The sequence below is a fragment of the Apodemus sylvaticus genome, chromosome 8, assembly GCF_947179515.1.
Source record: "Apodemus sylvaticus chromosome 8, mApoSyl1.1, whole genome shotgun sequence".
Taxonomy (NCBI): Eukaryota; Metazoa; Chordata; class Mammalia; order Rodentia; family Muridae; genus Apodemus; species Apodemus sylvaticus.
Window position 1 is genome coordinate 60658172 of NC_067479.1, and position 144179 is coordinate 60802350.

The following is a 144179-nucleotide window of genomic DNA, read 5'->3' on the forward strand; positions in this document are numbered from 1 at the left end:
AAAGGGCTGAATTTGAACTTCCTATCCTGGTAAAGGATTATGGATTTTTAATTTTTTTTTGGCATGAACACAAAAGAGAGAGCGTATGGGATCTCGTGAGTTGAACTGGATGCCTCCTAAATTCCCACTTCGATGTGAACTCATGTCTCCTCACAATGTGACTGTATTTGGAGAGAGTCTTTAAAGAGTTAATTAAAGTGCAGTGAGGTCATGGGGGGCAGATTTTAATGCAATGTGACCAGTGTCTTTGTAAGAAGTAGACATTCCCACAGAGACTTGTGTGCACATAGAGAAAAGACCACATGACAATTCAGGGGAAGGTCAAGATGCAGTTAAGAAGAAACAACCACCCAACGCCTTGATTTTAGTCTTCTAAAATCCAGGACTGTAAGGAAACCAGAGAATGCTGTTAGAGTGGGACAAGCCTGCAGAACTGTGTAAAAATGCATCTGCTAAATGAACATGGGGATAAAAAGGCTGAACTCCCAGCAAAAACTGGAACACGCATGTTCGGGGAAATTCTTCAGAGCAGAAGTTTTCCTTCAAGCTTAAGGAGAGGGCCCATGAAAAGGGCAACCCCAAGTTCCAGGGGCTCAGAGGATGGTGTGTGTTGGGAGGAACCAGGAAGGGGGCCTTGGAGGAAACAGCATCCCTGTGGATCATCAGCTGGGATATGGCTCCTGACAGATTAGTCATTTCTCAAGGTAAAGGCAGAACTGAGTTCAATTTGCGGGTTCATCAAGGCCTTGAAAGATTTAAAGGAACTTTTAGGAGGGACAGTTTATAAGAAAAAAAAAGGACAAAAGCAAGAGGCACAGGACGATCATGGAGAAGCAAAGCTGACTTAGAGAGCAAGGGAAGGGGGTTCAGAGAGTGAGGGGCTGAGCAGAGGTTCTTCAGAAACCACTTCAAGCATCAGCTCAGGGTTAGTGTTAGTGTTAGTGTTAGTGTTAGTGTTAGTGTTAGTGTTAGTGTTAGTGTTAGTGTTTGGGTTAGTGTTAGTGTTTGGGTTAGAGTTAGTAGGGTTAGGGTTAGCGTAGGATTAGGGTTGGGGTTGGGGTTGGGGTTGGGCTTGGATTCATGGTCCAGGACAGATTCATGGTCATGGTCAGGGTCATGGTCAGGGTCATGGTCAGGGTCAGGGTCAGGGTCAGGGTCAGGTTTAGGTTTAGGGTTAGGATTAGGGTTAGGGTTAGGGTTAGGTTTAGGATTAGGTTTAGGGTTAGGGTTGGATAGATGTCATGTTGTAAATTACCTACTAAGCCTGGAAGACTCCTGGCCTCACTGTGTATTCTGTTGACCTGCCTATGCCACAGGGCTCAATGGAGAAGTGGGAAGTGCTTCCCTATGCTACTGCCTCCTGGGCAATCATAATGCTTGTTGCTTTCTGTAACAGTTCATGCAGGTTGGAAACATGATTTAGTCCAGTGGCTATGCTAGTGACCTACTGCTAAATGCATACTTATCACCTACAGCCATCTTTCTGGAGTATTGGTTCTATAACATAAATTGGTGGTTTGGATCAGGGATGAAAAATTGTGGCCCATGAAATAAACCTGGAACCCAGCTTGCTGTCTTTTGAGCTAATGACAGGTCTATACTTTTAAAGGAGTGTCCATGGCCTCCTGCCAAAGAGCCAAAACAGAGACCATACAGTTCATCATGCCTAAAATGTCTACCATCTAGCCATTTATGGAAACAGTTGGCAAACTCCTGATAAACATAAAACAGGTGTTTATTTATTTACTTTTGGTTTCTCTAGGGACAATCCCCAACCCCATTTGTAGCAATGCCTCTTGGAAAAACACATTCTTGACTTCTGAACAGATGAATTCAGAACCCTTCCAGCTCATATACTGGGGATGGTTGTCACCTCTCTTTGGTTTCATACCAGGGTGGTGCCGTGAAGAGAGGCCATCTGGGACTGTTGGTCAGAGTGTACTCAATGGCCCACAGGTTTCCTTTGGGGCCTTTGTATTCTTAAGGACCTTAGGGTGGCAGTCACAGCCAGCTTTGTCCTTACATGTCATCCTATTGAGCAAAGCAATGATTGCCCTCATTATTCCCTGGCTTTGTAGCAGTTTATCTATGGAGAAAGAACAAGATGCCACGTGCTTGTCTGTTAGCCAAGAAAACAAGAACGGGTGGCCATGGACTACAAGTTCTTTCTAATTGTTGGCAGGTCCAGACAGCTCTGGAGTTATGAGCTGGAACTGAAGAAGTTCATTATGAAAGTCAGTGAGTCAAAATAAACAGCGGACACTGGGGGACATGAAAGTGTCACTGATACAGATTGAACATGAGGGTGTTCAAAGAAGTCCTTGACCTTCATGACTAGTATTTCTTTACATACCAAAAGTAGATAAACACCTCCTTCCTTTCCCTTCTCCCACACAGGAATGAGTTGAGAAAGATTTGATAAGTGTGCAGTGATACACATTATACTGAATTCATATTAGAATTCCTTTCTTAGCTGCTTCCCCGTGACTTCACATAAACTTATTTTCTTCAGCCTGTTTCATACACAAGGGGTGACCATCATACTCTTTTCTCTAAACAGCAGTGCTAAGTTGGGCTAAGAATTTGTTTTCAGCTAAGTCTGTATTTTCATGGCTTAACAAATCATCACCTCCAGCTTACAGTGAGATGACTGAGCGTGTCACAGGGACAGTATGGCAAGAACTCCCAAGCCACAGGAAAGAAAAAGCCATCATATTGCCTTTTGAAATGAACAAGCCTCCAGTTTCAGGGCCGTTCCTTGCTTATCAGTCACAGGAAAGTCTGACTAAACCTTCCTGCTTTGAGCCACAGCTCTGGTCAATCTTCCCCTCAATGTTGCCTGCCACTCCTATGGCCTTTGTAGGTTGGGCAGCGGTGGCTTGAACCATGACATTCTCCTGCAGAGAGCAGGTAAGCCTCTTTCTCAGCTCACTCGGTATGTCATAGGGTCTGGGTAACGTGAAAGGGATCCTGCCAATGGCGCCTTTCCCTGGTGGATAGGCATTGTATGCTGAAATCCTAGCTTGCTTCCCAGCAGGGCCCCCCAACAGTCATGTCCTCTCCTTCATCCTGCAGGGACCTTGGAGGGCCAGAGGCCACTGTTGCCATGGCTTTTGGAAGATGTAGCCTCAGCCCAGCTCCTCAGCATTAGTGTGGAGGCTCAGAGCTGGTGAAGTGTTCCAACTGGACTCTGTCGCACAGGTGGTTTCATGGATAAAAACCCTGGTAGTGTAAAAAAGAGACCAGAGTGATAGTGAGTATATCTGATGCCTGCGTATCTGCTCCCTCTGTCTTCCCTTGTCTCCCTGGCCTTCTCTTGCCTTTCATCTGCTTGCTTGAACATCCACCTGTTCACTTTTCCCTTTGCTGACGAGCCAGTCTCTTCCCTCATTAAGTCAGCAGGCATTCACCGAAGAGGCAGCATCACATTTTGGCAAGAGGATGGAGCCAGAGCTCTCCCCAGAAGCAATTAGGAACTGTTTGTGAGCAGTGATTACGGAAGGAAGAGTGATTAACACATGAACAATTACCTGCTCAAGAAAATAGTTCCTAAAATAGTTCCACTCCCAGGCTTTTACCCCCAAACCTGCTGGTCTAGGAGGTCTTCCTGATGGTTCATAAAGAAATAAGCCAATAAGCCATAAGCCAAATAGTCATAAGTCAATAAGCTAAGATGCACAGCTGCCTACCAATGGCCTGTCTCTGGCTACCCAGAGACCAGCTTTCAGAGAGCCTTCCTCTCTGAGTGGTATCCATGAAAATTAAGGTGCCCAGTAAATGCCCTGCAATCCCTGGTGGGACTGCCGCCTGCCTCTTCTGTTCTTGCTAAATTGTACAATGCAAGTTGGAATGTAGGTGAGTGAGAACGAATGTTGCATTTGCTTGAATGTGATTTTGAAGAGGCATTCTTCCTGAGTGGTCATATGGAGCATGACCGGCAATCCAGGAGGAGAGTCAGAAGCCTTGGTGCTCTGCAAAGTGTGTCGAATACAGAGTGATTCTGTGCAGAAGCAGTCATAGATGAGGCTATGAAAAGGAAAATGCTTTTCTCACAATGGGGAGCCTGGATTTATTTATTTATTTATTTATTTATTTATTTATTTATTTATTTATTTATTTATTTATTTATTTTTATGAGACAGAGTCTCGAGCGGTCTAGGCTGGCTCAAACTTACTAAGTACCCAAGGATGACCTTGAACTCTTGATTCCCCTGTTTGCACTTCCTGAAAGCTGAGTTTACAGTCCTGAGCCGCCACTCAGTGCTGCTAGGCAAGTAGATTACAGGGAGGCACTCCACCAACTGAGGGACATCTCTGAAGCTCTGGAGAAACTTTTCAAGCAAAGAGACTTAAGGTCCCTGGCTTCATAACACGGTCTGAATCTAAGATGAGACTCAAAACTTGCTACCATAATGTCAGATCGATTTTGTGACATAGGGACAATCTGAAAGCAACCGTTTTATAGAACACACAGAAGAGGGCATTTTAGCTGGGGTTACTCTGGGTAAATTCCTCAAACTCCAAATAGAAGCAGTAAACACGTGAATATAAATATGACAATCATTTGTTTGGCTGCAACCACTCCGGTTTCTGGCACACTCAATCGCACAGACATTTCTGGTGGATGATTAAAACGCAAGTCCACTTTCAAGTTGTTTACCCCATGCCTGATGCTGTGTTTTGGTGACATTGTCAGTTTCTTATAAAGTTGGTGTGTTTCTAACCAGTGTCCTGCTGTGGGAGTGGACAAAGCTGTGAGATGCTTTTCTCCTTAGAGGGAGGGAGGGACGCCAGGGAGTATGCAGGCAGCTGTTCGTGGAGAACTTTACAAGAAAGTGATTGTCAAGGTTTTATCTGATGACTCATTTTCTAGTTGTTTATTTTTTTTTCTGAGTAGCAATGGCACCAACGGTGACTTTTAGTGTGCCTAAGCTTTCTCACTTTTAACATTTCCATTTTATCATCAAGGGATTTAAAGATGATCAGTAACATGGAATGGTACTCCACTGAAGAAAAGCTAGGACCCCTCTTCCCATTAAGGTGTCCTTTTATGAGGGGATGCCATGGCCAAGGGTGGGTTTTAGAGTGCAGATTTAGAAGGATGATATTCTGATCGGGTGAAGCCTACAGAGAAGATGAACGCCAGGCTTGCGTTCTGGAGTTCTTTCCAGATGTCAACGCGTCCACATCTGTTAGAGTTGTTAAGAGTTATGCAGAGAGCCCAAGAGCCTAGAATCCCAGCCAATTTCCTGGTGGCAGAAGCCAAGTTCAGAACACAAGGCCGAGTAATGACTGTCCAATCAGAAGACAGGATCCAGGAAAAGGTAGAGGAAGCAAGTCATAGTCAAAGTTCCAAGACAACCAACCACAACCCCCAGAGTCAAGGCATACAGTGCCTCCCCTGCAAAGTGGGTGCCAAGGCATACAGCGCCTTCCCGGCAAAGTAGGTAGACATTTGCCCGTAGATAGGCCGATAGAAAAGAGTTCCATTTGATGTAACAGAGGAAAGGAAAGGTGGGAAGTCCAGGAACCTCATTGTGAAGATTTCAGGGTAACTTCAACCTGCTCTGAAGCTCTTAGGAGAACTTAGGTGAGCAGGGGAAGAAGTTATAAAAAGCGTTGGTAGTGGTGATTCTTATTAGGGTTGGTGCCACAGACATAACCCTTACCTTACAATTCTTATGGCGGAATGGCAGGCATATTTAAGTTTTTACATGTGATTATCATAGGCACTACTTGCAATAATCTGGATTATTAAGAATGCAAGGATTTGGTATCCATAAAGAAAAAAAAACCCATCTTCCCAGGTTTTGCAAAAATTAGGAATCAATTTTGGCAGTTGTTTGGCAATGAATGAACGTGTTTGAGGGTATGTTTGGAAGCTCTGGCGGGGGAGGGGAGTGGTGTACCTGGATCATAAGATTCATTCTTCATGCCACAAGTTAACTCCATTCACAACACAGTGGTGAAGAAGGGAGCAGAAGGAAACGGAAGCCAGCATTCTGCCATGCCTGGATTTCCACTATGGAGTTCTAGGAAAGGCGATTAGCTTGTCACATCAAAGAGGCTGCAGCCACAGCAGGGCATTAGCCTGGTGTTAGTACCCCTTCCGAGACAGCCCCTGGCACCTTATGGAGATGAAAGAAGCCTCCTTTCACCAGGTCTGAGAACTGCTGCCTCAGGCATACCTTATCCTCTTGATAAAAGCATGTTCTCCATACTTAGTCCTGGTCACACTCCTCAGATCCAAGAGTAGAAAGTGTACCCTAGCTTCACATGGGGATAAGGAACCAATCAGAGAGCAACCATCGGGAAGTCCCCAGTCCAGGCTCACCCAAGCCGAGAATACGGTGGTCCAGCTTACTCTAAAAGCATATTGACCATCACCTCACTCTCCTTCCTGTCTAGGTCCCCTCTCCATAAATGTCAAATGTCGTCGCCAGTAGGTTCGGCCTGAAAATAAAATCCCCTCCCTTCCATCAAGAAATAGCTCCAAACTTAGAGTGTGTGCTCAAAATATTCACAATGAAATCATCATCTTGTATTTATAGTCTTTTGGATTGTGTATGAGATTTTCTTTCCCATGGTATTTCTTGTTGAAAGGGTCAAGCAGTGGAAAGCAGGATCAGAGAATGACGGAGGGAAATGGGCCTCCCATCTCTTCCCCTCTCTGCCTCTTCCCCTGTGCCCTACCCACTCACCTGACAAACCGGTACCCTCCCTCTCCCCTTCCCCAGATGGCCCCCTTGTTGAACAGTCCTGGCCTTCCGAGTGGGAAAATCAGCAGTACCTAGCGTCATCCCTTTTCCTGTGACCTTTCCCATCCTCTAGACTTCCTCCCCGTTTTCACTGAGGGAGATGGTGTGGATCTTAATGGTTGGAACTTGGTGATTTTCTTCAGGGCGTGGGGTCGACGACCCCACACAGCAGCAGACCTGCAAAAAGCTTTTACTTCTCACCCGGGCTGTGGTACAGGCAGATTGGTCCTTCGGCACGGTAATCCTGGCCGATCCCTGGGGCGTGGAAGAGAAAAACTTCCATTCACAGACTCCATCTGTCTTGGAGATCTTATAGAAAGTCTCTCCTGAGCCTACTGGGATACGCACCATGTCTCTGTGCTGTCCCTCTAGAGCTTGGCTGGGCGGGTGCAGGGTGTAGCCCAGGGCATGCTTGGAAGACTGCCTTCTGCGAAGACACTGGATTCGCAGGACATTCTGAAAAGCTTTCTTGAACTCCTGGCTGGAACACGGGTATATGATAGGGTTGATGCAACTATTTAGGTACCCGAGCCAAAACACTATTTTGAAAACGGTTTCCGGAGGCTTGAAATCCGGGAAGAAGGACCCTGAAAGAGAGAGCAAAGAGTTACACATATGATTGGCAAGTCAAGAGCCAATCGGTTAGAACCAAAAACCAACCTGCGTCTTTTTTATAGTTTTAAAACATTTCAAAAACTTCCAGATGCAAGTGAGTATCTCACATTGGCTGGTAACTCCTCTGCTGGGTTTTCAAAGGCGGTTTCACACAGATAGGTGTGTTTGAGCTTCTGTCAGTGACAGGGAATCATCTGTCGGCTTCCTCGAAGCTTTACAGGGTTTGGAATCACACTTTGGTAGAGTCTAAACACTCGGTTTTGCCTGAGTGGTAAAATAAGTTGGGGGTGCACTTAAACCCACATCACATTAAAATGTGGTGACCCTAGCCATGGGTGGTAATGAATCCCTTTAATCCTAGCATTCTGAAGTTTGAGGCCAGCCTGGTCTACAGAGGGAATCCCAAGACTGGCTAGCCAGGACTATAGAGATAGACCCTGTCTTGAGGAGATAAAACTCTGATTACCAGACCTATCCTCTGTGAGCATGGGGATCTGGAATGCCCAGCCCGGCTCATTATTTTTCCACCCAACACTTATAGTTCCCCGAATAGGCATTGTATGAATCTTGCACCCCCAAAAGGCATTGTACAAATTATGCATCCCCAAAATGTTCCTCTTCATTCCTTTTAGACAGGTTGGAGGGACAGCTTCACAGTCCTCACCCTGTTCCACATTTCACACCTGAGCTGGTCTCCTTTCTTCCCTTGCTTCCTGTAACAGTTCTCTGTCCACTCAGGTGAGTGGCTTTGGGGGAGTTTTATTACCCAAAACCCCCGTGGGCTTCAGTTTTGCTTTTTGAACAAAGAAGAAGGTGGAATGAAGGTTTTCCTCAAGGCCCCCCATACTTTTCCTTTCTTTCAGCCTCTGGTCTTTACTACTATTATTCTACTTTATTGTTGGAGAAGCTCACACTGTGCATATACTGTGTTTGGATACAATCTGCTCACACCGCCGTCCCTCCAGCTTCTCCTGTGTCCTCACCACTTTCCTCTCCCAGCCTCCCAGCCTCCCATCCTCCTGTGCTCCTCCCATAACTCACAGAGCTTACTTAGTGCTGACTGTGCACTGGAGCAGGGGCAGCCTATCAGGGACTGCATTTCTGAAGAAGACCAATACTCTTGTCTCTTCCAGCAGACAGCAGCTGCTGAAATGTCCTCAGCCAAGGGTGGGGCTTCATGGGCCACCTTCTCCATCCATGCTGGGAAGACTATGATCTTTATTTTCTTTCTTTCTCTTCCTTTCTAAGCTGCAGACTTATTAGAGTCAGGAGTCCTAACATGCACGCTGGGTGCTCTTACAGATGACTCTAGCCAACAGTGTTCTGGGTCCAATCAGAGATAAAACTTATCTGCCATGGAAGTCAAAACACCCAGAAAGGTGGGGCAGTTGGTGGGAACATTTGTCACTGAAGCATAATTCTTGTCAAATTCAATGTGTCTCAAAGAAACCACACACAGGCATACACATACACTTGTGTATACACACACACAGACACACTCATGTATACAGACATACATTCACATACACATATGAGGTGACAGGTGTTTACTCTGGAAAACCATGTGGCTGAGGAAGTTTTATACTTTAGGTTCAGTTTTAGTGCTGTCTAACCATTAAAACAAAGGTAAGAGTCACCAATTCCGTCTTGAGTTAGGCAGTGTGATGAACTTTTTGCATATAATTTAACTATCATTAATAATAGTGTGAGTTACATGACTTCTGGGCTGGGGAGATGGCTCGGTTGGTAAAACACTTGCCTGGCAAGCCTGAAAACCTGACTTTTGGTCACTAGAACTCACATAAAAAATACTGATGTGGTGGCACATGCTCATCCCAGTGCCAAGGAGGTAGAGACAGGGAGATAGATCCTTGTGGCTTTCTGGTCAACCATCCTTGCCTACTTAGTCTGAGAGAATTTGTTTCCCATTCCTACACAAAGTGGATAGTGCCTCTGGAACAACACCTGCAGTTGTCCTCTGATCTGCACACTCATGCACACACACACACACACACACACACACACACACACACAAGCATATACATTATACACGTGTATATGCATCTATACACATATGCACTTTCACATAGTATATGCCCACATAACTAATTACAGGATTAATATGAATATTTCTATTGTAGCAAAAAAAAAAAAAAAAAAAAAAAACCTCAAACAAACAGAAAACCAAAACACCCTGTCACTTAAGATTGGGTAACTCCATCAAGGTCACTCAGGTAGTCTCTGGCAGGGATGGGACTTGACATTTCAAGTCTATTCATGGACTCTTGGGATCTCTGAGACTAACACGTTTATTGGAAAGAGAACGGTATACATGATTGGTGAGATGAGTGGTCAGGGAAAAGCTGAATTAGACTCACGCCTTTCAGACTTCATCTGAGAGCAGAGAAAGTGATCTCTGTTAACATGATGGGCGGCTTTGTGCAAATATGGTCAATTCTTGGGGAAAATTCACTTTGCATTCCAATGCCTATATATTTTCCAATATTTCTCTCTCATGGTGACAGCAATGTGATTAGGGCAACTCATTTTTACAAAGCTCTGCCTTTTCCTGGGCTTAATGACTGAGGGAGGCAGAGATGAACTGGGTATGGCAAAATTCACCTCATCTGGAGACTTCATTACAAACAGATCAGCTAGACAGGGGAGGTATTTGCCTTATTTGAAGAATTTTCAGCTAACAGCAGCAACAGCACACCGCCCATATGCCTTCTGAACATGAAGCTAGTGAAGCGATTTGAGAGGTTCCTTCAAGGATCCTGTTTCTGCTTAGAGTCCAGGTTGGCATTCATAAATCTCGCCCCTCCCTTTCACCTCTCAATTTCTGAGCCGACCCTGCTTCCTTAATCTTGTGTCTAGCTGACCAAGGCTAATTTCATGTGCTCTCTTCCTGGGGTCTCCATGCTGTGTCCACACCGTCAGCAGGAGATGCAGGTCCTCTGTTTTGACCCCCACCATTCAGAGCATCCCATTTGTAGCTGAGGTATAGGGTAAGAAAAGGAGCTAGTTTTAAAAAGGAAACATATTAAGATTTGAATGTAAAATAGTCTCCAGCCTCAAGTCTTCAGGGAGATTTTCTTTTTAATCCAAGAACATCTCTGAATATTGGCTGTCCAGTGAGTGGAGGGGACTTCCAGGCCGAAGACCTTTCCATAAACAGCTCCATGTGGAGCCGGTTCAGATAGGGAGGAGATGGGGAGAAGTACAGAGGGTCAGGAATTTGAAAGGAGGAGAGTAGAAGTGGGGGAGGGGAAACTAGGGGTAGCCACTAGAAAGTCCCAGATGCCAGGGACCCAAAAAGTTCCCAGGACCCAAGAGGGAGGACATTAGCTGAAATATCCAACAAAGGGAAGATAGAACCTGTAGAGACCATATCTAGTGGTCCCTGGTTGAGGGATGAGGCCACCCATCCACCTCAAAAATATTAATTCAGAATTCTACCTGTCAAAAGGAGGTACAGGGACAAAGACTGGAGCAGAGACTGAAGGGAAGGCCATCCAGAGACTGCCCCACCTAGGGATCCATCCCATCTGCAGACACCAAACCCAGACACTATTGCTGATGCCAAGAAGTACTTGCTGAAAGGAGTCTGGTATAGCTGTCCCCCTAGAGGCTCTGCCAGAGCCTGGCCAATACAGATGTGGATGAACACAGCCAAACGTCTGACTAAGCGTGGGGATCCCAGTGGAAAAGTTAGGGCAAGGACTGAAGGAGCTGAAGGGGCTTGCAACCCCATAGGAAGAACAACAATATCAACCAATCAGACCTCCAAAGCTTTCAGGGATTAAACCACCAACCAAAGAGTACACATAAGGGGACCCATGGCTCTATCTGGATATGTAGCAGAGAATTGCCTTATTGGGCATCTCTGGGAGGGGAGCCCCCTTGGTCCTGTAGAGGCTTGATGACACAGCATAGGGGAATGCTAGGGTGCTGAGACAGGAGTGGGGGGTAAATGGGGGAGCACCCTCATACAGTTAGGGGAGGGGGAGAGGATGGGGTTTCGTGGAGGGGAAATAACATTTGAAATGTTATTTGTGGGAAGGGAGATAACATTTGAAATGTCAATAAATAAAATAACCAATAAAAAATGAAAAAAAAAAAAGGAAAGAAACACAGCTCCATTTGGTACCCACACAGTACCTGGATGTGTCTTAGCCTAGTATACGGATGTGTCTCAGGCTAGTACCCAGATGTGTCTCAGGCTAGTATATGGATATGTCTCAGGCTGGTACATACTTGCCCACTCCCTTCTGATGATTTCCCTAGAGGCATGTGGCTGGATCTCCTCCCTTGCAAAAAGCATGGTTCTCACTTTAGAAGGGACACATGTGATTCTCTCTGGGGAGCTGCTGAGGCGCTGTGCTTAGGGGAGGGTGCAGAATAGACTTCAACCAGCGACTTCCCAGTGGGCGAGGAAAGAGGAAAGAGAGCAAGGGGCGTGCTCTCCTTTGAATGTTAGCCATGTCCTCAGCTCTTTTTCGTCACTTCATTTTTCTGTCTTAGGAAGAGTTCTTGGAATGGGCAGTAGGCTAGTTCCCATCAAAGTTCCTCAGTCCACTGTCTCCTTCCTTGCCCAAACCTTCCCACACTGATTCAATCCTGTTTAGACTCCCCCAACATCCTTCCAAACTCAATTTTATTCTTAGAACCTTCTCTCCCAGGTTACTGGTGGTGCTTTTGAAAGTGTGAGCACAGCTGAAGAAGGTTATTCCTGGGCTCGTATCTGTCAGGAGCACCAGGGTGGACGCAGTCGTGCTAAGGATGTGTGGTAGCTGAGTTGATTGTCAACCTGACAGGCCCTAGAATCACCTAGAAGAGAAATCTCTGATCATGTCTGTGAGACATTTATGATGTGGGTGGCACCATTTCATCGGTTGGGGCCTTGGGCTGGATAAAAAGGATGAATAGAGCACCAATCTCCAGCCTTCGCTGTTTCCTGGCTGTGGATGTGAAAGGATAGAAAATAATACGGCCTAACTCTAATGACCCAAAGAAGTCAGAAGTTTAAAATGCTATCTCGCTTTGTTAGAAACTAGGTAAAAGGTCACATTCCAGAGCCTGTCCTTTGTTTAGACCTAGCAAAAAAGGCTTTGAATCCTGGCCCCATAAGGTAACTGGAAATGGGCTAAGCTTATCTTGCTTCTGTAAACTTATGCCATTACCCCTAAGCAGGAGTTCACGCAGCTGTAGACATTCAAGAAGATAGGAAACTAATTGGTCCACTGAGTGCGGGCTCCGATAATTTAAACTGATTGGCCTAAAAACTATGGAGTGGTACAAATCAATTGGCTCGCATTTCGCGGGCTCTTCATGCTAAGAAATGATTGGTTTGTAATTCGAGGGTTCTGTCGTAAACTTATAAAAGCTATTGCAATTCGGCACTCGTGGTCCTCAGTCCTCTACCCCTGCGTGGTGTAGAGCTGTGGAACCCAGAATTCTGGAATAAAGAAATCCTCATGCTATTGCATCGAGACCGTTTCTCTCGAGTGATTTGGGTGTTGCCTTCCGGGATGTGGGGTGCTGGGGGCACCCTCGGTTTTGGGGGGGTCTTACAGATGTAATGTGACTAGAGGTCTCACACTCCTGCCATCCTGATTTACCCACCATGACAGACTGTACCCCCTGAAACCATGAGCTAAAATAAACGCTTCCTTCTTTAAATTGCTTCTGTCTGATATTCTGTCACCACGACAAGAAAGTAACAAACACAAACGAGGGTTCTCTGACCCAGAGACTAGTATGGTAAACTCTACTTGATCAGGACCTTGCTTTTGCTCACTCACAGAGTTCTAAAACCCAGCACTATTGCCATCCAGTGGGTGACCTGGTTGACGGAGACTGCAGTTGACTGAATGTCTAAGTGCTCTTGCTTTCCCTGTGCTCGATGCTTCCCCGTGGCATGCAGCTTTCTTTTGTAACCTCTGTAGCCCCTCTCTTCTCTCCTCGAGCTCTCTTCCTCTTGTCTTTCCTCTTCTATGCACTTTCTTTCTGGTCTTTGGTTGTTTTCTGAATTGGCATTTCTCCCTAGTGCCTCTCCCATTCTGTACCATTTGCTGTCAAACACCCCGACATTTCTTGTCCTGCTTTGTAAGAAGAGTAAGTTTTCTGAAACCACTATGTGAGAAACGCCTGCTTCTTTTGTCACCATAGCTGTGTTTTGTGACTTCTGCCCTGACTTTTCCTCCCGGGATCCAACAGCAATCAACTTAGTTCCTGGAACATCTTGCCCTGTAGGTCAGGTCACCTTTTACATGTGAATTTGCCTATTTTAATTCTTGGGCTTTAGAAAATTTTCAATGATTTGGAGCTTTGTCTTTTAAAAATTTTTATTTATTTATCCATTCATTTTCAGAGTGGTGTGTGTGTTTATTTGTGTGTGTGTGTGTGTTTTATGTGTGTATTTGTCTGACCATGCCACAACGTGTTTGTGCAGATAGGGAAAATATTTTCCATGGTAGATTATTTCCTTCTGCCTTTTTGAGGCAGGATGATGATGATGATGATGATCTGTTGCTTGTTCTGCCATGTTCTATGTATTTTAAGGCAGATAGCCTGTTGATTTTGGATCTTGTCTCTGCCTCCCATCTCATTGTAGGAGTGCCAGGATTACAGATGAGTTCTACCGCATACATCTGGCTAAAGGTGGGATTCAGGGAATGAACTTGTTTGCTAGGTCTGATATGAGTGGATTTACCTACTGTGACCATCTCCTTGGTCTGAGACAATTGAATTTCTACCCACTATTAGTTGCTGCAGGTTTTTGGACTCTTTTCTAACCTAAACCCTGTAACCACTTTAAAACCGGCTGGCTAGAGGCAGGTGGAGCAGGTGCTCATGGCCAAAGGCCAACATACACAATCTTCTCACCTTTGGGGAGTCAGAATCCTCACTTCCACTGTAGGAGCTTCTAAATTCCAAGGAGAAACTGACGCTGGCAAATTAAGATGAAGCCTCCTGGCCTTTCACTTAAAGTCCTAACCATCGGGAACACCCAGCTTCTCATTTTTGACCTGGGGTTCCATCGGTGTGTTAGTAAGGAGAAACTAAAAGGCTATCAGAGACATGTTTTAGCCATGAGGTGACAGTGCTGTTTTCTTTCAGCACTCTCCGGGTGATCAACAAGTGCTGATTCCCTTATGTGCATCTGCTCTCACAGCCCGGCTACTTACTCCCAAAGTCAGTGAGAGAGGACATGGGGCGCTTCAGTTCCAACCCAACACTGGTACTTGGAGGCTCCCTTTTCCAGCTCAGTAGTCCCTGAATCAGGGGGACTGAGTATTGAAAGCATGGGATCAGAAAGCTTTTAGCCTCCCAGTATGTGCGTTTTGCATTAGCTATCTGAAAGCTTGAGGTCCTGATGGCAGCATTAAGAGACCCTAGGTTGTAGTGAGTTCCAGGTAAGTGCAGCCATAGAATTTCTAGGCTTCAAGGATTGGCAGAACTCTAGTGACCAGCAGCCTTCCTTTGCCCTGTAGAGAGATCAAGACAATTAAGCTGAACAGGGCAGTGGTTTCCCCCAAATTTCCATGTCTCTTCTGTGAATGGGTCAAGACCAGACTCAGATCCTGTTTCACTTTACCCTTGCCCACCCACAGTCTTCTTGAGCCATTTAGCAATCTAATGACAGCACAGGCAGCATTAGCGGCAATACAAGCAGCTGCCATTGTATGGCACATTTAAGAAGGAAGAGTTAACCGGCATAATTAATATGTGCATTATTTAAAAAGTTAGGATGTACCATTCAGAAAGCTTTTCAGAATATTCTCATCATATTTTGAAAAATTAGAGTTTAAATGACTCTAGATTTAAAAAAAATCAAGACTCACTCTAAAAGAGAATCTGATGTTATGTGACCACGGGAGAAAAATCACCTTTAATTGTTGATTATTATTCAACAGTAATCTCAGTAATCTCAGTAATAGGCCTGGTACATATCCAATGAGCATAGAGGAGAAACAATTGTCCAGTTTGCCATGCCAAGGAGCTTCAGTGCCAAGTAACATTCAGCCCAAGCCAGTTGGCACCTTAATACCAGTGAGAGAACTGCCTCATCCAATCAAACCCCAGAGAAATGCCATAGGAATGACAGTGTAAGAACAGACTCAAGTTTCTTAGTCTCCTGGGGTCTACCAGATGGCCTGTGTTGGGTTCTTAGTTTGGCTGTGTCATGGTGACCTGACTGAGCACCTCATGGGGTCCATCCAGGTCATATTTGGACAGTTCTCAATTACCAGAATTCTTCAGAGTATTCACATGGAGTGGTGGCCAGGAATCACTAAGAATGCTGCCTGGAGAAGCCTATACAAGAACTCAAGCTTACAACTCAAGACCCATAGACAGATTCCCTGTGAACTTCATTTCAAGCCTTTGTATATACTCTTTACATTTTCTTGGGGAGAGGCCGTCAGTTTCTATGGGCATCTTATAGTGCTCTGTGCTGATGGGGACAAGGCTAAGCCTGGGCAGCTAGTGAGTAGAAGCTGAGCCTTTGCCTGATGTACCTCATTCAGCCTGTGTTCCATGACAGTGCCCAGCTTTGGAAGAGGAGCAGCAGATGTGACTCGAGGGCCTTTCTGGAAGGCTCACTTCAATTCCTTCCCCTGTCTAACTGGAACTGGAAACTGCATGGTTCCCATTGTATGCTTAAGTGTAGACAAGTGGCTCTCTTCTTTTGAGAGAGTCAGTTGGGTCTTTTAGGAAATGGCAGGCAGATGAGAAAGGGTGGCTCCAGGGGAAGACATGGCGAGTAAAAATAATGTGCAACCTGAATAGAAGGGCAAACTTGGTTCCCAATTTGGAATGGAATGGCTAGCTATTTTCCCAGAGACAGAACTGCCATTACTCTCAGATGAGGAAAGGCAAGAAGAGATGGGAGATGGGAGTACACTTCACAGCCTTCTCTGCTTGTCCGAGGATAGCCCTCCAGATCCAGAATATTTGCCCCAAATGCATCCAAATGCCCAAACCAGAGCTCTTCAAAAGTCCTGTGTCCCCAGGCAACAATGCCATGAGCACCACTTCTCTCCTTCAAAGTGAGAAGCATCTGCCTGATGACATGGGTCACATTGTGGTTTTGTTGCTCATTAGACAGAGTCCAAGCTCACCAATTAGCATCTGGTCATTTTGGGACCCTTCATCAAGACCCTTCACTCATTTCTATACAATCCTCTCTTCTATTATTTTGTTTTATTTCCACTATTTCTTAACAAATACTTCTTGGACTCAGGCAGTGCGATAGAGAGGAGGTGGTCAGAGACAGGCACATAGGTCCTGCCTGTGGAGCTCAGAGTCTATACACATGCCCAGTCAATGCCTGTGTGCACGGTTATGACTTTCTGACACACAGGCTTTCTTCTTGGCAGGGCAAACTTTCACTGTCTTTTCATTGATCCACTGTGAGCACTAAAGTATCCGAGATGTGGGCGTGGTTCCTCACTCCACTCTTCTCTTCTCAGTGACCTGCCTCCTACAGATACTTAAAAGATAAATCTATTCAAATTTTCTTTTATTTTCAAAGTTCTACTCATCTATAAGCCCCTCTACATTTCCAGTTTAACTTTCTTTCTCACACTTTCCACTATTTCAAAGTAGTTATTCGTTTCTTCTCTAGCATCTTCTATTTTCATCCATCCATCTATCTGTCTATCTATCTATCTATCTATCTATCTATCTATCTATCTACCTATCTGTTTACATTTAATTATTTATCTACCTATTTATTTATTTAGTCCCCCAAAGGACAGACCTTTTCAGTTTTGACTCTGCTGCTGTATACCCAACACTAGCCATGTTTTTAGCATGTGCAGGCTCCTGCCAATATTGTGGAAGGGGTCCTTTATCTTCATGATTCTAGTGTCTTGGTAATGGGCACAGTGCTCAGTGAATGTTTATGGGATCCATGGATGGTCTTTGTTGATGGAAGAAAATGTTATTTTGAATAAAATTCCTGCTTTATCGACTCACAACTATAAATACACTGAGAGAGAGAGAGAGAGAGAGAGAGAGAGAGAGAGAGAGAGAGAGAGAGAGAGAGTCTTAACTCATATTCCAAAGCTGTATCTTCTTGATCCTCGAGACGCTCATGTTTTCATGAAAACGAGAGCATTCTCCAAGCAATTTTATATGGATAAGTTGCAGGCACTTCATAAAATTATTACTTCCAGTACTTATAAAAACATTTTACAGGGTCCTGAAGGAAGAGCTAAAGCCTGTACTTCAGCTGTGATAGCCATCACCCCCCACCCGCATTCGTGGACGTGAATCTGGAACCAAATATCATCAATCCAAAGCAGTGACATAAACAACCAAAATCGGTCTGCCTAGGAGGCAGTGTGGGACTTTTCCTGGACTGTGTTCCTTTGCATTGAGCAGAAAGGCTGAGTGAAGTCTGAGTCCTGGTTTTTATCAGCAAGGTCATGGGTGAGATGGCTGATGTTGGGGCCATGAAGAGTGAACAGGGGAGCTCACAAAAGGGCTTTGGTTCTTGATGCTGCTTGATGCTTTCTGGACAATTTCCCTATTTGGAAACGACGTATGATGTGCTTTTTAATGCCTACCAGGTCACCAATAGGCATGTACACTGATTCAATAGCCACCCTCCAGTAGCATGTAAGAGTTATTATAACAGTTATTATCTGAATAACTGTTTTTCCTTCATGGCTCCTGCATGCCAGCCTCACCCTCCTGCCAACAACATCCCAGGATGAGCCAGGGATGGGGTTGTCTGTGGAGCCACACACCTTCTTTTCAGACATAGAAAGAATCAGCCTGGGCACAGGCTATGCTATTGTCCATGACTTCTACCTGATATGGGTATTTTAACTGTCAGAATAGATACAAGTAATTGAGAACTGTCCAAATGTGACCTGGATGGACCCCATGAGGTGCTCAGTCAGGTCACCATGACACAGCCAAACTAGGAACCCAACACAGGCCAAGAGTTTTATTAGCTTATTTAAAAAAAATGCAGGGCATCTTTTAGAATCTATAATATGGCTTCTAAGTCCAGTGATGCTAGCCAGTTTTAAAATACTATAAGAGATTGGAGCAATGAAAATTTAAAACAGTAATAGTATAGTACTGTCTTGATGATGGGCCTCGTAAGTGAGAATTGTCCATCATAAATGAAATATGTAAGGAGTTCAGCTTTGCTTGAAGGAGGCGTTTTTCTTTAACTCTTCAGACTTAATGAAGTCTTCTGCAGTCTCTCCTGTGAATTGTGTGATACTTATTCTCAGGAAGAAGATTGTGCTTGGGGAATGTCACTGATTCAGACTCCTTGGCTTTCTTTGACCCATGACTCTCTCACATCCCATGCCCTAGACTCCATCTGAATTGCAAGCTCCTGTCTCCAGTGCACGCATATTATCAGACCTTCCTCCTGATGCTCACAAACGGTTTTACCCTTAACAAACTAAATCCCATGGACCCCACAGTTCCTCCTTCTCTTCATGCAGTCAATGGCAGTCTTTCCCCTCGGTGACTCAAACTAGAACCATGCTGGCTGCTACACCCACTCATTCTTCCAACTCCTCCGAGACTGCTCACAGGTCCTGACCACTTTCAATCTCCTGTCACCGTCCGTCTCTACTCAGGCCACCATCTCCTTTTGGCTGTGACCCTGTGCCAGCCCTGCAACTGGCTCCCTGTTGTTGGTCTTACCCCTTCTATGGTGGCTGTTCTTGATTGTCAACTTGGCTACATCGAAATTAACTAAAACCCCCAAATGGAGGGGCACACCCATGAGGAATTTTCACTTAATTTGAAATGGGAAGATCCAAGTCTAATTTGGATTATTAAGGTGGGAAGTCACACCTTTAATCCAGATCTTTTGATTTGGGAAAACCAACCTCTAACCTGGGCCATGCCTTCCATAGAAGAAGGAAGCTTTTGCTTGTTTCCTGCTTATTATCTCTTTGTTATCAAGTCTATTCCTTCACTGGTGCTAGAGCCTACTTCTTCTGGGATCCCAGTATATACCGAAGACCAGCTGAAACATCCAGCCTTGTGGACTGAATGAACAGGTACTAGATTCTTGGACCTCCTGTTTATAGGCAGCCATATGTGGATCATACGCATACTCGTTCTATAAGCTCTGTTACTCTAAACAACCCTGACTTATATACCTTCCAACCTATTTTTCATCCTATATCCAGGGAAATTTAGAGAAAGAGAGAAAAACCAATTCTGATGATCTCTCTGTTTATTAAGTCCAATGAAGTACAAATTCTAGGAGACTGAACAGACATTTTGTTTGATAACAAGTTAGTCACAGGTATTTATTCCCAGTGTCCCACCAAAGTCCTTCACAAGTACCAAAGAATAGGACATTCAGTCTGGATTTGAACACAAGTGTGCTTGTTAAGTCAGTGGAGCGATGGTGCCTTTTATTCATTGTGAATCACTTAAGGGTAGACTGAGTGGTGCATCCAGCTGTTGGTGTGCTTAATTATGGACTAAAAATGTGCTTTCTAGACAACAACACATGCACTAAATGTTTTCTTAAGGTCAAACAATAGAAACCACTCAGAATGTCCAGCAGCTCCAGTGGAAATTTTGATAATGGCTCAGAAAGTTTGGTAAAACTCAGAAGATAGGAAAAGGGAAGATAGAAGGGAAGACAGAAGAAGATAGAAGATTCATGGAGAGAGTGGTAAGGACAAATCTAAGATAGCAGCCATGGCATTTGAGGCACCTTGAAAGATCTAACCTCAGAGCTGGAGCGATGGCTCAGTGGTCGAGAGCACTGGCTGCGCTGGGAGAGGAACTGGGTTGAGTCTCTTCACCCACATCAGGAAGCTCACAAGCACCCCAGTTCCAGTTCCAAGGCAAGGCATCCAATATCTCTTTTTGGCCTCCATGTGCTTCTACATATGTGAGGTGTACACACAGACAAGCAGGAACACACACACACACACACACACACACACACACAAATAAAAATAAGTAAAAATTTAAGGAGAAAGATCCAATCAGGGTTCAGGGTGTCAGAAAAAAACATAATTTTTCTGTTATTAAGGGCAGTCCTGTTTGTCAGAAAAGGTTGTTCTCCAATATTGTGATTCTTGTCTGACATGTCGTCTGATACCTATTCCCATAGTAGCATTGCTTGAAATCACATGACCAGAATCTTGCTCATTGCAGAGCATCTTACTGGGGAAGGGGAACTACATGAAGTTGGTGGGGGTGGGGAGCACTGGGGAGAGCTGGAGCCTGGAGGGCAGTAATGGTGTATGGATATGATAAAAATACATTGTATAAATGCATGAAATTGTCAAAGAAAAATACAGATATTAAAATATTAATTAATGAGTCATGAGAGTGTAGTCCTTGGTAAGTTTATGGTTCTAAAATGGGAGATCACATATCCAAGAATATTTTGGCAGCACAAATTGATTTTGAAGGATTAGAAAGGGGGCAAATCTGAGAAGAGTTAGGAGAGAGTGTTAAATATCATCAAAACATGTTTTATGAAACTCTCAAAGAAGTAATAACATAAGTTAGTAAAACAGTACTCTTTATGAAGCCTCTTAACCCTGAGGCCTTAGAACTTCTTGAGACACACACAGCACTGAGGGAGAGCGAATTGGTTGCTTTGGCATTTTTGAGACAGGGTTTCTCTGTGTAGCCCTGTCTGTCTTGGAACTTCATTTTGTAGCTAGGCTGGCCTTGAGCTCAGAGATCCTCCTGTCTCTGCCTCCTGAGTGCTGGAATTAAAGGCATGCAGTGCCACACCTGGCTCTAAGTTGGATGTTTCAAATGTCTTGCTTTCTTTTTTTATATTGTAACAAAGAAATTGTCCACTGGAAGAATTTTAAAAGTATGTATAAAACGATATGGGTATATTGTTTGCTATGACAAGTTGCTTAGCTTGACTCATTTGCTTAAATGCTTTAGGGAATTTACAAATCTTCACAAATTATGATTTGCTTTAAATGATATTGAAGTTATTCACTATCTGTATCACTATTCACTGTGTCATTTCCTATAAGACAGGAAGAGGCAAGTTGACTGGGCTGCAAATAGGTAAGGGTGTGACTATCCAGGAAAGTAAGGACCAGGCAAAATGCTCTGATTTTCAGATTCCTGGTTCATAATGCTTCCTGTTAATTAATGTGCTAAAACTTTCACTTGCAATGGTAGAAATTCCCTCAAAGTATTTGAGATCTTTTAGGGAACCCACTTGAGAAAAATGGACACTTTTGAGATGAGTATCCGTAGCTGGCATTTAGCTCTCACGTGTGTGGCTCAGTACTTGGTGTTTGAACTCACAACTTCAGAGGCATTTCCCCTTAGATGTCTCCTAGGAACTTGCGTGGTAGCTCACGTGGCTCTGCCTGTCTTCTAGGGATTCCCACTTTATAAGTGATAGATAGCAACTGCTCTTTGGTCACAAAAAGTAGGGCATAGTGACGGCTGATTTGGGTCTTCAACTTGAATAGGTTTTGAGGCACCTGGGAGATGGGGAGCATCACATTTTCATTTATGCCTGTGAGGATGTTCCTACAGATTCATCAAAAAAGGAAAGATAGAGCTACTCTAAATGTGGGTGGTACAGCTATGGGCTGGGGGTCTGGGTGGAGTAAGAGGAGAGAAGGGAGAAGACTAATTGGCCCTCCTCCTTGGATTCTGTGAGTGAACACTCTATTGTCTTTTCTTGCATGATGGACTAACACCTGTAAAACCATGAGCTAGAGCAAGCTTTTCCATTGTTGGGATCGTTTATCTAGGGTGTTTGTCACACTGGATGAGAAGCTGCAATAGAAAACACTTCTGACATCAACTTCCGGTCATCCCCAGTAGATGCCATGCCTAACGCTGCCCAAGGCCTTCCTGCCATCCATCTCCATTGTCCAAGCTGAGTCACAAAACTTGTCACCTGCAATAGCCTTCTCAGGACTTGTGCATGTTTATCTCACTGTCTGCAATTCCAATTTGGTGATGTTTCTGCTAATGTGTCATAAACACCTTCCTGGCCTCTGAGATGAGATCTCGAATCCTTAACATGGTCCATAGGACGCATGATCTTGTGTCGCTTCTTGCTACTCTGACCTTGCTGTGGACATTCTGATTCATGGAATTTTTCTCTTTCTTGGGACCTTCTGTTAGGACCTGCTGTTTTTCTTCCCTGCATCTCCATCACCTTTGTGGTGTAAGCAGCTCCCATTTGCTGCTTCAGTCTTAGCTTAAATTCCACTTCCTTAGGAAAAGGCTCTGGTTTTCTGCCTGTACCCATTCGGATGCTCCAGACTCCAGTCTAGGAGGAGTTATCTCTTAAACCTTATAAAATCAGACTAAGCTTTCCATCACAGCATTCAGGACATTTGTTCTTCTCTGACGATATGCGTGATGACTTCTTGAATGTCTGTCTCTTTCTATGTTTCATTAAGAAAGAAATCGTGTTTGGCACATTATAGATGTTTAATAAATGTCTACTCATGAATAAAACAAGTATTGAGGTGAGCGTGTGTGCGTATGCACATATGTGTCTCTGTGTGTGGATGCATGTATAAGTCAGAGGGAGGCATTGTGCATCTTTCTCTACTACTCTCTATTTTATTTTTGAGCTAGGGTCTTGCACTAGACAGGACCTCTCCCAGGGCAGTCAATGATCCATGATCCACCTAGCTTTGCTCCTGTGCTGAGATCACAGATGTGTGCAATTATACCCAATTTTAAGCTGGGTGTTTGTAGGGATTTGAACTCCGGTCTTCCTGCTTTCACAGATACCTTACTGACTGAGGCATCTTCCCAGACCTTTACTGGGACTTTTAATATGTGACAACATGTGAAATATTTTATAAATCTTATCTCATTTAATTCTACTGACAACCCTATGTAAACACACCAGCAAAGCCATTTAACAGGTGAAAAAATGGAAGCTTAGGAAATTTAATTCATAACTGAAATATCTGCTAGGGCTAAGATGCAAATCCAACCTAGTATTTGACTATATTTCACTTTGTAGATTATATAATCTATGCAGTCTGCCTCTGCTTTTCTGACTTTACGGTGAATGGGTACACGGTGTTACAACAGTATGAGTTCAGAAGTAAGACAATTATCCAAGATGACAACAAAATTAATCATACACACCTTTGTACTATTTTTTTCAGAAAGCAGAATTTTATATAATTCTGCTCATTAAGAGTGAATAATAACTATTTAATGTGAATAATTATGTATTCAGGACAGACATGTTTGGTTGGACATTGGGTCAATTGTGCATGCTAGGTTCTGTAGAAAACCTCTTATAAAGTTTTATTAATAAGATGTACTTAAAAAGAAGCAGGAGTGAGTCAGAAAGTATGTTCTATCATTTTTAATAAAGCATTGGGTGAAGTTCAAGATGATATGTACAAAGAAGTATGTCATTTATCCATTTAATCTATCATCTATCTATTTATTTATCATCTGTTTATCTACTATCTATTGTCTATCTCTATATAATCTATCTATCCATCTGACTATCCACTAATGTAGCATCTACTTAGATCTCTTTATCAATATACCATCTAGTGCCCATTTTTTATGTCTGCCTATCCATATGCCTATTATCTACTTATCTCTCTCTATCAACCTATTGTCTGTCAATCATCTGTTTAGCTCTATCAACCTATCATCTATGTACCCATTTTATCTGTCTATTTATTTGTCTCTTTTTGAGGTCATGCTAGGGAGTTCAGACTCGACTTGAGCTTGCAATCTTTGTGCATCAGCCTCCTCAATGCTAGGATTACAGACGTTCTTTTGTTCCACTCAGCATATTTGTCTTTTTTTTTTTTTTAGATGAAAAGGCTTTAAGAGTTAGAAATCATTTATTTTAAGTTTACAAAGTTTTCAAACACCTGTAGGAGTTCTTTAGCATTTTGGGTCATGGTGGGGTCTGCTGACAGCGACTGTAACCGTGAGATCCAGCAGGTATTTTAACACATTTGTGCTGGGTGCTTGCTCTGTGTTACTTAGTGAGCTGCCTCGTCTCAATCCTAGAAGCTGCATAAGGTTTATCCCCATTTTGCAGATGAGAAAACAGAGACAGAGGTATGCTGTAATTTCCCAAAGAACAAAAGCCCAGTAAGAATGACCTGCGTTTAGTGCTAAGCTGCCTGGCTTTGGCCCTGCTGTGTGTGTGTGTGTGTGTGTGTGTGCCTTAACAGCACACTTGCTGAGGGGCTGCATATGCAGTCCACTCTCTTTTTGCTATGTGCTATGGATGCCTGTGGATGAATCCAAGCAAAAATCAGGTCTTGACTTAGACAGCAAAAGCAAAGCAAGTGGAATAAATGATTAAGACACCTCTAGAAACTCCTCATATAGTAATGTACAGTGGCTTTCCTTTGAGAATGAAGTTGCCTGTATCCAGACACCAAGACCATCTGAAAACAATTATTGTAGCTGTGCTTAAAAATGGTTGTGTTTGAGTTGCAAATGCCAAATATGTACAAGCTGCTAAATTAATTCATCATTGGTGTGTCCCACCACAGTGTGCCTGTTTTATGTAATGGATTTTCACATACTCACACGTGTGAGTGTGTATGTGCAGACAGGCATATGGTCACCTAAAGTCAGCCAAGATGCTATAGTCTAGGAACAGAGGTGGAATGGGTCCTCCAGGGAGCTGTCCTTCACTTCCCTTGCTTTGGTCCTTCTGCCCCTTGGCTGCTTCTCCCCATCCCCTTTGCTGAGAATTTGAACCGCTAAAGAGAAGTCCCTCCTTAGGGGGTTAAGATGATCACAGTTAAATCTTTTACCCAGGACATCAGAAGACTTTTGAAATAGCCTGGGCTTTGGGTCTGTTAATTGATATGAGGTTTAACTTACAAAAAACTACAGAGTTTTTCAAAGAAGTAGAGGAACAACCACTTGGGCCCTTCCTTAAGGAGGAAGACCCTGAATGGCACAGTCCTGCCTGCTTCCTATTTTCCTCCTGTGCCTCTGAGGTCTTGGGGTGGAGCGTTGAGGTGACAGCCCATCTGTCCTCTGAAGACACTACAGCATTTACTCCTCTCCACACTCACCCCCAGAGCACTGGCCTCCGTGTGACACCCTGACTTTAATTCTGGTAACAAGAACAGGTCATAAACACTGGGATTGTATTTCTAGCACATGCTTTTGTGACAAGGCTTTCTTCATTTAAAAACCACAGACACTCTATTTTATTTTTGTTCCAGAAAACAATTTTTCATGTCATTATAGTGTTTCTCATATGAGTAAACTGAAATTTATTTACTCTTGCTAATATATTTTGCTTCTTTCCAAATTCTGTACGTTATAAACAACCGAGAAATAAATGTTTCTTTCTGTTGTTGCTGTTGTTGTTATTTTTGGTTTTTATTTTTGTGACTGGATTTGGAAGGGCATTTTTGAATATTTTCTCAAGATACATTCTAAGAAAAGAGCTTATGAATCATAATTATATATATATATATATATTTGAACTCCATATTTCTAAATTTTTTCTTTGGAGAAAGCATACCTATATCTACTTGTGCCAGGAATGAGAAATATTTGCAGTACCAGTGAGGGACAATGAGCAGGCACTCAGTAACAAGGCTTCTAAGGTTTCACACCAACAAATGGGTTTTCTAGATTGAGAAATGGTGTGCTTACTAAGTAGGAGCTACAGCTGTCAAATCTTATGCACTAAACAAGTAATGTATGGATAACACAATTTATTAGAAAAAGTGAAATCTGTACTCAAAAATCACTGTCTAAAACACACATAAACCAACATAGCTACTAATAATTTTTTCAAGTGAAAACTAACAGTTGCAATGATATGGGCCAGGCAAGATGGCTCAGTGATAAAGGGGCTTGCCACCAAGCCTGACAACCTGAGTTCAATCTCAGGACCCACAGCGTGGAAGGAGAGAACCAACTCTGAAGGTTGTGCTTTCACCTTTAGAGGCAGGTGCACACCGACACACACATGCACACGTATGCACACATACTCGCATGAACACACACATGTACATACATTATACACACACATTTGGACACACAAAAAGACCCCTTCAGTGAATCATTTAAGAGTAAAACTGCAATGGCAGGTAACTTACAGACATTGACAATGACGACTTCATGCAAGAAGTCGCCGTTCGATCCCACAGAACGTTAGATGGTCTGAGGGTGGGCATGGAAAACACAATAGAGAGCCAAACTGACCACTAGACTGAGCAGCCTTCAAGAGACCAACAACTTAAAATGCAGAAAGCAAAAAAGAAAAAAAAGCAACTAGAAAGCAGAAAATGATTAGGCTAAATTAACAAATGTAGTTTGATTCACTGTCACGACCCCCAGATTGGATGGTTTGCTGAGAAGCCTCACTGAACAGAAGACGGATAGCCCAGTTGCCTACCAATCATGAGAAAAAAGTGTAGTTTTAAATGCTTAGAGGATTCAAGGCAAGTTTGGGAGAAAACTGTAGCTAATGTTAAGATCTGGGATAATTTTGTAGATAGTTGTACAGTTTTATTCAAGGAGAGGTAGAACATTTGAGTATCAGGAATGATCAGAATTTACACCAGCAAGTGCTGGGTACACATTATTTGTTTGTACTGATGTTATACAAATATTTCTTCTTCTTCTTCTTCTTCTTCTTCTTCTTCTTCTTCTTCTTCTTCTTCTTCTTCTTCTTCTTCTTCTTCTTCTTCTTCTTTTTTGATTTTTTTTTCCGAGACAGGGTTTCTCTGTATAGCCCCAGCTGTCCTGGAACTCACTCTTGTAGACCAGGCTGGCCTCAAACTCAGAAATTCACCTGCCTTTGCCTCCCAGAGTGCTGGGATTACAGGTGTGCGCCACCACCGCCCGGCTTATACAAATATTTCTAAAGATCTTAAGTGTGCGCAAATCTTCCCTGCTTACTTTTTTATTTTAAAAAATGATAAAACTTCATTGTGAAAATGTTGAAAAACCAAACCAAACCAAACAACAACAACAAAAAATAGTCCACATGGAAATTAACAACACTCACAGACTACACCACTCAGTGAGCCTCTGCAGTTAGGACAGCCACTTGCAGGGGAAGCTGTGTGGCTTCACGATGGGTCTTACACTTTGACTGTTGAAGGTATCTTTATGCATTTAGGCAGCACGTGGTGGAGTTAGAACTAGAAGCCAGTGAACTCAATGTCCTCTTCCACAGCTGCTGCTCATTGCTTGCACTCAGTGTTTCCTCATTTCCTTACAGTCAGCCTTTCTTGGTCTCTTTTAAACATGCTATTATGTATCTGTATGTGCATCACCAGCTAGATTCTGCATATGATGCATATATATGCAGGATATTTTTCTTTCTGAGATTGTATAATATCACTTAATGTTATACATTCTAAGTCCATTTATTTCCTTAATTTTGTGATTACATACTTCTTTAGAGCTGAATAGCCTTCATATATATGTGAATTTTGTATCTCTCTCTCTACACACACACACACACACACACACACACACACACACACACACACACATTTATATATAAATGTTCATTGTCCATTCACCAGCTGATGGACAACTAGGTTGATCCCAATTCTTTGTCGTAGTGAATAAGGCAAATTAAGAGCTATCACTTTTAAAGCCAGCATTATTCTGATGCCCAAAGTAAGAAAGATTCCCAAGTCAAAGCAAAGGAAATGAGAAATATCAATTATCCTTAACCACCAAAGAAAAATATCCTAAAACCTTGTAGAATGGCATCAAGTAGAAAACAAGGTAATACAATATTATATCATACTTACTTATACAATAAAATTTAATCAATTTAATGTATTTGTCATTTTTTAATTAACTGAAACACAATAGGATGGAGTGTGGCAGAATCTGGCAAATGTGTTTATGTGAAGAACCAGACAGTGACTAGTTCCAGTTTTGCAAGCCCCTGGATCTCTGTGACTGTTCAGCTCTGCCATTGCATGTGGAAAGAAGTTATAGGGATGCAAAAGAATGTGTGTGACTGTGATCCAATAAAACTTGATCTGTAGACACAAACTTTGAACTTTAGACAAGTGGTCATGAAATACATTCTGTTGGATTTTTTTCCCTACTCATTTAAAAAATCCCAAAATTCTTTCTAACTCATGAGTCATGCACAAAGGGGCAGAAGACTAGTTCAGAACTGACCCAGAGGTCACAGTTAATGATTCAATAGGAATTATTGTCAGGGAATTTCTTCTGTTTCCATCATTGCAAACAAAGACATCATTTAAATTGCCACCAATTAATAATATTCTAAAAGATTAAATGCAGTGAGAGAAGAAAAATGGGAATATAAATAAAGACTGTTATTTCTGAACTATACACTGACTTGTTGCATGGAAACATGGTGTATTTAAATTTAATAATACTGTGTGTGTGTATGTGTGTGTGTATGTGTGTGTGCACGCGCGCATGTGAATGGGGGGGGGAGGGGGTGGAGTGGGGGGAGGGAGGGGGGTGGTTGTCAGAGGACAACTCTTGTGTGCCATGTCTCTTCTGGCACACTAGGATCTAGGATTGAACTCAGGTCATCAGATCAGCATGAGAGTGCCTTGATCTCCTGAACCATCCTGCTGTCCCTACCCCCATGATATATTTTATACTTTAAAAACATGAATCTCATTTCCTACATTTGGCTTCTAAAAAATACCTGGAAACAATTCTCAGTGCAGTTGCACTGGGTGCATTATAAGATGGCACCTCACTTTCTGAGAGGAACCAACACACTTTTGAGAAACTGCAGGTCTATAGGAAACCTGAGCTCAGACTTCTTGCCACAGGCAAGGCAGCCATGAGAGTCTGCAGGGCCATGTCGCAAGGCCTTAAAACTCACCTGTATAGTACATCACTATTGGCCAAAGGTGACACAGTTCAAAAGTCAATGGGGATTTACGGAACATAAATAATGCCAATAAAGATTACCAATGTGCTTAGTTCCTTAAGTTCCTAATGATCCCGAGGGAAAAGAAACTCTTACTGATTGTCTTTGAAGGCAGTTAAATAACCACCTGATTACTGAAGGATCAGATAAACAGGTAAAGGGTCAGGATTATCTACACCTCAAACAGCTCATGGGCAATGCCAGCCTTTGAGACTCTTCCAGCTATATAATGAATATAGAACACAGGGCTAGAATGTTTTATAACCATTACTAATACATTTTTAATTTAAAAAATTAAAAAGATTGTGTGTGTGTGTATGTGTGTGTGAGAGAGAGAGAGAGAGAGAGAGAGAGAGAGAGAGAGAGAGATTAAGTATGGAGTTCAATTAACAGCTAGAGGAAACTAGTTCTATCTGGCTTATAACCCATGGGTCCCAGGGATCAAACTCAGGTCATTAGGTTTGGTAGCAAGTACTTTTGCCTACTGAGCCATGTCCTGGAGTCATTTTGGGAGAATGATTGAACTTCTGCCAATCAGGAAAAGCAGTTTTCTTCACCCAGGTGAAAAGAACACAGTGTGAAAGGGGCTGAGAACACAGTCAGCAGATTCGCCGAGAACGCACTCAGCAGATTCGCTGGCAATGCGGTCAGCAGATGCGCATGCGTGTTTGTTTCTCTTTGCGCACTGGTCAAGAGCATCCGTGGCACTTGCCTGCCTCCTGCTCACTTTCATTTACTTTTTATTGTTAGAGCATTTTTCTTTACTAAATGTTTCCCAGGCATAAAAAGTCTGTTATCTTGACATGCCATTTAATGTCTGTGTAGTGAAAGCAGACTTGCTGGAGTCCCTAGAATCTAATGAAAAATGGATCTGCGATGATATCCGGAGAAAATACAATTTGTTAGATATATTAAAGTTTACAAAAAGGATATTTGAGGGATTATGTATGTCACATTCGTCATATGGGAAAAACCCATTCTGAAGCAGCTTTCTAAAACATACCCATGTCAACCCATTTTAAAACTGCACCATCTGTGCCCTCAGAGGCACTTTGAGCTTCCTATCTCGTGTGCATCAGCACATGCCAATGTACTGAACCCCTTTATGCAACCCTCTCCCACATCCAGAGAGAGCTTTCCAAAAGACGCCGCGACTATTGCTTCCCAACTGTTTCTTGCAGAGGATATTTCTTTCCATGTACAAATTTCAATAATGGAGGTCCAAGTTACTTAGCCAGAAGTTTCTAGGAGTTGTCTACATGATGTAGGCAGTCGCTCACAAGTCCACTGCTGGGCTCCAGACATGGTACAGTAATGGGTTGTGACATACCTTCCTGGTATAAAAAATAACGATAGAATTGGGCACTGCACAGACTTGCTGTTTTCTGCTTTTAGAGTTTTCAGCTCCAAAGGTGAAAACACACAACTTGAGAACAGCTCAAAGCTTGTGCTATCTCTCCTTTTCTCTCTGTCAGCATTTTGCATCTGTCAGGCAGGAAGGGAGGAGCTTGCACAGAAAGCATACCTTGGGTGGAAGAGGCAGAGATTGTTATTCAGGGATGGAGAGGTGGATGGAAAAAAGGCACGGCTGGGAGGGGACTGTGCGGCCTGTGGATGGGCGGGCACTTCCTGAACTCCCGAACCGGGCTAAAAGGTGGGCTGTACAAGCAAGAGGCGAGAACTACAAGACAACCAAGGAACTTGTTGGGATTTGACTAGGGGCTTTCCCACTGCTCCTGAGTTCCCGAGAGATACTTTTCTGGGGTGATGGGATGAATTTTCCGCTCTGCTCTGTTTCACTTTTAAAGTGTCCACACGTGCATAACCTCTTGAATCCCTTTTTAAGGCACGGCCAGTAAGCTAATATTTTGGATGATTTTCTAATACATTCAATAATGTAGATGAGCACATTCTTTGAAATAGGTCAGGCTTCAACGCTGACTTTAAGAATATAAAAAGTCATCAATTGATTGATTTATATGGACAAGCAAATGATCTAGGATTGCTAATGCAAAAGGGAAAACACTGGCAAAGTTAGACCAACTTCTTGGTTTATGAAGAAAATGTAGTGATCAAAGCTGTACTGTGGTAGTGAGAGGGTAGGGAAATGGCTGGATGGAACAGGACAGACTCAAGAAGGAGACTGCACAAATGCAGCCAGCTTGGGTTTTCAGCAAAGGTATGAAAGCAATTCAGCGGGGGAGACGAAGAGTGTTTTCAGCGAGAAGGAAAGAGAACCTGGCTATCATAACAAAAAGATGATCATATATTTGTTCTTTATATTATATAATAAACACTAAATTAATATGGACTTAGCAATGTAAAGGATTAGGCTATCCAGATTTTCCTTTGTAAACATTTATTTTTATTGTATGTATATGAGTGTTTGTTGGGATGTGTGCATGTGTACCATGTGCATGTCTGGTGTCCCCAGAGCATCCTGAATTGGGCAACTTTAGTACACAGGCCTCAGGAGACTCCTTTAGTTCCACATAATAGTGGCATCTGTAGTCATCAGGGACATGGAAATTACAATCCAGTGATATTACTACACACTGCCATCACTTTGTAAGAGAATAAAAATGTGATTTCATAGAAAGTTAAACACATGCCACATGCCTCTCACCTGATCCAGATGTTTCTTTCGTTGATACTTAAGGAAAATAAAAAAAATATAGCTACCTAAAGGCTTGTATGTGCATATTCAAACATTTTTAGAAAAGCACCATATTGGAAACACACACACACACAGAGACATTAAAAATTATTCTCTATATACACATAAGCATTTCCAGAATAAAAAAGGCTAATTTCATGTATCACACAGATTCAATATCACTGTGGTGACGAGTGAATGAAGAAAAGAGACATTTACTGTATGGTTGCTCTCATGTCCAACACTAGGAATGGAAGGCTTATGTGGTTATAGATGTGCTATGGCATCTGCCTGGAGACTGAAATCCACATTGCTCTGGATTACGAGGGCATCTGGTTTTGTTTGGAATCATCTCCACACATATGCCTGTTTAATGGACAAATGATCATATAAAGTAGAAATCTTTACATGAAAATTTGGGTCTAGGTCCAGAATGACACAGACCACCTTTATGTGTCTATTTGGCAGAACAGAGGATGGCTGTTGTAGAATCCAAATGAAATGAATTATGGAAATAATTAAAATGATAAGGTCTGATGGAAATGTAATTCATTCTTATTGTTTGATATTAGCAGCTAGAGAGAAGCCACAAAATTGGAATTTCATAGCTCATCAGCAAGTACAGAGATGGATTTGTGTTAAAATTGGCTTTGAAGATGTGCACACACACACACACACACACACACACACACCCCTTGGTTCCACAGATTCTGATTCTAACATCTGAGACAAGGCTGGACTTTTCCTAATGCTATTGGTGATTCCAATGAGCATTGTAGGTTACAAATCAAACCCTAAAAGATCAGGTGTGGCTGTTCATTGTGGCCACTAACAAGGACATCTCAGGCATGTCTAAACCTGCTTGTCCCCTCATTCTCTCTTCCTAGTTTTCCCTAGTTAGTCTCAATATATTTCTGTCACCTTGGCATAGTAACTAATTGTCATGGTTGGCTTTGTCAACTTGATATATCCTAGAATCACCTAGGAAGAGGATCTCAATGACGGATTATCTATATCAGGTTAACGTCTGGTCATGTCTTGGAGGATTGTCTTAATTACATTGGTTGCTGTAAGAAGGAAGAATGGCCCACTGTGAGTGACACCATTCCCTAGGCAGGGCTCCTGAACTAAACAAGAATGCGTAAGCCAAGCTGAGCTCAGCAGGCAAGCAAGTTAACAAGAATGCAGTAATTTCTTTCTGCTCTTGATTGTGGATGTACTGTGACTAGTTGTTTGAAGTTCTTGTCTTACTTTCCGCTCAATAATGGGCTGTAACTCAGAATTGTGAGTTGAAACAAACTTTTTTTTAAGTTGCTTTTTGTCAGGCTATCTTATCACAGCAACCATTAGAATGCTAATGGTGCTTTTTTTAATTCTCTGTCTATGGTATATCACAGCTGGATAATAAACTAATGCAAATAATAGATCTACAAGGTATAGCCTACATTCACTTTAAAGCAGATCATCTATGTACTAGACTATCACATTGTTATAATATGTGACACATTGTTATAATATGGGACCCAGTAGTGACTGTGTGGTCACTCTGTGCTCAGAACTCCTCAGATGCTGTTGCTATATCCTCTCATTTAACCTTTCTGAAGGAGGATACCAATAGCCTATCATTTCAGAGTACAAAAAGGCATGTGAGGCTAAATCACCTGCCCCAAAACATGTAGGCTGGAGTGGGTATGTACTCTGGCATCCTGGCTTTCTCTCCTATGTTCTGTTCATATAACAAAGTGCTAAGTCCATCTCTAGTTTTCCTCCTTTGAAGAAAGAAAGAAAACCCCTTCCATGGTTCCCTTTATCTCCATCTCTGCCCTCTCCTCCCTCTAAGCAATACCTCTGCAATGGGGGAATTACCAGTTTGCTACTTCTAACTCAATCAAAATTCATTTAGCCTCCTGTATTTGAATCAAACTCCTTATCTACAGCCTTGCTGACTCAATGGTAAGATTTCACCTCTCAGGTGGCCCTCTGGTTTTGCTCTTCCTTGTAGGATCATGATCACCAAGAGTGTAGGCAACCCTCATCCAGCTCACGGTGCCTCTAGGTGGGAGAAAGAGCATAAGTCAAGCCTTCTGCGACTTCTGCCTGAGTTTTAATGGAATGCAAGTGCAATGGCGGGGCCTGGCAGAAATGAAAACTCTCCAATGTGCATAGTCCTGTCCAGGCAGCAAATCTCTGCTAAGGTGGTTGCCACACACTAGGCAAAGATGTTGGGACTCGATGCCTGGAAACAAAAGGCTTACAGTTTAGTGCAGAACCTCTGCCACTGTGGATCGCTCCCTTGGACTTCACCTCAGTTCCATCAGAATTCGTGCATTACAAGAGGTGCCACCCACCCCTGAGGATGAACCTCATCAGGGATGAGGCTGTGAGGAGTGGAACAAGGGCTGTGGCCTGGGTAGATGTGGTGGATTGAAAATCTTGGGAGAGAAGAACTGGCTTCGAATCTTCAAGAATGACAAGTGACTTTCTAAATCCAATGTAGGAGAAGTAAATCAAGAAGTGGGAGCAGCCGTTACCTCCGCTTATCAGAAGGGATGCAGGCAGGTGCCATAATGGGCTACAGGACTCTTTTTTTAGTTACGTTATTTTATGCATGTGAGTGTTTGCCTGTGAGTGTGTATATGCACCATGTGAGAGTCTGAGCACCTGAGCTCAATCATAAAGAACTCACACATTAAGAGTCATGTATGATGGCACGTGTTTGCAATCCTGGCATGGGAGAGGTGGAGACAGGCAAGGCCTGGCTAGATAACTTGACAGAGGAGAAGGAAGAAAAACAGAGACAGAGACACAGAGAGACACACTGAGACAGAAACAGAGACACAAAGAGAAACAGAAACAGAGAGAGGGGGGGGAGGGGGAGAGGGAGGGGAGGAAGAGGGATAAGGGGAGGGAGAGGGGGAGGGAGTAAGGGAGAGGGAGAGGGGTTGAGGGGGAAGGAGGAGAGGGGAAGGGGAGAGGGAGACCAAAACCAATGTGTGTTTATCATGGGACACATCATTCAACTCTAAATATTTCTTATAGCTAGGAATAGAACCTTGATTAGCCAACGACTTTTGAAATTTTCTTTCTCTGATTTATCCATACCACGAGGATGATCATGCCTATATTCATGAATCTCCTTTGGACATTTGTGTAGCAGTGCTGCAGAATAGTACAGGAGGTTATAACTACGCGCACGGATGAGAAGATACTGCCTGAAGCCATCAAACTGACACACGTGACTAGTGTGTCATGGCTTGGAAGAGTGGTCACACTGCCCGCTCTAGTTCCTTCTGCCTTGACTGGGGAATTTCTTCCCTGGTGATTTGTTCGTTTAAATTAGAGTAGGTGTTGCCTCTCTGGGAAGTTGTTGTAGAACACTTAAGAGGGAGGCTTGGGTGAATGCTAAGTCCTGTATGTAGGAAAAATGTAGGCAGGAGGGACACCCACTTTGGGAGGACAATGGGATGCCCACTTTGGGAGGACAGTAGTATGACTCCCAGTGGAAACAGCTCAGAAGGGCCAGGGAAGGACGGAATAAAGACTGCAGGGCACTGGGGAAAAGAAAGACGTGGCAAAGGGTGAAAGGAAACCCACCTTTGCCCCTCACCTGTAAATCTGACCCCATCTCTTCCTTTTCAAGCTCTGTATCTTACAGGAAAGAGCTTTCACCTGTTCCTCCCTGGAAACACACGCTTCCCAAGTCCCTCACGCACATGGCTGTGCATTTAGCACTGCCTTGTTTTCCTAAATTCATACCCTGAGCACTTAAACATTTCCTCGGTTAAAAATTAGAACAATGTACACAATACACATTGAGCTGCTTTAGCCTTGACCCCATCTCTCCTGTTTCCCTCCATCTTTGTAGGTGATAATTTTTGTTAGTATTTCTTGTTTATTATTCTACTGTTCTATATTATTTATATATTCCTACTTCTGACTTTTTTTTAATCAAAAAGATAGCATACTAAATGCTTCTACATGTTTTTTGTTTTTAAAAAGCCTGGCCCTCTCATCTCTGACCATGCATCATCTTCAACCTTATAGGCAGTTGTGTGTGTGTGTGTGTGTGTACATGTGTGTTCAACCCATTCCTATTGTTGAGTACCTAGGCTGCTTAATTTTTTTTATGTTAAGTATACTGTGGAAATAGCAACTAACCATGGAGAGTTTGCCATTGTGGGCCTTTGCGTATTTGTTTTCTTTTCTTCCGGTGGTGACTTGGCTTTTCTTGGGACCCCGTGGGTCACATCTATGGCAATGGTGAATCCCTCTTGCTCATGCTTGTCTCTTGCTCTGCTTCTGAACACCCACCTGTCTTATGTCACTGGGTTGGGATCTCACAAACAGCTCTCTCGGCTACCTCCATAGCATGTTGCTTTTTCCTTTCATGTTTCTCCACTATTGTCTCCTACCAGTAAAAGGCCACACCACGATGCCACACTGGCTCTTCTTGCTGGGCTGAGAAACTTCACTTGTCTACATCAACCAGGGCAGTAACTATTGTTACTACAGTTTTGTTTCCTACATAGGTCCTTTCATTCTTGTTTGCTAATACCAACAAACTACTTGGTCTCCCTGAGTATCCCTTGGAACTCACTATGGAGACCTGGCTGGCTTACAGACTAGTAACAATCCCCCTGCCTCTTTGTCTAAGTGCTGGGACTGCAAGGTATATTACCTTGCTTGGTTATACTTATATATTCATCTAACAATGAAGTTGCTGAGAAAGAAATCGGGAAGACAATTGCAATTGCAAGCATTTCATGAAGAAAAAAAATCTGCTTTGTCATAAGCTTATCCAAAGTACCAAAACCTTGTACACTAAAGACCATAAATCATGGAAGAAAGGACACAGTGACAGGAAGGTGATGTCCATGGATCAGCAGATCGATACTGTCCAAATGAGACTGTCACTGAAGGCAATCCATACACCCAGTGCAGTCCCCATCAAAACAGGAACATTTCTCACAGACCTAGAAAAATATTCTTAAAATTCCCCAATGGCTAAAAACAACTGTGAGCAGAGCAAGCAGCTAATTCAAACCATCACCACGGGGCACAAAGCAAACACTAGAGAACCACTGGGAGAAGAGCTTAGTACTCAAAACTTAGTACTCGAAGACAGCTGGATACAGAATGGTCAAGGGGGTGTGAGCTTCCACAGGTAGGGCAACACAAACACAGCCCCCTGCTCTCAGCAAGGTGCCAAACACATCCCCAGGAGAAAAGCTGGCCTATGACAGGTGGCACATCTGCATTAGAGCCCCATCTCTCCCCATGTGCAGAAATCAAGGGACTGGGAAAGGGGAAGGCTTCTAGAATGTAAACAAAGAATATAGAAAATAAATTAAAAATTAAAAAAAAAAAGAAATCAACTGGCAATGAACCCAAGGGCTCAGTGAAGGGCTTAACACTACTGGAGGAAACTTTAAGGCAGGGCTATAGGTGTGATTTCCTGAAAAAGACTCCAATAGTTCAGAAACTACCTCCAAACCTGGAAAATGTGATTGTGTGAAATAAAATTTTACAGCAAAGGAAATGACTAACCAAGAGAAGAGACAAGTTTACAGAATCACAAAAATATCTTTGCTAGATGTATATTCAACAGGACTAATACCTAGACCATCCAGAGAATTAAAAAACATGGACCACCAAAAGATTGAGATCTTCAGTAAATGGACAAATAAACGGAGCTGACAAATCTCAAAAGAAGACATGCAAATGGCCAGTTTGTGCTTAAGACAAGCAAAACAAGCACACAACATCTTTAGTCATGATTGAAATGCATATCAAAATCACAGAGTTTCCATCTCAGCTTAGTCAGAACAGCTGTCACCCAGAAACCACACATGTTGGGGGTGGTAGGGCTGGCGTTAGGGAAAATGAATCTTCCTACATCAATGGTAGGAGTGTAAATTAGTCCAGCCACTGTAGAAATGAGTATAGAGAAAAGTTCTTCAAAGGACTAAGGATAGCAGTACTGCATGATCAAGCCATCCTGTTCTTAAGAGTTTCTGTCTTAAGGAATCTAATCAGTCCATCCCCACACAGGAGTCTGCTCCCCATGCTTCTTTAGGCATCACTACAGCAAGATGCAGAACCAGCCTAGGCCCCTGTCACTAGATGAAGGAGTAGAGAAAATGTCTATGTTGTTAGCATAGAAAGATGAGATGGATATGCATAGTGGAACATTATTCAGTTACAAGAGAGTGTTCTTTTCAGGGCAATGGCTGGAACTGCAGGTCACTGGGTCATCTGAACTAAGACAAATATAAGAAGACAGATATTACATGTTTCCTCTTTGTGTGGAACTCAAGACTGAAATCAATTGGAAAGTAGAAAAGGTGCTAACAGAGACTGAGGGGGCAGGGCAAGAAAGGTGGGTGACCATAAGAAGGGTAAATGTTTCCCAAGGTGTGCCATAGGGTGTATAAAAATGTCAGGAGGAAATTGTGCATTTTATGCAATTAATTCACAGTGATCACAAAAAGCCAGAGAGGATCTCAGGAAACATCATGAGATATCTCTTAAAGCAAAGGAATAAACAAAATATGCACCAAACTAAAAGCGATAATGAATAACAACTGATTTTTGAAAACCTTCCCCCATGTCTCTACTACGATTGTGTAAAAGGTTTTGGAAGAGAGTTCCCACTCTCTCAGTGGGCCATCGTCCCCCACGTTGGGAATGTAGCTCTTGCTGGTAATGAAGATAGTTGCACTGCTGATTATGATGAGAGCCCAAGGGTTCTTCTTGAGAATGGTGAGCTCTGACAGACAGGGACCTGCCCCATTCACCACCATCCTTTAGCATCTGCCGTGATGCAGAACAATGCATGCACCTGCCTAGTATACATTTGTAGAGCTTGCCTTTACAGCACAACTTTAAGGGGTACTTCCAGTCTCACTGTCTGCCACACCCAGACTGAATTTTAATCACAGCCCATTTGAACTGCTACCAAAAGATTTGTCTTAGCTTCCATGGCTTAGACCATATAATTTTCTCTGCTTAAAAGACTTCTTGATTCTGATCTAAAACCTTTCAGTCTAAGGCCCAGCATCTCTGAAAGTAATACCTGATCATCCTCAGCAGATGAATTAGAACTGGAATCTTGCCGTCTCAGCTCCCATGAGCCCGGGCTCAGACCCACCATGCCACCATGCCGCTTCCCCACAAGCCTGTCAGCTTCCCCTTGGAGGCTGAAAGATGAATGCTTTACAGCTTTGCTGGGGAATGGGGAGGCCGCGAACAATCAATATAGCAACAGTTTATAAACTCACAAAGTCTTATATACTTCTACTAAGCATAGAGGGGGTGTGCAGTCAATTAAGAGAAAGTATAGTAACTTGTATTTTTATAGTGAGAAATGTTCCATAAGTGGAAATTTATCTTCTGTTGAAGGGAGGAAGGGGGAAAGAGGGAGGAAGGGAGAAAATGAGAGAGGGAGGGGGAGACAGGAGGGAGGAAGAAACAGGGAGAGGAAGAGAAAGGGGAGAGAGGGAGGGAGGATGAATTATGGCTACCGATCTAGTCTTAATGCAAGCAGATTAATGCCACCTACTCCCAGGGCAATAGCAAAGTGTCAGTCCTAGACACTGCTTATGGCTGCAGTCTAGATGCTATAGATGGTTAATGGACGTTCTTTCTCTTAGATCACTGTTCCACCTTCAGTACCGACCTCCTGACTTGTCACAGCTGTGGAAGTTCTGAGAAGGAGCTCCTCTGACAAAATCTGGCTGTCCTCTTACTTCCTGCCTGTCCCTGGACAGAGTTCCATGGGCTCATACAAGTCTTTTCGTACAGCCAACTACTAGTACTTGAACATGTTCAGAGGTCATATCCATAATACCAGGCTCTTGACCAGCCGTGGTCGCCACCAAAGCAATTTTACCAAGGGGTTGCCATATGAGTTCTAGTAATCCAGACAAACTTCACTTCGGACTAATTTCATGCTGCATGTCTGAATTCCCACTGAGCCAATGAAGTATGCAGGATTTTTGTTTTCCTTGCTCCATCTGAAGACTTGGTGACAGGAAACAGGGCTGAAGCAGCTGTCCTGCCTCACTGGGGAGAAAGGCTGCACGTGTTTCCTGAATGGAGTCATCTGCTGGAATCTTCCAGCCATGGGCAAAAGGATGAAATAGTGGAGAATGCTTTCTAGAAGCTCAATTAAAGGCAACAAATCACTCACATAATGTTCCGAAACACTCAAACAAGAAGGAACGCTTTGGGGCAGCTAGGTGGCGCAGAGGGTAAAGGCGCTTGTTGCCAAGCCTCATGACCTACGGTTTTCCCTGGGACTCGAAGGGTGGAGGGACAGAACCAGCTCCCACAGGTATCCTCTGACCTCCACTTGTATACCATGGTGTGCCTTCTCTCCTCCCAATAAATAAGGAGAATGTAAAAAAAAAATAAGGAAGGTTTTCATAATATACCACTATGTTATGGTACGGTGATGGTGTTCCAGCATGTATCAGTTTATAGCATGCCCTATGGTTTTGTTTGTAGAAAAGCAAATATCCATCCATAAAATGGCACAGAGATTCTAGAGAAGTGGTTCTCAACTCATGGGTCATGACCCCTTTGTGGTGGCTGGGTGTCAAACAATCCTTTCACAATGGTTGCCTAAGACCATTTACATTATAGTTCATAACAGTAGCAAACATGTATTTACAACATAGATATGAAAATAACTTTATGTTTGGGGGGTCACCATAACATGAGGAGGCACTGTATTAAAGGGTCACAGCACTAGGAAGTCTCTAGAGGATACCGGGAGTCACCTTTTGACGTCCATCCTCCTAGCCTGGCATGACCACCTCCATATAATCACACATGTCCTCATAACTTTGTTCCTTGAATGACAGGCTTGACAACTGATTGATAACAAGTATGCGCCCTATTTTACTGAGATGAAAAGAACTGTTCTGATTTCAAGTGCCACTGAGCAATTCACTGAAGCCCCCTTAGCTCACCCCCAAAGAAAACTCAAGGTTTGCTGGGCGTGGCATTTTAATGTTCATTCCTTTCTCATTAGTGTATTCAGCCAGTGTTTGGGGCTAATTAGTACACAATCATGGATTTCAAGGAATGTTTTCCACGGTAGACACTGAGTTGATTGACAGGCTGGCTGTGTCTACCATCATTTTATGGGCCTTTAGGAGAGAAACAATCACACCAAAGGCTGGATCCTGTGCCTAGGTGAGCTCACCCTTTGACCTTGTAAAGACACATTATTCCTGACACCAGTCTTCCCTCATTTGTGGGTACTAAGTACCATATACTCAGAGCTCACTCCTAAAATGCTTCTCAGCCCTTTGGTGGCCATAACTGGTACTTGGGAAGCAACATGGAAGTTCCTTAAGAAGTTAGAAATAGAGCTAGAAACACAATCTAGCTATAGTGTCCCTAGGCTCACGCCCCAAGGACTCTATCCAACCATAGAGACACTTGTGCCTGTGTGCTCATGGCAGCTTCCCTGACACACCCAGGAAACAGAAACAGCCTACTTGCCCCGGAACTGATGGACAGATAATGAAAATGCGGTCCCTAGACACAGTGAGATTTTGTTCGATCGTAAAGAGGAAAAAGATGAAAGCATGAAATAAATGCAACTGGAAAATCAGCAGAAGTGAAATAACCTGAACTTGGAAACACTAACACTGCATGTTCTCACACGTGGATCACAGCTTCAGTTCTTTAGGTTTGTGGTGCAGCTTGGAACATCTCATCTGGGGATGGAGAAAGATGCTAAGGGGCTCTCTTTTAGCAGACTGGCGTGTGATCCTTGGCCCACATATGTTTTATTTGGCCAACACAAACATTTTGTGAATTTAATGTATTGCCTTCCTTTTCTTTTCTTTTCTTTTCTTTTCTTTTCTTTCCTTTCCCTTCCCTTCCCTTCCCCTCCCTCCCTCCCTCCCTTCCTCCCTCTCTCCTTTCTTTCTTTCTTTCTTTCTTTCTTTCTTTCTTTCTTTCTTTCTTTCTTTCTTTCTTTCTTTCTTTCTTTCTTTCTTTCTTTCTTTCTTTCTTTCCTTCCTTCTTTCTTTTTTAACAAGGTTTCTCTTGTAGCCCTGGCTGTCCTGAAACTTAATCTGTAGACCAGGCTGGCTTCAAACTCAGAGATCCTCCTGAGTCCTGGGATTAAAGGCGTGCACCATCATGCCCAGTACTTACCAAATTTTAGAGTTAGGCCACTTCATACAGAATTTGAGACAAGTTTAGCCTAACAAGGAGAGGGTGTTGAACGATTCTTAATTTATTTTTATTACAATTCTCATAATGAGTGTGATTAAATGAGAGCTAAATAACCGGTCATTTTTCAGACTCTAAGAAGAGTTTTAAAATCTGAATGTCACAACTGGGCAGCATCCTTCCTGAATGTACGCTCTTCTGCAGTCAGAACATTTGATGCTTCAGAATGGCTCATCCTCCCCCTTTCCATTGGCCAAGATCACTTAGACATGAGCCAAATTGACAAAAAAAATTCCATTATAAAATTCTCGCCAAGACATACTGGACTGAATCACATGGGAGAAGACAAGGAAGAAGTCTTCTAAGACACTTCAGGATCATATTTTAGGCTTCTAGTTTTGGAGAAAGAACAGTCTAGATGCTTAATAATTCTCCTGTGACAGAGAAGTCGATTGGGCTCTGGGTTTGATTAGGACCCTGCCTCCATGAGTAACATATCAAAACAATCAAAGACAGTTCCTGACCGCAGCATTGGACCTCCACAGGCTAGTGCACACAAGTGTATACACACCAGCACATACATGTAGTTCATTTTCATGCACATACAACTCCTGCCCTCAACTTAAGGAAAATTAAAATAAGAAACCCAATTGCTTTTTTAGTCTCCACTAGGAGAATGAAAGGCAAGCTATAGACTGGAAGAAACACATTTTCAAATCATATGTCTAAAAAATGACTTGTATTCACAATACACAAAACCCCTCAAATTTACCAGTGAGGTAATGATTTAATAAAAAGAGTAGTAAAGGTTTTTTTAATTCACCAATAAATGGCAATAGCAAATACATAGCTGGCTCCATCCATGGCTATTTGGAAAATGGAGATTAAAACAATGAAATAACACTGCATGCAGTAGAATGATTAAAAACAAGACAGCTCTTCCTCCTTGCCATGGTTTGAATATGCGTACCAGGTGTTGGGGACTTGGTCTACAGCGGGATGATGCTAATTTGGGAGGTACTGGAAATTTTGTTTAGACAGACATATTTGGAGGAAATGGGCCACTCTGGGTGTGTCCTCAGGCACACCGTAATCCTAGTCTTCTCCCTGTGCATCTCTCTGCTCTCTAGCTGTGGAATGAAGAATTTTTGGCACATGTGCCGCCATGATCTGCTGCCTCACCAAAAGCCCACTAAGGACCAAAGACTGACGTCTCCGAGACTGTGAGAAAACACAAGTTCCCTTCCTTCCTGTGAAGTATACTAGATGTCACAGTGTGACGTGTTTGGCTAACATATCCCTCCCACCAAAAACCTCCAGACAACTCTATCCAAATAGCTTATAATAACAAAAGATGGAGCTGTCACTTGTAAAGCAGTTTGACAGTGTTTTATGACATTAACTCTACACCAATCAAAACAACCAAGCAATTAATCTGTAGGTGTTTACTCAAATGAAATGAGAACTCATGTTCATTCAAAGAACAGCAGCAAGAACAGTAAGAGACAAAAGCTGAGACTTTCACAAATGCTCCCCAGGTCATTTGTGAATGAATGAAGACCTGTGGTCTATCCGCACAGTGGAATATGCCTCAGCTTCAATGTGGAGAATCCTCCACAACACTGATGGACTTCGAATGTGGATGCCAAGCAAGAGAAGCAATGGAACTCAGATGCCGCCATGACTGCATTCCTGTGGCATTCTTGGAAACATAACATCACAGAGACAGGAAAGTCAGTGATTGCTGGGGTGGGGTGGGATAGGGGGAGTAGATATCGAGAGAGGAGGAGGGAAGGATGGAGGGAGGGAGGAAGGGAGAGGGTGGGGGATGGGATAGATAGTGAGGTGGGGAGGCGATGGAGGGAGGGAGGAAGGCAAAGAAGGAGGGAGGGAAGAGAACACAAATTCTCTGTAGCTGTTTAAAAAGGAGTGTGAAGGTAGTTTTGTGGGTGACAAAACACTTCTGTTCCTTGATTGTGGCAGCAGTTACATCATAAATGACAATAGGCATTTATCAAATACCTATTGAACTTCTAGAATGTAATACATTTTATTGGATATAAATTACACACCCACCTAATGTCCAATGGGAATTTGCTATGTGAAATTCCTATTATTAATCTTTTTTGACATGGTGAGCACTAGTAGCATTTCAACACACATCCTCTCATCTGGTTTTCTGTAATTGCCTTTGGAAATGGGAGTAATTATTGTTTAAGTGAGAAAGGTTAGAAGGGAGATTCCCTTCAGTCACTATTTCATTCCATTTCCTTAAGTTGTTTTTAAAGCTCTTAAATGGAATCAGGAGTTGGCTATGGAATAGGTGTCTCCCTGTTTCATCCCATCCTCACAGAATTACCCATTTCAACAACATCCACAGAAGAGTTTTGTGAGCACTCAGAAGCCCAGTGAGGTGGTTCCATGACTCCGTTTCCCCTGCAGTAAAGACAATTTGCGGATACACACGTCCCATGGCTTTGTTTCACCTGGGTTACCTTAAGGGGAACACGGAGCCAAGAGAGACAGTTTGCTCCATAGAAGTTAACACAAGACTCCCCCAGCCCTATGGGACTCTGTGCAAGAGACCTATCTGTCACTTTACCTTGAACATAGAGGAGATCTACACAGTTGAATAAATAGCATAGTGGCAGAAAGGGGCAAAGAAAGGGCAGGGACTCATGGTAACTGGAGCGCAGAACTCACCTTCTTTCTACCGAGTGTCCTGTGCTGATCACAGAGAGGCCTAACTACAAACCTCAAATCACACGTCGCCATCCTCTTCGGCTAGTCCACCCACACCCTCAACACTCAGAGCCTCTTTCCCTCGTTGTTGGCAGCCAGTGTGCAGTCCTCTAACTTGACAGGGCTCAGAAAGAAGGCTCCTGAACTAGAGCACAGCAGAGCACTGGCCCTAGGGAAAAGAAACGGGCTCACTGAGAACTTCAGAGTGCCTCAGAGGATCAACCAGAAATGATGATGGAAACACATATCATCAAATGATCAAAAGACAAAGGCAAAAAGAAATTTGAAAGCTGCTCGCTACATAGAAGGCAGAGGGCATCTGGCTCCTAGGAGCTCACTCAGTAGAAACATTGAAAGAGAGAATGGTATGATAGGCTGAAGCGAAGAGTGAGGAGGGAGGGAGGGAGAGGGAGAGAGAGAAAGGAAAGAAGGAAGAAGAAAGGAAGGAAGAGAGGGAGGGAGGAGGGAGGAAGGAAGGAACCCCCTGTCAAACAAGAACACTATTCCTTGGGCTGCAGAGATGTGGAGATTCCTTGGGCCGTTACACTTGATCTTAGCCAAAAGGCAGAGAAGCGATTGGTTCAGCCGTTAAAGGTTAGGCTCATAACCAAAAATATAAGAACACTGTTCCTCACCAAGTTGTCCTTTGGAATTGAGAAGAAAACATTTTCAGGCAAACAGAAACTGTGAGTTTTTCATGCCACACCTGCCTTACAAGACATGCTGAGGAAGCCCTTCAAATTGAAATTAAAGGACACCAATAGATAACATGAAAAAACCCACAACAGATTATAAAAGTTTTAAAAGACAAATTCAGAATGCTGTCATATTATGAAGATAATGTAAATGTACTTTCCTATAGTTTGCAAGCTCAAGACACACATTTTACAATGGCTATAGCCATCACAGCATAAGGACTATGCGATTGAAGCAAGCTTAGGGTGAATCTGGATGAGGTGGTGAATGTGTTATTCTTCCAGTGCTGGGAAGGCTGGTGAGCTTCAGGCAGCCTCAGGCACACAGAGAGGCTGTGCACCAACTGAGGCACATCCTTAACTCATAAATTCTTTCAACACACAGCCGAGTTAATTTTCTTGTGTATTTTTACATGTTTACTTTTTTGTTTTCTCTCTCTCTCTCTCTCTCTCTGGTACATGTATGCACGCGTGCATGAGTGTGTGTGTGTGTGTGTGTGTGTGTGTGTGTGGCCATGCATGCCACAGCACACATGTGAAAGTCAGAGGACAACTTGTAGGAGTTGGGTCTCTCCTTCCTTTACCACGTGGGCCCTGGGTATTGTACACACGTCTTTAGGTGTGGGTGGCAAGAGTCACTACAGACTTGAGCCATCTTTTATGGTGTTTTGAGATCAGGTCTCATGTAGCTTAAGCTGGGTTTGAACTTAATGTGTAGCTGAGGATTGCTTCAAACTCATGGTCTTTCTGCCTTATCCCCCCCTCCCAGTGCTGTGATGACAGGTGCATATCACCACTCCTAGTGTGTTTCTACTTCCTACTATTTTATTAAGGACTTTTGCATTATATTCACAAGGAATGGTTAGATTGTCATTCTTGCTTTTAAAAAATAGCCTCTGAATTTCATATCAGAGCAATAAAAGGGTCATGAAAAACAGTAATGGATTCTACCTTCTAATTCCTGGAAGAAAAGTGTCTACGATTGTTCTTAACTTTTCCTTTTCATTGAATTCTTTAGGGAGGCCATCTGATGCTAGCTATTTCTTTTATGGCAGATTTAAAATTCAATTTTAGACTTAAACTCAAGTTCTCACATGGTTAATTGCAGGTCTTCTCAGGCCTTCTATTGAGGGAGTTATGATATGTCCAGATACCCGTCCATTTCGTCTATGCCTCAAGCTGGCATTATCTCTGTACCTTTCAATATTTGCAGGATTTGAGGGACTATCTCACCTCATGTATGATATTTGAACAGTAAATTCTTAGTTTCTTTCTCAGACTTGTTGAATGTCAATTTTATCAATCTTACCAAAGAACTAGTCCTTCCTGTCAATGATTTTTTTTCTGTTTTCAATTGCAATGACTTCTGCTCTCACTTCTTTATTTTTTAAGTTAGTTCTAGTTTTCTCTTTTTTTCCTGTTATCTCTTTTTAAAATATTTATTTTTATTTTGTGTGTGTCTGGATGTTTGCCCCATGTGTGTATGAGTATGTGCACCACATGTGTGCAATACCCACAGATGTCAGAAGAGGGCGTAGGAGCCCCTGGGACTCAAACAAGCAAGTGATAAACTCAGGAGAGGTACAGAGGAGATGGGAAAGACTAAGCGAACTGGAAGACAGAGTGATACCAATGATCCAAATGATCCCAAGAAAACAATCATTTTTTCTTTTGGGAGCAGGGACCAATAGACAGACCAATAAAACTCTGACATTGTGTCACTAGAGTCCTGGAGTGAGAAGAGATATAAAACTAAGTAAGTCAAAAACAAACAAACAAACAAACAAACAAACAAAAACAACAATAACAAAAAAAAAAAAAACACCCAGAGAAATAATGGCAGACATGTCTCCAAATTTAGCAAAAGGAAAAAAGTAATATAGATTCAAGAAATTTGGTAAGGGCCTGGAGAGATGGCTCAATTGTTAAAGCACGGTGTTTGAGTGTGAAGTCCTGGAAGTGGAGTCAGAGATGGCCATGAGCTTCTGTGTGGGTGCTGGGGACTGAGCCCGTAAGAGCAGCTAAGCCAGAGCTCTCAGCAAGCCATCTCTCTAGCCACCTATTCTAGTTGTGGCTGTGGTTGTGGTTGTGATTGTGGTTGTGGTTATTGTTGTTGCTGTTGCTGTTGCTGTTGTTGTTATTGTTATTGTTTTGAGACAGTCTTATGGTATCTGTGGAGGATTGGTTTTCAGACTCAAATCCATTGATTAGGAGGATACTAAAATCTGGGAATGCTGAAATTCCTTTTATAAAAAGGTATAGTGTTTATATATAACCTGTGCAGACTTTTTCATTTCTTTCACAGCATTTTGAGAGGATTTCTAATACATGATGTAAATGCTGTTATTCCATGGCTGGAGAGATAGTTTAACAGTTAAGAGCACTTGCTGCTTTTGCAGAGGACCTGTGTTCAGTTCCTAGCACCCATGTGACAGCCCATAACCCCTGTGACTCCAGTGTCTGGGTCTTTCTGGCCTTTGAGTCACTAGACACTCATGTGATCACATACATACAGGCAGACAAACACTCACATACATAACATTAAAAAATTAGGAGTGGTTATATCATATTGTTTAAAGAATAATCATGGAGCTAGAGAGATAGATGTCTTAGTGGTTAAGAGCTTGTACTGCTTTTATAGAGAACGCTTGAGTTCAATTCCTAGCATCTATGTTGGACAGCTTACAGCCATTTGTAATATGAGCTCCCAGGGACTGGATGCCTCTGGTCTCCTGGGGCACCTATGCTCACACATGCATGCATCTCCCCTTCCCCCATACACACTTAAAATTAAAAAAAAATCTTAAAAACTAACCATAAGAAAGCTTAGTAAGTATATAACTCCGTGCATGTCCTATAAGATGCAAACACAACACCCTAATCTAAAAATCCAGTACACGTCAGCAGCAGCAACTCACCCCCCATGATTGGGAGTAGAGAGGACTCCCTGATAGGAATGGGATTTACTTTTCTCAGGTGACTCCATTATGATCAGGATGCATACAGTTTCCAGTTGATGGAGATGAAAATTCCACTCCCTAGACCAGGGTCAGGTACCTCGCCCAAACATAGCAAGGCCAGAAGTCTTGGTTCTATACACAGCCTTTGCTGACTCGGGTGGAGATGGAGCTACAGTTGTTCCCTTTGCTATTTCTTTTAAGTAGAGGAAGTATTGTGTGAAACTCTTATACTCCATCTGCTCCCATCAAGGATGTCCAGCTGAAGAAAGCAGCCTGGGCTCACAGTATCTTTTACTGAACCTGTTTCTGCATTGCTGGCCTTTTTTTGAGCTCCAATGAAGTGATTGATGTACAAGGAAAAGGGAAATCTCAGGGATGTGTCACCAGATTACTGCTCCAGCCTCTAGGTCGGTAGCCAGTCTACCATTTGTCCATCTTTCAGAATCTTCTCACGTTTACAGTATGAATAATGCCTTAGGGTTTTCTGCTGTATTTTCAGGGAGAGGAGCAGACTGTGTGCACACCTCCCAGAAGCAGAATTTGCCCAAAGCATCCAGTAAGCATCCATGTGGCTATTTCTCCATCCCAAGGACAGTGTGATATGATTCTTCAGAAAGGGGACTCAGGAGCCTGAGTAGCCCAAGAGTCCTTTGTAGGCTTTTTACTCCAAATCTCAGAATCCTCATCTATAAAGCTGTATTTTCTTCCTGAATCATGTTGCTAAGTCTCGTGAAGGCTTAACATAATAACACATATGTACTTACTATTTTATGCTGTTACTGACAGCCTGAAATACAGCTGGTGTGTGAGGAAATGATGCTTTTCAATTACTTAGCTTTGGAGTCATTTTAAGTTAAATAGCCATATCTAGCTGGTGGCTCTCCTATTGGGCAGACAGACTTACATTGCTATAAAGTAAGATTCCCAAAGTCTCTATAGGGTTGATGCAAAGCAGAAACAAAGATGGAAATGGATTTTGTAAAGATTGCCACTTTAGTTTGTAAACTAAAGTGAGCTTATGGTCCATATAAGAACTCAAAGATGTTTTGGGTACAGAATGATCTTACCTCTAACTGTAAACTAAGACTCTTTGATGCAGGTGTGGATAGAAAAGCCAGAAGTGAACAAAAGAAAGGATAGGGGAGGCAAACAATATGGTGAGTCTCTCTTCTAAGTGTGCCTTTGTCCATGATACACACTCATGGGGCCACATTCTACAGCGCCTGTCTCCCACATTCATCAACTGCTACGTTTTGCCTTATGTGATAGCATCAGTGATGTGGGGCTGGGCACTGGTGGTGGGATCTACTCACTCCAAGTCCACTGCAGACAACTGATTTTGGAGGCAGATGTCCAATATATTTGGACATGCTTCCCATGGTGAGTCCTGTCTCTAGGACCTCTAAAGGGGCCAAGAGAAGCTATAGTTTTATGTTATGTGAGTTTTATGAGTCCACAAGTCCTCTAGAAAAGGTATGGTTTCCATGAAGAAGGGAAGAGAATCCTTTCTACACTCTTTTTTTTTAAATTTATTGATATATTTATTTACATTTCAAATGATTTTATGCTCCTAATGCAAGGGCACCCTCATTCGTAAAAGAAACTTTACTAAAGCTCAAAGCACACATTGCACCTAACACAATAATTGTGGGGGACTTCAACACTCCACTCTCCTCAATGGACCGATCAGGAAAACAGAAACTAAACAGGGACACAGTAAAACTAATTGAAGCTTTGGACCAATTGGATTTGACTGATATTTATAGAACATTTCACCCTAAAGCAAAAGAATACACCTTTTCCTTTCTACACTCTTAAAAAGGGAACAAATGGGCTGGTAGAGTTCTCCACACACAAAGCCAGCAGCTATATCTATGCTGCACCAGGAAGTTCACTCTTGCTTTCTGTTCAATCGACATTTGGGGCTAGAAGACCTAAGAGTTCGGGGACTTTAATTCCATCAGTTACACTGGTTGTTGGTAGGATTTTGTGACTTTGAGGGGTCAACCCCTGTTGTTGTTCGGTTTCTATTGCTAAGGAAAACACCGTGACCAAAATCAACTAGTGGAGAAAATGATGCATTTTATTGTACAGTTTGTAGTCCACTGTGAAGGGAAGTTGTGGCAGGAAGTCAAGTCAGGGTTCCTGGAGGCAGGGACTAAATGAGAACCCAGGGACCATACTGCTTACTGGTCTAATCTCCCTGGCTTGCTTAGGTAGGTTCTTATGCTTACTGGTCTAATCTCCCTGGCTTGCTTAGGTAGGTTCTTATAGAACTCAGGACCACCTGCCCAGCGGTGGCACTGCCCACAGTGGTCTTGATCCTCCCACATCATTAGTCAAGAGAATGCATCTCAGACTTGCTTATGGGCCAATCTGCTAGAGGCACTTTCTCAATTGAAGTTGCTTCTTTCTAGGTGACTTGTGTCAAGTGGATAAAAGAAATCTAAGCAGGATAATACCTCCCATGGATTGTACTTATAGCTGGAGAGGTGAGAAGGAGCTAGAGGTATGATAACGAGTCCAGTGAATGCTCCTCAGACAAACAAACAAACAAACAAAACAAAATAAAACAAAAAGATGACGAAGACACAAAAACAGAAATTTCACCTCTTCTTTCCATATTGCTCTGAGCTCATTTAGAAGCAAGTATTGCCCATCTCTAGAACACACTGTAATGAACAGAACTACCTCTCTCCCTCCCTCCCCTACTCCCTCCCTCCTTTCCTTCCTCCCTCCCTCCCTCTCTCCCTCCCTCCCCTCTCTACCCTCTATCCCTGCTGTATCAGCTCTGGTTTGGATCTAGGAGGAAAGAGAAGAGTAGCACAAAAGAGGGAGGGAGGGAGGAAGGGAAAAGTGAGAGAAGATGCTTAATATCTTTTACTACTCAGAAAGACAAGCACTCAGCCACTCAGCAGAGTGAGCATAAGCAGGACCACGGGGGTGGGGGTGGGGTGGGGGGGTTGGAGGGGGAGGGTGGGGAAGGGAGGTTCCTGGAACCCAGGTGCATTTGACAGGTTGAACAAGGATGGATGGGCACACCACGGGGCCAAGGCCAGCTAGAACTCTGGGCAAGAGGCCACTGTTGCAGGGTGTGGGGTAAGGGAGATGAGTGGGTCATGCAGCCGTCCAAGGGAAGAGCGCAATAGGAGAGGAAGCTTATTAGTTCGGATGAGAAGTCAGTCCGTTTCAAGCAATTCTTCTGACATTATAGCACGCTGTCTCTCCTCTTGCCTCCCACGCCCCCTCCCATGCCAACTGCTCCCTTAAGCCCTCTAATTAGCTAAATAAAGAGTGCAGACAGGACCTGTGTTAAAAAATGATTTCTGAGCCCAGTGAAATCCCCCAGGGAAGCAAAGAAAACCACATGGCCAATTACCGTGGCATCTTTTCATTTCCTCCGAGTGACTAATACCCAGAGACAGTCACTTAAACACTAATCACAGGAGAACAGGTAGAAATTATGTTAAATGAGCCCATCTTTATTCCTGAAAGAAAAATCAGCGATGCTCTCTGATCCATGAGCATGCTTACTTCTTAATCATGGACAGAGAGAGCAGAAGGCGGCTCCCATTTCTGATCAGATGCTGGAGCTCAGCTGCATCAGGAGGTTCTCTTAAGAAGAGATTTAAATATCTTCTCTGTGGGTCCCAATCACCACTGTAACAATGAGGCAACTCCATACTGTCTGCTGTTGGTTTTTCTGAATTCAAGAACTTGATAAATCAAGGATGTATATGTGTCACAAGGATGCCGCCAAAACTCACATGCCCTACCCCTGCTTGGCTGTCATTTCAGGGCCTTGGTCCATGCATCTGTGTTGAGACAGAGGTAGGAAAGAGTGCCATTTTCTGCGTGTGTGTGTGTGTGTGTGTGTGTGTGTGTGTGTGTGTGTGAAAGTGGGCACAGGAGGTCACTCTCAGCTATTATGCCTCAATTATGGTCCATCTTTGTTTTTAGAGACAGAGGGACTTAGGGCTCAATGGTTGGCTATGCTGTCTCTGCCTTCCTGGTTCTGACATTACAAAATATACACAACATACATGGTTTTTTACATAAGTTCTGCTGCACAACTCAGGAGTGAAACACTCCCCCACTCCCAACCCCAAGCTGCTTTGGGGTCCTGTATGGGATGTTTTGAAATGGAGGACTTCTTTACTAATGGCTTCTGTGGGTCATCAATCCCTAATCTGCTCTCCTCTTTCTAGCCCCCTGCAGTTTTCTTCTCATTCCTGTTCACTATGCTTTAAATCTTCAAACTCCCTCAGAAGCCATGACCCAAAAGTTTGGTTGCTACAGAAAGATAGGGGAACGTCTGGAAGGTGTGGCCTGACTGGAACTGGAGATCTTTGGAGTCATGTCCTTGAAAGGTATGTTGAAGTTATGGTTCCTTTCTCTCCTGGTTGCTTTCTGGAAGTCATGAGGTGAGCAGTTTCTCCTACCATATGGTCCATGCCACCCATGATGCATTGCTTTGCCCCCACCCCAAAGGCAGCTGGGCCATGTGGCCAGTGGATTGACACCTCTGAGACTGATGGATAAAATAGACTTTTCCTCATTTTTAAGTTGCCTTGTGTTCTGACTGGTTTTGTGTGTCAACTTGACATAGGTTGGAGTTATCACAGAGAAAGGAGCTTCAGTTGGGGAAGTGCATCCGTGAGATCCAGCTGTGGGGCATTTTTGTCAATTAGTGATCAAGGGGGGAAGGCCCTTGTGGGTGGTGCCATCCCTGGGCTGGTAGTCCTAGGTTCTATAAGAAAACAAGCCAAGCAAGTCAGGGGAAGCAAGCCAGTAAGAAACATTCCTCCATAGATGTCCTCTGCATCAGCTCCTGCTTCCTGACCTGCTTGAGTTCCAGGCCTGACTTCCTTTGGTGATGAACAGCAATGTGGAAGTGTAAGCTGAATAAACCTTTTCCTCACCAACTTGCTTCTTGGTCATAATGTCTGTGCAGGAATAGAAACCCTGACTAAGATACATGGAATGGATACTCCATGAGGGGAAGGTACCTGTAGCTCTTCTCCTATCAAATGCCACAGGTTGGGGTTGTTTTAAGAAATGGGAAGGGTGAGGAGAGAAGAAGATGCACTTCATTTCCCTCACTTCAGAAGTGGTCATGGCTATTCTGTGTTGGTCATTCTAGGGGCTCTCACTCCCCAAGGCCATATTGCCCTGTCAACCTGATAACCTCCTGCCTATGCCCATCTTGCTCCTGTCACCTCTTTAGACTAGATCTGAAATTAGTGCGTGCATCATGTGTGCCAGTCTTGACATGAACATCTCATGAGAAGGGAGCAGCCTTCTGTGGTAGTTACTTATCTTTTTGCTATAATCAAATGGCTAACAAGATCATCTTAAGGAAGGAGGGGTTTATTTTGGCTTATTTATTTCCATCATGGTGGGGAAGGCATGGCTGGAGGAGCTCAGGCAGCTGGTCACATTGTATCTGCAGAAGCAGGGAGACAGATGAAAGCTCATCTTTCTCCTTTTTCTATAGCCTGGGACCCCAGCCCATGAGACGGTGGTGCTCACAATCAGGATGGGTCTTCCCATCTCATTTAACCTAATCTAGAAAACTTCTCCCAGAGCTTAGTTTCTTAGCTGACTCTAGGTCCTGTGGAGTTGACAAGCAATGTTACACACCACACCTTCTACCTCTTCGGTGTTCTGCAAAGGCCGTGTAAGCGCACTGCTGGGCAGTGTGGATTGCCTATGGAACGGCTACTGCGGTGGGCTTCTGAGAGTTCCCACTATATTTGCATGAGGGAGCAGACTCCATTTCTCAGATTCCTCCAGTGTTCCGGATACTGTGCTAGGCTCTGGCTATGCCGGAAGCACATTCTTCCCTGTGAGCACTGCCTTGCCCTCCTTGTGGTTGGGGCCACCAGCCCCACAAGTTGACCTCTTTCTCCTTGTAGAGACAACGGCCATTGGTGGGCCTCCAACTTTCTGCCTGTTATGGCTCAGAGCAGATCGGATTTCTTTCCGTGGCTTTTCTCAGAACTCGTAACTCTTAACACTCTCATTTTGTCAAGGAAAATATCCTAAGGAATGCTAAAGCTATTGGTGAAGGTCACAAATAATGTGTTGAATCTATGGTTGTGATTGACAGGTACATATACTATAGGAGGGAGCCAGGCTCCTCCTACCTGCAGTTAGATCACTCCCTAATTGGCTTCCACTGGTTAGCATGGAGGAGACCACAGGAGGATGGCATGCGACTTTGTGGTTGCTCTGGCTCCTCTACTTTTGCCTTCATGGAATTCTTCTACCATGTAGAATACTAACAATTATATTTTATAGCTCTTATTGGTACAAAGATGATTTTATTGTGCATCAATATGCTATATTTGACATAAGGTTCATTTTTATTCTGATTTAAAAAAATAGAGCATTTCTATGAGGCCTTCAAAATGTTGTGGTATTGAGTTGGAGAGATAGCTCAGTGGGTAAGAGCACTTGATGAGCAAGTGGGGGGACCTGAATTTGGATCTTGCCACCCCATATGGCTAAATATGCATCTGTAATGCTAACACTCTGAGGGATGGAGAAAGGAGGATTGCCAGAGCTTACTGGCTGCCAGCTCAGCTCTAGGTTCCATGAGAGACTCTGTCTCAGGTGTTCAGGGCAGAGAGTAATAGGGAAGAACACCTATACACCTATATCATCTCCTGTGTACACATGAATACACACACACACACACACACACACACACACACACACACACGAGAGAGAGAGAGAGACAGAGACAAAGAAGGACACCTTATATCCTCTCCTGTGTGCACATGAATACACAAAGAGAGAGAGAGATAGAGGAGGACACCTTATATCATCTCCTGTGTGCACATGAATACACACACATACACACACACATGAGAGAGAGAGAGAGAGAGAGACAGAGAGACAGAGAGACAGAGAGACAGAGACAGAGACAGAAACAGAGAAGGACACCTTATATTATCTCCTTTGTGCACATGAATACACATACACACACACACACATATGAGAGAGAGAGAGAGAGAGAGAGAGAGAGAGAGAGAGAGAGAGAGAGAGAGAGAAAAACAGAGAGAAACAGAGAGACAGAGACAGAGAGAGTTTTGGTGTAGATAAATGCTCATCTATCTATTTGTGCTTGTCTCCTGGTCTCACCCAGCTCCAACTCCTTAGCACCAGGGCATGCAACCTTGCTTTGCTACCACCTTCATGGCATTACCTGCTGCCCCTACCCCCTCCCCCGCCCCAGTAAGCAGTAGGTCTCTTTCTTGATTTCCAAAACATTGTGCTGTGCTTGTCTGGGGCCAGGGTTCTCTTTGTATAGATGACATGGTCATGCATGATTGAACAAGTTTGTGACTCATCTATAAAATGGAGTACAAGAACATAATCTTTTCATGGTTAGCATTAATTGTGACCATCAGTACCCCTGTGATTCAGTGCAGTGACAACTTGTAATTATGTAGTACCTAGCCTTTCTAAGAACTGCCACGGGACATCAGAAAGGAGGCTGTTTCTGGGGTTCACTGTGTCTGATAGTTTTGGAAAGAAAGTGTGGAGGTTTTGTAGAAGTGTTTTGGAATAAGACAGACATGGATTGAGATCTCAGCTCTGTCACCCACCAGCAAAGTGGTGTGTGGGTCCCATACCATTTCTGTCTTGGTTCAGCCAGGCATCTATAACAGAATAACCTACATTACACGGCTTATAGAGATTCATGGTCCTAGAAGCTGAGAAGTCCAAGATCAAGGTGCTGGCAGATTCAATGTCTAATGAGAGTCATTTTCCTGATCCTTGTGGCTGGTGTCCCCACAGGGGGAGGGGCAGCGACCTTAACCATCAGGCTATGGCCTCTTGACCTCATTACCTCCTAAAGTTCTCAGCCCTTGCTGCCACCACACCAGTGATGAGGTTTCTTCATAGAGATTTGGGGGTTCAAATATTCATACCATAGCACTGAGATACCTTACTTTCTTGTGAGCCATCATGTGGTTGCTGGGATTTGAACTCAGAACCTTTGCAAGAGCAGTCAGTGCTCTTAACCACTGAGCCATCTCTCCAGCCTGTTAATACCTTACTTTCTTATCTGTGAAACTATGTGAAACTAACAGCACTTCACACAAGGATCAAAAACCTGTCCCAGGTGTCCCAGACACTTGTTCATTCATTCATTCATTCATTCATTCATTCATTCATTCTTCATTTATTCATTCATTCTCTCATATTAAGGAATATTGGTGTCTAAACAAACCCTTCCTACCTATCTGTGAAACTTAACTCCCAAATCCTCCCTGGGTACCAGATCTGTTGCTAAGCTCAGGTATGCTAGTTCTCGTTCCTTGTTCTCATTTCTTCCTGGAAGAGGTCATGTCCGTGTCCTTCTCCAGGCAGTAACACTTTAACCCATGTGTGCTTTTCATTTTCAGAACAAGCTGGGGACTGATGGGCGATTTGAGGCAGGGAAAAGGTCAGGGAGGGAGGTGGGAATGTAAGCTCGGGACAGGTGGGGAATTTGGTATGGGTATGAAAATTGGCACAAGTAGGGATGTGCACATGTAGGCTTGGTACAAAAGAGTTGAGAAAGTGAGATCTGACTTGGTGTCTCTCTCTCTCTCTCCCTCTCTCTTTCTGTAATACTAGCATTTCTACAGCATGACAGAATCTACTTGTTTTCAGAGACTTCCCTGCCCTGAAGAACCTTTTTCTATGAAGCCATGACTTTGTGTCCCAGTTCTTTCAAGTCCTTGTGTTTCCTAAGCTGGTACCTAGTGGGGCTGCACAATGAAAGCAACATAACGAAGCAATGCCTACGGGCACATCACAATCAAACGCAGGGCACTCTGGGTAGGAGGCCAGGACATGGCTCAAACTCTGCCTTTCTCGGATGCCAGTGCATACTGTCTGAGGATGTCTGTGCCTCTTCCTGTGCAGTGGGAAAGATGGAGCCTACCTCGGAGTTGCAAGCTCAGTGTTGTGCTTGACTGGTGTCCTACGTCTGGTATGTATAGCTTTGTGACAGTAACTTCAGAGCCACACAAGATTTTGATTTCTGGAATCTCAGACACACTAGTAACAGTAGTGGCTTCAACCTGTTACCTGAGTTGGCATTGGGCCATTATCCACAATGACAATATGACACAGGCAACCTGCCTGTCTTAGCCACTGTTAACTCCAGAGTCTGGATAAATCCTGCTCCACACAAGATGGTATAGAGAGGGGGCTGATGAAAATATGGCCACAGCCAAGGCAAATTCAAGTGTGTGCTCACATTATCTATCACATATAACTGTCCCCAGCTCACTGACAGTCTCTCCGAAAAGCAAGAGAACAGAGAGCTATGTGTTCCTTAAACAGTATGGTGAAGTTCTGGGGGAAGTGCCACCATGGGCCAAGTCATTGCTGCACAAGTATGGGAACCTGAGCTCGGACGCCCAGAACTCATGTAGAAGCTGGACATGGTGGCCTATGTGTAATTCCAGTGCTTGGCATGGGTGTGGGTGGGAGTGGGAGAGGACCCAGGGACAGGAACATCATTGGGATTCTCTGGTCAGTCATCCCACCTATCTAAATCAGTGAGCTCTGGATTCAGTGAGAGACCATGTCAAAAAAAAATTGTTGAGACTGAAACAATTCAGAAGGAAATTCAATGGCCACTGTCCCCCACTTTCACACAGATGGTGAGACAGACAGACAGACAGACAGACAGACAGAAAGACAGACGCATAAACACACAGAGGCACATGTACACCCACACACATGAGTACCAACATCTGCACACAATACCGCAACAGTTTTCACTCATATCTTATCAATAACAGACATGTAATTCTAGGGAAATATTCCTAGGCACAAATGGGAAGAGGAGAGAGCCAGCAACAAAGGAAACACCAGCAATGGGATAAGATGCTTAATAAGACATCAAAGAGGTGCATCTAGATGTCATGTGATCCTTGATTTCACTTCTGAAACCATGGTGCCCTTCTTGCACTTATTACATAGATGAGTTGAGAGACAGCAACGGGATTCAGAGCAACCTAACACAAGAGAAGGACCAGAGAGAGGGTGAAGACACACCACTCAGAAGCTTATTCATTTGGGAGGCTCCTTATTAATAAATGCTGAGCGTGTGTGTGTGTGTGTGTGTGTGTGTGTGTGTGTTAGAGATAGACTGGGGTATTTTAGAGTGAAGGAATGTCAAATACTGAAATGGTATGTGAGGGTGGCCATGACCTTGAGCCTCTATTATATTCAAGTGTGTGACATGTGGCAGATCCAGTGAGGTCATCTTCAGGCCAACAGTCACTTCTGGGGGGATGAACAGGGAACATGCGCGTGCAATTTGCTTCCTGGGTAATTCTTATTTGTGCTCATCACAGTTTGGGAGTTGTGACCTCCTACCCTGAACTACTTGTATCTCCTACCATGTCAACTACTATCAGCATGTTTCAAGAAAGCATCAGACTGTAGATACTAGAGCAACACTAGCAAAAATCCTGGAAGGCATATTCCTCTTGCACCTGCCATTGAACCCTAACACTGACCTGGGCATCCTTGTTTCCAAGACAAGAGAGAACATGGCTGTGAATGATGGTGCTCCAAAAGCTCCTCCTAACAACTGGATTGAGATGGTCCTCTCCGCTGTCTCTAGAGCCCCAAACAGTCACTGAAGCTTTTCTGTGCAGTCTCTAGAGCCCCAAATGTAGTCTGTGAAGCTTTTCTACCACACATTTGGACCCTTGGTGAAAGGCCATGGAAGATGGTACCATAGGAGCTGGGGGAGATGGCTCAATTGAAAAAGAGATTGCTTTGAAAGCATGAAGAACTGAGTTTGAATCCCAGACCCCTGGAACCACATTAGAAAACAAAGAAAGAAATTGAATGTGGTAGTGTGTGACTCTGATTACAGCACAGGGAGGCAGAGATGGTGGGTGGCTGACACTTGCTAGCCAGCCCAACCACCCTGAAGTTTAGTAAAAGACTGCCTCAAAAGAACAGGAATGGTACCTGAGGAGCAACATCCAAGACTGTTCCTGGGTCTCCATACACATGTGCACACACAAACACATACACATACATGCATATATCCACAAACATGCATGTGCACATAACACACATGCACACCTGCATGCAGATGTGCACAGAGATGTAATACACACATAAATGCATACTTACAGATGATACCTAGGAGTTAGTTGACATTCCTTTAATACAGAAAAGGAAGCATTAATATAAAAGAAGCCCCAAGACATTTTTTTAAGGCATTGACTGAGAAACGAGCCACACCATTCACAGTCATTTCTGCTGCCAACACCCAGTTCATTTTCCTACTTCGATGATCCTAGAAGAACCATCTAAGTTCACAGAGCCAGCTCTACCCTTGAATGTTTTGGCAACTCCTTTGGGACCTAGCAGAGCAGGCCTGCATTGCCGTAGCAGGCTCTGAGAGATGATTAAGGTTGGTGTGTGTGGGTGTCTCTTACTTTTTGTTGTTTGTCACTGATGTACCCAAGATTGAATGTCTTGTTGAAAGCACAAGATGTCGTTCTGTATAAGTGCCTTTGTTCATCCTTATACATGGACAGTTCCATAGTTTCTCAAGGTTAAAGAAATATGCTTGAGAGATGAATCTGGGATGCGGATGGTGGAGCAGAGGGAAGTTCAGAAGCCTCATATTGTGGAGTTATAACCTAATCACATTTCCTTGGCAGCCACAGACAACCCCTGCAGATCTGTCAAACTCACATGGACCTTATGAAGATTAAGATAACAGCATGCCCAACAGAGCTAATGAGGAAGATCTAAAACAACGGGTAAAAATAGATGGAGTTATGAAATGCTTGTTATGGATAATGACTCTGCCACAAATCAGCCTATAGGGACAGTTTCATTCCACACACTGATGAGGGGCAAGAAGATGCCAACAATGCCAGGATAGCACAGTGGTGATGCTGTACCCAGGCTTAAGCAGATAGTTTTGCATTGAGCCCTTCTGAGCCTATCTGGGAGCCAGCCCCCTAAGGGGCTCAGGTTGTCTTTTCGCAGGCAAGGGCACTTACTGTGTGGATAAACATGAGCATTTGAGCTTGAACTTGTGTGAAAACCCAGCTGTGATCCTGTCCGTTTGTAACCCCAGCTATGGGGTTTGAAGGGTGTCAGAGGCTGAACACTGGGGCTTGTTGGCTTCCAGTCCATCTCTAGCATTAGTGAGAGACCTTGTCTTAAGGGATAAGACAGAGTGTCATAGAGCAGGACACTTGACATCTTCCTCTGGCCTCTGCATGTACACATTACATAAATGAACACTTGTGCGCACACACACACAGAGTTTAAAGGTCATGAAAATTCTAGGTGACACTTGATGTCTTAGACATTGGAAGAGGTGCATTGTACCTAAATAGTCCAAGTGGATTTTCTTAAGTTTAACACTAGTCATTCTGAGAGGAGAAGCATCAAAGTCCTTTCCCTGTCCTCTGCTCCCCTCAGATGAGAAGAACATAGTGCTATACTCACAGGGAACTGAGGCTCCTTTGGGTGCTGCTGCATGCTGATTTCTGCTCTCTTTCCTCCATCTTCAGTTTCTGCCCTCCGAAGCTCTCCACCCCTTTCTGGGGGCTGTCATCAGCAATAGCAGCCCATGAACACTGCCTTGGATAGCCCCATACTCCAGGCTGCCTCACCTTCGTCTCTGGTTTGCAGGCTGAGGAGGTGAAATGCCCTGTTGATCTCTCATCTGCTTAGAGGAAGAAGCCACAAAGAGCCCAGGTCTTCTCCTTCCTGGAGATCACCAGCCTTCCCTTTCTCCGGCCAAATTCCTCCTCCCATCCACACAGGAGCGGTGAGAGGTGATGGAGCAGCTGTGATCTAAGTGGCCTGGCTTGCCCTTTGATTTGCAGGTGGGATGCTTTCAGGGCCAAGAAACAGCAGGCTGTTCTCCTTCATGGCTAGAGAAATATGCTCCAGCCTCCAGAGAAACGGAGTCGGTGACATCTGTTTTTTACAACTGAAAACATGCATGCATCTTCATTTGACACCCTCCAGTTAGACATCTGTCTCCCAGTAGTAGAAACACCTTTGCTCAATGACACACTGTTAGTCGGGTCTAGAGCAAGGTAGGCAGTGGTTACAGGGGAAGCAAAGCCTTCGCTATACTACAGATAGCTTTCACTGAAAACATGAAGGGAAAAAAATGCAGGTACAAATCAGGCTGTATGTGAGACAAGAGATTAGGAAAAATGAAAGGCAGGTGACTGGAGAGATGGTTCAGTTGGTAGAATCCTTGTTTTGCATGTTCAAGGACCTAAGTTTGATCCTCAGAACGAATGTGAGAAGAGCCAGCTGTGTGGGCATGAGCTTATAAATACAGCACTGGTGAGGCAGAGAAACCCATAGCCCTGGGCTCCACGGCAGGGCAGGCTAGCCTACTTGGCCAGTGACACTGCCTTTAAAGAGAGCAAGATGGATGGCATTCGAAGAAAGACAATGAAAGGTGACTTCTAGCCTCCATGCGCGCGCGCGCGCGCGCGCGCGCGTGCACACACACACACACACACACACACACACATGAATGTATACACGAATGTACACTTGTACAAACAATATGATGTCAAACAGACTGTATAGGTTAGGGAAGGAGGCTGAGTTGAAGGCTCACCTTTAATAAGTTTATTGGATCTTTCCCGAGTGTTAAAACACCTGTGGGAGCAAAGCCAAGCAGAATGGGGGTAGAAGAAAGTTGGACTACAACAAAGCCAGGACGAAGGCCTTAGGCTATCTCTGGATAGTGTGCATCTGCACTGGCTAGTTTTATGTCAACTTGACTCAAGCTATAGTTTTCTGAAAGGAGGGAACCTCAATTGAGAAAATGGCTTCACAAGATCCAGCTGTAGGGTATTTTTTTTTTTTTTTGTTTTTTTTTTTTTTTTTTTTGAGACAGGGTTTCTCTGTGTAGCCCTGGCTGCCCTGGAACTCACTCTGTAGACCAGGCTGGCCTCGAACTCAGAAATCCGCCTGCCTCTGCCTCCCAAGGGCTGGGGTTAAAGGCGTGTGCCACCACCGACCAGCTGTAGGGTATTTTCTTAATTAGTGATTGATGGGAGAGAACACAGCCCACTGTGGGAGTTGCTATCCCTACCATAGTGGTCCTGGGCTTTATAAGAAAGGCTGAGCAAGCCATGATGAGCAAGGGATTAAGAAGTACCTCCCCATGGCTTCTGCATCAGCTGCTGCCTCCCTCCAGGTTCCTGTCCTGCTTGAATTCATGCCCTGACTGCTTTTGATAATGAACTCTATATGGAACTGTGAATGAAATAAATCCTTTCTTTTCCAAGTTGCTTTTGGTCATGGTGTTTCATCACAGCAACAGAAATTGTAGCAAAGACAGCATCCCTGTGGATATAGGTATCTATAAGGACATGGATTAGTTATTGGGATTTCTGCTCTGAGGAAGGAGGTATCTCCAATCTGTAGAGGACAGCCATCAGGGCAGACATTCAACTACCTGTTGCCAACCATCCACACACACTGTGGAGTGGATGTAGGCAGGCAGATGGCTCATTGTAGCACTCAGGGCATGAGTATAGGATGTGTGTGTCTGTGAGGTGATGGGTATGTGTGTGCAATTGTACTAAGAAAAGTAAGCTTCTTTGGTTCTTGAATTATACAATGCATCAATACCAATAACTCTAAGGCTGGCAGGACTCCTTTTCAATGGGAGACAGACAAGCTGCTGGCTCCTGCTTTTCAGGTGCTGTCTCAGGACCAATGTTTTCCTCTGACCTTGTCACAGTGGCAGCAGGTACACAGTCTCCCATCTGAGTGCATACCAGTTCCTGAGAACTCTCTGCTTTCTATTTTTGAATGAGATGAAAATAGAACCAAGGGATAAATTTTATCTCCCTTTGACTTGTCTGGAGTACCTTGAATATGGATTCATAGTTGGCACCAAGAATAAAATACAAAATAAAGACTCCAGGCAGACACCCCACTGTCTGCCTTAGGCAGAGTGTGACTCAGACTGCTGAGAAATGAAGGTACTTGCTCTGCCTCTGCCCTAAACAAGCATCCCAGAGTGACTCAGGCTCTCCTCTTGAGACTAATTAAGATGCTATAAAAATGGAAGGACCTCATCACTAGACACTTTCTCCCCCAACTGTATCCTCAAAGCAAGTAGAAACGATGCATTCAGCCTGTTAGTTCCTCCCAGCATTGCTGCTCAGTGTGAGATTCTGCTTTTAATTCTAAGTGTTGGAGGAAAGATGAAGGCTCTCACACAACCTCAAAGCAACTCGATGCTTTTAATATGAAAAGAACAGTTCGGAAGATTGCAGTATTCCAAGTAGATATTTTCATTTATACTCTTTTATTTCTATTTTTATTTAAATAGAAATATTTAAATATTTCCTCTATACTATTCTATACTATCACTATGGTGCTTGTATCACCTGGATAGAGTTTAAAATCACCCAGGAGATTAGCTTCAGGGAGTATCTATGAGAGATAATTTTTGATTGCCTTAGTAGGTGGGAAGACCTGCCCACTGTGGGTGGCACCATTCCCTAAGTAGAGGATCCTGGAGAGCATAACATAGGGAAAGCAAGCTGAACCCTAACAAACGTCATTGTTCTCCAGTCTCCTGGCTGTGGACGGAACATGACCTGCAAGCTTCAAGCTCCTGATTCCTTGGCTGCCTCACCTGGACTGTACTTTGAACCATGAGCCAGACTAAGTCCTTTCTCCCTTAAGTTGCTTCTGTCAGGGTACTTTATTACAGCAACAGAGAAAGAAACAAAGATGGGGCTATTGTAGAAACAACAGCCAATGCAGACAGCCAAGAGAAAGTCCCGCTATGAGAACTGGAAAGGAGAGACACCAGTAAATTAGGAGAGTGTTTATATACTTGGATAATGAACAAGGATTAGCTGGAAGTACTTAGCAGTATGGTAAGAAAGCAGGGTCATATCTGGTTAAGCGATAAACACCTAAAAACCTGTGGCTTTATTTAGTAATGATACAATCAGCATTTGACACAGTAGTGGGCAAAATTCCATTTGCTTTAGTAGTGAAAACATGAGATACCCAGGGATGCAAAGGAGAGTGACAAGGAAGGCTGCACAAATGGTCTGGCTGCTAGGAAACTGTCACTTTCTTCAAAGGAACATGCCTTTACTGTGAATATTTCCGTTTTACCCGTTTGAGTATTTTAGTGAACCAAACTTCAAACCATCATTTATTAACACTGGCCAAAAGCATTCTTAATTTCACCTGGAGGAATCAATGTGAATGAAAAGACAAAATGAGGCAGAGCAGGGAATGGACGCTGGCCAGTTAGATTTTAAAAGGTATCTCAAAGTTGCATACAGGCAGGCAAGGGGGCTCAGTGTGCAGACGTGCCCAATGGCGGGCCTGACAACAAGCCTTTGATCCCAGAGCTCTCAGGTAGACGAGAGGAGACAGTGAGAGCCACAGCCTGCCCTCTGACCTCCACATACGCACCATGGCATGCACCCCCCCACACACATTGTACACACGCACACACACACACACACACACACACTCACATACACTCATACACACACACTCACACACACTCTTTCTCACACACAAACACACTCAAATGAGAATGAAGTTGTGTCCATTTATAAATACAGATAGGGTTTTCTCTCGATTACCAGCCATCATTTCTGGACATGGAAATCAGCTCTTGCTCCTCAGGCAACTGTGGGTTATCATAGACAATATTTTGCACAGGGGCTTCCACTACCCCGGTCCACCAGCCCAGGAGAGCCCCTGTCCCAGCACTCCCTAGGCATTGTTTTAGATAAAGCAGTGCAGGCCTGCCATTTGGACGTTTGTCTATTGACAGCACTGAGAGAGTCTGGAGCTCAGCGCACATCCTGTGGTTTGGTCTCCATGACAACAAACATCTGGCAGAGGAGTGACCATCCAGCTGGAACACTGGATGCCTCCCACTTCCTGCCGGCTTCGTGCTATATAGGTGAAAGGCATAGACCCTCAGATTTAATGTTTAATGTGTCTGCCAGACTTCTGAGGTCACATGATGGTGATGGGCAGATCCTTTGTGTGGAGAGCTGGCATTTTCAAATCTGTCAGGTGCTCATTGTAAATGTAAGCGAATTCACTGTAAAAATGAAGTAAAGAGGAGAAGCGAGAAAAGCAGCTGCTGGTTTGACTATGTCCAGCAGCAGACAGAAAGTTGGTCTCCTGGTGCTATCAATGTTTCCAAAAACCTCACTTAAATGTTAGACTGGCAGCAATGACTGTCGTGTACTCTCAGAGAAAGCCTGGCTTCCTTTGGAAGGGATGAACCTTCATCCCCTACCATCTACACAACCCATACTTCCATAATGGCTCACTGTTTATGGTATGCAACTCACTTCTCCAATAATTCAACTCTGAGCTCCAGGAGGAACTTGTTCCAAACCCCATTTTGTGGGACCTTAGAGAGATACTCCATGGTGTAGCCTGAGTGGGTAGTGTCAAAGCCAGAATGTGTTTGGTTGTGTTCTCCTTGGTGATCCTGTGTTCTTCATACTCCTTGACAGAGTCAAGTATGTGGCAACAGACTAGGGCCTCTAATCTACAGCTCAGTGAGCAGGACTGGCTGCTATGCTGGACACGTGGTCACAAATGCCAGTATTTCAACGCTCCTTTCTTGGGGCCAATGCTGCGGCTCCCACACCATATCTCTATGTAAGAGGAAGTGGCAAATGACTTCTTCTGAAAGCATGTGTGTTTCAGAAACAGAGAATGTACCACATTGTTGCTAAGTCATTAAAGATGTATTAAATGCTAAGAACATTGAGGTGGCTGGGTATGGTGGTGCCTACCTACAATCCTAGAGACTGGGAGGCTGAGACAGGAGGATCAGGAGTTTGAAGGAAGGAAGCCTGGGCTATAGTAGGACCCTTCGAGAGAGAGAGAAAGAGAGAGAGAGAGAGAGAGAGAGAGAGAGAGAGAGAGAGAGAGAGAGAGAGAGAGAGAACCAAAGCAGCTTTTGCAGGTTTAGTGTATGCATGAGCACATGTGAAAGCCAACCAGCAGCTCTCCTATGCCAAGTTGCAAATCACAAACAGGTCTCAGAAGTTTCAAACAAAACTTCAATGGTTGTTCAAAAGGAGTGCTCCTCCTGTGTCCTGTACCAGGAGCCAGCAGTCGTGTGTGGGTGGGTAATGAATCAAGGTTATTGTTAAAGTCACACTAGGCTGTGCACAGTTAAATGAGGTTCCAAAGGGCAGAGAAGAGTCCAGAGGCTTATAGCAGATGGGGCAAGCCACACAGTTGGGAAAGGCTCTAATGCTAGACTCTGGAGGTCCAGGTGAGAATCCAAGCCCAGCCATTTCCTAACTCATGATTCTGTACATGCTGGGCCTAAGAAGTATTATTAGGACAAAATGAGTAAAGGAATTTGACCAACACAGGGTACTGTGAAACAGTTAACTATCTGATGCTTCCTAGAGATGTGGTAGCACCCAGCAACACCAGCTTGGATGGAGGAGACTGAATTGCAGGGACTATTCAGATGCTGGCACTGGTGAGCTAGCTTGTTTGCAGAGGGTTCAGTGGCTGGACATGTGATTCGGAATGGTCCTAACTTCAATAGTCTCTCTCTCTCTCTCTCTCTCTCTCTCTCTCTCTCTCTCTGTGTGTGTGTGTGTGTGTGTGTGTGTGTGTGTGTGTGTGTATGTGTGTGTGTGTCTGTCTTTGTCTCTTTCTGTGTGTCCCTGACTCTGTCTGTCTGTCTGTCTGTCTGTCTCTCTCTCTCATATGTGTGTGTGTCTTTGTCTCTTTCTGTGTGTCCCTGACTCTGTCTGTCTGTCTGTCTGTCTCTCTCTCTGCACACCCAGGACCTGGGGGTCAGGGGAACAGTTCTTTCACTGGTCTGGAACTTGCCGAGTAGCCTATGCTGTCTGGTCCAAGGATAGTTTTGTCTCTGCTTCCTCAGTGGTGGGATTTTTAACATAGCTAAGTGAAGCCTTCAGAGTTGTAAGGCAGACATTTTGCCATCTGAGCCACCTCCTTCTAAAGGAGACCCACTAAGGTGTCCTTCAGTGACTTGGACATCTGCCTTTCTATATTACTTTACTCCTTGCAGAAGTACTGCAGAAGGCAAGGAAATAGAATTCAGCAACTTGTTGTAAGTGGGACACACAATCAGAACAATTCAGATTTTTTCCCCTTGGCTTAAGTTGTTCTAGTTGGCTGTCTACACTCAATCACAAGACTCTTGCTTCTCCACACTGTGTAAAGTTAAGCCAAGTAATTGAGTACAAATCAGGACAAGTAGTTAATCATACAGATGTTTCACCCCATATTTTTTCCCTCCTAGGCATCAAAAAGCTGCTAGGATACATTCTTACGTTTATATTTTAGCACCTTGGAAAACCAAATTGTTTTTCCAGTGTGTATTCACATATTCAACAACACATGGCCCAGATCCAGGACTTGTCTGAATCTACAGCCTAAGATACCAACATGGACTTGCTTAAAGATAACTTACTGCTGCTGGAGTCTAGGTGACAGGATGAAAATCCAAGCTGCTCACATTAAATAAACCACAGCTGGCTGGGTACTCTCTGATGAAATACAAAGATACTTTGATTCTCTTTAATTTGATTCAATAAATATTTATTCAGCACTTACTTCTGATGCCTAGTGGGTCTTGAGAATTCAAATATGAGTAAGACAGATCCAGGTTAGGCCCGTAGAATATCCTCTGGGTCTTAAGTGCTGATGGCCTAAACCCTCCCAGTGGTTCTGTTGATGGGGCACCAAAGCCTGGAGACAGGGAAGGGTCTTAGCAGGGAAGGGTTCAGGCAATTTAAATGTTGGAACTCACAACTGCCATGGATTATGTAACCACAAAACAAACAAACACACACACACAAACACACACACAAACAAAAATAATGGCAGATAAAATACTAGCCCAAGGTGCTCCTCTGTAGCCTTGGGTCTCAGAGAACCACCCAGTCCTCTGGATACATATCTCCACTCTCCACAGAGTCGCCTCCTTTCAGACCCAAGTAGCCTATGTGTCCCCAACTATGTCCTTGAAGTATTATGATCCTAACTGTGTTCTTAGCTCTATTCTGGGGAACTTAGATAATGAACTCAAACTAATAAAGACCAGGTTTTCACACTTAGGATCTGCCATTGAAAGACAGATCAAGCTCAACTGCATATGGACACGGGGATCTAAAGTATGTAATACAGGGCTGGGGAGCTGGCTCACTCGATAAAGTGCTTGACATGTAAGTAAAGGACCTGCGTTTGAGTCTCAGAATCCATGCTTTTATAAAGCCAGATGTGTGGGAAAGCACTCATGATATAAATGCTGAGCTGCTTGGCCTCAGTTGGACTGACTCAATGGCCAATCAGATTACCCTGCTTGGTGAGTTTCAGGCCATAGAAAGACCCTGTCTCAAAATACAAGGTGAAGAGTACCAGAGGAACAACTCCTGGGACTGACTTCTGGCTTCTATAGGACCACACAGCCACACCCATACCTCCCTGACACACACAAAATAAACATATAGACCTGGGAGATGGCTCAGTTGACAAAGTGCTTATCACACACACACACACACACACACACATACACACACACACACACACACACACACACAGAGAGAGAGAGAGAGAGAGAGAGAGAGAGAGAGAGAGAGAGCTAATTGTCCCATAAAGTGATAGATTGTGAGCTTACAGTGACCTCTGACCTTCTTTGACTCTACCTATGTGATTGTGAGCCTCATATTTAGTTTGGTCACAGGCCAACTGTGAAGGCAGTCTTCTAGAATCTGGCATTCACTAAGGTTTCAATGCATTTCTTACAGATATTCTGAGACCTTAGTCCAGTCTAGCATGGGTTCATTATAAGAGATGGAACTGATTTGGTGAAAGGGGCTGCTTTTCTCTCAGTCTTTCCCAGAGACTAGAAATCAGAAGCAGGGAGGGCCTAGGGATAGAGAGAAGGGTATGGGGTTGGGGAGAAAACACACAAACTGGTCTCATGACTCCAGACCCTGGGACTGGAGGGTCAGGCATGCTAAGCTGGCCAAGGTCAAGAAAGAGAACAGGCCCCTTGGCATTACCCCACACCATTTGTTCTCCGTATGAGACACCTTTTCGTAGCTGCCCTCAGATTTTGGACCTCACTCACATCTGCGAGCCTGGGTGAATCACAGGAGGGCAATATGTAGCTTCTCAAGTTTGTGTTTGGCTCATGCTGTCAAATCTCCATCCTGACCCTTGTGAAACACTCTTACTCAAGAACACTCAGAGAGAGTCAACATTAGTAAACTAAGAGCTCCTGGCTATAATTCTCTTCCTAGGGACAGAGCTGGAGTGTAGAGATGCTCACAGTGGGAAGCAGACATTGGGCTGACTTTGAGAGGACGGTGATTCTGGGTAGCACTGAGAAGCACTGCTTCCCACACAGTTGCAGAGCGTGGGTAGGAGGTGACTGGGATGGTATTGGGCACAGGATTTTTCTTTCTGGTATTTGTCCCAGAAGACTCATTTGATATTGACACCTGACCTTCAACACACATCCAGCTCTTGCCAATGGCTTCTACACAAACATGATTCAAATCAGTTGGAATAAAGGCACTTACCTATGAAAACCCCAGGTGGGGTTGGAAAGTATAAGTGCTATTTATGATGAGCATAGTGACGGCTTATAACAATGCACTTTGGGGGATATTTTTCTTTTTATTCTGATGGTTGGCATATTCTCTCTCTCTCTCTCTCTCTCTCTCTCTCTCTCTCTCTCTCTCTCTCTCTCTCTCTCTCTCTCTCATATGTTGCTCCATGGAATTTGGCAAAAGAAAAATCTTAAATCAGATTAGAAATATTACCTTCCCAGTTACATAGCTGAAACAGGAGGTCTTGATTTACTCAAACTATATTTGTTTGAAGACAAATTTAACTCTAAGAAACTGCTCAGAGGTCAAGCTTTTCCTTGGTTACTTTGGAGTTGCTAAAGCACTTTTGTCCCCATGGAGGCTGGGTTGACACCGGGAGGTGTTGTTTGTGTTATTTTCCACACCCATTTTCCACCTCTTAGTAACAGGGAGAATTATTGCTGGGAGAGCAAATGAAGCCTTATGTGGGCATGGGCACAGCTGTGGACCTCACCACAGCACAAGTAGACTGGCCTCTCTAGCATGCTGGTCTGGAGGGCACTGAGGACATTAAGGACATGAGATTTGGCACCATGAGATCCAGACTCCAGTTCTTGCTCCACCACATGCCTGTTGCATGACCCTGGGTGAGTTACTTCACACTCTGCCACGCTGTCTTTCTTGAAATGAGAATCAAAATGCCTATTGCTCGAAATGTCTTCACGGGATGCATTAGTGACTATGCATGAAGCATCTTGTATCAGACTATAACTAAGGTTTAAGAGCAAACCAATCCAAAGGAAGAATCCAGGGGAAGACAGGGGACCAAAGGTGATCAGATGCACTGAGATGTGCACCTGTGGCTCCTTTCATCTGAGGCCTCAGACTCTACCCTCTCCTCTGCCCTTTCCTATCCATCCAAATGTGAAGGCCATCATTTCTCTGGCTACCGTGATGACCAATACTGATTGTGTCATCTTGACACTGTGTAGGAGATGAACATCTGTGTGCATCTGTGAGAGAGTTTTCTAGAGTTGGATAACCTAGGCCAGAAAACCCACACTAAGTGTGTGTGTGTGTGTGTGTGTGTGTGTGTGTTGACACTATTCCAAAGAATGGGGTCCTGGACTGAATGAAAAGGAGAAAGCAAATATAAACATCCACCTCTTTCTGCTTCCTGACAGCAGTGACAATGTCACCAGCTGCCTCGTGTTCTGGCCACCATGGCTTCCCCACTATGATGGACAGCAGCTTCAAACTGTGAGCTGAAGTAAATCCCTTGCTCCCTTAGTTGGTTTCAATTGCTGTGAGAAAAAACCCATGACCAAAGGCAACGTGGGGGAAAGAAAGGGTTTGTTTCATCTTGTAACTCCTAAGTCACAGTCCATCACTGAGGAGAGTCAGGGCAGGTAGGTGAGGCAAGGACAGAAGCAAAAGCCATAGAGGAGCTCTCTATGAGCTCGCTTCTCAGTGCTGGCTCCACCTGCTTTCTTATACAACCGAGGACCCTTCCAGGGGTGGTACTGCCCATAGTGAGCTAGGCCCACCCACATCAATCACTAATCAAGACAATGCCCAATTGCCTATAGTTCAATCTTATGGAGACATTTTTCCCAAAGAGAGTAACCCTTTTCAGGTCCTGAAGGCTACATAGCCGAGAACTGGGACCTTCCTGCCAGTGAGAACTTTTTCCCATTTTAAATGGAGTTACAAATGACCCCAGCTTCCTGACACCATGCTTCTATGGTTTTTTTTCCTTCTAGCTCTGCTGCTGCATTTGACTATTGTCTCTTCTTGTCAGCTATCCTAAATGCTCCAAATGTCCCAACCTCAGGGAATTTACATTTGTTCTTCTGTCTAGTCTTTCCAGTTTCCTCCATGTCCTAAAGTTCATCTTTCAGCCCTCCTTGAGAAATACCCAGTGTCTTATACTCATGGTTTCCTCACTGGCATCCAGAACAGAGAAATGGGTTGTTAGCTCTCTCTTACAAAGCACCAATACTGGCTCTTGATAATTTAAGCCGGTCTTATTCAAGAGAACTCGTTCAGGAGATGGACCATTTTTTCTCTGTGCTGTCCAATATGTGAGACACCAGCTCCATGTAGAGATACAACCCTTGAAATGCAGTGACTCTGACATTTAACTGTATCTAATTCAAATTTAATTTGTATAACTCTTGGGAAGTTACTTAATCAGATACCATGTTTCCAAGGACCATGTTTCAGGGTGGCACAATTGTAAAGAATTTCATTTCTAAACCACAATACCAGGTGGAATATCATCAAACCTCTAGGACCACCTGCTTGCCTATCATCTTTACCACCCTGACCTCCACGCTTGAATGCTTACGAATTGCACTCTGATTCTCCCACATGTGTGTGGCCTCTGATTCCCAGTGACCTGCTTTAAAACGTTTCTACCAACTCCCCTGCCTGTACATGGGTCATTATAATCTAACAATCAGCCCGGACCTCTCATCTCTGCACCTGTCTCTGAATGCACGCTAACCCTGTTTCACTGTTACTTAGCCATCTCCCCCACCCACCCAAACTCCCAGGGCCGTCTTATTTCTTACTTCAAGATTCAAATCTTTATCTGGTTTTCAAAAAGACACACACACACACACCACTGATTATCTCACCAGGCCATGATTATGCATTTCCTGCTCCCGCCTTGGCATTCAGACAACTTTTCCAATCCTACCTTTCAAGATCCCATTGAGAACTCCTTGCTTCCATGGAGTAGCCTGTGACTACCTAGGCTTTCCCTCCCTGCTACATCTCATCTCTGAACTTCTAGCCCATTCCTAACAGGCATGACTTTGTCCTGATGACTGTTGCTTAGTTTTCATCACCCTGTCTCTCAAAGTGGGCAGTGGATCTTGTTCCAAGTGCCTCATGAAACTGAGCTCAGGACTGAGGGCACAGTGTCTGAGTCAGGGTTTCTATTCCTGCACAAACATCATGACCAAGAAGCAACTTGGGGAGGAAAGGGTTTATTCATCTTACACTTTCCACATTGCTGTTGAACATCAAAGGAAGTCAGGACTGGAACTCAAGCAGGTCAGGAAGTAGGAGCTGATGCAGAGGCCATGGAGGGATGTTTCTCACTGGCTTGCTTCCCCTGGCTTGCTCAGCCAGCTCTCTTATAGAACCCAAGAATACCAGCCCAGAGATGGCACCACCCACAAGGGGCCCTCCCACCCTTGATCGCTAACTGAGAAAATGCCTTACAGCTGGATCTCATGGAAACATTTCCTCACCTGAAGCCCCTTTCTCTGTGATAACTCCAGCTTGTGTCAAGTTGACAAACAAAACCAGCCAGTACACCCAGTGCTTCACAAATGCTTCATGATTAATCAGCAAGTCCAGGGGTAGCACTGGACATGAAAACCCTGGAGAATTCAGTGGACATTAGACCGCAGAGTTAATCATTTGCTCTCCGCTCTCCTACTTCTCTGCTCCTCACGGCTTACTGCAGCTTCAACTTATTTCTCTTCTTCCCTTCATACAGGGAGCAATACGAGCTATTCATGACAAAGGTGGAGCAGAAAACTCAGGATTATCAGGTTTCTCCTGAAGTCATAGCTAATGCTTCATTTGCCAAAGTAAGTGAACAAGAGAGACAAGAAAAGCACCACGAAAGCTTCTGTCGTGTAATAGCTTGGTAATATCTGGTGAATTATTTATCCTCTCTGAGCCTCATTTATAGGAGCAGAGAACATGGTGAAAATACTGTCTTAAAGTCTTACTGGTAAATTATAGAGTGAGTAAAGCAAGCTATGATATTGGGCTGGTTGTGCCTGGAGCAGAACACAGCATACCTCAGGCATGGCCTGGACAGTTTCATCTGAAGGGATAATCCAGAAGGGAAAATCTCAATCAAAGAAACTGATTTAGCTACAAACTTGTTGTTGTTGTTGTTTTGTTTATTTTGTTTGGTCAAGTGAGGGTTTGCCTGTGTAACCTTGGCTATATGCTGGAACTAACTTTGTAGAACAGGCTGGCCCCAAACTCACAGATATCCACCTGCCTCTGCCTCCTGAGTGCTGGGATTAAAGTCATGTGCCACCCTCCCCACCCCCCTACCCCCATCCCAAAGTTGGAAACTATAAGCTAAGAAGAAAGAGGAGAACTGTCTGGCACCATAATGGACCCAGGAGGAGCACAGTGCCCACAATGTCCAGGCCAGCAGAGCTCAGTGGTGTCATCAATGTCAGCTGCATAAAACAATTTAAAAATTATTTATCAGCACTACAACGTATTAATGTTGAACTTTCTGTCTTGGTAGGTTTTGAAATTGGACATTGCAAAGAAAATGTGTTTCCATACTACATTACACAATTTTCTATGAGAAGTAATTGACTTGAAAGTGTCCATTTAGCATCTAGAGATGGAAAAAATAGCAGGTAGCAATTTTAAAACATATCACAAAGCTATGATAGTCAAAACAGTGTGTTGTTAGTGTAGAGATAACAAACCTATGGAATATGCAATGGATTCCACATAGCAGGGTGGGAGCCCAGAAGACAGCTCAGGCAGTACAGCACCCGACAAACAAAGGGGAGGACCTGAGTTCTGATCTCAGGCACTGACGTCACATCAGTAAACAGTACTAGCCTGGCAGAGGCAGACACGGCCCTGAGGCTGGTTGCCAGCTGGCCTAAGCAAAGCGTTGAGCTGTGAGTTCAGTGAGAATATGACAATATGACCGTACTATGGAGAGCACAGCTGAAGTCACCCTTAGGCCTCTGTCTGCGCATATTAACATTGTGTTCATGTGCCACAACATGAACACAATGGGGAGAACACAACGGGGGAGAGGGCAGTCACTTCAATAACAGCTCTGAAACAACTGGATTTCTCCACACTGAAGAGTGAGGTGGAGCCTTACCTCACTCCGAATACAAAAATTAATTTACAGCCTATCAACAAACTAACTGTAAGAACTGAGGCCATGAAATTCTTAGACGTGAACGTAGGAATAAATCTTACCAATCTTGGATTGGGCAGTGGTTCCGATATATGGCAAGTCAACACAAACAACAAGAGAAAAGACAGATAAGCTGCACTGTATAAAGACAGGGAAGTGTTGCGTGCTTTTAATCCCAGCACTCAGGAGGCAGAGGCAGACAAGTCTCTGAGTGCGAGGCCAGCCTGGTCTAGGGAATGAGTACCAGGACAGTTATGGTGATACAGAGAAATCCTGTAGCAAAATAAAATAAAATAAATGAATAAAAATAATAATAAAAAAGGGAAAAAAGTTAAAGATAGATGTGTGTCAAAGGACATTATGAAGAACATGGCGCCTTGTGATACCGTGCCTGACATTCCAGCAGTCGGTCTGCTGAGGAGGAACAAGGGTGAATCTGAGGTTGAAAGAGGTTTTAAGTCGAAACTACAAAAAGTGGAAGAAGGAATAACAAGAACAAGAAGGCAAAGGGAAGGAGGAGGGAAAGAGCAGCCTAAAGAATAAAAATATCTGTGAATTCATGAAACTGATAAAGATCTAGTATGAGGCACAAATAACTCTGAAGACTCAGCAATGAGCGGCAACAACCCAATTCAAAGCGGGCAAGGGACTCAAGCAGGTAGGCACTGCTCCAAGCGATCAACAAAGGCACCGTAAGCACTGAGGAAGCCTGCGACATCATGAGGAAACGCTGTGCGTCTGAGCACTGCTGCACGCTCAGTGTCCACGACTGGAACCATCACAGGCAAGAAAAGAAGAAGTGGTGGCTGTGTTGGAAAGAGCGGGGCCTTGTGCGTAGCTTGTCGGGTGGCTGCAGAAACTGGGGCAGCTGCTGTGGGAAACGGTTTGGCAGACCCTCTGCAAACTAAACATAGAAGTCTCAGATGATTCAGCAATTCCACTTCTGATTATGGATCCAAATGGACTGCGGCAGACATTCAAAGACTGGTACATGAATATTCATCTTGGCAAATACTCAAAACTGGCTCAAAGGTAGAAAGCATTCAACCGCCCATCGGTGGATGGGCAGCTCAGTCAGATAGAGTATATCCACACAATGAAATACTAGCCTGTCACGACATGGGTGACTTTCAGAAGAGCAGGCTACAGGAGGACATATGGAAGGCCGCACGTCGTGTGATTCCTTACGGACACAGTACTAAGGACAGGGCAATCACAGAGAGGAAGAAGAATGGATGACTGCCAAGGGCAAGAGAGGCTTCACGAGTAATGGATACAGTTTCGTGTGGAGGAGATGGGAAGAGCTAATTAGTGGTGGTGGCTGCATAGCACTGTCAGCCTACTGTCAAGAGCTGCTGAACTGACACTTTCAAATGGTTAAAACAGTAAGTCATATGTCATGTGAATGGTCACAATTAAACACACACACACACACACACACACACACTCATACATATGATAGAAAGTCTTTTTAAGAACCTTCAGGAATCTGAGAATTTTTTTAAAAAAATCATTATCTATGATGTGGGAAGCCCAGTACGCTATGGCGGCACATGCCCATCTCCCTAGCATTTGGGAGATGGGAACAGGAGGATCCGTTCAAAGTTATCCTTCACTCCATAAGGAGGTCGAGGCTAGCCTGAGATGCATGGAATACGGCTCAGATTTTTTCCTCTCTTTCTATGATTGCCTATTAGTAAATGACCATTGTTAGTGAAATCACGAGAAAAGACAAGCCAACACCATTGTAGACTGCAGGGGTCCTACTAAAACATTTTTCATAATGAGGGACGGATCTACACGGTCTGTTTGTGAACAGCGGGTTTCTAACTTGCAACTAGATGCCTGGCAATAAGCTAAATGTGAACAGCACATAAAAAAAAAAAGGAGCATGCAAACTGTTCCCTTCTCAAACCCTTTTTGGGCAAAGGCTGTTGCTCTGCGGGCATTCCAGAATAGCGACAGCCCATGAGCCAGGTCAGCTTCGCCTCCTTCCCTCTGGAAAAGGCAGGCGGCTCTCCTTGAAACAGTCCTCTTGGCCTTGTACAGAGTCTGGAATTGGATACCTCTGGTGAAGAGCAACCTGTGTTCTGATCTTGCAGGGCTGCCAGCAGGAAGGGGGCGGGGCGGGGCGGGTGCTGCTTAGTGCTCAGGACTCTGGGCTTCCAGTCAGTGCTATCTGCAAGGCACTGCTTACATCCAGTTTATATCTTGGATATAGTTTGCACAGAACTCTGAAACTTGGTTTGAAAGCTACCAGTCTAATGCAACCCCCTCTTCCCTTGCCGAAAAGGCAGAGTCCAGAAGATGGGTGGTGTCCTGTGGACGAGAGTCCAGGGCTTGGTCTGAGGAATGAGGCCCTTTGTACTGTCTCTCAGAAGGCAGCCACATAGGGCCAGCAAGAAGTCATTGATTCCCAGTTGGGCCTCAGTTTCCCCAGTTTCCACCAGTGTTGTAGCTTCTATCCTGGAGCATGGAAGGACACGTGTTCCCCACTAGTATGTTGAAGCTCCTGTCTTCAGTGCAGAGGAGTTTGGGCAGGTGGGAAGTAGTTAGATTTTACAGAGGTTATGAGAGTGGAGACTCAATTAGGGACACTGCTGTCCTTATGAGGGGAAGGGGGTCTAAGTCTCTTTTTGCCATGTGAAGACCCAGGGAAGGTGACTGTGAGCCTGGAACCTGATTGTACCTCCCCGTGACCAGGAGTCATCAGCCTCAGAGCTATGAGGAAGAAACGATGCTATTTAAGCCACTAATCTGTGCTGCTCTGTGATAGCAGGCCCAGGCTGATGATAGCTTTCCATCTTGATACATAGAAATACCCACAAGTAACTCAGGAGCAGTGGGAGTTCACCGGCCCTCAGAGCATTTGACAAATTAGACAATGTCTAGTTTGAGAGAAATGAATTGCCAACAGAAATCTATTACACATGAAATCTATAGAGCCTGTGAATTATTGATCATTTATTAATTCTAAAAGCCTCAATTATTTCCATAGCTAAAAATTACTGAGTTTACATTTTTCGACTAGAATGGAGTAAATTAGAATTAATTTTAAGAAACTAGGCAATAAAATACCAATTATTTTCAAATTAACCATTACCACAAAAACTCCTTTGATAGTACACAGAACAAAAGAAAGGAAAAAAAGCAAGACCAAGCAGATGAAAAAACTACAGAGTAAAAAATTAGGAGAAGAAATGGGAATTTACTTAGAGGGAGATGAATAGCTTTGATTGTTTCCAGTCTTCAACGAGAGAGCACCAAAACACACAAACATTATGGTCAAGCTGATATTGAAAAACAAAACTGTAACCAGAAAGTGAAAGAGAAAAACTCCTAGAGACTAAATCAATTAATTGGAAAACAAATGAAAATAATAAACCCAGAACCTGAATTTGTTGAAAGAAAAAAAAAAACCAAAAACAAACATTAAAAAAAAACAAAAAACAAACAAGCCAATGAACTCATAAAATGGAGAGTCTTCCAGTTTGTTGCAGTAAACACGGGAAAGGTTTGCCATGTTGAAGGAGGAAGACGAGGAAGACATCCAAGAGAGGAAAATTATACAATGTGATGCACAAATCTAAACTGAAATATTCAATTGCAAGGAGAGGGAAAAACGGAAAATAAATAAAAATTATCAAACCTGATAATCAGAATAGATGAGTATCCATGGAAGGAATAGAAACGAGTCTCAAAGGCTTACATCCATAAAAGGAACGGAGCCCAAGTGTTTTATGGGGCAAATTTTTCAAAGCTTCAGGGCACACATAATTCTTACACTAGTTCAACTATTACCGATGGTTGAAAAAAAATCAATGTGTTACAATTTGCTTTATAAGCTGGTACCCAAAAGGGGTAAAGATGACAGACTGACTGCATGTGGAAGCAGAAATACAAATGTGAAGTAAATGTCTAGTGGGCAGGCTCCTACTCACAGGGCACCTAATCCAAGGACATGAGCTAGGACAATGGTATAAAATAAAATTGATTACCTCAAAGTCATCAAAACCAATTTTTAAAAATCCATGTTTGCTGAAGCTGTAGATCCAGTTTTGATGAAACTGCATTCCGAAATGGAAATGAATTGAAATGCATTTTAAAACTGGGCCTGAATAGTTCTATAAACCATAGACCCAGAACCGATAGCCAGCATCGTTTGTGTGTGTGTGTGTGTGTGTGTGTGTGTGTTTAAAAACATGAAAGTAGCAACTTTTAATGTAACTGTCACAAATATTTTTGGGAACATCTGTAATCAAATTGGAGCAACAGTAACAGTTCCAAGGTGACCCCAGAAGCACATTCCCGAGCCTCCCGGGAAGACTGGACATCCGAAAGTGCAAGGCATAATTTTGAAAGGGAGTATTCATGCAGGAGTCATAAACCAGAAGGTCTTAAACTGATCGACATCCTTTACAATGTGTAGGGAAACGGAAGGGTTAAGGAAAACTACAGTATTACAAGGGCACAGTTATTCAATTCATTTGGCATCAGGGCTAAAGCAGGGAGATGGGCGAATGGGACGGAAATAAAACCGATCCAAGATCCCCTTTACTATGACAAACCACATTTTCAAAGGACGATAGCATCTGATGGATTACGCAATAAATCTGTGGAGACAGATCTAAAAACCATTTCAAAGTTAATACAGTTATGTGTCATTTACCAAAATTTGAACAAAAAACTTCCAGATAGAATATACATGATGCTTTGAAAGAAATAGGCTCTCCGAGTCCAGCTGGGGAGCCCCTCCGAGTATCCCCAGAGAACACATATTCCATGAAGAAATAGATTAAAATATTTGACTGCATAACTATTTTCTATGTCTACATGGCTGAAAACAAACACACCTCATACAGATGCAAATAAAAATGGTCACCGAGTATAAGGATTATATAAACACATCTCCATTCTTCTTTTAAAACCTGGTTTTGTCTCTCAGCAGCCCACTGGTCATTTCACAGAGTCTGGTTGCCACTCTGGGAAGTGGGATTCTCAGCAGAGTCCCATTTATTTGCCAGAGGAAGAGGCCTCGTCCTTGTTTACTCTGAGGGACTGTGAAGAGAAGGGATGGAGATGGTGGTGGTGGTGGTGGGGAAGGCAGGTAGTTACTTGTTCTGAGCTCCTCCTCAGCACAGATGGAGGAGCCATTAAAATTGTCTGAGGGCAAGAGAGGGCCGGGGAAGTTTCTCCAACTTTCCATTCCCATTGTGAGGGGAAGATGGTGTAGATCTGAGGGCTGTGGAGCTAATCAGGGACAGAGAGCACAGAGCCCACAGAGTCTTGGGTGGCACACATGTGCAAGGAGCCCGCAGACCTCTTTGTGCTGAGCCCAGAATGAAAACAGTTCTTCGAATTTGGCTCAGGAAGTTACCAAAGGTGGGCAAGGGGACTCTTGATACTGAGTGCCCATAGTGGGGCTGAGATGTCAACAAACACACTTTGGAGAACATGATCCTTCAGAGCAGAGGACTTGGCCTTCCAGAACTTTCCTCAAACATACTGACTATGCCAGATCTTATAGAACTCCAGGCTTGTCAGGGGCAAGAAATAAGAGATTTCTTGTGAGGATAGGGTGTGGCAGGGTCATCAGGAGAGTAGTGGTCTGTGGAAGAGCAGCCTGAGGTTCCTCAGGTGTGAGAGTTAGAGACTAGATATATGAGGGCCAACCACTGGGCTAACCAACTCACGTTGCTGAACACTAAAACCACACAAACTAATAAGGCAAATTTAGGGCCATAGTCTGTGTACCAAAACATCCTGTAGTGGGCTCCATAAAAGCTTGCTGCCTAGACCAGCACACTGGGGACCTTCAGGAGGCAGGGATTTACAGAAGGTCCTAAAGTCACTGAGGGTGAGCTCCAAAGGGGTGAGGGAATTCTTGTTCTCTCATCTCTTGGTTGATTTTCTGACTCCTGGAGTTAAGCACTTTCTCTGCCACACACTCCCATCATGGCTCTCTGTCTTTATCTGAAGCCCAAAGCTATGAGGCCATCAGACTTTAGACTACAACCTGCTAAGCCATGCACCAAAACAACTTTTTTTCCTTTATAAGTTTATATTGCCTCAGACATTCCATTATAGTATGGGAAGTTGACCAACACAATCTCTTATTTCTTGCCCCTGACAGCCCTGGAGTTCTTTAAGACCTGGCATAGTAAGTATGTTTGAGGAAAGTTCTGGAAGGCCAAGTCCTCTGCTCTGAGGGGTCATGTCCTTCAAAGTGTGTTTGTTGACATCTCAGCCTTCGATAGAATCATGTCAGGAGGGAGGGGTTTGGGATGGGATGAGGAAACCCCCCCCCCAAAGCTCCATTCTTCCACCTGACAGCTAGAACAACGTATGAACCAGAACACAGGGTCTCACTGCATGAATCTGCTGGTGCCTTGATCTTGGACCTACCAGCTTCAGAGCTGTGGGAAGTAAGTTCCTGTTGTTTAGACATGACCTGGTGTGGAATGACATCAAAGTAGACCAAGGTACAAAGTCATGTGAAGGATACAGGGCAGGTAGGATGATATGAAATGATCAGATCTGAGGAAGCTAATTTGGGATTCTATTAAGCGTGGGAATGACTGTGTGTGTGTGTGTGTGTGTGTGTGTGTGTGTGTGTGTTGCTGTGAAAATCTGGAAGAAAGATCAGATGTTTCTTTGGAATATAAAACAGCTGAATCTTCTCAGCCCATCTGAGCTCTGCAGAAGGCAGACAAGCCAGTATTTATGAGTGATTACTGAAGACAATGAAGGAGAAAAGTGCCCTCAAAGCACAGACAAGCCATTTTGTCAAAGGAAAAAAATATAAATAACTAATACAAATGTGGAAAGAAATGTTCGAATAGCAGAGAAATCTGCTATTAAAAATGAAAGGCCACTATGTAAGTGTCAGACTGGCAAGCTAAATAGTAGGGTAGGAAGAGAAGAAACTCATTAGACAAAGAAAATGCCTCAGAAGATATTCTCTTCCCCACCTCAAAGTGCTGAGGTAAGGCCACAGCAGCAGCGCAGTGCCTACAGAGCCAGACTCCTTTAGCCTAGGAACCTGCCAGACTACACAGGCTTTAAAGACTCAGCTATTGTTCACAGCCCTGCAGGGGTCACGGCCAACAGCTCTCCAACCTGCAGTACATTCCTTTGAATATGATGGTATATCTTCCAGACAAATTTGTCTTGTGGAGGGAGCTGAAGTTCCTTTAAAGCCAACTGCCGATATACTATTTGTGATGATGAGGCATGTGTTTTCTCGTAAATCAGAGCTCAGAAGGTGCTGACCAAGGAGGAACCCCAGAGGCATGCAGAACCCCGGAAAGAACACGTGATACACACTGTACCTGGCAGGACACAGATAGTTTAGCCTGTCCAACGTAAAGGTCTCCCAACTGGTCTAGCCACAATCTTATGTTCATCTTTGAGATGTTGAAATATGAACTCGTCATCTCTGTGCCCTGGCTGTCATCGGATTAAAAACAACTTATAAAAATGACTCTCAAACCCTGCCTGATCTGGCACTTCTCTCTGTAGCTTCGTCTGACGACTTGGATTAACTTTGACCACAGTGACCATCTGGAAAATCCCTGTGGGTATCCAGTTGTTCCTGCCAGGTTCTTTGCATATTCTGTTTTCTCCTGCCCTTCCCCCCCTCCTTTAGACAAGGCTGGCCCTTGAACTAACTATATAGTGTGCAATGATCTTGAACTGCTCAACCTCCTGTCTCTACATCAGAGTGTTGGGACTCCAGGTATGCACCGCCATGTCTGATTTAGTGCTAGGGATGGAACTTAGTGCTTCAGGCAGGCTAGCTAAACATTCTACCCACAGAGCCATATAGTCAGCTCTCCCACTCATTTAACCACTAGTGATCAACCCGTTACATAGATCTTGCCTCAAAGGTTAGGTCATTCTGGGAGAGAATTTTAGCCCTTAATGCCTAGAACTACTCCAGCACACTGTATGGGTTTTAAGGCACCATCCAGAGTCACATTGGCATTGTATACAATTCGGGGTCTTTTGTGTGGGTCTCACTCTGGAAACTGGAAACCGGCAGGAAGGAAAATAAAGGACTTTGGCTGTTGTGCAAAGTCCAGCTCATGGCAAATTCTCAATGTAGCTGAGAGAAGAGAGAGGCTGCTTCACACACTTGGGGCCAGTACTTGGCAAGATCATTAATAACCCTCATCCCTATATGTATTCATTACTCCTGTATCAAGAGACTGGTCTGCTTCTCTTTTGGGGGGGGGGGCTTAGGCCCATCTCCCAATGCAGTGATGTTGGGCCAGAGGTGGATGCAGTTTGCTCCACAGAGGCCTGGTAGCTGATGCTCTATGATGGGAAGCATATGGTCCCTCTATAAGAAAACTGATTTAGAGCATTGGAAGAGGATGGGCCGCCACGAAGGCCAGCCAGTTCTGACCGCCATCCAGGCTGAGTTCTGACTTATGTTCACAGTGCCACACACAGGTAAGTTACATGCTGCTTTTTGCTAGTGTTTCGGGGTGGTTCAAGATATGGTAGGAATACCTGAAATATTAGTCTTTTATCTTAAACCCTAATCACTATTAGATTGCCTTCACACCACTGTCTGTAAGACTTCATCCTTTTCTATAGTAACCGTGGGCCTGGTCCCATGTGACCTACAGGAAAGCAATGATCAACACCTGTTATCTGGGCACCCACTGGGGACCCAATCATTATGTGACATTTAAAAGCCATTCTACGAGTCAGTGCTTTCAATTGGCCATGTTCTCACTTAGCACCGTCTGAAGCTCTGCCGCATCCTTAATTGTTCTGACTTTCAGGGATTCAGTGTTATTGCCAGTGATTCTCTAGCCACCTAAAACATAATAGGTAGTCTATGAAACTTTATCGAGTAAACAAATTGTTTTCTTTTGCTTCCATTTAGTAAGCATCTCGACAGCTCTTCCTCCACCACAGCATCCCAGCTCAGAACACATCCTCCCTCCCTGCCATGTGGCCTGTCTTCCAGGAAGCACAATTCTCAAATGTTCTCTGCCCTTATAAGTCAAATTCCAACCCAATTTATTGGCTCCTTTGATGTGGAAGCAGTGGTGTAGGTCCATTGGCAGTGCCAGGCATTGTATCGAAACAGCGTATTATACACAGATTTCGGACATGCAATCACATGTTTGATAAATGTCCCCCTCACTTCTTGTTTTCTGATGCTCTCTCCCTCTCATGCTTCTAGGGACATCCCCCCTTCCATGGCAACAGTCACATACCCATGGCAACAGCCACATGTCAACGCATCCATAACGATTCTTATGAATTCTAATAAGATCAGTAATTGTTGTCATTTGCTCTGAGCTAGGCAGTGAGGGAAACCTGTATGGTGTCCCTTGTTTTATGAAAAAGAGCTGAGGTCTAAATTTCAGGCCTCAGGGCGTAGTAGGCGACAGACAAGGGGTCAAATTCCAAAGGGCTGCTGGCCCTTCCCTAGGGGTCAGCCTCCACCCTTCCTTCCCTCAGTGGAAGGCTAGCACTTGCCTAGTCTCTCTGCCATCAACACTCACTTCTTACAAGCTGTCACTGCAAAGTCAGAATGGCTGATAGCAGCCACCAGTGTCACCTCCGGAGGCTGAATGGGTTCTGAGCTTCAACCAAACAAGACAAACAAGACGTAGGTTAGAAAGCAGTCCAGTTAGAATCTCACCCACGGACACGCTGGCCAATCCAGCATGTACCCCAGGCTCGGTAGGAAGGAGCTTGGAGGAAAGGAGCATATCATAACAAAGGCAGGGAAAAAAAAGCCTCCCCTGGTCTCCAGTTGGGGACTTTTGAAAGACACACTTAAAGCCCAGGCCATTCTCAAACTCATTGGAGTTTGAATGTAGTATAGTGGAGGGTGACTTCGAACTCTTAATCTCTCTGATACCACCTGCCAAGTCTGAGATTACAGGCATGGGCCTTCGAACCTCAGGGGTCAGGAGCTTTTGGTGATGAAATAGAACTCACTCATTTGATTTTCCTTAGAGCCTGCATGTGGGTGTTTCACGTCCCAGCTCAACATATCCACTTCCTTCAGGACTCTGCTTTATTTCTATTCTTTTCAAACTTGGGTCACTTAGTGTGGATTGATACCTCTTCTCTTGGGAATTGATAGCATAATGGCCTATTTATTTTTCTATTCATATCTTGTGTGAAAAAGGCACTTAAGGCTTCTAATGAAAACAAGTTACATCTCACTGATGACCCAGCCAAAGTCCTGCTCTCTTAACTTGCTCCATGAGCAATGCTACTTCTAGAAGCTTCTACAGTGACTTCCAGATGAATTTAACTGCTATATTCCTCAGCACGTGGGACTGATGCTGTTTGAGCATCTGCCTTTCAGGTCCACTTCTTTTTAATTAACTTGCCAGGCCCTGGAAGGCAAGGGTGTGCTGTGTGCATCTTTCCATTCTTTCTGCTTTGCTGCCTGGGACTTATCACCTGTCCACACCTCCTAGGAGAAATACCTTCATATTCCTTTGGTGTTAAGAGGAAATTGCCAATCACACATTGGTGAGTTTAGGAGTTTCCTGGTCCACTGAGCAGCCTTCTGACATACTGTGAACTGTATGTTTTCAATTTTCTTCTCTGTCCATTTACTTACTTACTTACTTAATTTGTTTGAAGTCCCTCTGTCATCACATCTTTACTCTAGCATTATTAACTCCTTGAGAGTGCAGTGCTTAGGAGAAGACTCTTAAGTTCCAACCATCCACCTGCCCTCCAGGACACCAGGATCTGGTCCTATCTCCTCTAGAGTCCTAGTCGCCAACACAACCCTAAAGTCCCAGGTATCCATCACCTCTGACTCTTTCCAGCATCTGCTCTGTGTGGGCCCTGATCTGACTCCACCGGTGTCCATCCCTCCCAGATGTGCCCTCCTTATCCCACTCCCTAGACTGCCTATCCATCCTCAGCCACACCCTGTATCTCTCAGCTACTTAGCTCTGGGAGAATATGGTGTGTAGCCTTCGTCCCTGCTCTGTTTCAGGTTCCTGACCATAAATTCCAAATAAGCCCTTGGGACACTGGTGTGTCTTGACTAAACTTTCATAACATACAGACTCTCGTTCCTAAGATAGCTCGTGTCTTTTTCCTTGCTGTTCAATGGACACATTCCTTGTTCCTTCCCCTCTCTGCTTCTTAGTTCACTGGGGATATTGAAGTGCTCTGAGAGTTCTCTAATACTCTCTCTCCTTCTCCTTCTTCCCGTAGTGCTCTCATCCCTTGATGGCTTCCTTATTTCTTTCTTTCGGGCACTTCTCTTGGCTCTTGGCTCTGCCATTGGTGTTCTATTCTATCTGATCCTTCCCATCAGGATATAAACATAATGGCTATCGCTTCTCAGCCTTTTGGCTAAGATCAAGAGTAAACATTAAGGCCTATCTTCTGCTTTTGAGAGTTGCCCCTGACTCTCTCGAGCACCGCCCTTTCCTGGAGCTCCTAGCAAACTCTTCCTGAAAGTTGTCTGCCTTCCTGCATCTCATTTGGCCTTCCATTCTCCCTGGAGGATGCACAGTAGGGCTTCTGTTCCCAGCACTCTACAGAAGCCTTCAGCCTCACCTGACTGCTCTCCACCTCAGTCTTCCTCTTGCTCTACTTGGGAGCTGTGTGTGACACAATCGATTACTATTCTTGTCTTTCCTAATTTTTCTCCCACCTCCTGGGCTACACCCTCCCCCTTTCTTTTGCTGCCTGCTTCCCTCTGTGACTGAAACCTCTGAGGTGTGGTTCTTCTCTGTCTTTTCTCTGGATGCCTCCCCTCTGGCAGGCCTCCCCGTGCTGTACACTCGCTGTACACATTGGTGCGCCCAGCTCTCACAGTTTTACCCTTAGCCCCTGTCCCCCCAAAGCTCCCAGTGCACACACCTTGTGCCCACCAGGCAGACACTCAGATGTCTAAGAGACATTCCCAGCACAGTGGGAGAGCAATGCTCCTCTGATGTCCCACTTGCCCCAGCTCCTGCCCACCATTCTTTTCAGTCTTTGTCAAAGGTATCACCATTGACGCAGTTGTTCTGGTTCTGGCCTTAGAAATTACACTTGATTTCTCGACCCTGTGCCCGCCTCTGCCTTTGAAGGAAGTGCAGAGTGCGGTCACTCCTCACTGCTTCCACTTGGCCAGTACACCAGAGGCCCAGGCCTTACAATCTCTCTCCTAGACCTTCAGCCTCCTAGCTGGTCTACTTGTTTGCTTGCAATAGGCCACTCTCTACCCGGCCTACAGTAATCATTACAAAATATAAAGATGCTAACCACCCCCCCCCAACAGCTTCCATCATAAGAGTATACAAATTTTACTTCTACCCCACATGAGGTGACCTTATCTGCTCTTGGCCCTTTTTTTTTTTTTTTTTTTTTGTCCTTGCCTCTTGCCCTGGCTTGAGCAGGTGAGGCTTTTCCATCTTTGCAGCCACTGTTCCCTCTGCCAACCTGTTCTTGCCTCAGGATTTTACAAGCTTAGTTCAGTCAGGCCTCTGCTGGAGCATCCCTGACACTCCACAGTACTTGTCAGAACACCTGTTCTGTCATCCTTATGCTACCTGGCCTCTCATTCTGGGGACACTCCAACTCCGACAGTACTTATTGATCCTTCACAGTTTCAGTGTCTTTCTCGAGTAAGGATTTTCTGCCTTGTTCACCCTCAGCGCCTGAAACAAGGGTTCAGCACACATTTGTGGGGGGAGCAGGTGCAGCTATAATAGTGTTCCCTCTGGGAGGCAGAAAGAGAAGGAGTGTGGGAAGGAAAGGAAGCAGGGTGGCCAAAGAGTGTCGCTCCAGTAACCTCAAAGCTCCAACGTCCTTCCAGGAAGACTTAGGAGCAAGGACAAGGAAGGACATATAGGGTAGGCCTCTCCAGTAGCCATGTTCCTCAGAAATCCTGCAGCTGTAGAAATCATCTGTGCTTTTACTGTCTCAAACTGTAGCTACTGGCCACAGCTGGTCATTGGGTACTTAGAAAGTGCCTGGTGGGATTAAGAGATGGGATTTGGGTATAATTTAATTTTAACACACATTTAAACAACTACATGTGGCTGGTGGCTATATTGTTAAAAAGTATCTTTCTTCCATGTGTGGTAGCAATGGCAGTTGAAAAAACTGGTCAACATCTGGGAATAGTTGGCACTCAAAACCCAGACCTGTTATTCTGACACAGAATGGAACTATACGACACAGTAAGGTACTGTAATTGATTCTGGGTTCAGGGCATTTTAGAAGGCACATTTGCTATGATTTTGTGTTTGTTATAGTTGGTGGTAACCAGCATGTGAGTCTGTATTTTAGTTTACAAACTAAAAATAGCAAAGAAGTGCTTTGGGATGGCATGGGAGGCCTTTCAGAGATAGCAGACTGTTCCCAGTGGATTGGCTTTGTTGATACTTATAATGAGCTAATTAATTTTGACAACAGCTAATTTTGCATCTGCAAAAAATTGGATTTACAACATTATTGTACTGTTTTCAAGCTGTCATCTGCAACTTCTGGGATGGTTTTGGATAAGAGTGGTATCTGTTTTCAAACTCACTGCTAAAATAAGAGAGTATTTGCTTACTGGAATTTTTTAATGGTAGATTCTTTACGAGTTTTTAATTAGTTTGGACATGAAAAATATTTCTGTTGTGAACGGCTTACCATATTCTCTTCCACACTGAATTCAGAGAACAAAATGAGCACAAACAGAGCCTGAGCAGACACTACAACCAACATAGCAGAGCGAACCATCTAATCTGATCACACGTACAGTCACACGTTTGGCCAGAACGTGCATGGGGTCTATTTTCAACCCAAGACGAGACTTTCTTCCCCACCTACAGCAGAACAGGAGCAGAAGTATCCAGTAGTCTGATGGGGGGTGGACTCTAAAGAGACTGCATGGATTAAGTTAACCAGGCTTTAGGGCATTAAGAAAAGTTGACATTCTCCTTAAAGAGACCAACAAATCTGTAGCAGCCAGGCACCTTCTTAAGTGCAGCTGACAAAGTAGTGCTCTAGGACCCAATGCAAAGAAGACTGGAATAAAGACTCCATAGTTCCCACCAGGGAGTCCTTCCGGTGCCTTTGAAATGCAGACCCCTCTTCCTCCTTAGAAGGTAGGGGTAGGTAGGACCCCCCACGGAGACTCCCAGCCCATGGCTGTTGAGCAGTGGGGCTGAGAACACTTACCAATGGGCATCACGAGGAAGAAAGGCAGCCAGCAGAGGACGAAGCAACCCACCACGATGCCCAGCGTCTTGGCGGCTTTCTTCTCTCGGGAAAACTTGAGCAGCCTCACGGAGAAGTGAGTCTTATTCTTGGCACTGCTTACCCCGCCGCCTTCTGCAGGGACATTTTTACGGTGGATACGGAGCGTCACTTGCTCTGAGTCTGACTTATCGGTCTTGAGGCCAGACTTGAGGCCCCGGCTTTCTCTCTTGGCTACTACGTAGACTCGACAGTACATAACCAGGATGATGGCCAGTGGCACATAGAAAGATCCCAGCGCGGAGAACAGCACGTAGCCTGGCTCCTCATTGATCTGGCAAATGGTCTCATCCTCCGGAGCCGGCTGCCTCCAGCCAAACAGGGGTCCGATGGAGATGACCAAGGAAAGCGCCCAGACGCAGAGCAGAGCCCTAACGCCCCTCCTCTGTGTGACAATTGTGGGGTAGCGCAGCGGGTAGCTCACACCAATGTATCGGTCGATGGAGATGATGCAGAGGCCCATGATGGACGCTGTGCAGCATAAGACGTCCACTGCCGCCCAGATGTTGCAGAACACCCTGCCAAAGGCCCAGTAGCCCAGGATCTCAAAGATGGCAGAGAAGGGCAGCACGGTGGAAGTGAGAAGGAGGTCTGCCACAGCCAGGTTGACAATGTAGTAGTGAGTCACTGAGTGCAGATGCCGATGACAGGCCACCGAGAGGATCACTAAAATGTTCCCCAGGACCCCGAAAATGATGAGGCCCCCCAAGATCACCCCAAGCAGAATGGCCTTAGAAATGTTCACCGGTGCTGGCGGGTGGGTGCAGTTGGAGCCTTCAGAAGCATTTTCAGAGAGAAGCACCATGGTCCCGGGGAGGGGGGGGGCAAGGTCCGGCTTTGGACAGCCACCCTCTGGTGGGGGGCGGAAGCGGGCGTGAGAAAGCCAAGTCAAAAAATGTCAACTTTGGGGAATCCTGCCAGCTGGGTTGGGCTGGGGGAGGGAGAGAACACACCTGTTGCAAACCATCCTAGGCAGCCCTGGGAACCGTCAGAGGGCCGCATTAAGGTACAGAGCATTAAAAGGGACATGGCCAGGGGCGCTCTAGGCTTCTGGGGACACCCAATGTTTAAAAGGACATGCTGCAAAAGCAACCAGAAATTACAAAAATTCGCTTTTCTATGCAGTCTGATCCATCCTGTGCATCCACACCATTAGAAATTCACAAGTCTATGACTAGTCTTTGCTGAAATAGTAGCTAAATGTGACTCAGCTTTCGAAGCTCAAGGCAGGGACGCTGGGCATCTGAGCGCTGCAGCTGACCGGCAGTTACTCTCAACTTGGCCGCCCCATCTATGGGATACCGCTAGCTCCAGCTTCTAGGAGTTCTGGCTAGGTGACATGGGTCTGAAATATTTGCTGAGACCGAAGTGGCCCAGGAGCTTCGTTTATCTGAATCCAGCTGAAAATAAAAAGCACAAAGAAAAAGGCAGACCATGAGCCAGGCGCCCTGGACAGCCAGGCCCCGGGGAGCTCGCCCAGTAACAGACTCCTGCTGGGAGCCCGCTGCTCTGCAGTCCGTGAGTGGCTTTGTGCGGCCCTGACGTAGGCAACACGGGACAAGGGAGGGGACTGCGTGCTCTGTCCCCCTCTGCAGTCCTCCCCAGTTCTCCCTTCTGGGAAGATGCTTTCGAAGGCTTCACCTCGCCTTAGCTAACCAAGTTCAAAATCCAAAACAAAAGCAAGCGGGGGGAAAAAAAAATCAAAATCTCCCCGCCTCAAATAATGACACCAAACCCCAAGCTGCAGTAGCTGGAAGCTGAATTTCGAGAGATGGGTTGGAGAAAATAAAACCCCGAAACGCCCCCTTCCTGCACCACCACCTCAGCTCCACACGCTCAAAGGCAGCTGCGGTTACCAACAGAGGCAAGCTGGTGGAATCTGGAGGATCCTCGGTGTCGCCTTTTGAACAGGTTGCACCGTCTTCACCTGGAGAGGGCGGCTTGGGAGTGCGAACCTCAGAGAACACGGAACCGCAGGGCTACCACGCGCACGCTCACTCCCGCGGAATTTGCGCTCTTGGGAGCAGAGCGCGCGGGTCTGCTTGGTCTGCCTATCATCCAAGCCACCCTCAAGAAAGAGCCAGGTTCCCAGCAAAGCCAATCCCCAGGGCTAAACAGGGCCTGGATGGATTCAGACAGGATCTCCAAGGGGCGCCCGCTCTAGGGATTCCAGTCTTGAGCCACACCCGGGCTTTACGGGAGACCTGGGTGGGAGCGCATTACTCCTCGGACCAGGTTTTGCAAGTAGCAGTCACTGCGGATTCCCTAAGGGACTTAAAAAAAAAAAAAAGAAAAGAAAAGAAAAATAAAAAAAGAAAAATCAAGTCCTTGTGCAGTGCCAGCAGTCGGGGATGCCTGGGATTTTCTGGGCTGGGGTCATGAGCTACCTAAATAACCCGATTTCTACACTGCAAAAGGACCAGAACAGGAGACATAAGACAGGGCTTTGGGGCTTGGGGACCTGCATACTTTGTCTTTTGGGGTAGAGCCCTATGGCAGAGATCTCAGGAGCAGGCTACTGTGAAAAATCACAAGTTCAAGCCTTCACAGGTGATAACCAAACCAAGCCACCACTGCAGAACCCGCTTTCTCCCACCTGGGGTCTATATATGTTATATATGACACTTGTTAACTAGAAGGTAGCTTCACATGGCAAATCAGGGAAACCTGGTGGTTTGGGGTGTTGGTATCAAAGCCAGTCCCAAAGCGGAGACGCGGGGCTAAGTCTAGGGGCACACCGGCCCACCCCACGACCCGGCCCTGCGGGATGCAGGCACTCCGCACCGCTGCGCTACTCACCTGCTGCGCGGCTGCGGAGGCCCCGGCGTCAGGAGAAGCGGACCTTCGGTCCTTGCAGCACCAGCTGCTGAAGAGGACAGGGGACAGTCTCCAAAGACCAAGACCCAGTCCTTAGCACCCGCTGACTCACCCCACCACTGCCGATCACCTCAAACTCCGGGCTCGCTTCTGCTTCTCCTGGATCTTTTAAAATAAAGACTGAAAACAGAAAAGAAATGACAGATACAGCAAGCCAATAACTCCGCGATCACCAGTTTGATATTCAGTTCCTGGACACCAGAAAAGAGCGGCTCGGAACTTTGCAGCTCGGGTTGACGTAGTACAGGCAGGCGGTAGCCTTGCGAGTACCGTAATCTCCAGCTGTTACCGTAATCCTCTGCAGCAACCCGCACAACTCGTAAAACTCCTGGTTATTGTCCTCCTTACTTAAGTGAATGTGTCTATCTTCCTCTCCGTTTCTTTGTCCCTTTCCGATCTCTCCTCCGTGTCTTCTCTTCCCGTTTTCCCTTCCTCTTTTCTATCCTCCATCTTCCACTCTTGATACTGATCCCCCTCCCTCTCCTTCCCTTCTTGGGGTCTCCACCTATCAATAGGCTGATGTATACATTAAAAAATGAAACAAGAAAACTCAAAACCAATCAACCCAAAGCAGACTCCCTTCCAAGTTCTAACTAAATAGATAATATGCTCACAGAAATTGCCCAAAGGTTACTTTGAAAAGATTAGTCCAACTCCTGGTCCCGGGTTTGTTTCAGTCAGGAAGTATGTGGCTGGTGGTGACGAATGTGCAGGTGCTTGACATTATTTGCAGATGTTTAAAAAGTACACAAGCCCAGAGAAGATTCCTTAAATTTGATTGCAATAGTTCAAGGAAAATAAGGTCTTTTAAAATATGATCCACCTTTCATTTGGCTACACAGAGTTTTAAAAATCATATGTTCTCAAGGCAATCCTCCCAACTTGTGTCTCTAAGCATAGTTGTTTCCAGTTCTCAAAAGAAAATATAATCTTGGAGGAGAGTTTCTTCTCTTTTGTTTTTTGTTTTTGTATTTTAAATTGAGTGGCGATCTCACACAACCAATTTTTTATTTTTCTCTTCTGGACAAATTCCATGCTCTGCTTAACTTAGAAATATGTGAAGTCAAAAGAATTTCAGAGAATTAAGAACAAATAAGAATTTTCCCAGTATGGTTCTCATTTCCTATGCCTTTCATTGTTGTTGATTCAGATAGAGTACGATTTTTACAAATGCTTGTGAGGATCCCTCAAATCTGGTGATACTGAGGTAACCTTAGGAGCATGGGGTTGCAACTGCACATAGTAGGTACAGTCTTCTCTTGCATGTAGCAGGTATAATCTTCACTTGCACATAGTAGGTACAGTCTTCTCTTGCATGTGGCAGGTATAGTCTTCTCTTGCATGTAGTAGGTGCAGTCTTCTCTTACATTTAGTAGGAACAGTCTTCTCTTGCATGTATGTATGAAACAATGGCTTGGATCACAAGAGCCAGATATTTCTGTTCCCTCTCCTGAACAAACATCAACAAACATTCATCCTCCCCAAAAAGATGTTTAGAGACTTTTCAATAGCACTATACCACAGAATACAGAAACACCGCCACATTAGTTAATACCAGGGGTCCTAGAACACCAAAGACTTAGTACTTAGGGTTTTTTTTTCTCTTTTATATATAAAATCTTGTCACCCCTGAGCCTAGAGACATAATACCCATATCTACCACATTTGATTTGTTTTGACTTTAGTAGCATTTAAAGAGTATATACATAAATGGCTTGCTTCTTCATGAACTTGGAGTCCAGAGGAAATCTAGTGGACACACAGACAAGAATTTCAGCTCTTACAACCCTAGAGACTAAGATCCCTCCCCATTTGGAGGAGGCTGATGTAGAACCCCTAGGACTTTCACCCCTCAAATAATTGTGGAGGAGTTGTTCTTTGGGAATCTTACCCACTAGAGGGAGAGCCATTGTTTAGTTTCCTTCTTGTTAATATCTGTTCCATGGTTGATATGGCAAGTGGTTTTGTCTGCAAGAAAACAGGCTATGGAGGGAAACGTCAACTTAGATCTTTGGAATTCCTAAATCTGTAAGGCCAACACATGAGATGATATCCAAACCAACCACAACTCACTATTGCAAAAACTACAACAGCCACTCACTTCAACCAGGTAGGTTTCCAAACCTCTTCAGCTTTAGAGTTTTAATCTTTGGAGCTCGAATTCTTAGCGCAAGCCTTCTGGTTGCTAACCCCCAATTGACACATGGGAAGCTAGTCATCTGTTACTTACTCTTAATTTTCTTATCAGCCTATATTTACTATCCAAAATAATAGCTTATAAGCATGGCATTTTAATTCAAATATGTCATGTGCTTTGACCATATTCACCCCCATTATCCTCTCTTTAGTTTCCTACATTTTCCCAAATAGTTCTACATTCTACAATCGTATGTAATATTTATGTATATTATACATGTGCATGTATAGAACAAGTTGCATAATGCAACATCTGACTTCCTGAATCCGGCTTATTTCACTTAGCACAGTGATTAGCAGTTCTATATATTTCTTACAAGTGACATCATTTTGTTCCTATGGCTGGGTAAACTCCATTGTGTGCATACTACACACGCTCTTTAGTCACTCTAATCACCCTTTAAAGCATGGTGACACCAATGACTCAGACTCCTGGAAGGTACAGTGAAGAGACTGTGGCCATGGAGACCCCCCCACCTCCTGTGAGGATTTTCCTGGTCTTGGCTTCCTGAGTTTTAAAGGGAACAGTGAAACCCAGCAAGGCTGTTTCAGTGAGGCTGAATGAAATCAACTCTCTGAAGAGTGTAGCTCATGGTCCTGATTGATGCTCACCATTAATCTTATGAATGAATTAATCTTGTGAGTTCCTTTGTTTCCTGCACATTTTTGGTTTATCCTTAGTAGGAATATGCCTTTAATCTAGCATAGGCCATGGATGCTGAACTTGAAATTTTACTTGGGAAAATGGTGACATCAGAAGGCTCCAACATTGCACGCTTGAGGAAGCTGACCAAGGACACCGGCTGCTCTTCTCCTCTCCCTTAGCCTGAAGGGGCCCTAGCCCAGGCCTTCTGAGAGATGCCTGTTGGCAGTGACAAGTACAAACCTTAATGCCCGTCCAGAGAGAATGGAGACAGGTGACATTCAGGGTTCAGGCTCCAATCAGGCAGGAGACTTTAGTCCCACGGGCCCTTTATGTCAAGGAGAAGTCTGTGCCTATGAGTCAGATCTGGACTCTCTAAAACCCAGAAACTCAAGGAGAAGTTCCCCTTGCTTCATTCTGAAGTATTGTGTGTCCAGCTGTGGTAGGGGTCAAGAAATTCAGGTGATGGTGAGGGTCTGGGAAAGCTTGTGGGTAACACCATTTGATTGAAGGATTGCAGGATAAGCCAGAATCAGGTTGATAGAAATGGAAAAGGAAACTGGATAGAGAGAAGTCACAGGACGTGTGTGTGTGTGTGTGTGTGTGTGTGTGTGTGTGTGTGTGCATTCAGTAACATTGGAAGAAGCAGTTTGATTGGAGAAGGACTGGCCAGTCAGCACATACCTGACCTTTTTGACTGGTAGGATTGAGTTAATGATTAGTGAGAAAGTAAGAGTGCAAGATTTGAAGGATTAACAAAAAGGTGACCTGTCAATCAGCTTCTTAAAACAATGCACAATGAAATCAGAACCGTTTTCTGGGATTTATGATTTGAAGTGGAAGAGTAGATGGCTTAATGTTAGCATCTGCCACTGCGACCTGTGCTATCCATTAATCCTCCTAAGGCTTAGGAAGTAAAAACAGGAGGAAAAAGAAAAGCATCACTCAGAAGGTTGTGGATAAGGTAAGAAATCACAATTCCCCAAATGAGCATTGCGTTCCAATCCTCCAACAACCTATGAAAACCACACAGTGCACAGGCAGTGTGGGAGGAGGCTTTGTGGGATCATAATTCTGTCTTTGCCATCAATTGCCTCAAACCACAGCATCCTGGGAAAATAACCTCCTGCAAATGGTGTGAGTTCACCTGCTATCCTCAACTTATAGACTAGCACAGTGGGGACATGCTGCTGACCCTAGCCCCTAGCTGCTTGGGCCACTTTGCTCTCATAGAGCATATGTGATTTGAGCCACATCAATCAACTGTTTTAGGTCCCTTGATCAAATAGGTATCTCAAGCCTGCCAAGACAGAATGTTGGCCACTCCATCAACCACCCTTCCTTCCTTTCCCTGTCAAATGTAGTCCTAAGTTCCCGAAGACCTGCATCTGCCCGTGTTTCATGCACACATTCCAGGAGTTTATAAGATTTTCCCTCTGTGATGAGGAAGGGTGACCTCATGGAAGAATTTACCCTCACCCTCTTGACTCATTGAATTTCCCTTCCATGTTTAGGATTTATTTTAGGACTGAAATTGTGTCATGTGAATCAGATGAGAATCAAACTTGTTTTAAAGACTCTCTGAGGGACAGGAGAGATAATTTAGTCTGTAAAGTGCTTGCTATGCAAGCAAGAAGATTTGAGTTCAAATCCCAGAGCCTACATGAAGAAACAAGGCATGGTGGCACACACTTGTAATCCCAGCATTGGAGAGGTAGAGACAGGAGGTTCCCTAGAGACAGATGGCCAGCCAGCCTAGCAGAAGCAGTGGGCTCAGAGCCAGAGAAAGATTCCTTAACATACACGGGAGACTGAGGAGCATGTGACCTCTGACCTCTACAAACACATATTTGCATAAAACATGCATACACATTTACATAGGAACACACATAATTCTTAAAAATGCTTTTGGACATCGTTCTGAAATGAAGACTCTGTAGAGCATCAGGACAGAGAGGCTCCTTAATTTCTTCTAGCTTTGCTTCAGCAAAAAGTATGACATCATTTGAAGACTTGAGACAGGGGAGGCTTTTACTCTTTTTATTGAAGGCTAAGCTTGTACTCTGGATCAATACCCAGACTTCTATCCAGTTTTGTTAATTTAACTGCCAATGATGCATCATATTTACCTTCTAGAAGTCACGAGACATCAATTGGTAAGACAGTCTTGTTCCTCATATCAGCAAAAAATCAAGACAGCAAATTCTACTGCTTAAAAAAATAGTTCTGAAAACACCTTATCATCATTGCACTCAATGGGAGCAATCAATGACCCCAACAGAGAGGACCTTAATAAGCTTGAGAGGGAAGAAAAAGAGAAAAGATACATTTAAAAGTCTTTATTTTTTTTTCACCAACAGTATCTAAGAAGCCTCTGGAAACCCTCCTGGAATTGTAGGCCTCAAATGTTCTCTTTCTTCTACAGTTGCCTTGATCATGTCTTACCACAGTGATAGAAAAGTGAGGCAGAGAGTCATGTAATCAGCTGAGAAAAACAAATAAAATGAACTCTTAAAAACAGATCATCTTCTGTGATGGTTTGCGTATGCTTGGCCCAGGGAGTGGCACTATTAGAAGGTGTGGCCTTGTTGGAGGAAGTGTGTCACTGTGGGGATGGGCTTGGAGATCTTCCTCCTAGATACCTAAGCATGCTCAGTCTGTTCCTGGCTTCCTTTGGATAAAGATGTAGAACCCTCAGCTCCTCCTGTGCCATGCCTGCCTGGATGCTGCCATGTTCCTGCCTTGATGACAACGGACTGAACCTCTGAACCTGTAAGTCAGCCCCAATTAAATGTTGTCTTTTATAAAACTTGCATTGGTTATGGTGTCTGTTCACAGCGGTAAAACCCTAACTAAGACATCTTCTGTGTCTACTTGCTATTTCAGTGACAAATGTGTTCTAACCTATGGAAAAAAAAATCATTAATTTCTAATGAAGTAAGAAACAGTATTTCAGACTAACATATTTGGGATTGACATTTGTCAACTTTCTAGAGGTGATCACACCAAACACACAAAGTTTTAAGTTAAAAAACTGTGTTCATCTTTTAAAGCCAACTTCAAGGCTAGAGTCCAATCTTTTCTCCCATAAAATCTGTTTCTTAGTTGTGTCTCCAAAAATTCTGCAGTTAACAGTGAGCATAGCAAGATGGGTGGATAATTGGGTCTGATTGTGAGATTTTAAAATGTCGGAAAGGACTATCGACCTTGATTCTGTGCAACAGTGAGTTATGGCAGTGTTGTACTCCAGTGTGAGTCCAGATACCAGCAGGAAGTAGAACAAACCAGAAGGGTTTTGCTGGAGAAGGCTGGTGAAAGGCCTAGTGGACACACTTGAGATTCTGGATAATCAAGATTTGGAAAATATATTTTTTACTATGACATCAAAACCAGAACTTGTGGGATGGTTTAGCAGCAAAGGAACTTGCTACCCATGACTAGAGTTTGACCCCTAGAATACAAAGCAGAAGAAAACCGACGAATGCAGATTGTCCTCTGACACACACACACACACACACACACACACACTGAGGTGGCTGTGGCACACACTAAACATAAAAAAGACCTTGTTTTAAAAAAATCAGTGACTTGAACCATGCCAATATCCCACGTTTTGTTTCTCTAGAAGGACGAAAAAGACGGTGCTGAATTACAATCTTAATAGGGAGAGGGAAATATTTGAAGTAGTTACCGAACAGGATTATTTTGAGGATGTGTATATTCCCTTGTTTACTGGACGCAATTGTCTTGAGAGAGCCTGTCAAGCGTCCATCACTGTCTTCCTGAGGGCAGCAGACTATGTCTTCTGGTTTTAGCAGTTTCTCTCTGAACTGCATCTGCTCGGCTGGGGTGCATGTGTGGGGTGCAATGGTCCTTTTCGAACTTCGTGAAGTTTAGTTTCCCCTTCGTTTATTTCACTGGCCTTTGTTATTCACTCTTTCAGCATTCTATGTGAATATGTGTGATGTTCCTTGACTGTCCCTTCCCCCTTCATCTGTTCTGCTCTCGCTAGGATCCTCCCTTTAAGGCTCATGCCACTACCGATCCAGGAAGCACATCTTTCCTCGCAGGTTGGTACAGCAGCTCTGGTCGTCAGCTTGTGGTGTGTGTGTGTGTGTGTGTGTGTGTGTGTGTGTCTGTGTGTCTGTGTGTGTGTGTGCAGTGCACATGTGGTTTTTCACTGTTAATGAGAACACTTGGGGACAATAAAAGAGCCTGGAGAGTTGTCACATCTTTGTGACATACAGAGGACTCCAAGGAGTAAAGGAACTAAAAGAGCCAGGTTTCAAAATGTCAAGTTTTGTTCCCCCCAAAGCTATAAATGTTAAATGCTACATATAAATAATGATAAAGCATATTAAAGATAAGAAAGCAAAGTATAGAATTAGTTGTGACTCCTAATACATATTTTATAAATGGTATTACTTTGTCATCAGCGTATCCTTAGAGGGTTGTTGGAAGAATATAAAGTCAGTTGTTGTCAATGGCTACAGTTTAGTGGTGCTCAATGCTGTCTAATTCCTAAATGTATTAAGACAGGCAAACATCATGGTTACAACTGTTATTCATTTGCATGTAACTGTTTCTCTGCTGAGGTGAATTATGCTAATTATCAGCAAAATCTATTTTTTTTTTAAAAATGACTCCAGTCATTTTAATGTCAGAAGAACAAAATCCTTGGCATTTATAATTGACTTCTCAAAATATTTTTTACAAAAAATGATCTTTTTCTTTCGTGGTTTTTAATCCATTGAATGTGGAAAGTCAAAAAACCACAACTTTCTCCCCCCAAAGTAGTTTCCCATGTAAACAAAACAACAGTTTCTAAGAAAAGCTCGTAGCCTGCTAATAATTTATGATCCAGACCAATATTTCTTTAGGGTTTTCCCACACTCTACCACTGGAACCTTATCCACAAAAAGTAATCCATGATACCCCGTGAGAATTAATATTTTCTTGGAGTTCGAATGACATTCACAGTCCCCTCAGCAAGAACTTAAGTACCGTTTGGAGTTTGTAAGGAATTCTCACATTCCTTTTCTAAGGCAATGGATCAGAGTTTTAGGATAATCCTAACTGTAGAGAAGTTTGCTGAGTGTATAGACTTTGGGTCTGATTAAATTTGGTGTGTGATATTACATTTGTATTTTAAAAAATAATGAAGTTTCTAAATTTTTTTTGAAAAGGCAAGGTAACTGGGAGCTGTGGAGATGGCTCAGTGGTTAAGAGCACTGCCTGCTCTTGCAGAAGACCAGGCTTCTGTTCCCAGAGCCTGCATTGCAGCTCCCAACCACCTGTAGCTTCAGTTCTGAAGCATCCAGGGCCTTCTCCGCACCCCTGAGGCCCTGTATTCAGGTGGCACACATGCACACCTGCAGGTAACACACTCAAACAGGTTAAAGACAAAACTGCATTTTAAAATGATTAGGACAAGTTAACTAAAGCTCAGAGAAAACAAACGAGCTGAGGACCAAATCACACAGTGACTCAGGAACAGAAGGTTTTTGGAGAGAACCAGTTGCTCTTCTCAATACAAAAATCCTCAAATACAATGAACTGCATGTTGTCTTGCATGCATCTTCAAGTGGAAAGAACAATAGCATCTTTCAGCAGTGAATTTAACATTTTCTGTGAGCTAGGAAGCTATCGGGTAAAATATGACCCTCTAACTTATTTTTATTAATTTTCTTTAAATTTATTTATTTATTTATTTATTTATTTATTTATGGTGTGCATGTGTTTCTCTCTATCTGTGTATGTCTGTCTGTATGTGCTGTACATGTGTTGAGTCAGGAGACAATTTGCTTGAAGTCAGTTCTTTCCTTCTACCCTGTGTCCAGGAATCAAGCTCTGGTAGTCAGGTTTGGTGGCAAGTGCCTTTATCCACTGAGTCTTCTTGCCAGCCCAGTAGATTTTTTTTATATGTGAAATGACAAGTTTCATCATAGGATTTTCAGAGATATGTAACATTATACTCTATTGGAACGTGTTCCCCTCCCCCACTGTATTCACCCATGCAGACACAGCCCCCAGCTTTCTCCTCTCCCTCCCATAACCTCTCCTTTGCATTCATTTATGCTGTGTTCCATTAGCCTCTCCACTCTAGTTCAAAACTCTTCATCCTCTCAGAACCCCCTTTCTAGAATCATGACCCTAACCCGTGCATATAAACAAACACATTTATGTGCGCGCGCACACACACACACACACACACACACACACACACACCACATATATTTAAACTCAGTGTCCCACAATGAGAGAGAATATATTAAGTGAAATAAAGCATACAAAATGACAAATAGCATTTGTTCCACTTAATATATAGATTCTAGTTCCATCTCTCTTCCTGCAAATACCATGTTTTCATACTTCTTCCCACCCATTTAAAAACCATGGATCCTAGATTACTACAGTTTCTTATCCATGTGTTTGTTGGTGGCTGTCTAGGCTGGTTCCCCCTGACTACTGTTACTACTACAATGATCATTAGTGAGATGTGCAGTGTCATCCTGGAGTCCTGTACAGTCTAATGTTTTATGTTCTCCAACTAAGAATGTTTTACATATTTTTAAAGTGTACTAAAAAAATCCCAGCAAGTAATACTCCCCAAACAAGAACTGATATGTTTGAAAGCCATGAAGCCAGAAATAATTATGTTTTAGTTCTTTTATAGCTTAATTTCGCAGACTCCTTTTCTATGGGGCGCTGTAGGTGCCAGGCTCAGCAAGGGTGAACACCTGTTTGCTGGCAAATGTTATTGTAGGTCGACATCATCAGGGGGAGGATTGCCTGGTGTGTTTTCAATGCAACACTGAAGGCAATATACACAGGCATAGCTCACTGAAAATCTCTAGGAACCGACATATCATGAAGCTCTGGATTGAGATTTCTGAACCCCAGTAGAAAAGTATCATTTGTTCGGAGTCTCTCTTAGGGAGGCTCAGGCTGGCTGTGTGTTTATCCCCATGAGTCCGTTGGTTCTGTGTGTGAGAGAGCAGTCATGGGGCCATTGCATATGTTACACTTCCCTAGCAGAGTTCTGGAATACCTGGTACCAGAGCGGAGAGTTCTCAATAGTGAGCACAGAGGAAACCCCACTCACTGTGGTGTGAGAGAGGTTGTAAGGGAGACAGGACATGAAAAAATTTCCTTTCCTTTGACATGTTCACCTGAGTTTATTGCTCCTATTATTTAACACGAGACAAAGCTTGCTAAGGATGTCTTTTTCAGAAGACTTTTATTTAACACCTGTTTTGAAAAGCACTGTGCCAAATGTTAAGAATGTGACGGTGAGAAAGACGCCTGAGGACTCCAGAGTCGCATGTGTAATGACATGATATGTTATAGTAACACGGAAGGGAAATTTAACACTGATGTGATCATATTTCAGGCCTCCAATATAGCTGGATTTTGACATTTATTGCTCTTGTATCTTTCTGATTGAAGAGTTTCCCTTCTATCAAAGTCTGGTCAGTGAAAGGGCACTAAATTCTACAATCACTTACCAAGTACCTGCTGTCATTAGGCAAGCTCCAAATGGTCAACCTAAGATGACAATCAACTCTTCAGTCTCCAGTAGAGTGTTGAACCGGAAATCTCACTACTGGCTAAAACCACCTCAGACAGGCACCACCAGATATTAAACTGATGTGCCATGGTGCAGAGGGCACAAGATCCTTGTGCTCACAGGTAAACACTGGGGAAAACAGGAATGTTAAACACACAAGGCTGCCTCTTCAAAGGAGGAAATATATAACGTGCTTTCCATCCAGAAGGCTAGGAATGGACGTCATTAACAGTCTGGAGAACTCCACTATCTGTATGACCAAAGCCACATCAGACTCCCCGAGACTCTTAGAAACAGGACTGGAAATGGTTACTAGCCTAGGTGATCTCTGTATTATCTGTAAGACTTAGACCATACCAGATCTTCTGCAAACCCCTTAGGATGACAGATGTAGTTTGTCTCTAGAACCCATCTTTATGGAAAAGATGACATATATTTTGAAAAGAATATTGGTCTTGTTTGTGGGAGAACTAGGATATTTGGTCACCACTGAAACTCTTGTCTGTGGGAGATCTAGGATGTTTGGTCACCACAGAAACTCTTGTCTGTGGGAGATCTAGGATATTTGGTCATCACAGAAACTCTTGTCTGTCAGAGATCTAGGATATTTAGTTACCACAGAAACTCTTGTCTGTGGGAGATCTAAGATGTTTGGTCACCACAGAAACTCTTGTCTGTGGGAGATCTAGGATGTTTGGTCACCACACAGGATTACTTCCTGCTCTGCATCACCCAAGCTGCTGCTCCCAGGCCATCACATCCAGAATCCAGAGGGAGCAGAGAATTTTCTTCTGCAAGAGAGGTCACCTGGAGCAAAGTCAGCTGGAAAAGTAAGAGGATTCAATTGCAAAATGGAAAAATAAAACAACCAGAAGAGATTTCAGTTTTTATGTCTGTGGGAAGAAATGCATGTATATGTAAGAAAGCACATCCCACATGCATGCTGAGACACAAGCAGGGTGTGTGGTAGGAAATGGGGTGATAGCTGCTACAGGTGAAGCAGAATTTCAGGTGTGGGGACATGAGGGTAAGAGTACACTCTCAACAGTGATGAATTCAGAGAGGCCAAGTGAGGGATTTCCTGTCGTAAGGTTGCATCTGACTCAAGACCACCCATCCAGGCTCAGTTTCAAAGCAGCTAAGCAGTCAAGAGCAGTAAGTTGCACTTCCAGAAGACCAGAATCCTGTTCCCAGCATCTACGTCAGGTGACTCACAATTGCCTATAACTCCAGTGGCAAGGGATCCATTTTCCTTTTCTGGTTTCCATGGGCATCTACACATATGTGTGCACACATGCACATATAAATTACACACACACACACACACACACACACACACACATCTAGAACCAAGTGTTAGACAATGGGGTGAAGCAATACAGCAGGAGAATGCAGTCAGAGAGCATCATCCAGAAACCAGGAGAGCAGGGTAATGTGCTTTGCTGATGGATTCTGCCTGGGGTGTTTGATGATTTCCTGTGTTCCGTATTTACCTGTTTGCCATTAACCCTCAGAGGAAAGGTGCCACATGTAGCTAGAGAGAAACAAGACTCTAACAGCAGAAAATAATTCCCTGCTGAAGCAACTAAATTTCTTAAAATATAAGACAGGCCAGGCAAAGTGACAGCGTCATCCTTTTCAAGAAAGCGAGACTTTAATGCTTCTCTTTCTTTCCACCCCTATGACTTCTCAGAGTGTAGCATTTTCTTCATCTTTAGCCTCATTTTACCTTTAGCAACTCTCCTCACAGAAGTGTAAGGGGGAGGCAAAGGTCACAGAGGAGGAGGTTTTTACGGCACAGGCTGGAAAAGCTGAGGTCAAAGGCTGAGAGGAGATGGGTAGTCCACAGTCTTACATCACGTGCTGAAAATCTGCAGTGACAAAACCACAAGAAGGTGAATCTTTGAGGTGAAGAATGTGCTGACTTCTCCGATTGGAGCAGCCTTCTCACTGCTTGACTGTGTTGGAACACGATGCCATGTACTTCAAAGATGTGTCATAAAGCCTGAAGTTAAGTTGAGAGAGAGAGAGAGAGGGGGGGGGGAGAGAGGGGAGAGAGAGGGGGGGAGATAGAGAGAAGGAGACAGAAAGAGGGAGACAGAGAGAGACAGAAATGGAGAAAAAAAGGAAGAAAGAAAGAATGGCAGAATGACAGCAGGGTTCAAGATTTAAATGTAAAGATGATAAATCTAAAGTAGTATATGAGAATTTACAACTTGGAATTTTCTTTACCAGGACAGTGAGGTGGCTCAGCAGGCAGGACCACTTGCTGCCAAACTTGACTGAGTTTCATCCTCCAATACCAAAACACCCATGGTGAAAGAGGAGAACTGACCTCCATGTGTGCTGGCCAACCAATGCCCCTTCCCAAATAAATAAATAAATAAATAAATAAATAAATAACTGTAAAATTAAAAAAAATTCTTCTGCAGTACAATTTGTGCGAACATGTTGGCTTTTGCTTTTACAATTTTAGACATTCTGAAATTTCCAAACCCATCCTAGCAGGGTCTTCCTGCTGAGGGAACAATCCATTTAATCTCTGTAAACTCCTTCCCATTCACTGCTAATGCAGTTTGAAGACGCATACCCCTAAGCCCCAAAGCAGAAATTAGAGAAATGCAAAGTTAGCTCAATCCATGAATCCTGTGGGAATAAAGCAATTTTGGAGGAATTTTGCTTTGCTAAAAATGACAAGGAGCCTTCCCTAGACTCTGGTAGGATTTGGGGGATCCAAGATGGAAGCAGTGCAAAGGGGCTGGACTAGTGTCCCACGGTAGAATTGCTTGCTGGGGACAACAGCTAAGGTGACACTGGATACAGAGGTGGTGGGACCAGGGCTTCTGGTGAAGATGTCTGAGACTGGCAGGGAAGAGGCGGAGCTGATGACTCTGCAGTGGCAGCCATGCTGCTAGGCTCAAGCCTGAGGTGCTCAGGGCTGATTCTAAGAAGCAGAATGTAGCTGCACAGCTGACCTGGGATTCGGGAGAGGAGGCCTCTACGTTCTTCCATCAACCATTATGCAGTTTTGGAGAGTGTGCCTATCACTGGCAAGAGTGACTTCGACACCTCTGAGGGCATTTGAGTATGTGTTCTATGGGTGCTGGGAAAAGAAAGGGCTCCATGGGCAAAGCTTTGCAAGTACGGGGAGCTGAGTTTGCATCTCAGAAGCTGTGCAAAAGCTGTGAGGTGTGTTTTATAGTGCAGGCATTCAGGGTAGTGGGACAGAGACAGAAAGATCCTGAAGAAGGAGGAGGGGGGGAGGAGGAGCAAGAAGAGGAGGAAGAGGAGGAGGAGGAGAAGAAAAGAGAAGAGAAGAGAAGAGAAGAGAAGAGAAGAGAAGAGAAGAGAAGAGAAGAGAAGAGAAGAGAAGAGAAGAGAAGAGAAGAGAAGAGAAGAGAAGAGATGATTGAGAGGGACATTTAGGCATCAGTCTTCTGGCTTCACATGTATCTGAACAGGCAATCATAACACACACACACACAAACACAAACACACAGACACACAAACAGGCACACACACATACACACATACAGCATACAGACACATAGACCCAGACACACACACACAGACACACAGACAGACAGACAGACAGACACACACACACACAGATACACACACACACAGGCACACACAGAGAGACAGACAGACAGACAGACACACACACACACACACACATTCTCTGAATCCCCTTGGAGCTCTAGAAGTCTCTGATGTATCCTACCTTACCATTGCAACCTAACAAAACTTAACAAATAGATGAATTGCTATAGTAATCACCCCAAATCTGTCCTCTATATTCACTAGCAACTTACATCTTGCTACATCTGCTTTAACTAATTTTTTACTAATTTTTTAAAAAAACACATGCCTGGCCATCCATACCCTTTCTAAATGCTTCAGAATGCTCTTCTGAGAAGTGGCTACTTTCGCTCAAATGCACACAATATCATTTTCACAGTGAATGCAACAGCAACTCTTCTACCTTGGTTCATACCCAGTCTGTAGTTGAAATTCCATAGTTCTATGCAAAGTATTTCCAGCCTGTAACCTTAAACAGTCAGTTCCCTCACATTACATTTGATTGCTGTGCTTTAAAAGTCCCTTTTAATAACAACCAGTCCTGGGGCTGGAGAGTGGGATGGTTCAGTGGTTAAGAACGCCTGCTCTTCTTCCAAGCTACCTGGGTTCGGTTCCCAGCACTCACGTGGCTCAGAGCCACCTGTAGCTCCAGCTCCAGGGGTTCCAAGGTCCTCTTCTAGGCTTTGAGAGTGCCATATGTGCACACAATACACAGACATATAACACCTGTTCACATAAAATAAATAATAAAAGTAACAAGTCCCTTGGATTCAAGAGGTATCTGAGCCCATAAGTGTTGGCTGTGTAAGCTTGAGGCCTGACGCCAGAACCCACAGACAAAGTCTGAGTGTGGACTATTAGCTCATGCTTATAATCCCAATTCTGAAGAGGAGGCAGCAGTTAGATCCCCGTGGTTCAGTGGCCTGTCAATATTGCCCATTTGGCCAGTTCCAGACCAGAGACCTGTCTCAAGACTACAAGGTGATGGGACTAAGAAACACATGAGAAATAAGGTGAGTCTACTATATTTGAATTACATTGGCCAGGATCTTAGGTGATATGGGAAAAACAAAAACAAAAACATCGACGGAATGAGGAGAACTGTGAGAGCGAGGCTGTGCAAACCAAGAGCTGCTTCTTGATGTCTTGTTCTAACCCACACAGCATCTTTGGCACTTTCATTGATGATTTCAGAGTGTTGTGTGAGCCATTTCAACCAACCGGGGGATGGTTATATTTTGTTTAAAGAACAGTTTCTGATTTTCGAATGTATTTGTTTCTTTGAGGTCATCTTATTGAATTTCTTCCTAACTTTGTGTTAGCATCATTGAATGTGTAGTTCTTAAGAAAGTGCCATCCTGCGGCCCATGCCTTTAATCCCAGCCCTTGGGAGGCAGAGGCAGGCGGATCTCTGAGTTCAAGACCAGTCTGGTCTACAGAGTGAGTTCCAGGACAGCCAGGGCTACACAGAGAAATCCTGTCTCGAAGAAGAAGAAGAAGAAGAAGAAGAAGAAGAAGAAGAAGAAGAAGAAGAAGAAGAAGAAGAAGAAGAAGAAGAAGAAGAAGAAGAAGAAGAAGAAAGAAAGAAAGAAAGAAAGAAAGAAAGAGAAAGAAAGAAAGAGAAAGAAAGAAAGAAAGAAAGTGCATGCCATCCTTTTGCACACACAAAAAAGCATTACTTTAACTGACAGGAAACACCAGGAATTCTTTATTTCAGCTGTCATTAGGTCTTGATGGTGGGTGTAAATGTTACAGAGAATAAAAATATATTATTGTCTCTTTAGTATGGTTTTCAGTGCAATTAAACCAAGAAATGTCTTTTTAAAAAAAATAGTATTTAATAGGTTCCTGGCTTTTGTGGATCATTTTGCACATAGCTTTATCAACTTTTAAACATTAATAAACTGATTTTTTAAAAGAAAAAGTAATACACGGTGAATGGCTCCTTAGAAACAAGTTCCAAGGTTGACCTCAGGCTTGTGCATGCATATACATGTGCTTATCACACATGCACCTGCACATACATGCATGCATGTATACTATACATCTCTCCCCTTTTTAAAAAAAAAGCATTAACTTATACAGAAAGAAGAAAATATAACTTGGTGACATATAGGCAGCTGGCAAAGCCTGCATCCTTCTCCTAAGCACAGGTGTCATGCTGGGATCCAATTGGTTTATAAACACCGCTGAACTCAAAGTCCTGTTTCCAGGAACCTTGCTCGAAGTAAGGAACAGACAGAACAAAGCTGACATCTTTGGCTCAGACAACTGTGACTCAAAGCTCCTGTCCCCAGCCTTTGGAGTCACGATTCGTCAGAGAGCCAGACTGGGGTGCAGAGGGTCACGGCTGGTAAATGCACACGGAGACAGAAAGAAAATGTTTTCCCTGCAGAATGGGGAGAAATTTAATGGGAACATTAAACCTTCAATATCATCTCAAGGAGTTTCTATTTTATTAAATACAAGCCTCTAGTTCCCTCAGTCCCAGGGGATTTCTTAAAAACATTCAGCTATGCTTTTATTCCATTACAAAAGCTATAGCTTTTAATTTACTTCTTGAGGATAATTCAGAGAATGTTTATGTTATTTTTTAAATGTTATTGGAGAACATGAACAAGCTGAGACTTTTGGGACTTTATCTAAGCATTGGTCAAACCATCTGGAACCAGACTGCTCCTTCTGAAGGCATCTCGTTAGAGGGCCCTAAGCTGACGCTCTTTACAGTAGAGTGTGGATGTCCATATTTTGGCATTTACTAATACCTGAGCACCTGAGTCTTTAATACTAGCTATCCATAAGCTGCTTAACTACAGAGCCATCCACTGGAGAATGGAGAACCTGGCACTGGCCCTACCCCCAAAAGGGAAGTGACTCTTTTTCTCTCAACTACAAACAGCTCCTTAGCTGCAGGTAGAGTCTTGGGAGCCCTTCCACCATCTATACTGGAGCTGTTTTTAAAAATCATCATTTAAAAAAAAGTGTACATGTGTGGGTACCTATATGTATGTGTGTCTCTGTGTATATATGTATATTTGTGTGTACATGTTTGTGTATGTGTGTTCCTGTGTGTGGTATATATACACGCATGCATTTGTGTGTGCATGGGTATATGGTGTATATATCTGCACTGGCAGGTTTTGTGTGTCAACTCGACACAGGCTGGAGTTATCAGAGATAGGAGCTTCAGTTGGGGAAGTGCCTCCATGAGATCCAGCTGTGGGGCATTTTCTCAATTAGTGATCAAGGGGGAGAGGGCCCCTTGTGTGTGGTGCCATCCCTGGGCTGGTAGTCTTGGGTTCTATAAGAGAGCAGACTGAGCAAGCCAGGGGAAGCAAGCCAGTAAGAAACATCCCTCCAGGGTCTCTGCATCAGCTCCTGCTTCCTGACCTGCTTGAGTTCCAGTCCTGACTTCCTTTAGTGATGAACAACAATGTGGAAGGTGTAACCTGAATAACCCCTTTCTGCTCCAACTTGCTTCTTGGTCATGATGTTTGTGCAGGAATAGAAACCCTGACTAAGACAGTATCTTTCTATGTATGTGTGTGTGTGGGGGGGGGGGTGATCTGTGTGTGCATGTGTGGGTCTGTGTATGCATGTGTGTGTTTTCCAGAGGATTATGTTGGTCCTTCAGGAGCTGGAGTTATAGGTAGTTGTGAACTGCCTGTTGTGGGAAATGTGCCCTTGTACTCTGGAAGAGCAGGAAGTGCTCGTGGCCACTGAGCCATCACGTTAGCCCTGGTGCTGGACTTTTTAAGTAGCTGGATCTCGTGGAGGTAACCACTGCTATGGGTTGGTATGTGCACAGCCACTTAAGAGCTGAGCACCCATTCTTGTTGATGGAGAGGCAGGGTGTTTTCATTGATTATGTCTTTAAAAGCTTGCTAGAAGCAGCAGTGTGAAACAGTCACAAGTGGAATCTATTCTCTTGTCTTTGTCAGAAAGCAAGGTTGATTTCCTTGAGATGTCACTCATATTCTCAGGCATTCAAATATTTGATCCTCTGTTGGTGGCCCTGTTTGAATAGGTTTAGGAGATGTGGTCTTGCTGGGGATAATATGTCACTGGAGGCAGACTTAGAGATGATGTCAAAAACCAAGCGCCATTCCGAGTTAGCTGTCTCTACTTCCTGTCATTGCTGTGACAAGGCACCCGAGAAAAACAGGTGGGAAGGATTTATGGGAGCTCACATTTCCAGAGGTTTCCACTCATAGAGTCATCACAATGAGAGGGTGTGTCAGAGAGAAGCTGCTTACCCCATAGCACTGGAAAGCATAGCAGAGTGACAAGTAAAAGATACAGCCTTCAAAGTACCTAGAAACCACCTTCCCAACTAGGCCACACCTTCCTTGTTTCCCTACCTCTATGTAGTCTATTCAGATTTTGAATCCGGGGGATGGATCAATCTCTTGATGGAGCTAAAAAAGTGATGGCATTATCGGGAGTGGTTAGAACTTAGAGGCTAGATAAGAACAGGAATGGGGAACGCCTCAGGAGGGTTTGCCTTATCCATGGCACTTCCTGTTAAAGCTTCTCCGCTTCCCAGTAGCCATCAGGTCGGCACTTGCTCCACCAGGATGCTATGCCATGAGAATCAGCAAACTGTGGACTGAGACCTTTCAAACCAGGAGAATAAAGAATAAACCCATTTCTTAAGTTGCTTTGTTAGGTACTCGGTCTCGGCAAAGTAGAAACAGACTAAGACCATCACTGGAGTCAAAATGTGTGTTTACTAAGACTTCATACATACTTATATACATATTACATATATCATGTGCATACATGATATACATACATTCTATACACTGAATTGCACCAAGTATCTGTTTTTAAATCGTAAGCATATATTCTTATAATGCCCATCGCCCCAGCCGGCTCATTTTCTTTCTTTCTGAGCTGATTCACTCACCATTCTTAACCTTTTCTATTCTATACATGGATTTTGTGCCCAACAGACATGTAACTTAACTCCTGTCATGGATCAGCACAGGAAATTAGAATGATAGTTATTAATATTTATCGGTGCCCTAGACTGTCTAGTGAATGCTGACTTCTCTAACAGCAGGGTTGAAGGAGAGCCAATGGTGTGATGATGATCTCAGATCCCAAGTCTCCACTCAGTGTGTTATTTACCCATCTAGTCTGTTCCAGACATTATGCCAACTGAGAGGGGCAGTGGCGCTCTTCAGCAGGTCCTTCAAGAGTCTCATTTAATATATTTTTTGTCATATTCATCTCTAGCAATAATATTTAGCTACTTGTCAAAATGAAAACATTAAGCAATTTAAGGGTGTCTTAGTGTTCTATGGCTACGAAGAACTCCCCATGACAATGGTAACTCTTATGAAGGAAGGCATTTAATTAGGACTTACAGTTTCAGAAGTTTGCTGGGGGGCATGGCAGCACATAGGCAGACATGGTAGCTGAGAGTTCTATGGCTGGATCTGAGGACATCAGGAAGAACCAGCCACTGGGCCCAGCTTGGGGTTTTGAAACCTTAAATCCTACCCCCCAGTGACACACTTCCTCCAACAAGGCCACATCTCTTAATCCTTTCAAATAGTGCCACTCCCTGCTGACAAAGCACTCAATCCTAAGAACCTGCTAGGGCCATTCTTATTCAAACTGCCACTAAGGGTACACACTTGCTCTGAGGGAGGGATGTGGCAGGCTATGCTCTTCCCCTTTCTGAAACTGGTTAGAAGTTTCTGATGTGCTCTGTAAGAATGCAGAGGCTGCTCCTACCCTTCACTAAACACTATGAAAAAGTTTCTGAGGCTTCCCTGAAAGATCATGTGGAGGTCACTGAGAGGAATCAATAACCAGGGTGCTGAGGTCTAGATCTGTTCTCTCTGCCTGGGCCAGCGTACCTGTGTAGTAATGTAAGCATACAGTGATGCACAGCTTGTTAGCATACTGCTGCTGTATAAAATAAGCCGTAGATAGAGAACTCGTACTACTATAATTTCATTACATAAGTTGTTTTTACTCCTCCTAAAAAATGCCAAGTGTTTTGTAATACTTCAATACAAGGATGGCATTGACTATTAGTTTGTAAGTAGTCTTTATTAGGTTAATGAATATTACTTCTCTGATGATTTAAATACCTACATTGATACTTTTAAACCTCTAATGGAACCACTATATGTATTTTCTCTTTGTTTTGATGCTGTGAATAAATTTCCAAATACAAAGTCCAACCTTTTGTTTTCAGATAGGGTTTTCTTGATCATTGCCAGTTATTCTTTAAGAACCTCATGTCTTCTGTAGTCTTCAAGATTGGATGCCAATGCATGTTAACTTCATAAATCAAATTGGGAAAGGTCATGGGCCTGGCTTCCCCTTGCTATGCCTTGCAATAGTTTATGTTGCACAAGAATAATTTGTGCTGTGACGTTTTGGATACTCATTTGTATGTAATTTTAGTAGCATCTTGGAAATGTTTATAAATATGTGTATTTTATAACTCCAACAACCTTTGATGTTGTATTTATCCTTTTCTTAGGTTTTTAGGATTTGCTTTTTGTTTTTAATTGTATTTACGTCTGTGTGTGTGTGTGTGTGTGTGTGTGTTTGTGTATATAAATATACACGAATGTGTATATACATAATACATAATCGTGCGGTGTCTATGGAGGCCAAAAGAGGGTGTCAGATTGCCTGAAATTTGACTAACAAGTGGTTTCAAGCCACACAGGGTGGGTACTTGGAACTGAACACTGGCCTTGCACAAGAGCACTCTAAGTTCTTAATTGCTGAGCCACCTCTTTAGATGCTAGTTTTGACCCCAGAGTCATTTAGAACATTTTCCAGGGGCTTGAAGATGCATGCATATATATGTATGTGATGTATATGTAAAAGTATATGTGTATGTGTATATGTGTATATGATCCACTCTCTTGTTTTTGCTATTAAGTTAAATTTTATTTGCATTGATCAGAAGACTGGGATCTGGACTATTTCTACTGTGTTCTTTCTGAGTTCTTTTAGTATCTACTAAAATGGTGCCGAAAAGGATGCCAATAGTTTTTATATGCCTGGAAAAGAAGGTGGTTTTATAATTAAATGGCACTGTGTCACAGGCAACCATTAAGTAATTCGTATTCTGTAGATTTGTTTGTCACAGACCACGGACACTCCATATCTGAGGACTTCCCAGTGTTATTTCATTTCTGTTGTTTTTCCTTTCATCTTTGCAGTAGATTTTGCTGTGTATATTGTGGTACAAAGTTCTAGTGCAGAGAAGTGTATGATAATGACATTTAAATTTTAGTCATATATTTGGGCATATATATATATTTTTCCCCTGATCCTCTGGCTCTACTTCCTAAGTGCTAAGATGCAGGCACGCTCACCACTGCCCAGCTTCAGCCTTCTTTCTCACATCTTAATTGGTGTGTTTGTTTCAATCATTTCTTCTGGTTTCTAGATTAGTTCTGGGTTTCTCGTCTGTATAATGAGATTGTGTGTGGCATCTATTCCGTGTCAGTATCACACTGCAGCTCTCCATTCAGAGTCTTCTATAGTCCATGTCTTAGAACGACCAAACTGACATTCTTGTATGATAGCAAAGATGACACCCTTTTTCAAAATGCCCCTGTTTGGGGTAACTCTGTGTTGGAACATGATATCTTCTCTTGATTTTTTTAAAAAGAGCTATTTATTTATTTTATGTATATGAGTACACTGTCACTGTCTTCAGACACACCAGAAGAGAGCATCAGATCCCATTACAGATGGTTGTGAGGCACCATGTGGTTGCTGGGAATTAAACTCAGGATCTCTGGAAGAGCAGTCTGTGCTCTTAACCACTGAGCCATCTCTCCAGCAAAGTTGTTTTAATGGCTTTTTGTTTGTGCTCTGTCTTACGTTTTTACTGCTGTGAACAGATACCATGACCAAGGCAACTTTTACAAAGATAAACATTTAATTGGGGCTGGCTTACAGGTTCAGAGGTTCAGTCTATTATCATCAAGGCAGGAACATGGCAGCATCCAGGCAGGCATGGTGCAGGAAGAAATGAGAGTTCTACATCTTTATCTGAAGGCTGCTAGCAGAATATTGACTTCCAGGCAGTTAGAGTGAGGGTCTTAAGCCCACACCTACAGTGAAATACCTATTCGAACAAAGCCACACCTCCTAATAGGGTCACTCCTTGGGCCAAGCATATACAAACTATCATATCCTCCCAAAGGAGGGGTTGCCCAGTGTTGGCTTTAGACTGGTATTTGATAGCATATGTGCTTTGAGAGTAGATGAACAGGGGCTGGAATGGTAGCTTGCTGGTTCAGCACTACTGCATATATACATATGAACGCATGGGAATACATGTGCATGGATGTGGCACTGGGTTTCCTTCCTCTCAAACCCTTACTGGCATTTTGGTAGGGATGGAGAATGTTTTGGTGTGTACTTATGTCACCTGTGCCACTTAGGAATCAAATTGCCTTTGAATGTTTTCTGGAGGGGGGGGGTGTCATGCGCCTCTCTCAGCAGCTAACAGAAGACCTAGCACCTATTTCCTTATGTTTCCTATGGCCAATGCCCTGCATTATAAACAGTTACATTTTACTAACATGGGATACCCTGAATTCTAATAAAATCTCCCTCCCCTCCAAATCCAGGCTTTAAATATCAATATTTTTGCTGGTAAGGGATTCTTAGAGTAGCAGATAAGAGAAATCTTCTATAATCCATTTAATAAAATAATTGGGTTAATATGCCTGGGTGTGCGGCATTATGGATAAAACCCACGCTTCGCTGCTCCTGTGCTGGGTGAATTGCCCAGGGAAGCTGATAGAGTCTGGGAGAGAATACCAGGCTGTCTCCCTGCTCACCCCTCCCCCACTGCCATATTCAGCTTGTGCCCAAAGAACAAGACAACAATTGAGAGCTGCTTAAATCTCTTCTGAGATGTTTACAAGGCTTGGATGCAGAGCCGCTATGAAAGTCAAGGCTAAGCCAGTGAATTACTTGAACATGTCATCTGTGAAGGCTGTGTCTGAGAATGTGAGCCCACGAACCGAGTCTGGCCTTAGGAAGGATGCTTACTCTGAGAATGACAGACTGTCTTCTGGCCCTTTCTTTAAAAACACATGTGGTGTGTTTATATGTGGTGGTGGTGGTGTTGTGGTGGTGGTGGTGGTGGTGGTGGTGTGGTGTATGTGTGTGTGTGTGTGTAGTGTAGTGTAGTGTGCTTGTTTTTTGTAGTTAGAGGGAAGCTTGCAGGAGCTGGTGCCCTCTTTCCACCATGTAGGTCCTTGGGGGATTGAACTCAGGTCTTTAGGCTTGGCAGCAGGCTCCTGTATCCCTGAGCCCCCTCACTGGTTCTGGACTTTTTTTGGGCAAAGTTTCTAGTCCCTCTATTTTGTCAGATCCCTTTAACTACCTCCTCATAGGCCCTTCTAGGGGCTAGTGCTTCTAATACCTGAATTTTAGGGGCATTATTTACCCAATAGCAGGTAGACTAGTGGGATGCGGTGTATGTGGAGAGAGTGGGATTGGGATCCAGACATCCCTTGCTTCCCTGGGTGCCATGTGCATTCCACAAGTGTGTCTTCAGGCTCCTGAGTAAGGAAATACAACTTTCTACCCTTCCCCCTCTATCCAGTACAGTCTACCCCATGGCCTTCCTTTACTTTTCTTCATAGCATAAATCACTTTTCGGGGGTGTTTGGATTTGTATTGTTTACTGTCCCTTCCACTCATGTACCTCAGCTAAAACCCGAGTGAGGGAGGGGCAGCTCTCAAACCCAGATCATCATCTAGAATAAAACAGTAGAAAACAGTGAAAGAGAGGCTGAGCAAGTGTGGGGTTTCTGAAGGATGAGAGCAATCTCCTTTATCACATAATGGAAGAGCCTTCTGTGTAGAGGAATTTTAATCTAGTCATATGGCTGCTCTGGCAAAGGATCACATCCAAAGATCTTCTAGATCTGTATAATCTGGCTAGAGACACCTTTAATCCCTTTGGCAGGAATACAAATACACCTTTAGTATACATACACCTTTAATCCTAAATACTATAGGTAATGTGTGTTTGTAAACTGAAACGGCAACATTTGAAAGTGATGTCTAATTGAGGGGCAGGCAAAGTGAAGAATCAGAGAAAGATTTAACAGAATGAATCAGAGATAGAATGTGCCCAATTCTCATGAGAACAGTGAGGAGAGAGAGGCTACTGGAGAACAGCACAGAGTGAGTCAAGGTGGAGTACTGTTCAGCTGAGTTCAGGCAGTGCAACAGAGTTCAGTTGAGTTTAGTGCAATTCAGCTGAATGCAGTTGAGTTCAGTTGAGTCCCTGCAGTTGTGTTCAGTTCCATTCAGGCCGTGCAGTCAGTGCAGTCAGAGTAGTTGAGTTCATGGAAGTCAGAGGCAGTTTTCCAAGCAAAGTAGTTCAGTGAGAAGCCAAGAGAAGCCAGTTTGAATCAGTCACCTTGGAGAGGAGCTTTGAGCCAGAACAGCTGAGCTGAATGAGCCATCCAGAGTTTAGAAAGAACAGAGTGAGCTTATTCAGCAGTGAGACTTTGAGATGACAATGACATCTGTTAAGGCCTAGGTAAAATGTTAAGACCCATTGATCTGTTACCTGGCTAGCCTGCCATTGTAAGGAAACTTTCTCATCTGTTTCTGTTGTTACTAGGAAACTTTCTAATGTCAAGTTGATTATACAGTCTGTGTCCCTGGAAACCAATCATGATAAATAAAAATCAGTAGAACTGCTCTGTATAGTTAGCCACAATAAGGTTGGACTGGAACTGAGCACCCAGCAGCACTTCCTGCACCTGTTTATAAACTTCAGCGGTATTTGCCTTTATAAACTGCCCCCAGGATAGACCCCAATATAAGAGATATAGGAAACTATTTGAAATAAGATTTCCATTTTGTTTAGTGGTTGAGTAAAGTTTAAGTTTCCAAGACCTCCCTGGAAACTGACCTTTTAGCTGGCAGAAAGAGACATGTAAGTGTGTAACTGACAAATTAGACATGAATGTTAGACAAGGCAAGTCCCCTGCCACAGTTGAATACCCCAACCAACGGGAGCAAGATAAGTGTACAACAAAGACATGTTTCTAAGCATCTCCACCATTCCTAAATCCTGATTGGTGAAATAGTTTGGCATAGACATTTGTAGATCTTAGGCTTAACTCGGGGTCATGGCTCAGTTCCTGAGTCTGGACCGTAGCCCTGGTCAATCAGACCTGGGTGTATGCTCAATAAACTATCACTATCTGACGGAGCTCAGTGTTCATATGGTTTGTGAGGCAATTCCTAGACTGAAACACATCTGGTGAATAAAAGTTACATTTGCTCTTCTAGACATAGTGACTTCTGTGTACAAATGAGGACTGGCTCAGCAAGAGGCATCATTGTGGATGTGTGAGGAGGTGCATTGCTCTGGAGAGCAAGACTGTTGGCTCTAGGATGCAATGGTTATAAGTAATAACTGTCCTAATTTAACAGGCCTGTACTTAACTGCTGCACACTGGAGACAAGTGGCTTGGCCCATGGTTACATAAGTTGGCCAGGTAGGGAAGTGAGAGGAAAGTCTGGGAGAAGTTGGGGAAGCGGGGAAATGATTAAAATATATTGTATGAAAAATAGTTTAAAAAAGCTTCCATACCTCTAGGATAAGAGAAAATATATTGCAAGATATTTGATCCCAGTGTGAACCTCAAGATTGTGTTATTTACTTGAGATACTTGTTTCTAGCTGTGGTGTGGCTCAGTCCTTAGCCACACACCATAGTGGACGCACAGTCCATAGTCCTCGTACCTTTAATCCCTCTGGCTCGGACATAGACATGTCCTTAGTACACACCTTTACTCCCAAACAATGAAGGTGAAGTTAGTTTGTAGAAAGAAGAACCCATGTTTGAATGTGATGTCTAATTGATTGGCAGACAAAGTGACAAATCAGAGAAAGATTGGACAGAATAGAAATACCCAACCATCAGGAAAAGAGAGAGGAAAGGGAAGCTACTTAAGAGAGAGCAGCACAGAGAGTGAGGAAAAAGAAGAGGAACAAGTTTTATCAACACAGTTGTACAGAGACAGCCCTGCCATTTACTCTAGGCTCCACCCCAGTTACCTGGCAACAGCCAGGCGTGCCTGACTCACTATAAAAGGCTCTGCTTGCCCCTTCTTCTGCCCTCTTGCTCCCACTCCTTACCCTCTCTCCCCATTTCCCTCCCCCTTCCTCTCCACATGCTCATGGCCAGCCTCTACATCTCCTCTTCTCTCCCCTTCCCCTTCCCCTCCCCTTCCTCTCCCTCTCCTCTTTCTCTTTCCCTCCCCTTCCTCCTCCCCTCCCATTTCCCTTCCCTTTCCCTTCCCCTCCCCTTCCTCCCATCTGTTCTACTACCCTCTCAACTCCCCTCCCCGCGCCCTGACTAAACTCTATTCTATACTATACTGTTGTGTACCTGGCACCTCAGAGGGGGAAGGGATGCCTCAGCATGGGCCTTACAGCGGTGCCACCACCGAACATATCCCTGGCCTTTCTTATCTTTTCATAAAACACAACAACTAGGTTGCAGAGAGCAAGCTAGACATAGGTGAGCCTGAGACTGAGGAGGAGCCAGATGATTAGAACAGATTGCTAGAGTTGGCCTGAGGCCAAGCAGAGCAATTCAGGAGAAGTCCAGAGAAGTCAGATTGAACCAGTCAGCTTGGAGAGGAGGTTGAGCCAGAACAGCTGAGTTGAATCAGCCAGCAAAAGATTGGAAAGAAGGTTGGAAGAAGTGTGAGCTTATTCAGCAGTAAGTCTCAAAGGCTGAAAACATTCTAGGCCTAGATGAGATTGTACGGAGGCTGGAAGCTTCCAGGACTAGGCCTAGGTTAGCAGATGGAGGCAGTACGGCTCCCAGACAACAATTACATCAGGCGAATAAAAGTTACTTTTACAAGAATGTTTTCAAAGAATCTGATAGGGGACCTGTAAGTGAAATATGCAATTCAATTAGAAAGAGAAACAATGGCCTGGCATAGTGGTGCACACGTGTAATATCATAGCTAGACCCTGCCTCAAAAAAGAAAAAACAAATCCTAAATAACATGTGAGGAATTACCTAAATACTTAGATAAGTGAACAGCAAAACTGACATGAAAACAAACAAAACCCCCAGTTCCCAGCATTGTTATCCACTCAGACAATGTGTCTCAAGCCCAGAATGAGAAAGCTCTTACCTGCCGGGTGGCTAAAAGCCCCAGTTTATCATGAAGTTCAAACAGTTTTGAACTTCATGAAATCTGTGTTCAAAGCCTTCAACTGAGCACCTGGTACACAAATCATGAACTGGGAGTTCAAGACCCAGCACATCTGAAGTGACAGTGGACTCGAGGCTCAGCAACTTCTGCCTCTTTCCATACCTCATCAGCTTCCAGTCAGCCAGTAGGAAGTTCAACAGGCATAGTCCCAGAGACTTCTCCGTTAACCTGTCTCATGTGGAACCCTTTTCAGTTTACTTATTATGCAATAGTCACTGTTGGACACTGCACTAACTTCCGCACAAAAAAAGCTTTGCTGAGTTTTGATCTCTAGCTTTGCATGAAATCAGATGTGGTGGTGCCCAGCTGTAATCCCAGCACTTGGGAAGTAGAGCCAGGACATCAGATATTCAAGGTCCTCCTCAGTTAAAGGGTGTTATGTGCCAGCCTGGGCTATATGAGAGTATCTCAAAGTACAACGCACCACTCCACCCCACAAACAACAACAACAACAACAAACAATAAACACCTGGCAATTGCTTAAAAAAAAGAACACATCGAGTTATTATTTCCTCCATTGAAGGCATTCCTAAAAGTAGACACTAGGAGGAATGGAAGCAGGTGTCTACCTAAAAGTTGGAGGAGGTAAAAGTTGAGGAAGGATATTCAAAAAAGCATTGGCTAAAGTAGCAAGAAGGATATACAAAACCAAATGGCCATCAGCTGTCAGGTTAATGCAGCAAGTCTCCACACTCTGAATGTTACTCAGCTATAAGAACAGAGCACTGCCAGACGGTGGTGGCACATGATTTTTATTGCAGCAGTTGGAAGGCGGCAGCAGGTGAATCTGAGTCTGAGGCCAGCCTCTTGAAAAAACAACGTTCTGTTGCATGGATGGACTTTGGAAAATTATGCTACATCAAGGAAGTCAGTTATGCAAGGCTCCTCATTATACAAGACAGTGTGTAGGAAAGGTGCAGAACGGATAATGGATGTGTGGAGTCAAAGAACTGATTAATGGTGGTCCAGGGCTGGAGGATGTGAGCAAGACGAAGCTGATGAGTGACAGCTACTGGATCTCTCTCTCTCTCTCTCTCTGTTTATGTATGTGTGTGTGCATATGTGGCTACAAACATGTTCTCAACTGGGGAGATAGCTTCAGGACTCTGAAAATACTACAAACACTGAGTAAGTATGCTTTATGTGGTGGATGACATACTGTGTGACTGATTGTTCAGCAAGTTGTTTATAAAGAGGCCCCGAGGTGATTTTAATGTTCAGCTAGAATTCAAAGATTCTCTCTGGGGCTGGAGAGGTGAATAACAGTTAACTATTTTTACTGTGCTCACACAGGATCTAAGAGCTCTTCCCGGCACCCATGTTGGTTGGCTCACAACCACCTGCAATCCTAGCTCCAAGGGGATCTGTGGGCACTTGCACTTATATGTATATACATATAAACAACTTAAAATAATAAAAATAAAATGTTTTGTTCCTTTAGAGAAAAATTCTCTCTCCTTCCTTCCTGAGCGGGCTCTGGTGGCACGGAGTCCAGCATGGCAGCATTCAGAGACACCCTGAGTCCTTAGGCTGTACCATGGAGAGACCAGATCACTTTGGACACAATATAGTTATAACTGAGGGTTACACAGGTGTGGCGGTTACATTCCTCCCAACCTTGTGGCACCATGGCAGACTTGACAGGTTACTATACCAGCAAGGGAAGGCTCTGTCTGAGCAGGGTCACATCTAATACAGGGAGGAAAAAGGGTGAGTGAGGTTCTTCAAACACACTGGACACTGGACCCTACAGCTCAGCACAGGCGGGCATAGGACTAGCCTGGTCTACTTGCTACAGTCCAAAGTAGACTATGCTTCAAGGAAACCCTGATGCCACTTATGGACAGATCACAGAATGCAGGGATGGGCCCGTGAGAAGGGAAGGAGCCAGAACATGGGCTAACCTGTGGGTTTTATTGAATTTAATGATGTTGACATGGTGTTAAATCAACAGGCAAAAGTCTATCTAGTGAGTAATGAGAAAATCAGTCACAGAATCTTAAATACAGATGAGTCTTCAAGGAGCAGTAAGTCTAGGTTATATGTTTCTGATGACCGAGCAGGAGCACTGAGAGTCAGCTGACCACCCCCTCTCCCCCCCACACACACACATCTCAGGCTTAGAAGCCTTCTTCCATCTTAGGCTAATGCCTGAAGCTCCTGTAGGCTATGTGAAGATGTTTCAGGAAAACAGCACCGATAAATTGGAAATGATTGTTGTGTGTAAGGTGCTCACACGGTGTTGACTGTAAGATTCTACAAAGGATATAACCAAACCTATAGATCATCTCTTGCATTTAGTGGTACCTTAAAAGCCTATTTCCTATGCACGCCCTTTTGTATACCTTAAATAATCTCTAGATTACTAATGCAATGTAAATACTAGTTGATATAGTTTGGAGAATGAACAAGTATTAATTCGATAAAAATAGCTTTATTATTTAGGGAATGATGGCAACAATAGAGGTCAGGACTTGTTTGGTCTCTGGACACCTTTAACCTGTGGCTCTGGAAAGCCATCGATGTGGAGAAGGGCTGAACACTCGAGTGCTGATAAGGAACTGGATCCTTTCTTTGGTCTTGAGCTCTGCCATAGGTGAGCTGGAGTCAGAACTTAGCTCAGCGTTGCTCAAGTGAGAGCTGAAAGCCTCGAGAATCAAGAGACTTGGTCATGTGAGTTCAAGCTTGGGCCCTGTGATGGTTTGCATATGCTGGGCCCAGGGAGTGGCACTGTTGGGAGGCGTGGCCTTGTTGGACCAGGTGTGGCCTTGTGGGTGTGGGCTTTAACACCTTAGTCCTAGCTGCCTGGAAGTCAGTATTCTGCTAGCAGCCTTCAGATGAAGATGTAGAACTCTCAGCTTCTTCTGCACCATGCCTGCCTGGATGCTGCCATGTTCCTGTCTTGATGATAATGGACTGAACCTCTGAACCTGTAAACCAGCCCCAATTAAATGTTGTCCTTATAAGAGTTGCCTTGGTAAATCCTAAGACAGGCACAAAAATAAGAAAAAACCAGTGTCTCTAAGACAGACAGGCAGAAGGAGCCCTAGTTTTCATCTGTGTGTATGTGTGTGTGTGTGTGTGTGTGTGTGTGTGTGTGTGGTATATGTGAGTATGTGGTGTGTATGAATGGGCTGTCTGTGTTCATGGTATGTGTGACATATATATGTGTGTGTAGCATGTGAGTATAGTGTATGTATGTGGTATGTGTGCCATGTGAGTGTGTGAGAAATGTGCAGATATGTGATATATGTGTATGATGTGTGACATATATGTTTGTATATATATGTATCTGTATATATATGTATGTATGTATGTGTATGGTGTGTGTAAGTTTGTGGTATGTGTATATATGTATGTATGTGTAAGTGTATGTTTATGCATATGGTGTGTTGTATATATGTATATGTGTGAGAGTGTGTATGTATGTTTATGTATGTACATGTGTGGTATGTATATATATGTATGCATATATAATATATAATTCATGTGGTATAAATTATATGTGTGAGTGTTTTTGTGTGTGAGTATGTATGGTGTATGTATATGTATGTATATGTGTGGTATGTGTATATATACACATATGTATATATGTATGTGTGTGGTGTATATATATGTATGTATGTATGTGTGTATAGTGTATGAGTGTGGGGTGTATGTATATATGTATGTGTGTGTCTGTATGTATATGTGTGAGTGTGTGGGTGTGGTGAATATGTGCATGCATGAAGATGAGAGATTGCTTTCAAGTGTCTCCTTCCTTTGCCGTCATAGTTTATAGATTCAGGGTCTCTCACAGAACCTGAGCCTTGCTGTTTCAGTAGACTGACTGGCCACTGAGTCCCTGGATTGCTGTCATTTGTGTCTCGGTGTTGGGATCAGGCATGTGCTACCATGCTTTGTTTTTATGTGGGTGCCAAAGCTCTGAACTTCTGACTTCACATTCATAGCAAGCATTTACCCCGAAGGCCCCACCCCATTGTCGTCATCCTTTGCTCTGTTTAGATCTTCAACAGACTCGGTGGGGACCATGAACATCGAGGAGGGCAACCTGTTTACCCAATATTCACTTTCTCCAGAGACAGCCTTACAGACACACTCGGAACACTGTTTGACCAAACGTCTGGGCATCCTGTGGTTTTGATAAAGAATTTATAAAATTACCCATCATAACTCTCTAGGTTCTGATCAAATCTGCCCTTACACTATAACACTATGTCGCTTTACAGACTGCGGGTTTGGGGTCTCAGTTATGGTATCTGTCCACTCACGGTGGCGGATCTGAGCAAGGATCTCCCATGGGACTGAAAAATGGACAAAGGTCGGGAACGCATGAGGCCCCCGTTGGTGCCGCAAGTCGATGGAAATTATATGAACGTAAAGAAACTTTAAGATGATCACTCTTCTTCCAGGCACAGGAGAGAGGATCCCGCTGAGAAAGCAGGGTGATCAAAGTCACAGATCGGGGCATTGCTCTGACCGAATGGATGGAGCATCAGGCAGGAAACAGCCCACGCAAAGCATGCTGGGAACAAGAAAGAGCCAGACGGTATACCGGGCATCTGAGAAAGTCTAAGGAAGAATTGAGACTTCCTGTAAATAATAGCAGAAAGCCACAGCACGGAGCCAGGGATTTCCTCAGCAAAAGCCTTCTAGAAAAAGCTGTCTGCGTTCTCAACTCAATTCTTAGCCACGAATGGCTCCCATACTATGTTTTCCATAGTTAGTCACTATGAAATCACAATTAAATGTATCTCACTAAATGGGAATGAGAGCGCTAATAAGAAAAATTCTGTTTTTATTCTGTTCTTCATGTACCTGAGAGAATTCAGAATAAACTCTCCAGGTTTTGTGTGAATTTAAGAAACATATGCCATTTTTACATACAGGAAACTGAGGCAGAGCACAGAGCATGGAATAAAACAGTAGAGACTTTCTCCTCATACGCCTGAACTATCATGTTAAAATTCACCTTTAGTAGTCCGTGATAATATTGCTATCATTCCTGGGACACAATTGACTCTGGAGATATTTCATTTACTATTATATTATTATTATTATTATTATTATTATTATTATTAGTAGTAGTAGTAGTAGTAGCAGCCCAACGTTTCAGGGAAATGTTTTTTAATCGTTGAACAAGTGCAACATGCTCCTGACTTACGTTTTACGTTTACTAGGTAGCTTCTCCCTAGCGCCTGCTCAGAAAGCAGAGCTTAATAATTACCATCTTCTCATTCAGTGCCGGGAGCCAAGCTGAGAAACACAAGAATCCTTTACGGCTGGCAGTCCTCAGACCTTCAGTTCCTAGACCTTCCGCATGGGAGGAACATCCATTCCTAGTCTCCAGTTCAGAGAGCTCAAGAGCTGCCATCTTCAGCTGTGTGACAAACAATAAGCAGAGAAACAAACCCGGAGAGGCTGCATCACTGGTGCAGTATTTATAATTTCTGTAGGGTCACATGATTGCCTTGTGGCATTTGAAGATCAGTTTGGGAATATCCATGTGTTTTCACCTTACAAGGTGGATAGATACCTGTATCTGCAAGAACCTTCATCCAGGATGTTCATCTTCCCCTGTAAAAGTCAGAACAGACCCTTTTAAAAACATGAGGGGGCAGAGCAGGTGAGGTGGGCAGATTCTGAAAGCCAGCCATGTCCCAGCGAGGATAGTTCATCTACTGCTATTCAGTTAGCTACTCACTGAAATTACCTATAGGTTTTTAGTCCCTCCCTTCCCCTCTCTTCCCACCTTTTCCTTTCTTTCCCCCCATTTCTCCTCCTTTAAAATCCTTATTTCTTTTTTTAAATTGATGGTTACTATCTGTGTGTATATTGTTAAAAACCTGCAGTTCGAAGGTTATACCACTCTGAATGTGCCTAAGGAGTAGGACTGGTTGTTGGTTGGTTGCTGCTGGTTGTCACTGATCACCATTTGTCATGTAGTTCTGCACAAAGAAGAAACAACAACAAGAAGAATTAGAAATTCTGTTTGCAAAGATCAAAGGAACTTGAGGCCCCTAATCAGCAGGAAGTAGTCTCCTGATAGTAGTCCTCTTTCTTTCCTTTATCTTTTCTCTAGGATCTAGTGTTCCGGAGGTTGAAAGGGTGGGGGAAAGATGGAGAAGCAGGGCAGAAAGAACAAAGTAGCAAAGATGCCTGTATTGCAGGCATCCTGGGCTTCTGGGGCATGGTGGTGCACACCCTTAATCCCAGCACTTGGAAGGTGGAAGCAGAAGGACCTTTAAATTCAAAGCCTGCCTAATTTATAGAGGGAATTCTAGGACAGGTAGGGTTACACAAAGAAGCCCTGTCTCAACAAAGCAGAAAAGAAAATTCAGTTCAGGGGATTAATGTATCAGTTACCCCACCAATCTTGTGTTGAGGTGGAAAAACTATTCTTTCGGGGCTGGAGAAATGACTCAGCTATTTAATGAACTGGCTACTCTTGCAGAAGACTAAGGTTTGGTTTATAGCACCTATATGTGGTCCCTAAGTACCAGTAATTCCAGTTTCAGGGGATCCAGGCACTCTTTCTAGACTTAGCAGGCACCAGGCAGGCATGTAGTACACATGCACACAGGGAAGCAAACACTCATATATCTAAAAACGAACAAACAAAATAATTTTTAAAAATGCCTATTTTTTGGTGCTGGGTTCTAGGTCCCTCTTGAATCTAGGTGCTCTTAACCCACACCGGTCACCTCCTTACCACTGGCCCCCTCTTGCTTCCTTTCTATGAGACCTGCATTTTTGAGACTCCATCTGTGTGTGGGATGGCAGAGTTTTTACCTTTATTTGTTGGACTTGGCTTCTTTCACTGCTGAAGCCTTGGTATCTAGACTTTTCCAAGGACTCCAGATGATTTTTACATACACTCAGGCTTAGGCATTGGGGAAGCAGTCTTAGGTCCAAGTGGAGGCTTAGCTGTGGTGTGTGTGTGTGTGTGTGTGTGTGTGTGTGTGTACATGCTGGAGGCATCATGTGCCCCCGTGGGAACTTTTTCTTCCTGGGTGTGAAAGTGACAAACAGCCTTCTCCTACAGGGCCATGGCAAGCATCAAATGAGATAATGGGTGTGAAGTTTCACTGAACTATAAAGGACTCATCAGCAGACAAGTGGATGATGAAAATGTGGCCCATGTTCACAGTGAAATTTTATTCAACCATAAAAAAACGAAACTGGAAGGAAAATGGATAGGGCTGAAAATATGGTATATTAAGTGATACAAATGCACCAGGGAGAGGCAAATGCCTTCTCTCCTACACAGAGCCTGGATTCCAGTCATATATGAACATCTGTGTGTGAGGCCAAGACACAAGAAAGGAGACCATGAGATGGGAAGAGAAAAAATTTTGAGGGAAGAGGGTGAGAGGGTGAGAGGACCAGTGTGTTAGGAGAAGAAAAGGTTAGGCACATGGGGGCCGGTGGGGGGCTGAGGGTGGAAGGGTGCAGGGTGGGCGAGAGATTGAGAGAAGTACAGACTGTATGAAATTAAACTAAGCATGCAGATGTCATAAGAAAACTTGTTACTTTGTATGCTAATTGAAAACTAAATAAACTGGGCTGACAAGATGACACAGTTTGTAAAGATGTTTGATATCAAGCCTGACAACCTGAGCTTAATACTCAGAACTTACATGGTGGAAGGAAAGAGCTGATCCCCTTGAGTTGTCCTCTGATGTGCTCATGTGTGCACACACACACATGCGCAAATGCACATGCACATACATTCACACATACACACACACTCACACACACACACACATGTGCGCACATGCACATGCACATACACTCACACATACACACACACTCACACACACACACACACGCACGCACACACACACATGCGCACGTGCACATGCATACACACGCATGCATGCGCACACAGATACACACACATGCACGCGTATATGCATGCTCACACTCATGCATGCACACTCACATTCACAAATGTAATACAAAAGAAAAAAATTAAAAAATATATAAAGGATTCTACAATTTCACATCCCTAGAGATATACTGGGATTCTTTTTCCCAATATATATGAAACATTTTAACAATCTAATTTGTAAAACAAAACAAAACAAAAAACTATGCTGCAGTCACCTTAACAGAAAACAAATTCCTACCAATATTTAAGACTCATCTCCATGGTAGAATTTATACCAACAGGAGAATATTTAAATACTATCAATGAAGCAGATATAGCTGTGATTTATAATTCTCCAAAATTTCCTTTTCAAAAAATAATTTCCCTCAGTGGGTAAAGGAAGTAAACACATGGGCTGCAGGATTTTATCTTGACATAAATTGGATGAAGATTTTTTTATTTTTTAAAGTCATAGACAAACTAGAGAAAATGAACCCTTGAGCATGAAGAATTCTCCAGCGGTCAGGGGACTTCAGCAAATACAAATTTGTGAAGATGAAGAAAGAGATGTGGATCATGCAGCTGGCAGCATGGAGGGAGCCTGAGACACAGGCCTGAATGGTGTCTACAGAGAACTGCTCAATGGAATGAATCTGTGGTGGTTTGGACGACAATGGCCCCGTAGACTCATAGACAGTGATGCTATTAGGAGGTGTGGTTTTACTGGAGCAGATATGGCCTTGTGAGAGGAAGTGGGTCACTGGAGGAGCAGACTCTGAGGTCTCCTATGCTCAAGCTGTACCCAGCACGGACACAGTCTCCTTCTGCTGCCTGTGGATCGAGATATAGAACTTCCGGCTCTTTGTTAGGCTCCAGAGTTGCCACGGTCATCGTGTCTCTTCACAGCAATAGAAACCCTAACTAAGACCGAGTCCAAGAAAAGCGAAGAATTGCCCAAGAGGTCAATGAAGGGGCTTGGAGGGGGAGCACCTCATGAAGGGAATTTGAGGCCAAAAGAGGCTTTTCCATAAGATCCTGGGATTGCTTGAACACCAGCTGATATGATGTCTGGAATAAGGCAGAGGCTGAAGAAAAAGGCTCGCTGTGGATGAGATCTCCCAGAAGGAGTGATGAAAGGCAGCCTCAAAGGAGAGGTTCTTGATCAGAAAAAGGCCCGCACATCTGTAATAAAAGTGGGACAGAGACAATGTGGGTGTGGTTGTCTGCTGCTCATAAATGTGAGGATCCAAAGACTGTGGCCCCGGTGAGTGGGGCATGCTTGTGGCCTGTCATGTGAGGGCCGGGAGAAGGATGCTTCAGCATGGAGGGGAGGCAGGAGACCGGAGTGCTGGAACAGCGGTTCTCAGCCTGGGGGTCAAGACGCTCTGGGGGTCATGGATCAGATAACCAGCATAGCAGCAGATATTTACATCACCGGTCATAACAGTAGCAAAATTATAGTAACGAAGTAGCAACTAAAATAACTATGGTTGGGGGTCATCTCAACATGAGGAACTGTATTAAATGGTTGCAATGTTAGGAAGATTGAGAGTCACTGTGCTGGAGTATGGGGAGCAGACACATTGTAAAGCGAGAAAGAATGCTCTTGAGTGTTGTGTCAGTTTCTTCATGGTGGTCAGAGCCTATGAGATCAGCCAGTCCTTGAATGGATACAGCAGAATGGGTGTGGGCAATGTGGGCAGTTAGTTTCAACAACATGAAGATTTTTGACTAGGAAGGGTCATGAAGAACTTACCATAGCAAAGGGTTTGCCTTAAGGCAACATTTAATGATCTTTTTTTCTAGTGAGAGAGTGTACCAGAACGATTCCTAATAGAGTTTACAAGATGAACGTCTCCCGAAGGTCTGTGTGCTAAAGGCTTGGTTCCCAGGGTGGTGCTCCTGGGAAAATGAAGGATCTTTAGAAGGTGGGTGTTAATGAAAGGTCTTTAGATCATCTGGGTCCTGCCACCTAGGAGGAATTGTGGCACCTCTATCTGCTCTCAGTTCCTCTCCATCTCTCCTGCTGCAGTCCACTGCTCTCACCAGAGGTCAATCAATGATGCCTCATATCGTGGCCTTGAACTTCCACTATGGACTGGAAGTATAGCTCCGTTTATTTCATAAGCAGTTTGTGGCAGGTATTTTTTTTATAATGCTGGAAAGCTGACTAATAGGAACCCCTCTTTCTTTAAATCAGCACACAGTGTTTGTTCTTTCTCTAGAAAGAGCTAGATTAGGGACAGAACCAACTAGATAGGCTCAAAATAGTCAGGGGTGTCCAATGTGCTCTAATCATTAACACACATCAGAGATACAGCAGCAGTCAGCACTGGTTCCCACACTGAATCCTTGCTGGTATTTGGTGGAATGGTGGCTTCCTGAAAAACAAGTCAGCAGAACCTGCACCTATGACCTTGTTTGGAAAAACAATGTTCGAAGATGGAATTAAGGACTTTGAGATGAGATCATCCTTAAATCCAATGACAGTGACCTTATAAAACAAAGCAAGGGGAGAACACACGGAGGAGGAGGTCACATGGACACGGAGGGGAGGTGAGAATTATACTGCCGTAAACCGAGGGGTACCTGGAGCTTCCAGAAGCTGGCAAAGGTGGAGAAGAAATCTTCCTCGGAGCCTCTGAAAGGTACATGGCCCCACTGACTCTCTGACCTCGCGCTCCTGGCTTCCATAATGGAGGGGAAATGAGTTTCAGTTGTTTAAAGCTGCCGAGTTTACTGTAATTTGTTAGAGCCTCCACACTGGCCACGAATAAAACTGTCAATGTAAATATAGGCCCTGCTTCCAGGAAAATGAACAGTGTCCCCAATTAAATACGTAATAAAAATAGTAAATCTTGCCTGTTCTTGCCTAGGTGGGTCGAGTTGCCTCATTCGGCAGCTTGTGAGACCACACACCAACTCTTATCCAGTCAGGTGCCGGTGTCTGAAGACGTCAGCAGAACCAACAAACTCTGACATGACGTGCTATATGGTCTGTTCTCTAGGAAGAAGGTGACTGAATTTTTCAGTGCTACAGAAAGTAATAAAATTCCATCTGAGAACTTTGTTTTTCAGAAAAATGAAGGGGGAAAACCAACAACTCAAAACCCTCAAAGAAGAGGACAATGACGGTCTGTCTTAGACTTTTTAATTTTTTAGGGAAAAAAAAGTAGCCAATATGTTTGGCTCCAGCCCTGCCCTCAGGGGTGTGCACTCCTGGCACAGAAGTCAGTTCTTACCTCAGTCTCAAGGAGAGGCTGAAATGAAGCCACATTTGACCCTTTGCTGTTTCAGGTAGTGGTGCCAAGATGCCAGCTGAAGACAGACTGACTAGAGCGGCGCTCTCACCCACGTCAGAGAAAGAAGCTTTGGTTCCACTGGCCCTGCCATCAGCATGAACATCTATCCTGCTGCATGGCCTGGAGCCGGAGAGCCCCAGATGGTGTAAATGGCACCCGAGGCCCAGGTCATCTTCACTGTGTTGCTCTGCCTTCCAGGATGTGGGAAAAGACACAGCATAAGATCTGGAAATTGACAAAGAACCATTTCATCTCTCACCTCAGCTTCTGTGGCCCCAATGTCATCAACCACTTTTTCTGTGACATCTCTCCAGGTCTTAAACTCTCCTGCACAGACATGTCCATTGCTGAGCTGGTGGATTTTGTCTTGGTGGATTTGGTCATCTTTCACTTCCTGCTGTCAATTACTGTTTTTTATTAGATATTTTCTTTATTTACATTTCAAATGTTATCCCCTTTCTCATTTACCCTCCAAAACCCCCCTAGCCTACCGCCCTACCCCTGCTCACTAATCCACCCACTCCTGCTTCCCTGTCCTGGCATTCCCCTACACTGGGACAACAAACCTTCACAGGACCAAGGGCCTCTCCTCTCATTGATGTCCAACAAAGACATCTACATAGGTGACTGGAACCATGGATCCCTCCATATATACTCTTTGTTTTTAATTTTTATTATATTCAACACAATATATATTTTTATATCAATCATGTTATTAAATGAACATAAAAAGATAAACTCTTTTTATTTGTTTGTTTTGTTTTTAGTAGAGCTTAAAATCTTGGCTCTTACTGTGGTAGAAACCCAAAATAAGAACATTTTTAGACATTGCAGTTCATTGTAATTAGGCTGTACTTCAATCTCCTTCACATCACCAAAGGATTTTTACCTCCATAGTAGCTAAGCTAAAAGCTGACAGTTCTGCTGCACCAAGGAATGAATTGTAGACACAATTATTTGGATAGAGATTTCCTACTATGGTCAAAGGTATTTGACTTGAGTGATTGTCATCATTCTCAGCCCACAGGGAACAGGTTACATTCATTTAAGAAATAGTGTGTGTTTTAAGATGGTCTATCCATGAAGTCATTCAGTCAACTGTTTCAATGAACAGTGGTTCTGCTTGAGGATGGCATAGACATTAGGTGAAGGTGAGATTCTGGTTTATTGGCTTGGATGATTTTGAAAAGCATTCATCTCAGAAAAAGAGTAACTCATAAGGTCATCTTCAAACTGATATAATAACTATAACTATCAAGCAAAACATTCAGTCTCACTCTATTGTTTTCTTATAAGCCACCTCCCAAATTAACTGTCTACATTTCTTTTGGCTGTATAAATACTTTTGAAATATGTAAGCTATTCTGAAAACCATAGTATAGTGTTAAAACATAAAATAAACAATCCCACTTATAGAGAGGCTGAGATAGGAGAAGCACGATTGTAAGACCATTATGTGGGACACAACAAGACACTGTCAAGTATAAACAAGCAGAAAGTGTATGTGGATTGTACAATATTGGATCTATTTCTCCAACTAGCAAAGTAGAGAGACCACTGGATGACAGCCAACAAATTTCTAATTCCTCATATTTTTGAATTTCAACCGATTAGGATGTGTTGGTAATATTAATTTTCATATTAAGGAAAAGTGATTGCTACTTCATGTTATTTCTGTTGTTAGAAGTGGAATTATGTTTGTGTAGGTTTGTTGAAAGATTACTTTCTTGCCTTTTCTAAGGTATAGTTTCCCTCCTTGTGTTGGTGTTTTCCATCTATTATCCTTTGTAGTAGGGCTGGATTTATGGAAAGATATTGTATAAATTTGGTTTTGGTATGGAATATCTTTTGAGGCTACACGTTTAGACGTACACGCCACACCAAATCTTTTCGAGTTACAACGTGTTGTTTAGGAGATACAAGCTAATTTTGTAGTTGTGAATAGCAATGAAATAACTTTTGGTTAGAATTGTATAGAAGAGGAACTGTAGCAGAGGGTGGCATCATTAGGAAGGTTGAGAATCACTGAGTTAGATAACATGCCCTAATTCAGTTTTCCACAAAGCATCTTTACTTATATACTATTATTTCCACATTAATGATGTAGCATTAGCAAGATATTAAGTGGGGTTGCAAATTGGTACAACCACTCTGGAAATGAGTCTGGCGGTTTCTCCGAAAACTGGGCACCTCACTTCCAGAAGATCCGGCTACACCACTCCTGGGCATATACCCAGAAGATTCCCCACATGTAATAAGGATACATGCTCTACTATGTTCATAGCAGCCCTATTTATAATTGCCAGATGCTGGAAAGAACCCAGGTATCCCTCAACAGAAGAGTGGATGCAAAAAATGTGGTATATCTACACAATGGAGTACTATTCAGCCATTAGAAACAATGAATTCATGAAATTCTTAGGCAAATGGATGGAGCTAGAGAACATCATACTAAGTGAGGTAACCCAGTCTCAAAAGGTGATCATGGTATGCACTCACTAATAAGTGGATATTAACCTAGAAAACTGGAATACCCAAAACATAATCCACACATCAAATGAGGTACAAGAAGAACAGAGGAGTGGCCCCTTATTCTGGAAAGACTCAGTGAAGCAGTATTCGGCAAAACCAGAACGGGTAAGTGGGAAGGGGTGGGTGGGAGGACAGGGGGAGAGAAGGGAGCTTACGGGACTTTCGGGGAGTGAGGGGCTAGAAAAGGGGAAATCATTTGAAATGTAAATAAAAATATATCGAATAAAAAAAGAGATTAAAAAAAAGTATATTTCCATGTTCTCAGTGACAGGAGTGTAGGGATTATATTTGAGTCTAAGCCAAAAGCCAAGTGCTATCTGATATCCCCATGTATACCTCCTAAGCACACTAGCAAACCCACTGTGTGTTACTTTCGTACTTCAAAAGATACACTGGCCTTCATTGCTGTCATCTGCTCATGATTGTGGAGGTTATTCCTTGTAACTGGGCAACATGTTACATGTCACTTGTTTTTCTGTTTTTGTTTTTGTTTTTACTATCAGTGGAGATGAAAAGGGCTTGTCTCCATCTGAGGGTTACATGATTGAGAAGTATGAGGAGTCAAGCTTGTCCCTGTGAGATCTCTGGACTTCATTCCAATCCCATGGTTTCCATGGAGTTGCTCTGTCCTCTCAGAAACCCATTTTTCCTCTCTTATATAAATTTTAATGTGTTCAGCAGATGTCACTGTGGATTAAAATTTAAAATATTGAGGTATCAGGTGTGATGTTCGTGTGGATGTGTCTGTCTTTGTGTGTATGTAAATATGTTTATGTTATATGTGTAAGGGTGCGTGTGTGTGTGTGTGTGTGTGTAGGCTTCCTTAATCTGGTGTCTTCCTTAATTGATCACCTCCAGTTATGTTTTGTAGCAGGGTTTCCCATTGAATGGAGCTCACAGATTCAGCTAGATTGCCTGACCAGCAAGCCCCTGGGCCTCCTCCTCTCTCTTGCTCTGATATGCTGGGACTATGTAGGTGTAGAGATCTAAATTTGGGTCTTTGTGTTTGCATGACAAGTTCTTTATGGACTGGTCCATGCTTCTGCCCTCCAAGGTACCTACAGCCTTGGTATTGACAACCCTACAGTGGAGAACATAGAGGAGGACTTGACCTAAAGTGTGGAGGACTTGACCTAAAGTGCGAAGGGGGTGGGGCATTTCTGTCCCACCTTTGAGTTTCTTGTTAAGAATCCTACTGAAGAACTGAGAGTTGGCTGGAACCATCCATCAAGAAGTTGGAGCCAAAGCCTGATGGAGGTAGTCAAGGCCATGGAAGATGGAAACATCTGAGCTGATGACCAGAAGCAAATGTGATGGGCTCATTCAGCAGCCCAAGATCTGAATGCAGGCAGCCAGAAAACAGGGCTGGGAGGATTTATAAATTGCATACCTTTGGGCTGGGGAGATGTATCAGTGGGTGGAGGACCTGCTGTGTAAGCTGGCCTAAATTTGAATTCCTGGAAACCATATAAAAACCAGGCATGGTAGCCAGTCTGTAATCATAACACTCTTACAGGAAGATAGGAGGTGAAGATAAGAAAATCTCCCAAATTTCACTGGATAGCCAGATTGGTGTACTGAGCTGGGGACCCTACCTCAAACAAGATGAAAGTAAGGTTCAACACTTGAAGTTGTCCTCTGACCTCCATACTCATGAACATACATAAGCAATACACATAAATAAATAAGCAAACAAATAAAGTAGTTCTGATTATAACATAAACAAATGAATATGAATTTTATGTAACCACTCAATATGGTAATATTGCTTAAGAATTAATAACAAGAAAAAATATACTGGAAACCCAGTGATCTGAAGAACTGACTGTGTGTACTGTCTTCCGCTCTGATCTCCAATCTCTTTTACCTAACTTACTGGTGGAGGCCAGGACAGGGGCTCAAAACCTTCCCAGTGTGAAGTCTAGGTGGAGCAAACACATCTATTTTCAAGTATCCTATAACTGCTTGTGGGAAAATTGACGTTTGTCTTATGGTTTAATAGACTTGGATGGCTAACCCGTACTTATACTCACTGATATCAGGCTGGCATTTGAGTTCTCTGTTGGAACTTGTCAGCTGATAGCCCTCCTGCATTAACAGTGAATGTGTCAGAAAATCAAAATATTTTCCTTCTCAGCAAAACACAGCAAGAAATCAGGCTTATTTCATCCTTAGTTGAATGGCAAACACTGTCTAGTTCTGTGAAGAACAGAGGGTGAGCGGGTCTAGGAAAGTAAGTGTTCCACTTGGCACAAGCAGCAAGGACCTCCGTGGCACCAGTGGAAACAGCCGGATTCCATCCATTGCTGGAATAGTTTCTGGACACTGCATATTGCTTGGCCCTGCTTGTTCTTGGTGGGCAGAGTGGCTGAGCCATTTCAGAGCCTGCGATCAAGGGACATTGCTGTGGAGGAAGAGAGGAAGTGAGAGTTAGTGTTTATTATCCTGTGAGACAAGACTGAGTTAAAACACACCCAGATTCCTGTGTATTTAAGAGGCAAAATGAAAAGATCCATCAAGACTGGCTCATGCAGTAGCTCTTTCTTTCCCGTCACTTTTTTATTGATTATATGATACATTTATCATCTATTCTCAAAAATATTATCACTATGTTATTAAAAATAGGTCCACTGGATTTTTTTAAAGTGAATTTCATGACTGGGGTGATACAAGTGAGTGCCTTGTAAGTATGGAGATGTGAGAGCAACACTCCAATATCTATCCATGTAAAGAGAAAGAAGCCCAACAAAAAAAGCAAGAATTGAAACAAAATAAAGGCACGGTGACTAGTACTTACAACACCAGCACTGAGAAAGTCGAGACAGGCAGATCCTTGGGCTCAATGATCAGCCGGCTCATCCTTCATGGTGAGCTCCATGCCTATGAAGATCCCGTCTCAAAAGCACATCGCAAAACAAAGTGCAGTTGAGGTTGTCCTCTGGCCTCCAATTCTATGTGCACATGCAACTGCACACACACACACACACACACCTCTACATACATGCACACATAGATTCCTCAACCTACAGCCATCTTGGAATTCTGAATCTTTCCACACACCCATTTCCCTTTGACCCTTAACCATCAAAGAAGGAACCTTTGATTGCAGTTGACAAGACTAGCTTATACTGTTTCTTTCAAGGAAACTATCACTTGTGGCAGAATCATGGAGGAGGGCCACATGCCCACACAGATATATTCCAATGTAGTAAATCCACTATATAGTGTAGTGGTTTAGTAAAACCACTTCGATATACTGGAAAACATTAGCAGTGACTCTTCCTGGGATAAGAACAGATCACAGGCAATGCATTTTCAAGAACTAAAATACTTTAGAATCAGCAGGGCCCCTGAGGAGACATCCTCATCTGGTCTTAGAGCCACCTGCTAGGTATGAGCTTTCTCTAGAAGTGTGTGAATGAGAAATAGTCTCTATCTTGCTCCTTAAAAAAAATGGCATCCTAGATGGGTGTGGTAGTGCAGGCCTTTAATCTCAGCACTCAGAGGCAGAGGCAGGTGGATCTCTGAGGCCAGCATGGTCTACAAAGCAAGTTCCAGGACAGCCAGGGCTACACAGAGAAACCTTGTCTCAAAAAAACAAAACAAACAAACCAACAAAAAACCCCAAGTAACAAAAAAGGCACACACCCCATTTTTAAAGTTTATTCCCACCTTATGGATCCAGACACTGGCATTAGTGTTCTGCATGTAGTAATTTATTTAACTTTCAAGATACATCACATGAATTTATATCACTTTGATCTGATCTGATTTTACAGAGAACCAAGTAACAATGATTCAGCTCTTCTAGCCAACACTCTTAGCCACCAGGCTGTCCTTATACCATGCTGCTTCTTCTAGAGCCTGGTTCACGAGAACTCTCTTGAGCACTCTTCCTTTGAGCCTCTCTTCTTGTAAGATTTTTCTGGACACTTCTCAGAAAGTTGAATGATTTTCTAAGCCCTGTATAGTGAGTGCAACTGAATTCAGAATCTGGTCCCAAATCTTATTATCTTTAATGACATAACACAACTGAATATAGCTGAAGTTTTCAACTTAGGAAAGATTGGCTCTGAAGGAAAATAGCTGGCACTATTTCACTTTTTTTCAGAAATACATTCCAGATGGATTTAAGAATTAAATCCTGTGAAGAAAACCATAAAAGTACTGGAGGAAGTTTGGGTGAATATTTATGTAATGTTGGGGTAACAAAGGCCATTCTAAAAATGGCCCTAAAGTCAGAAAGATGGATACATTAGATTTCATAAATATAAAAAAGCCAGTCTGCGAAAATACTATAAATAAGAAGGAAAGTTGTCCAACTCAGTGAGGGCAAGCAACTCTCTTTTTGTTGACTAATTCTTTTATTCATTCCCCCCAAAAGAGGTCATGGGGTAAAATGGAGTTAAAAACAGATAATATCCCAGCCTTTATGCTTGTGTATGCATGTCTTGTACATGGCCAAATGTGTTGGGTGCACATAGGCACATGTATGCATGTGTTGATATCCAGCATCTGCTGTTTTGTAGGTCAGGCTTGGTGTCTCTCTTGAACCCAGAGCTCTGGATATAAGCTACCTAGTAATTTTGCTCCAAGAATCCTGTCTCTGCCTCCTTGTGCTGAGATTAGCCTCCACCCTCTACGACCACCGCCATGCATGCTGGGGATCTGAACTCTGGTCTTTAAATGTGTGCAGAAAGTATTTATTCACTGAGGCATTTCCTAAGCATCCCTTCATAGGGACTTGTAGTCCAGAGGAGTCAGCACTTACTGAGGAATGCACAACAACTACACTAAGAGCAGTGGGGGATGGCTCCTGACAGCAGAGCTCAGCTGAGCCTAACGGTGCTGGGAAAAGAAATAAACCTCCCAGGCTCATGGATCGGTAGAATCAATATAGTTAAAATGGCCATTTTGCCAAAAGCAATCTACAGATTCAATGCAATACCCATCAAAATCCCAACTCAGTTCTTCACAGAGTTAGAAAAAGCAATTATCAAATTCATCTGGAACAACAAAAAAACCCAGGATATCTAAAACTATTCTCGGCAACAAAAGAAAGTCTGGGGGAATCAGTATCCCTGACCTCAAGCAATACTACAGAGCAATAGTGTTAAAAACTGCATGGTATTGGTACAGTGGCAGCCAGGAAGATCAATGAAACAGGATTGAAGATCCAGAAATGAACCCACACACCTATGGCCACTTGATCCTCGACAAAGAGGCTGAAAACATCCAATGGAAAAAAGATAGCCTTTTCAACAAATGGTGCTGGTTCAACTGGAGGTCAGCATGCAGAAGAATGTGAATTGATCCATCCTTGTCTCCTTGTACTAAGCTCAAATCCAAATGGATCAAGGACCTCCACATAAAGCCAGACACTCTGAAGCTAATAGAAAAGAAACTGGGGAAGACCCTTGAGGACATCGGTACAGGGAGAAAGTTTCTGAACAGAACACCAATAGCATATGCTCTAAGATCAAGAATTGATAAATGGGACCTCATAAAATTACAAAGTTTCTGTAAGGCAAAGGACACCATCAACAAGACAAATCGGCAACCAACAAATTGGGAAAAGATCTTCACCAATCCTACATCAGATAGAGGGCTAATATCCAATATATATAAAGAACTCAAGAAGTTAGACTCCAGAAAAACCAAACAACCCTATTAAAAATGGGGTACAGAGTTAAACAAAGAATTCTCACCTGAAGAACTTCGGATGGCGGAGAAGCATCTTAAAAAATGTTCAACTTCATTATTCATTAGGGAAATGCAAATCAAAACAACCCTGAGATTTCACCTTACACCAGTCAGAATGGCTAAGATTAAAAATTCAGGAGACAGCAGATGTTGGAGAGGGTGTGGAGAAAGAGGAACACTCCTCCACTGCTGGTGGGGTTGCAAATTGGTACAACCACTCTGGAAATCAGTCTGGCGGTTCCTCCGAAAACTGGGCACCTCACTTCCAGAAGATCCTGCTATACCACTCCTGGGCATATACCCAGAGGATTCCCCACCATGTAATAAGTGGATATTAACCTAGAAAACTGGAATACCCAAAACATAATCCACACATCAAATAAGGTACAAGAAGAAAGGAGGAATGGCCCCTTGTTCTGGAAAGACTCAGTGAAGCAGTATAGGGCAAAACCAGAACGGGGAAGTGGGAAGGGGTGGGTGGGAGGACAGGGGAAGAGAAAGGGGCTTATGGGACTTTCGGGGAGTGGGGGGCTAGAAAAGGGGAAATCATTTGAAATGTAAATAAAAAATTATATCGAATTAAAAAAAAAGAAAAATAAAGAAAAAAAAAAGAAATGTTCAAGAAGTTAGCTGTTAATTAGCCCAGAAGCTCTGAATACCCAAGGCACAGTTAGCATAACAAATGACTCCCTTGAAGAAGTAAGGAAAGGGTAGTGATCCTGGAAAGACTTGATCTAGCATTGGAGGAGAGTACCAGGACAGAGAAAAAGGAGAGAGGTGATTGGAGAATGGGTGGAGAGAAGAAGGCTTATGGGACATATGGGGAGGGGGGAACTGGGAAAAGGGAAATCATTTGGAATGTAAACAAAGAATATATATAAAGTTAGCTTAGCAAGCTCCAGCTAGGGGGAGAATATCAACCATTTTGGAGGAGATCATAGTCCATCTGATCAATGAGGAGAAGGCAAGTATAGGCTGGGAATATAGCTCAGTCGATTTAATGCTTGCCTCTGCCTATGAACCTTGGACTGGAGTCCAGAACTGCATAAAACCAGTGTATAGTTCATACCTGTAATGTTTGGCTACAGAGCAAACCTGAGGACAGAGTGGGCTACCTGGAACTTTTCTCAGAAAGAGAGAGAGAGAGAGAGAGAGAGAGAGAGAGAGAGAGAGAGAGAGAGAGAGAGAGAGAGAGAGAGTTTGACCCAAAGCGTGTGATTGGATGAGGCAGAGACATGTGCCTGCCTTAGTCAGGATTTCTATTGCTGAGATAAAACATTATGGCCAAAAGCAACTCAGAGAGGGAAAGGTTTATTTCAACTTTTAATTTGCAGCCCAGCATCCTTAGGACAGGGACTCAGCAGGAACCTGGCGACAGGAACAGAAGTGACGCAAAGGCCATGGAGGGACACTGCTTAGTGGTTTACTCCCTGTGGTTTGGTCAACCTGTTTTCTTGTACCAAACAAGATCACCTGCCCACAGGTAGCACCACCTGTTGTTGGCTAGAATCTTACATCAATCATCGATCAAGAAAATGTCCCACAGGCTTTCCTACAGCCTAATAGGTGGAGACATTTTCTCAGTTTTGAGCATCCTTCCAGTTGACAGAAAACTAGCAACTATAATGCCTTTGGTCAGTATAGGAACTCTATAAGTTGGTCAGTATAGGAACTCTATAAGATGAGCAGCTGAGAACCAACAGAAGACTTTGGCCTTGAACACACTGAAGGTATCCTTCTGCAGGTATCCATTCACATCCAAGTGGAGATGCTAAAATAGTATTTGTTTATCAAAGTCCAGAGTAAGAAGTTCCAGAGGGTGTGAGCCATGGCTCATGGGTGTTGTGAGACCACCATCATGGATGAAAGCAGGGAGGAAGCACAGAATGGGAAGAATGCCGAGCCTGGAGTCCTGAAGAACACTGGTGCTTAATGGACAAGTAAAATGGAGCCTACAAAAGCAACTGTGAAGGCAGAGCCATAGGGAAGGCCTCAAGGAGGTGATACCTTGGAAGCAGATGGCTTAGTCCTCTTTCTGCTACTGTTGCAAGTGTGCTTGAAGCTGGGTGACTTATGAACAGACATTTATTCAACTCATAGTTCCAGAGGCTGAAGGACTGCCTCTTGTGAGGGTCTGCTGTGTCATCCCATAGCGTGGGGGGGGGGGGAGGCTGCCACAGGGAACCCACTTCATCACTCTCTAACCGGTCTCACAACAGTGGCATTTCCTCATCTTTTTTTTAATTAAATATTTGCTTTATTTACATTTCAAATGTTATCTCCTTTCCTCGTTTCTCTCTGAAAACCCCCTATCCCATCTCTCTCTCTCTCTCTCTCTCTCTCTCTCTCTCTCTCTCTCTCTCTCTCTCTCACTCACACACACACACACACACACACACACACACACTGCTCGCCAACCCGCTCACTCCCAATTTCCTGTCCTGGCATTCTCCTACACTGTGGCATCCAGCCTTCATAGGACTAAGGGACTCTCCTCTCATTGATGGCCGACAAGGTCATCCTCTGCTACATATGGGGCTGGAGCCATGGATCCCTCCATGTGTACTCTTTTGTTGGTAGTTTAGTCCCTGGAAGCTCTGGGGGTACTGGTTGGTTCATATTGCTCTTCCTCCTATGGGGCTGCAAACCCCTTCAGCTCCTTGGGCCCTTTCTCTAGCTCCTCCAGTGAGACCCTGTGCTCAGTCCAATGGTTGATTGATAGCACCCACCTCTGTATTTGTCAGGCACTGGCAAAGCCCCTCAGGTGGCAGCTATATCAGGCTCCTGTCAGCAAGTACTTGTTGGCATCCATAATAATGTCTGGGCTTAGTGACTGTATATGGGATGGATCCCTAGCTGGGGGAGTCTTTGGATGACCTTTACTTCAATCTCTGTCCTACATTTTGTCTCTTTATCTCCTCCCATGGGTATTTTGTTCCCTTTTCTAAGAAGGCCCGAAGCATCCACCCTTGGTCTTCCTTCGTCTTGAGCTTCATAAGGACTGTAAATTGTATCTTGGGTATTCCAAACTTTTGGGATACTATCCACTTATCAGTAAGTGCATACCATGTGTGTTCTTTTGTGATTGGGCTACCTCACTCAGAATGATATTTTCTAGTTCTATCCATTTGCCTAAGAATTTCATGAATTCACTGTTTTTAATAGCTGAGTAGTACTTTATTGTGTAAATGTACCACATTTTCTGTATCCATTCCTCTGTTGAGGGATATCTGGGTTCTTTCCAGCTTCTGGCTAATATAAGGCTGCTCTGAACATAGTGGAGCATGTGTCCTTATTACATGCTGGAGCATCTTCTGGGTATATGCCCAGGAGTGGTATAGCTGGGTCCTCAGGTAGTGCTATGTCCAGTTTTCTGAGGAACTGTCAAACTGATTTCCAGAGTTGTTAGCTTGCAATCCCACCAGCAATGGAGGAGTGTTCCTTTTTCTCCACATCCTTGCCAGTATCTGCTGTCCTGAGTTTTTCATCTTAGCTATTCTGACTGGTGGGAGGTGGAATCTCAGGGTTGTTTTGATTTGCATTTCTTTAATGATTAAGGATGTTGAACATTTCTTTAGGTGCTTCTCAACCATTCAGTATTCCTTAGTTGAGGGTTCTTTGTTTAGCTCTGTACCCCATTTTTAATAGGGTTATTTTGTTTCTCTGGAGTCTAACTTCTTGAGTTCTTTGTATATATTGGATATTAACCCTCTATTGGATGTAGAATTGATAAAGATCTTTTCCCAATCTGTTGGTTGCCATTTTGTTCCTCTTCTCAAAGGCTGAGAAAGAAATTGTGGAAATGACACCTTCACAATAGTCACAAATAATATAAAATATCTTGGTGTGACACTAACCAAGCAAGTAAAAGATCTGTAAGACAAGAATTCAAGTCTCTGAAGAAAGAAATTGAAGATCTTAGAAGATGGAAAGATCTCCCATGCTCATGGATTGGCAGGGTTAATATAGTAAAAATGGCCATCTTGCCTAAAACAACCTACAGATTTAAAGCAATCCCCGTCAAAATTACAACTCAATTCTTCATAGAGTTAGAAAGAGCAATTTCCAAATTCATCTGGAATAACCAAAAACCCAGGATAGCTAAAACTATTCTCAACAATAAAAGAACTTCTGATTCTGGTGGAATCGCCATCCCTGACCTCAAGCTATACTACATTGTATTGATACAGTGACTGGCAGGTAGGTCAATGGAATAGAATTGAAGACCTAGAAATGAACCCTCACACCTATGGTCACTTGATCTTTGACAAAGGAGTTAAGACCATTCAGTGGGGGCTGGGGGGAAAGAAAGCATTTTCAACAAATGGTGCTGGTTCAACTGGCAGTCAGCATGTTAAGGGATGCAAATTGATTCATTATCTCCCTGTACATAGCTAAAATCCAAGTGGATCAAGGACCTCCACATAAAACCAGATACACTGAATCTAATAGAGGAGAGAGTGGGAAAGAGCCTGGAGCACATGGGCACAGGGGAAATTTCCCTGAAAAGAATACCAATAGTTTATGCTCTAAGATTAAGAATTGACAAATGGGACCTCATAAAAATTGCAAAGCTTCTGTAAGGCAAAGGACACTGTTAATTTTCTCATCTCTTGGAGGCTCCTCCTCTCAATATAGTTGCATTGAAGATTAAGTTGCCAGCATATGAACTTTAAGAGATGCATTAAAGGCCAGGCAATGGTGGCACATGCTTTTAATCCCAGCACTTGGGAGGCAGAGGCAGGAGTATTTCTGAGTTCTAGGCCAGCCTGGTCTACAGAGTGAGTTCCAGGACAGCAGGACAGCCAGGGCTACACAGAGAAACTCTGTCTCGGAAAAACCAGAGAGAGAGAGAGAGAGAGAGAGAGAGAGAGAGAGAGAGAGAGAGGCATTAAAACCTTAGCACAATGTAAGCAGGTGTTTAGAAAGGAGGACCGCAGGATGCCACGTGCTTAGAGATGATCAAAGGCAGACTGACAATGCCCCAAACAGCCACTGTATTTAGCAGCATGCCCTATAGGATGGTGGGGAGCTGTGTCAGAGTGGGATGGGGTATAGCGGGAAGAAAGAGAAATAGCAAGGTATGGATTGGAAATGCTGGAGAAGTTTGTCCACGAAGGGAGAGGAAAAGGAGTGACAGCAGAGGGAAGATACTTAAGAATTAATTTATTATTTTAGCTGGAAGAAATTTGTGGTTATAGCACTGTGGATCTAAGCCTGCAAATTCAGTAGATAGGGTAGAGAACTGCGGACTTAACTTTTATTTAGCTACCTCACCACCAGAGGGTAGACATTTGAAGTGCAGCTGTTGGTAAGAACACATTGATTCT

At 43.6% G+C, this 144179-nt stretch overlaps 1 protein-coding gene across 1 annotated transcript; it reads right to left on the minus strand.

Annotated features, from left to right (window-relative positions):
- Positions 1 to 6751: 6751 nt before the first annotated feature.
- Adra1a (adrenoceptor alpha 1A) lies at positions 6752 to 92367 on the minus strand. Its single transcript, XM_052191128.1, has 3 exons — positions 92103 to 92367; positions 89226 to 90703; positions 6752 to 7345 (listed from the first exon to the last, which is right to left on the minus strand). Exons 2-3 carry the CDS (start codon positions 90106 to 90108, stop codon positions 6828 to 6830), a joined length of 1401 nt encoding a protein of 466 aa, XP_052047088.1. The 5' UTR covers positions 90109 to 90703; positions 92103 to 92367; the 3' UTR covers positions 6752 to 6827.
- Positions 92368 to 144179: the final 51812 nt, after the last annotated feature.

What these genes read in the sequence shown, in the direction of transcription:
- Adra1a (XM_052191128.1), bottom strand. Translation starts at nt 90,108, where the DNA reads ATGGTGCTTCTCTCTGAAAATGCTTCTGAAGGCTCCAACTGCACCCAC. An exon ending in CTTCCTCGTGATGCCCATTG is followed by an intron (nt 7,346 to 89,225) that starts GTAAGTGTTCTC and finishes TCTCTCTTTCAG; the next exon opens with GGTCCTTCTTCCCGGATTTC.